This window comes from Pongo pygmaeus, chromosome 4 (assembly GCF_028885625.2).
Source record: "Pongo pygmaeus isolate AG05252 chromosome 4, NHGRI_mPonPyg2-v2.0_pri, whole genome shotgun sequence".
Classification (NCBI taxonomy): Eukaryota; Metazoa; Chordata; class Mammalia; order Primates; family Hominidae; genus Pongo; species Pongo pygmaeus.
Window position 1 is genome coordinate 30,267,729 of NC_072377.2, and position 144,179 is coordinate 30,411,907.

Below are 144,179 nucleotides of genomic sequence, written 5' to 3' on the forward strand. Positions count from 1 at the left end.
ATAGATGCAGAAAAACAATATAGTGAAAATTAACATAAACTCATAACTAAAATAGTTCTGTGAGCAATATATACTTTAAAAATATATGCTTCATTTACAATGAGAAAGATTCAAATTAGGATCAAAATGAGACAAATTTTATAATCAAATTATTGCCAAATTTAAAATATGAAAATAGGAAATATTAGCGAGCATTTAGAGATTCCATACAATATTTCTGAGTGTGTAACTTGGCTCATAATACAAAAATAATTTGAAATTTTTAGTGTGCATTGGCCGTGACACATCCATCTAATTACATATTTAAAACTGAGTGAAACTCTTGCATATTTATTGTATTAGGCTACAAATTTACATACATGTCCATATTATTTTCTGTATTACATATTTTATAGTAAACCTTAGTATATTAAAATATTAAAAAGTTACCAATCTATAATTAAGCCATATATAAAAGAAATCTTGCTATTAAAGAAAGAGCTCTTATTTCAAGATAGCTTGCTATGCTTTTATTAAAATAAAAATGTGTATCATGAAACTTATTGAAAATTTGATATACAGTGGAAGGATTTCATAATATGTGAGAGAAAGCAGGTATATTATTTATTCTGAAATTATGTAAAATAATATCTAGGTATTTTCTCTGAATTCTGATGCATTTTTTATTGAACCAGGAAAATATTCTGATTATTCTTAAATAAATGATATAAATTTGGAGTTACCTGTTTTTCATAATAGTTGAAGGTCTACATATAAGGTAAAATATTACAGTTAGACAAGAATTTAGGAAATTTTTTTGCTATGGTTAATCTCACTTCTAAAGATTATATTTCTAATCAAAATTCTGGCTTGAAGTTGTGTAGTTAGGTGGTGATAATAAGCAGATAATAGATCAGTAGGTAAGTAAGTAGATGATAGATAGATAGATAGATAACAGAAAAAAGAAGGAAAGAGAGAAGGAAGAACAGAGAGAGAGGAAGAGAGAGAGAAAGGAAAGGAGAAAGAAATGAAGAAAGGGAAGGCAGGAAGAAGTAAAGAAGGGAGGAAGTATGAAAAAATGAAATACATTATTAGTCACCTCTTGATGAGTAGTTAATTATGGATATCTGCAGTCTAATACTTCATCTCGTTTTTATTAAAATGAATATCTACCCATTATATGTTGTATCACGGTGAATTCCAAAATATGCTGAAAAATGTGGAAGCTAAATGTAATATAAAACTTACATTTTACTACAATGAACATATTAAGTGTATAGAATTTTGTTTCTATGACTATTCTTAACATCCAGTGGCTGGGAACATCAAAAATAGATGTGTGAAATATCCAATATATCCCAATCATTTAAACCTCCCACTTCACAATTGTCTATTTCAGTACTTATATAAAGTCCCGGAAAGTCCTGAGACTGAATTGTGAGTAAAAATACTTGGCAACCTTGTAGGTTTGTGAATTGAGGATAATGGAATGCAAAACACCATTTCTCACTAAGTTGAGACTGACAAGAGTCATTTGTAAATTTCCCGATGAGTTCAGGTGATTGTAAGAGCAGTGTTCCTGTTACACATGCATTCAATCACTGTGTATTTTGTGACAACCAAAGTAACCTCTGTCTGGTACAGACATCAGAGATATAAGACATAAGGCATACAGACATAAGAGGCAAGAAAAGATGTTTGCTGAGAACACATGCTTTGGAATAGAACAGAAGTTCCACCCCTGAATATATGTTCAACAAGTTCAATTTTCTCTTATCTAAAAGAGAGGCCCATAGTCTTGCCTTATTGGTTCGTTAATTAATTGATTCATTCACTCTTTCATGAAAATTAAGTGAGCTAATCTTCTTAAGGCCTCCAGAGACTACAGGTCACATAATATGCATTCAAGAAATGTAGGCTATTATATTAACAGTGATACACAGATGTTGATGATGTGGCCTTTATATTATTGATGCCTTTTATAGTACAGATTTTGAACTATGAGTATATTTCAAAAGAAATTCTGTTATTCATTTTCTTTTTTTTTTTTTTTTTTGAGACGGAGTCTCGCTCTGTCGCCCAGGCTGGAGTGCAGTGGCACAATCTCGGCTCACTGCAAGCTCCGCCTCCCGGGTTCACGCCATTCTCCTGCCTCAGCCTCCCGAGTAGCTGGGACTACAGGTGCCCGCCACCATGCCCGGCTAATTTTTTCTATGTTTTAGTAGAGATAGAGTTCCACTGTGTTAGCCAGGATGGTCTTGATCTCCTGACCTCGTGATCTGCCCGCCTCGGCCTCCCAGAGTGCTGGGATTACAGGCGTGAGCCACCACGCTCGGCCAATGTTATTCATTTTCTTAAGTTTTCTGAGCTGGAAACAAGTATCCTCAAGTGATCCCTTTTCTGGCTAGGCTAGAGAAGCAATATCTAAGGTGACTAAATCCCAAACAATATCAGAGTTTAGAAATAGAAATATGTACCTTAAATTTCACCAAGAAGCAAAGGGTTATGGGTAACATTTTGCAGCTCAATAGCAGTACACTCTGTTTAGCCAACCCTCTATTTATCCAGTTTTCAAGGTTAATAACCAATTATTACTGGCTTCATTCTAACAGCAATGCAATTCAATTTAAGTGAAACTCAATTCCTTCAGAACTATTCTGTTTGAATTTAGAAATTTTGGTTTCTTTAATTTACTAGCTAGATCACTGAATTTTGCTTTTATCATTTTATGAATAACTCAAAATTGACAATTGTAAAATATTGTGCAATATCTGATAACACTTAGTGACTACATATCCTATTCCAGGTACCATATTAGTTATAATAAGGTTTATGTTATTCAGAAAATAAATTCCAATTGAGTAAAACAGTTGTATATACTGGATCTCTTACCTTAAATCTGATGAAACATTTGGGTGAAGTGAATACATAATTCTCTTAAAAATAAGAAAATACGTGTTTTTATTTTTTATTTTTATAACCTCTGAAATAAAGTTCTAATGTTAATGCGTTGTATTCCAACATAGGTTTTGGGTTATAAATCCTCATATTATATAATACAACACATTTTGTGTATTTCTATAGAATTTTCAAATCCACTATACCCAATGCTTTCTATATATTTGCCAAATTAATCATAAAGTCCTGAATTTATCCTTTTTTCCTAATGTCAAAGAAGTTGCTTATTTTCCAAGTAGTTAAAAAAAAAAAAAAGAAACCTAGTGCGTTCTTCAACTTACAACTTGCCCAAACACTTATTTTATGCTAGCCCCAACACACCAAAGTTTAGGCAATAAAGTATTTTAAAAGACAATATCGTAATATTAGGGGAGCTATTTTTTGTCTATAATACAATAAAAACTGTTAATACATTTAACGTCACTCAAGCAACATTGAGTATGCCACAATATTACTTATATATTATTGGCAATTATATTATTGATTCAAATATATCACGAACTTTGAAAGATTGAGGAAATTGATTTTTTTCCACAGCATTTGTAGGCATGTATTAAGTGAAACATATACATGCTTAAAATGATCTTCATAAAAAATTTCACAAAACCAATGAGGGAAAAAAAGGACAATTGTTTTGACCTGTGTAAGATATAAAGATCACTTTAATCAGCTAAGGTACCAGCTTGATCCTTAACTATGGAATTCAGATAAATAAAAATAACTCCATTGTCTCTTCTATATTTGAAGATTGTATTGGCGACAATCAGAATGTGTAAAGTTTTATGAGAATCGTTCTAATTTCTAGATAGATAGATTACACAATTTTAAAGCATTTTAATAGTTCATAATGTGTCACTTTTGTGCTATTTAACATTTACGAACAATGTATTTTATGTAAAGGAAATCATAAGGAAGTGACAAAATATGGAAACTTTTTGTAGCTTGTGGCTTGAGCATAATAAGAATTAGATTGTATTATAAGTGCTTGTTTAGTTTTCAGAAAACTTGCTGTTATATTTTGCAATGTGGCTGAGCCATTTTACATGTTCAGGTTCTCCATGTCCTCTCCAGCATTTGGTGAAATTGTTACATTCTACTTCAGCTATTCTGATATTTGAGTAATATTATCTGATCATGCTTTTTCGTATGTCATGAGCATCGTTTTATGTACTTATTTAAGCTCTATATATCCTATTCATTCAAATGTTGACTCATGTCTTTTGCTCAATTTTTAATTGGACTGTTTATATTTTTCTGCTTAATTTTGAGAGTTATTCATAAAGTCTAAATACAGGTGCTACGTAGGATATATAGTTTGCAAATATTTTCTTCCAACCAGTGTACAAACATGCCTTTTCATCCTCTTTATAGGGAATTTTCAGAAGAAAAATTCCAGTTTTTGTTTTTGTCTTAATTTTGAGGAGGAGCAGTTTATAAAATTTTAAATTAGTATTATTATTTTTTAAGCTTGTGAGCACAAATTGTGAGTTTTATTTAACTGCAAGTGATGCAACCTATGTAACACATTCCTTTTTCATCCATGTTCAACTGCTAACATTACCTTTACAGAGCCAAGCATTATAAAATGTGCCTGATTGTTAATTTATTAACTCTGTCAAGTGATAATATTCTGTAGGCAGCCTTTGAAATGATGTTTTGAGAATTTATTTACAACCATTGAACACAGATGGTTTTGTAAATCTGGCAAGTAATTACAGGCTACTTAAACTCACAACACGCATATATTTTAATATTAAAGTAGCTCATTTTCTTCAAAAGTAATTTTCTACTGCTTTTTTCATAAAAATATAGAAAAGACAACATTTACAGTTTTAAAAACCTATATTTAACTCAAATCAAAATTTTTTTACAAATGACACCTCTTTCCAAAAGTTAAAAAAAATCACAGAATAATGTGATGTTAAACCAGAATCTTGCCATAATAACGGCATTTTACTTTTAGGAAACATCGTGCGGTATTTCCTTTTTAACATTTCATTCTAGATTTCAGCTATGTATATCCTATGTAAACACACCAGATTAATCCTAGTAATTCATATTTATGTAGAAGACTGTCATATATATGACCAGTTAGCATATAAACTATAATACCATAATTGCAAAAATATCAAAAGGCAATCTTTATGAAAGCTTAAAGAAAAAGCTTTTAATAAAAGTCGACCAACATTGCCCTAATTTTCAGTAAAAATTACCTCTTCCTCCTACCTTTCCCTCTGCTTTGAATGGCACCTTTTATTGCACGTTAATACACAAAGATATTTCTAGCACTTGTACTTAAATTGGCCTCTTACATGGCTGCTTTCCTTTCTGATACACTGAGTTTATCAGAAGCCACCAAGATTAGATTCCTAAGGAGTTTCAGATTTTTTGTCCCTTTTTAGGTTCCTCTAGAATCATTTTCCTTAGAAAAGGATAATTTGAAAAACTTAAGGAACCAGAAGAAAATGAATGATGTAACATCAACGTGAAACTTGTAGCATTCAATAACCATAAATATAGTAATAGGCTCCTTGAACATATCACTTAGGACAAAGAGTCAGAATAACCTTCTGAACATAAATGTAAAAATAGAGCACATTTATTAACCTTAGTGAAACTCTTAAGCTTACAATAACAACATATTAAATCTTACATCATAACACACAGCCAAAAGCATTAGAAATTCACTGCCAGATATTCTGATGCACCATCCTGAAAATATGTCTGAAACATACCACTAACATATATAACAAGTAACAAAATATGGAGTTTATTTCACAGAAAGAAGATAGTTTCATCCCACAAACAGATTTGCATATTTCAGCTTTAAGTTCGAGATGTATTTTAAAGATTACAAAGAAAAACAAGATTCACCCTTCAAATAGAATAGTCTCTCTCTCTATGTAATTCATTATTAATAGTTTTTATGCTCTTACAATGTAAAACACTTAGAAACTTTTGAATTCTAGAAATTTTCAACAGTTAACCTAGTCGGCCTTAACATATTCTAAATTCCCTTTCGAGAATCACATTAATGTTTTCAGTCCATTGGTCCAATATGGATGGAGCAACTCTTTCTTTTTCTTCTTCTTTGGTGGTTCATCCTTGGAGCTGCTATCTGTGCTCGTGCTGCTGCTACTGGAAGAGCTGGAATCTGAGTCTGAATCAGAGGAGGAGGAAGAGGTTGTGGAGGAGGCTGAGGATGAGGAATTAGAAGAGCTTTCATCAGTGTCACTGTCCTCTGAGGAGGATGAGGTAGATGTTTCTTCACTCTCTGATGAAGAATCACTGACTGAACTGTCACTGCTACTGCTACTGGAACTGATTACCTTTTAGACCATTTTTCTTGGTCTTTCTTTCTACATTGGTTGCTCCAATACCAATAAACACGAGGAGGGAAGAAAGCTCCTCCGTTGTAATAATAATCTGTTTTCTTTTTCTTTTAAAGTTTTCTTCAGTTCTACTGTCCTTGAGGGCCTATGTAGGTGTTTTCTTTTTCATGTGCATTCATAAGTCCAATGTCCAAATTCCAAGCGTTTCTGACATCTTACATGTTGCTTATTTTCTTCATTACCCTCGTCTCTGGGCTATGAGCCGATGCATGGGAGTTGCCACCTTAGCAAAAAAAAAAAATTTTTAAATAGTGCTTTTGCTGTCAACTCAGAACTTTTAACCTTCAGTTGGATCTTAAGGAGGAGAGTTTCTGGTAAAATGTCAAGATTTCATTTGAAACTTTAGAAGAGAATCACTCTAGAAATAAGAGCGTCTAGGAACAGAAAAGCCACATAAAATCTGGACTATCTCAATCTAGAACTACATTAAAATGATGGACCCATGTTCTAAGTGTGTGTGAGGAAATAAAATCACAAAAGTCTCTAAGTTATTTATACATAAAGTCCATCATCCACATAACAGGACTGATGACTTAAGCAAAATAAAATAGAAGGAAAATAAAAACAGTACCACAGATGATACTGATATCAGAGTGAGAAGACATAAATGTTAAAATAAGTATCATTGACTAATAAAATCAGTAAAAATAATAATAAAGGAGTATTTTCCCTAAAGTACTAGAGTCTGTAAAAAAGTAGAAATGGGCATAGGCTTCTAGAAAGGTGCTGAACATCATTAATCATTAGAAAAATGCAAATTACTGAAACGGTAGAGTTCCCTTATTCCCCTTACAGGGCGTACAACAGGTGTGTGACTTGCTTCTTTGGTGCCCTACTGCTCAAACCCCTATGGGGAGCATGCAGACGGACAGGTGCAGAGGCCATGGAGACTGTTTTTGGGCTCTGGCCGCACGGCAGCATCTAGGACTCCCGAAGCCCAAGTGGGCATGTGTTACATGTCCACTTTTAGCTATGCTGTCTGCAGATGGCTTGTGTTAATCAGCTCAATAGAACTTCTGCCTTATTGCAAGGACAGGGGGCCAGTGTGACAGCCTGAGTTCTTGCCCAGAGTACCAGAAGAATCAGATCACATGTGGGCCGGAACATTGTGTGCAAAGTTTTATTGAGTGGTGGAAGTGGCTCTCAACGAGATGGATGAGGAGGCCAAAAAGGAGTGTGGAGTGGGAAAGTGGTCTTCCCCTGGAGTCAGGTTGCCCAGTGGCCGGACTCTTCTCCAACCACCACCAACCAAGCTCCACTCAGCATCTACATCATTTCACCATCACTGATCTGCTGGTGTCTGCGGGTATCTGCTGATATGTTCCTCTTGACATCCAGCCACTTGTGTCTGTGTCTGCTTAAGGTCTCAGGTTTATATGGGCACAGGGTCAGGGGTGTGGTGGGCCTGATTAATCTTGGAAAATGTAACATTTTGGCGTGAAAACAAGAATGGCTGTGCTCACTTAAGTCCGTGGGCACAGGCCCAAGTGTGAAGCCATTGCCGGAGACCTTGACATGAGATTAATAGATCTTTTGTGTCTTTCTCTTGATTTATTCAAGAATTCTGATGATGAGGTAGAAAGGGAGTGTCAACCAGATTCACAGCAATTGTAGATAGGACATCTAAAGTGCAATTTAAATGGCCAAAGACCATTACTCATCTATAAAATACAGTAGAGATGGTTGTACATGAAAAATGCCAATTCAAATTTTGCCAGATCTTGTTTATGCTTTCTAATGCATAACTTCAGGGACCTCTATAAAGCTGTTGTTGTTCCTAGCATATTTAGAAGTTCTCATAAACTTCTCTCAAAGGTTTAAATATAATTTTGTTCTACCAGGATGAAAACACTAGTTATACAGAATTCAACTGGATAGTCTACAGTGGCAGAGAGGATTGAAGAATTCTCAAAAAAAAACAAAAAAAATAAGCCCAGGTCGCTGCACGTAGTAATAATAATAATATCAATAAACAGTAATAATACAATAATATATTAGCAATAGCAAGAAGAATGAGGAGGAGAGAGAGGAGAAGATAATAGAATTGTATCTTCTGTATGAGGCACTCTGCTAAGCCTTTACATTCATTATCTCTTGTTATTCTATATAATAAACTTATGGGAGGAGAAATATTCACATCTGTGGTTAATGGATGAAAACTGGAGGCTTAGGAAAATTTAGTTATTTGCTTGGGGTCCTACATGTAATAAATTTCAGGCTTGACATTTGAACTGATGCTTATTTGCTATCATAATCCACTTATTTAGAACATTTTTTCCTTATTTTGTATCATACACAATGAAGAGTTTCCAAAAGCGTAGCTGTTTATTCATGCGGTTTTAATGCCAGTATTCCTATATTTTAGGGATAATACCTTTTTTATGGCATGAAAACTACTACTGCTCCAACAATTAGTTTTCATCTGAAGCTACTTTTTTAAAACATTTTTGTAAGTTCTACAAACTGTTGAGGACTTGTGACTTAGAGCAGAGAAAGTCGATGTTTCTCTAATATTCTCTCTTTCATTATCATGCTATTAGAATCCTTGATTTAAGTTAGTTTTCTGGGAAGCACATAAGAAGATGGAATTATTCATGCAAAAAAATATTGAGGGGAAGAGTCTGTGAAGAATAAAGTGGAAAGAGATCACGAGAAGGCTGAGAGAGGCTTCAGTTGGGGATTCAGTATGACATTCAGGAAACGAGAAAGGGAGGGAAGGAAGAGCTTCAGAGTGCAGTTCAGCAGTAAGAAAAACTTACCAGCATGATCAAAGATGGCTGTTAGAGGCCAGGCGCTGTGGCTCATGCCTGTAATCCCAGCACTTGGGGAGGCCAAGGGAGGTGGATTGCTTGAGGCCAGGAGTTCAAGACCAGCTTGGCCAACATGGTGAAACCCAGTTTTACTAAAAATACAAAAAAAAAAAAAAAAAGCCAGGTGTGGTGGCACATGCCTGTAGTCCCAACTACTCAGGAGGCCGAGGCAGGAGGATCGCTTGAACCCAGAAGGTGGAGGTTGGAGTGAGCCGAAATCTCACCACTGCACTCCAGCCTCCATGACAGGGTTAGATGCCGTCTCGAAAACAAACAGCAACAACTGCAAAAAAGATGTGTGATAGAGAAATCGGCAGAAATGGTGGGCAGGAATGGCTGTCTAAAGTTGGTATAACTACCCAGCTGTCTGTGAATCTAGGTATGCTTATATATTACTAAGATTAAGCTAATGAGGTATGTTGTGAAATGATGTGCTCAGTACTTATCCTTACCCTTTAACTTCCTCCTCCATCTTTACCTTGCACCACATTTACAGTAGCAAGCCACCTTGAGTGATGCTTGGGAGAGTGAATAAAGAGGATAGAAAGAGCCAGAGTTCTTGATAACTTCCAGAAGTGTCATCACACCAGCCCAGTTAGAGGCAAAAAAGACATGTCTAAACTCATTTTTAAATGTTATAGGACTCTTTACACACACAGCTGTGTTTCAACCTTAACTGATAAATCTAATCATATTTAGAGATGAACTATAATTTTGCTGAGGCAGCAATGCTTAGGATATACCCAGAAAAAGAGATTTTTAAAAGTAAGTTAGCCTGTACAAAAATACGTGACAGTACAAACATGTTTTAACATTGGCCCTGATGTTACTGTTTTAATGGAAAGAAAAGGAAAGTTAAATACTTTGTCAAATTGAAACCAATAGGATTTGCTGACATGATGAAAGAGAAGGAAAATTAATGAAGGGTCCAAGATCTTGAAATTGTTGATTGGGTGAATGATGATACCATTAAACCAAACAGGAAGCATGGAGATGGATCAGTACTATTGGGAAGAAAATGATGAGTTTGTTTTTGTTGAATTAGATTGAATTGCTGATGAAACATTTAAACTTGGTTGTCCCATGTAAGGGGAAGATTGAATCTGCTCAGCAAGTGAAACAGATTCTTTATGAGCATAATATCTTTTCCTCTAAAACTTTCCTAAACCATTAGAGAAAGTTGTGCATATGAAATAAAGTCGTAATGTTGTATTTAGGCTTCCCATTTGTAATGGATGACAGGTTTTTGTTTGTTTTGTTTTTGTTTTACATTTACCACATATGAAAAATATCTTTGGGTTGTACAATGACATTTTGTGTATTCTGTACATTTTCTGGTTTAACCATTATAAATCAAGTGTTAGAGTAAAGGCATGACATTCTTTCTTTCATATTATATCTGTATCCAGATATGCCTAATTCCTTTACACTTTCTTCTCATCTGCCTACATGTCAGAAATTTAGGGAAAATTTTAGGTAAGGCAAAAATTCTATCTTTTCTCTTATTTATTATTACTTCTAAAATAATCTATTATAAAACTTTTTAAAAATTAAAAATAATTAATCTTCATCAAATATTATGAATGCTTTTGGTTTCAAAGTCAATTTGTATTTTATGTTACAAAAATAACATTTACTTTTTTTTTATCTTGATTTTATATGACAGAGCTGTGAGATGCGTGATGGTAAGTCACAGTTGTATGATGGTAAATCTCAACATGATTTCAGTTTATATTTATAGATTTAAATTTTTCCACTAGTTAAAAGATGACATTGAGCACCTGTATTCATTATTTAACCTCTCTCATTTTAGTTCCTGTTATTTTTTAATCTTTGTAGTTCTTACTGTTGTGATTTTTTGCCCCAGGTGGAATTAAATAGGAGTAGATCCAGCCATGTCTTTTGGTGATTGATCTAGGGATTTCCTGACAGCTCAGAACATATTTAGTAATTACGCCACTCAGACCTGAATATTGCATTATCTCAAACTGCCTGGAATGAAAACAGTTTATCCAACTTGCTGCAAGAACTTCATCTTCACCATAAAGTGATCACTTTTCTTCCTAAATTGCATTATCTACTAGTAAAAGTCCAGGGGCCCTTCATCTACAGTCTTTTTCTATTCCGTTAATTTTTATTATCTTTGGCCATTTAATAGCTGAAGGAGAAGGTAGACAATCTTTTGGGCCTGCATTGTTTATCTTACTATCTGTCAGTGCAATAGAGATTTAGATTGTGTAACTTGATACAACAGTGCAAGACAAGTTAAGCAATAGGATTTCAGAATGTCTTGACCGACGTTATACCTGTCCTACACAATTAAGTTCTCCAAGATACATTTAATTATGAAGGAAAGGTTATGAAAAAAAAAAAAAAACTGCAATCCAAAGAAATTAGTTTCCAATCTTATTCTGCTGAATCTTCAAACAACCAAATCGACTTTATATATTTCCTTAGATCTTGGTAAAAGAGGAAAACAAACATTACAAATTGACATTGTTTTTCCATTTTAATACTTACATGAGATTAACTTGCGAGGATTTTATTTACACCTCATTGAACAAGTAAAAATAAAGTAAATTAGGGATAATAAAATATACACATTAGAGGCACATATTATTCTTTGTACTATAGCAAATTCAGCTTAAAAAGTTTAAAGAACTTTTGAGAAACTTTATTTTAGTGCTTATCTAGGAATCCAGATATTGTAAATTTTTTATGTGGGTGAATAAGATTAAGACATAACAAATTTAATATGTTGATACATTTTAATTTACCCAATTGCCTTAGATTATAAAAATTAATTAAAGAGATTTCCATAATGTTCTTATATTGTAATGAATTAATTGCTCTTTAAATGTTTCCTCTTTAAATTTTCAATAGAGTACTTAGTAGCTTTTAATTTTTACATATATTATATATTCTCAAACTGCCATTTCTATTACAAAATGTGTTTGTGCTTGGGAGTATAATATATGATCCAAATAAGAGCTTTCCTTAAGTTTAAAAATAATATGATTAACTCTATGAAAATATATTGACTAGTATCCATTGAAACAGGATATAAATATAAAATGTGGTATATATTTCATGAATAATAATGCAAGCATTAAAACATTGTATAATAATATATAATGTTTAAAAACTCTTTTTTGACTTCATGAATTTCAAATTTTTTTTATTATACTTTAAGTTTTAGGGTACATGTGCACAATGTGCAGGTTAGTTACATATGTATACATGTGCCATGTTGTGTGCTGAACCCAGTAACTCATCATTTAACATTAGGTATATCTCCAAATGCTATCCTTGCCCCCTCCCCCCACCCCACAACAGGCCCCGGTGTGTGATGTTCCCCTTCCTGTGTCCATGTGTTCTCATTGTTCAATTCCCACCTATGAGTGAGAACATGCGGTGTCTGGTTTTTTTTCCTTGGGATAGTTTGTTGAGAATGATGGTTTCCCCCTTCAATCATGATTTATCTACAGCACATTTTTATGTCTATAATGCCAGACACACAGATATCCCCCAGAGGCTGCAAAAGGCAAGGAGGTGGATTCTCTACTACAGCCTCCAAAAAGAAATACCAACTTGCTGATACTCTAATTTTTGCCCAGTGAGATCCATGTTAGACTTCTGACTCTCAGAATTGTAGGTTGATAAATTTACATTGTTATAAGCACTTTTTACAGTAAATTACATTAGCTATAAATGATAAAAAGGAGACAGTCACTGAAAGATAAAATAGGAAGAAATTTCAGGCACAGGAATTAAGATATAAAGGGCCTTAATATATAAAACGACTTGAACTGGACAAAATGTTTTCAAATCTGCAACTATTTTAAAATACAAAATTTATTTTTAAAATTTCCAATGACAAAACAAGTTGTTATGACTCTTTTAGGGTTTTTACTATGAAGACTCTCTGAGACTTTATTCTTTTTTATAGGCCTCATTTATGTATTTACTCATTTGTTCAAGAATATAGGTATTTTACAAATAAAGACATAGATATCACAAATTTGATTTATAAAAGTTTCGTATGTTTCCTCTGCTAGAAAATATTTTGAAAACAGGTATTTCTATCCTTTCTTTTGTGGTACATGCACTTGTGACTTTTCTCTGTTTTATCCTTTGTGATGAGAATTTTTTTATTATTATAATTTAAGTTCTGGGATACATGTGCAGAACGTGCAGGTTTTTTACGTAGGTATACAAGTGTCATAGTGGTTTGCTGCACCCATGGACCCATCATCTACATTAGGTATTTCTCCTAATGCTATCCCTCCCCTAGGCCCCCACCCCCTGACAGGCCCCGGTGTGTGATGTTCCCCTCCTTGTGTCCATGTGTTCTCACTGTTCAACTCCCACTTATTAGTGAGAACATGTGGTGTTTGATTTTCTGTTCCTGTGTTAGCTTGCTGAGGATGATGGTTTCCAGCTTTATCTATGTCCCTGCAAAAAAAAACATGAACTCATCCTTTTTTATGGCTGCATAGTATTCCGTGGTGTACATGTGCCACATTTTCTTTATCCAGTCTCATTGATGGGCATTTGGTTTGGTACTAAGTCTTTGCTGTTGTGAATAGTGCTGCAGTAAACATATGTGTGCATGTTTCTTTATAGTAGAATGATTTATAATTATTTGGGTATATACCCAGTAATGGGATTGCTGGGTCAAATGGAATTTCTGGTTCTAGGTCCTTGAGGAATTGCCACACTGTGTTCCACAATGGTTAAACTAATTTACACTCCCATCAACAGTGTGAAAGCATTCCTATTTCTCCACATATTCTCCAGCATCTGTTGTTTCCTGAGTTTTTAATGATTCCCATTCTAACTGATGTGAGATGGTATCTCATTGTGGTTTTGATTTGCAATTTCTCTAGTGACCAGTGATGATGAGCTTTTTTTCATATGTTTGTTGGTCATATAAATGTCTTCTTTTCAGAAGTGTCTGTTCATATCATTCACTCAGTTTTTGATTTTTTTTTTGTAAATTTGTTTAAGTTCCTTGTATATTCTGGATATTAGCCCTTTGTCAGATGGATATATTGCAAACATTTTCTCCCATTCTTAAGGTTGCCTGTTCACTCTGATGATAGTTTATTTTGCTGTGCAGAAGCTCTTTAATTTAATTAGATCCCATTGGTCAATTTTGGCTTTTGTTGCCGTTGCTTGTGATGTTTTAGTCATGAAATCTTTCCCCATGCCTTTGTCTTGAATGGTATTGCCTAGGTTTTCTTCTAGGGTTTTTATGGTTTTAGGTTTTACGTTTAAGTCTTTAATCCTTCTTGAGTTAATTTTTGTATAAGGTTTAAGGAAGAGTTCCAGTTACAGTTTTCTGCGTGTGGCTACCCAGTTTTCCAAACAGCACTAATTAAATAGGGGATCATTTTCCCTGTGCTTGTTTTTGTCAGGTTTGTCAAAGATCAGATAGTTGTAGATGTGTGGCATTATTTCTGAGTCCTCTGTTCTGTTTCATTGGTCTATATTTTTGTTTTGGTATCAGTACCATGCTGTTTTGGTTACTGTAGCCTTGTAGTATAGTTTGAAGTCAGATAAGGTGATACCTTCAGCTTTGTTTGTTCGTTTGTTTGCCTAGGACTGTCTTGGCTATGTGGGCTCTTTTTTGGTTCCATATGAAATTTAAAGTAGTTTTTTTTTTTCTAATTCTGTGAAGAAAGTCAATGGTAGCTTCACAGGGATAGCACTGAATCTATAAATTACTTTGGGCAGTATGGACTGTTTCACAATATTAATTCTTCCCATCAATGAGCATGGAATGTTTTTCCATTTGTTTGTGTCCTCTCTTATTTCCTTGAGCAGTGATTTGTAGTTCTCCTTGAAGAGGTCTTCCACATCTCTTGTAAGTTGTATTCCTAGGTATTTTATTCTCTTTGTAGCATTTGTGAATGGGAGTTCACTCATGATTTAGCTGTCTATTATTTGTGTATAGGAATGCTTGTGATTTTTGTGCATTGATTTTGTTTTTTTGTTTTTTTTTTTTTTTTTACTTTATTATTATTATTATTATTATTATTATACTTTAGGTTTTATGGTACATGTGCGCAATGTGCAGGTAAGTTACATATGTATACATGTGCCATGCTGGTGCGCTGCACCCATTAACTCGTCCTCTAGCATTAGGTATATCTCCCAATGCTATCACTCCCCCCTCCCCCCACCCCACAACAATCCCCGAAGTGTGATGTTCCTCTTCCTGTGTCCATGTGTTCTCATTGTTCAATTCCCACCTATGAGTGAGAATATGTGGTGTTTGGTTTTTTGTTCTTGCGATAGTTTACTGAGAATGATGATTTCCAATTTCATCCATGTCCCTACAAAGACATGAACTCATCATTTTTTATGGCTGCATAGTATTCCATGGTGTATATGTGCCACATTTTCTTAATCTAGTCTATCATTGTTGGACATTTGGGTTGGTTCCAAGTCTTTGCTATTGTGAATAATGCTGCAATAAACATATGTGTGCATGTGTCTTTATAGCAGCATGATTTATAGTCCTTTGGGTATATACCCAGTAATGAGATGGCTGGGTCGAATGGAATTTCTAGTTCTAGGTCCCTGAGGAATCACCACACTGACTTCCACAAGGGTTGAACTAGTTTACAGTCCCACCAATAGTGTAAAAGTGTTCCTATTTCTCCACATCCTCTCCAGCACCTGCTGTTTCCCGACTTTTTAATGATTGCCATTCTAACTGGTGTGAGATGGTATCTCATTGTGGTTTTGATTTGCATTTCTCTGATGGCCAGTGATGGTGAGCATTTTTTCATGTGTTTTTTGGCTGCATAAATGTCTTCTTTTGAGAAGTGTCTGTTCATGTCCTTTGCCCACTTTTTGATGGGGTTGTTTGTTTTTTTCTTGTAAATTTGTTGGAGTTCATTGTAAATTCTGGATATCAGCCCTTTGTCAGATGAGTAGGTTGCGAAAATTTTCTCCCATTTTGTAGGTTGCCTGTTCAATCTGATGGTAGTTTCTTTTGCTGTGCAGAAGCTCTTGAGTTTAATTAGATCCCATTTGTCAATTTTGGCTTTTGTTGCCATTGCTTTTGGTGTTTTAGACACGAAGTCCTTCCCCATGCCTATGTCCTGAATGGTAATGCCTAGGTTTTCTTCTAGGGTTTTTATGGTTTTAGGTCTAACATTTAAGTCTTTAATCCATCTTGAATTGATTTTTGTATAAGGTGTAAGGAAGGGATCCAGTTTCAGCTTTCTACATATGGCTAGCCAGTTTTCCCAGCACCATTTATTAGGTAGGGAATCCTTTCCCCATTTCTTGTTTTTCTCAGGTTTGTCAAAGATCAGATAGTTGTAGATATGTGGCATTATTTCTGACGGCTCTGTTCTGTTCCATTGATCTATATCTCTGTTTTGGTACCAATACCATGCTCTTTTGGTTACTGTAGCTTTGTAGTATAGTTTGAAGTCAGGTAGTGTGATGCCTCCAGCTTTGTTCTTTTGGCTTAGGATTGACTTGGCGAGGTGGGCTCTTTTTTGGTTCCATATGAACTTTAAAGTAGTCTTTTCCAATTCTGTGAAGAAAGTCATTGGTAGCTTGATGGGGATGGCATTGAATCTGTAAATTACCTTGGGAAGGATGGCCATTTTCACGATATTGATTCTTCCTACCCATGAGCATGGAATGTTCTTCCATTTCTTTGTATCCTCTTTTATTTCATTGAGCAGTGGTTTGTAGTTCTCCTTGAAGAGGTCCTTCACATCCCTTGTAAGTTCGATTCCTAGGTATTTTATTCTCTTTGAAGCAATTGTGAAAGAGAGTTCACTCATGATTTGGCTCTCTGTTTGTCTGTTATTGATGTATAAGAATGCTTGTGATTTTTGTAAATTGATTTTGTATCCTGAGACTTTGCTGAAGTTGCTTATCAGCTTAAGGAGATTTTGGGCTGAGATGATGGGGTTTTCTAGATATACGATCATGTCATCTGCAAACAGGGACAATTTGACTTCCTCTTTTCCTAATTGAATACCCTTGATTTCCTTCTCCTGCCTAATTGCCCTGGCCAGAACTTCCAACACTATGTTGAATAGAAGTGGTGAGAGAGGGCATCCCTGTCTTGTGCCAGTTTTCAAAGGGAATGCTTCCAGTTTTTGCCCATTCAGTATGATATTGGCTGTGGGTTTGTCATAAATAGCTCTTATTATTTTGAGATACGTCCCATTAATACCTAATTTATTGAGAGTTTTTAGCATGAAGGGTTGTTGAATTTTGTCAAAGGCCTTTTCTGCATCTATTGAGATAATCATGTGGTTTTGGTCTTTGGTTCTGTTTATATGCTGGATTACATTTATTGATTTGCGTATATTGAACCAGCCTTGCATCCCAGGGATGAAGCCCACTTGATCATGGTGGATAAGCTTTTTGATGTGCTGCTGGTTTTGGTTTGCCAGTATTTTCTTGAGGATTTTTGCATCAATGTTCATCAAGGATATTGGTCTAAAATTCTCTTTTTTTGTTGTGTCTCTGCCAGGCTTTGGTATCAGGATGATGCTGGCCTCATAAAATGAGTTAGGGAGGATTCCCTCTTTTTCTATTGATTGGAATAGTTTCAGAAGGAATGGTACCAGTTCCTCCTTGTACCTCTGGTAGAATTTGGCTGTGAATCCATCTGGTCCTGGACTCTTTTTGGTTGGTAAGCTATTGATTATTGCCACAATTTCAGCTCCTGTTATTGGTCTATTCAGAGTTTCAACTTCTTCCTGGTTTAGTCCTGGGAGGATGTATGTGTTGAGGAATTTATCCATTTCTTCTAGATTTTCTAGTTTATTTGCGTAGAGGTGTTTGTAGTATTCTCTAATGGTAGTTTGTATTTCTGTGGGATCGGTGGTGATATCTCTTTATCATTTTTTACTGCATCTATTTGATTCTTCTCTCTTTTTTTCTTTATTAATCTTGCTAGCGGTCTATCAATTTTGTTGATCCTTTCAAAAAACCAGCTCCTGGATTCATTAATTTTTTGAAGGATTTTTTGTGTCTCTATTTCCTTCAGTTCTGCTCTGATTTTAGTTATTTCTTGCCTTCTGCTAGCTTTTGAAGGTGTTTGCTCTTGCTTTTCTAGTTCTTTTAATTGTGATGTTAGGGTGTCAATTTTGGATCTTTCCTGCTTTCTCTTGTGGGCATTTATTGCTATAAATTTCCCTCTACACACTGCTTTGAATGCATCCCAGAGATTCTGGTATGTTGTGTTTTGGTTCTCGTTGGTTTCAAAGAACATCTTTATTTTTGCCTTCATTTTGTTATGTACCCAGTAGTCATTCAGGAGCAAGTTGTTCAGTTTCCATGTAGTTGAGTGGTTTTGAGTGAGTTTCTTAATCCTGAGTTCTAACTTGATTGCACTGTGATCTGAGAGATAGTTTGTTATAATTTCTGTTCTTTTACATTTATTGAGGACAGCTTTACTTCCAATTATGTGGTCAATTTTGGAATAGGTGTGGTGTGGTGCTGAAAAAAATGTATATTCTGTTGATTTGGGGTGGAGAGTTCTGTAGATGTCTATTAGGTCTGCTTGGTGCAGAGCTGAGTTCAATTCCTGGGTATCGTTGTTGACTTTCTGTCTCGTTGATCTGTCTAATGTTGACAGTGAGGTGTTAAAGTCTCCCATTATTAATGTGTGGGAGTCTAAGTCTCTTTGTAGGTCACTCAGGACTTGCTTTATGAATCTGGGTGCTCCTGTATTGGGTGCATATATATTTAGGATAGTTAGCTCTTCTTGTTGAATTAATCCCTTTACCATTATGTAATGGCCTTCTTTGTCTCTTTTGATCTTTGTTGGTTTAAAGTCTGTTTTATCAGAGACTAGGATTGCAACCCCTGCCTTTTTTTGTTTTCCATTTGCTTGGTAGATCTTCCTCCATCCTTTTATTTTGAGCCTATGTGTGTCTCTGCACATGAGATGGGTTTCCTGAATACAGCACACTGATGGGTCTTGAGTCTTTATCCAATTTGCCAGTCTGTGTCTTTTAACTGGAGCATTTAGTCCATTTGCATTTAAAGTTAATATTGTTATGTGTGAATTTGATCCTGTCATTATGATGTTAGCTGGTTATTTTGCTCGTTAGTTGATGCAGTCTCTTCCTAGTCTCGATGGTCTTTACATTTTGGCATGATTTTGCAGTGGCTGGTACTGGTTGTGCCTTTCCATGTTTAGCGCTTCCTTCAGGAGCTCTTTTAGGGCAGGCCTGGTGGTGACAAAACCTCTCAGCATTTGCTTGTCTGTGAAGTATTTTATTTCTCCTTCACTTATAAAGCTTAGTTTGGCTGGATATGAAATTCTGGGTTGAAAATTCTTTCCTTTAAGAATGTTGAATATTGGCCCCCACTCTCTTCTGGCTTGTAGGGTTTCTGCCGAGAGATCCGCTGTTAGTCTGATGGGCTTCCCTTTGATGGTCACCCGTCCTTTCTCTCTGGCTGCCCTTAACATTTTTTCCTTCATTTCCACTTTGGTGAATCTGACAATTATGTGTCTTGGAGTTGCTCTTCTTGAGGAGTATCTTTGTGGCGTTCTCTGTATTTCCTGAATCTGAATGTTGGCCTGCCTTGCTAGATTGGGGAAGTTCTCCTGGATAATATCCTGCAGAGTGTTTTCCAAATTGGTTCCATTCTCCCCGTCACTTTCAGGTACACCAATCAGACGTAGATTTGGTCTTTTCACATAGTCCCACATTTCTTGGAGGGTTTGCTCGTTTCTTTTTATTCTTTTTTCTCTAAACTTCCCTTCTCACTTCATTTCATTCATTTCATCTTCCAGGGCTGATACCCTTTCTTCCATTTGATCGCATCAGCTCCTGAGGCTTCTGCATTCTTCACGTAGTTCTCGAGCCTTGGTTTTCAGCTCCATCAGCTCCTTTAAGCACTTCTCTCTATTAGTTATTCTAGTTATACATTCTTCTAAATTTTTTTCAAAGTTTTCAAATTCTTTGCCTTTGGTTTGAATATCCTCCCGTAGCTCGGAGTAATTTGATCGTCTGAAGCCTTCTTCTCTCAGCTCCTCAGAGTCATTCTCCATCCAGCTTTGTTCCGTTGCTGGTGAGGAACTGCGTTCCTTTGGAGAAGGAGAGGTACTCTGCTTTTTAGAGTTTCCAATTTTTCTGCTCTGTTTTTTCCCCATCTTTGTGGTTTTATCTACTTTTGGTCTTTGATGATGGTGATGTACAGATGGGTTTTTGGTGTGGATGTCCTTTCTGTTAGTTTTCCTTCTAACAGACAGGACCCTCAGCTGCAGGTCTGTTGGAGTACCTGGCTGTGTGAGGTGTCAGTCTGCCCCTGCTGGGGGGTGCCTCCCAGTTAGGCTGCTCAGGGGTCAGGGGTCAGGGACTCAATTGAGGAGGCAGTCTGCCAGTTCTCAGATCTCCAGCTGCGTGCTGGGAGAACCACTGCTCTCCTCAAAGCTGTCAGACAGGGACATTTAAGTCTGCAGAGGTTACTGCTGTCTTTTTGTTTGTCTGTGCCCTGCCCCCATATGTGGAGCCTACAGAGGCAGGCAGGCCTCCTTGAACTGTGGTGGGCTCCACCCAGTTCAAGCTTCCCGGCTGCTTTGTTTACCTAAGCAAGCCTGGGCAATGGCGGGCGCCCCTCCCCCAGCCTCGCTGCCGACTTGCTGTTTGATCTCAGACTGCTGTGCTAGCAATCAGTGAGACTCCGTGGGCATAGGACCCTCTGAGCCAGGTGCAGGCTATAGTCTCCTGGGGCACCGTTTCCTAAGCCCGTCGGAAAAGCACAGTATTCGGGTGGGAGTGGCCCGATTTTCCAGGTGCTGTCTGTCACCCCTGGAAAGGGAACTCCCTGACCCCTTGCGCTTCCAGAGTGAGGCAATGCCTCGCCCCTGCTTTGGCTGGCGCACTCTGCACTCACCCACTGACCTCCGCCCACTGTCTGGCACTCCCTAGTGAGATGAACACGGTACCTCAGATGGAAATGCAGAAATCACCCGTCTTCTGCGACGCTCACGCTGGGAGCTGTAGACCGGAGCTGTTCCTATTCCTGTGCATTGATTTTGTATCCTGAGACTTTGCTGAAGTTGCTTATCAGGTTAAGGAGATTTTGGGCTGAGACGATGGGGTTTTCTAAATATACAATCGTGTCATCTGCAAACAGAGACAATTTGACTTCCTCTCTTCCTATTTGAATACCATTTATTTCTTTTTCTTGCCTGATTGCCCTGGCCAGAACTTCCAATATTATGTTGAATAGGAGTGGTGAGAGAGGGCATCCTTGTCTTGTACTGATTTTCAAAGGGAATTCTTTCAGCTTATGCCCATTCAGTATGATATTGGCTGCAGAAGAAAGTGAGAAAGATCTAAAATCGACACCCTAACATCACAATTAAACAAACTAGAGAAGCAAGAGCAAACAAATTCTAAAGTCAGTAGAAGACAAGAAATAACAGATCAGAGCAGAACTGAAGGAAATAGAGACATGAAAAATGCTTCAAAAGATCAGTGCATCCAGGAGCTGGCTTTTTGATGAGATTAACAAAATAGAGAGGCCGCTAGCCCGATTAATAAAGAAGAAAAGTGAGAAGAATCAAATAGACACAATAAAAAATGATAAAGGGGATATCACCACTGATCCCAAACAAATACAAACTACCGTCAGAGAATACCATAAACACTTCTATGCAAATAAACTAGAAAATCTAGAATCAATGGATAAATTCCTGGACACATATACCCTCCCAAGACCAAACCAGAAAGAAGTCAAATGCTGGAATAGACCAATAACAAGTTCTGAAATTGAGGCAGTAATTAATAGCCTAACAACCAAAGAAAGCCCAGGACCAAACAGAGCCACAGCCGTATTCTACCAGAAGTTCAAAAAGGAGCTGGTACCATTCCTTCTGAAACTATTCCAAACAACAGAAAAAGAGTGACTCCTCCCTAACTCATTTTATGAGGCCAGCGTCGTACTGATACCAAAACCTGGCAGAGACACAACAAAAAAAGGAAATTTCAGGCCAATATCCCTGATGAACATCAATGTGAAAGTCCTCAACAAAATAGTGGCAAATCGAATCCAGCAGCACACCAAAAAGCTTATCCACCATGATCAAGTTGGCTTCATCACTGGGATGCAAGGTTGGTTCATCACACACAAATCAATAAACATAATCCATCACATAAGCAGAACCAATGAGAAAAATCACATGATTATCTCAATAGATGCAGAAAAGGCCTTCGATAACATTCAACACCCCTTCATGCTAAAAACTTTCAATAAACTAGGTAGTGGTGGAATGTATCTCAAAATATTAAGAGCTATTTATGACAAACCCACAGTGACTTCTTTGATTCATAGAATGGCGATTCCAAACATCTTTTTTAAAGTGTAGAATAAAGATGTGTGCCATGATGTGTCAGTGTAACCTGAATGTTAAATCCCTGGGATAAATTACTTTACTTCTTCTATTACTGCCAAGATAATTGACAACAACATTAATTGTCACAGTTATGCACAAATAAGTTAACATTTCATTTTTGGGACATGGAGAGATGGAAAAGACTAAGGACTTGGAATATCATGAGGTGGAAAGATAGATTACCATTTATAAAGGCTCTCCATTTCAAGATCAAGGAATCATTGTCAAATGACAAATGACCTAGAGTTTGATTTTATAAGGCAAGGATTTTCAAGAACATCTCAAAACAGATATCTTGAGGTAACTCAGAAGCTTTTTAACACTGAGAAGCTGTGAAAAGGAATTGAAGTCAATGGAGGATATTGAAGTGTTATGTAATATTAGAGTGAAAAGTGGAGAGTATGCTATCAGAAGAAACAACATAAAAAGCTGAGCCTGGAATATGGGGTGGAGGCAGATAACATAAGACTGATCTTTTACATTTTATACAGTGCAATACTGTATAAATTTCAAATTTCAAAATTATGTGAATGTATGACTTTCATTTAAAAATTATTTTTAAAACTTTACTTTTTAAGTGTATTTACATTTCTAGCTATTTTTATCCCCTGAAACTGAAACTTCGTTGAAAGTATATCATTGGTATTGCCAAAAGAAAATATAAGAAAATATAATATTTTTCATGTCTGATATATGTGAAGTTGATTTAAAATAACTGGAGTGGCTGTTTGTATGCATATACTAACGTATACTAATTGAATGGCATTGTCTTTAAAATAATTTCCTGACAGCACCATTTTTCTGTGTGACGGCAAAGATCATTTATGGCTGTTTCCTTTCTCTCTACTTTTCCTTGGTGTCACACTTTGGTCTTGCTTCCCATTTCTTGTTCTTACATTGCATTAATTTGTTTCTGTTTATTCTTATATTCTCCCTGAGATGTCAATAATGATATGGTCCTATCAATTAAACTTGACGTAGACACAAAACAAGACAAAATATAACCAGCTGTTGTCATCGTGTCTCTCTGCTGCCCACTTTTTAAGTTGAACTGCCTAGAAAAATTACTTGTAAACTTCACCAACTGCTTTACAATAAAATAAGAATTATCCTTACATAATAGAGAGAGAGCAAAGTTTCACACAGCACAAAATGTTGTTAGAGTCCATATCAAAACAGTGAATAATTAAGCTGCATATCTGATGTAAATTGCAAAATACATTTATACTATCAGCATCTTCATGTATCGGTCTGTTTTTACACTGCTGATAAAGACATACCTGATACTGGGTTATTTATGAAGAAAAAAAAGTTTAATGGACTCACAGTTCCATGTGGCTGGGGATGCTTCACCATCATGGTGGAAAGTGAAATGCACATTTTACATGGTGGCAAACAAGAGAATGAGAACCAAGCAAAAGGGGTTTCCCCTTAAAAAACCATTCTATCTTGTGAGACTTATTTACTACCAGGAGAACAGTATGGGGGAAACTGCCCCCAATACTCAGTTACCTCCCACTGGGTCCCTCTCACAATATGTGAGAATTATGGGAGCTACAATTCAAGATGAAATTTGGATGAGGATACAGCCAAACTCTATAACTCCATAACTTCAGGAATTATAGAATCAATCCAATTGAAATTAAACATGCCTAGTTTTCTATTTGTTTTTCTGAAGACAAAAACCCAGATATACTGAAGAGTTCTTGGAGGCAGTTAATGGCAAGTGAAGAAAAGCTCTCACTGTAATTCAGTGTCACTAGTTTGTCTACTCTGGCAGTTGGACTAGGGAGCATAGTGTTTCACAGCAGGTGGGACTTTTAATGCTCAGTCAGTTAGTGACAGTGGATAGACCACCAAAGCAGCCTCTTGGAGGTATATTTAATGTGACACAAGATTTGGCTGCGAGACCTGTAACTGTGAGAGATGAAGGTTATAAAAGTCAACTCATGGAGTGAAATCAAAATGAGTCGGAATAATGGGCTGAAGCCGTCACATTGAAATGTATTTTCACTTTTCCAATTTTCTTTATGTTTCTAAACTTATAATCTTACTCTCTCTATTACACATGTACCTTTATCTATCACTTTTCTTCCAAGGAATTTAGAATGCTATGTCATCAATCATCAAAACAGACTTAGAAGACACAAAAAGTTATTGCTATTCCCCTTTTTCAGATAAAAAAAGAAAATTGAAGGGGCAGCTAAATAATTTTCCCCTAGATCACTCCAAGAAGTCACTGGCAAAATCAAGAGGGATTTCAAGGTCTTTTGTGACCCATATCCACAAGTATAAGATGGAAGTGTGAGATAATAACACAGACAGAATTCAAACAAGCTGTCAATGAAGTTCAAATTTCTCTTGCTCTTCTTCTGGGAATAAACAAAAAACAGATTTTGTTTATCAACGTGTGTTCATTTTGTGTTTATATGAATAATGTTCTTGAAATAGAAGGTGGTATAAAAAAGTATATATGTTCATATGTATACCTATATGTTTTTGACATAATTATACTTTTGTTTTTTTCTCAAATATGCTATTTTCCCCCATATATTTCCATTCTAAATCCTTTGTTGAATATTCACTATACTATGTTCACAATTCAGTTGTAAAATTCTGTTATATCTAATATTCTATTTTACTGACTATACAATTACAGGACAATTTTACAATATTGGGAAATATACAAAGGCTCAATATGTAAGTCTACAGATACTACTGCCTTTGAAATGAAGTGACCCTTTTTCCTATTTATCTATGTATTTTCTTACAAAATAAAATTATTGGACTTCAGGATTCAGAGGAAAAGTTTAAAGCTCTCATGAGTGTTACTGCCAGGTTTATTAAGAAAGGTGCTTCTTATTGCAAATTATAAATTACCTTTTCTCTTGAAGACATGAAAAAACTGGTATTATAAGGCTAACAACTAATCCTAAACGTGAAGAGAGACAGGCATTCTCTGGGAGAAAAGATTCCGTCATTTGCTTTCTTCAGGCAAATGCTGCAGAACCCAATATAAGCAGTAAAATTATTCAGCTAGAAGTGTTTAACAAATTGCCAAAGGCCAAGTGTGGAATAGTGAACCAATGTGAAGACCCTCGTTTCTGCAGACATATGGGAGTTATATGTCTGCAGAAGCCAGGATCTTCACACTGGTACACTATTCAACACTTGTTACATTATTACACTGTGAACTTTTTTGCAGGTTTTCCCAGTATGATTACCACCAGGTGCTCCCAGAGTAGACAAGGAGACATTCATTAGCCAGAAGGAAAACAATTTTGTTTCAACTTGTATATCTTCAAAGAGATAATGTGCTTCAGAAATGAAATGAATGAAGATGAAATACAACATTTTAATTTTACTTTTAATTTCTGTAAAATAAAATAAACTTTTTTCATAAAAAGTTGTAGAAATATAGTATGTTCATAACATACAAAAAATTGAAAGTTTTGACTGTAATGACGCATAGAAGGGGATGGATTTATTGGGAATATTATGTTACAAGTCTGCTATTCTGTAAATAAAGCCATATAATATTATTTAAGGGTAGATTCAGATTATTTCAAAATGTAAGTTGAAAACCCAAGACAATCATTTAAAGAAATTTTTTTTAAAAGATGGATATATTGTCCTAGTTAAAGAGGGTAATGACATGACGGTCAGTTTTCAAGAAGCCATAATAATCTTAATTATGTATATAATATACACTAATACATCAAACTATATGAGGTAAAAATAAACAGATCTGAACAGAGAAATATCCACAATTATAATTGGAAACTTTAACACTACTGTCCCAGAAATTGATAGGCCCATTAGGCAGAATGTCAATACACATATAGATAACCTGAAAAACACTATCAGCCAACTTGACATGATTGACATTTGCAGAACATTTTACCCAACAGCAACTGAATATACATTCTTCTCCTGTACACATGTAGCATTTATAAAGAAAGATCATCTTCTGGCCGCAACACAAACCTTAGCAAGCTTAAAATAATGCAAATCATATAGTGCATATTTTTAAAAGATAATATAATTAAACCTTGTTGACCCAAGTGACAGACAAAAGCAGGAGTCTTAATCAAAGGAGGTTATTATGCCAAGCTTGAGGATGTGCACCCAGGAATAATAGGAGCTTTCCGGATATGTGTCCTCAAGCTCAGCATAATAAATTTCATTTGATTTAGATACCTGCTATCGTTTCTCGTTTAGATTGACATTATTCTCATCCCAGATGAGACCTCTGAGTGGGGTCTAGCTTTCCTGAAACACAGTAAATTTCTGTTCAGTGCTCAGTACCAACTGAGAGACTTTCTTCATTTGATTACACTGTGTAACCTACCAAGGATCAAGGGCTTCTCCTTGCTAAGGTCTCCATCTCCCAAACTTTGGTTTAGATCTCAAAATTTGATTGCCATGAACACCCCATGGAAATTCGTTGGCTTCCAATAAAGAGAGACAGTCGCCTACTTCTATGAGGATAGAGAGCAATCTTCAGCTCATTAACTTCATCTCTATGTAAGGAGTTGGGTTGCAGTATTATCTTAAATTTGTTTGCTGAATTTTTTGCCAGTCCTAACTTCTTTTTCTTCTGCAATTGCTTTTTCTTGTTTGGTTACTTGGTTTTGGTTTTCCTTCTTCTGGATTTGACCAACTTTTAATGTCCTATAGTGTATGAATGTGGAATTTCCGCTCCAAAGACAAAAGATAACTTACTTCCAGGGCATTCTCAGGCAGTGGAGAATCTCATGAGGGTGTCTGAGAGGAAGCTCCTGCAATGTCTAGTAGCCCTAGCCAGATTCCATTCTTGGAAGAACAGATGAGTCTGTTTTCCATTATTTTATCTACTTTGCTAAAACACTAAGACAATATTGCAGAATGTCAGCAGATAACTATTAAAAAAACAAAAATCACACATTATTAAATTCAAATTTCCAAAATGGTTTCTGTGATAAATTAGGCACTCTTGTCAAACGTCATATGACTAAGTGAGTTATGACCAAAACTAGTGGCCTGGACTACTTAGCTGACCAGTTGTCCTGTATAATGGTATGAAAGGAAAAGCAAAAGACTGCTGAAGTTATGAAGCAAAAGACAGCTGTTACAATTGCAACAGCTGACCTCTCGAAACTTCCATGCCAATAAGAAAATTACTTCCACTGGCCCTGGGAGTTTTCTCCTGCAAGAAACCAGGGCATTTTGAAATAAATTGCAAGAAACAGAAAAGGAAACAGGTTGATAAGCTCAAATTAAACTAGGGCTTATCTGAGGAAATAAGTGGTTTTCATGTCTCCCAATACTCTGCTTTAACCACTTTGGAGAAATTAACAAAATAACAAATAATAACTCTCATCAGCCCTTATAGTCAAGGGAACTATTCTATCAGTTATAAATCCCACCTTATCTGAAAAGCCTGTTCCTCAGAATAATGAAAGGTTAATACGGTGGGTCCACCTAATAAACCTATTCTTTGCTTTAAATAGAAACCTCTGCCCTACTGGTCCATTGAGTCTGGCCTTCCTCCTACGGGCTATGAATGTGATACCCTCAGCTAATCCCATGTATTCCTGATATGCCCCAAAAGCCCCAGTTAACCTTCTGGGTCAATATTTCCTCATTATCCATAATACTCAAGTCTATTTTTCCCCAAAGGGGAAAATATTTTTAGAACTCAAACAATGGGATTGGGGGAAGCAAAGAAGAAATATCACCCTGATAATATGCCACATGTTGGCATTAGTGGCATAAGGATGCCCTCATGTGATTGGGAAAATAAATGGAAAAACAATAATGCAATAAAGAGAAGAAGAGTATAAGAATCCTTTTAAACTCTCTATTTTTTCTGTTAACCCCAAATATTGAGCAGTTAGTTGAAGCTGCTTCTTCCTGGGTATGGTCTACCCCAATTTTGAAGATAATCCACTATGCCTTTTTAATACCTTAAAATGAAAAGAAAGCTACCAGGAAGTTATCAAGATACTTGGTGGCATACGTGTCTGAGATATTGTTCTCAGACATGGGGGATACGCTAATAGAGATATGATTTAAAAAAATATCTGTCAGCCACAATAGGACAGATCACTTAAGATACTCCAAAGAGCATGTCAGTACAACAAATGTCGCTGAATTCCTTGGATCAAATAGTGCTGAATAAAAGAGTTGCGTAGACTTTCTCCTAACCAAACCAGGAAGTATCTGTGCAGTAGATTCCACCATCAGCTTCACTCACATCACTGTTTCAGGTGAACTAGAAACTCATATTGAAATAATGACCAAGTGAGCTAAGTAGTTACGAGGTACAAAATATTCAACTTCTTAATGTGCTGTACTCTTGTCTTTCTATGGAAGTAGAAAATTTCTTTTAGTCTGCAACTCAAACCTTTGTTATAATCATAGTCTGTAGCCTACTTATCTTATTATCAATGAAATCGCTTATGTTATAAATAACCAACTGCTATATGTCATCTGCTAAAACCAAAATTATGGTTGCACAGAGTACAGAACAGATAGATAGACTGAACCCATTAGCCTAGCTGCAGTTCCATTTTATACTTCTAGAAAGCCCAATTTGGCTGAGGCCTAGATTAATCTCATTGTCATTCACCCTTTTGCCTCCAACATGAGACATGACTTTCCAGGAATGAGCCTTTTCAGAACCAAGGGCCAAAAAGGACTTTTAAGTGTGATCATCTATGTTCTTTAAAGAGAAATCTCAATCTAAAGGAGAAAATATGAAAATAAGTGAACAGAAAAACTGATCAGCACAGGTCCCTTCTAAATTTCTGTTCTGACCCAGGAATGTGTGTTCATGTTAAAACTCATAGAATATATAACACCAAAAGTAAACCCAAATGCAAGCTATGAACTTAGGATAATAACGATATGTCAGTGTAGGTTCACTGACTATAAAAATGTACTACTCAGGTGCAGGATATTGACAGTGGGGAAGGCTGTACATGTGTGGAGGCAAGAAGTATATGATAACTTTCTGTATTTTTGCATAATTTTGGTGTAAACATAAAATACTCTAAAAATAAAGGTATTATATATAATATCTATACCAATATATACAGTATATAAAATACATATAACTTAATAATATGTACAATATATCAAATATATATAATATATCCCACAAGCATACGTGTGTGTGTGCATGTGTGTGTGTGGATCTGTGTGTATACACCATTTTATATATCCATTCATGTATGCATGGACACTTAGGTGGATCCCATATCTTGGCTATTGTGAATAATGGTGCAGTGAACATGGAAATGTAGATTATCTTTTCAGCATACTGATTTTATTTCCTCTGGATACATATCCAATAGTAGAATTCCTGGATTATATGGTAGCTATATTTTTAAGTTTTTGAGGAACACCCATACTATTTTTCATAATGGCTATATTAATTTACATTCCCATGAACAGTGCTGAAGCTTTCCCTTTTCTCCACATCCTCACCAAGACATGTTTTGTTTCATCTTTTGGATGATAGCCATTCTAACAGGTGTGAAATGATATCTTATTGTGGTTTTAATTTGCATTTTTCTGATTAGTGGTTTGAAGCATCGCTTTATATATTCATTGGCCATTTGTATATCTTCTTTAGAGTAATTTCTATTCAGGTGCTTTGTGAAATTTGTAATGGGGTTATTTGTTTTCTTAGCATCAAGTTGCTTGAGTTCCTTATATATTTTGGATATTAACCCCTTATCAGATACATGGTTTGCAAATATTTTTTTCTCATTCCATAGGCTGTATCTTCACTGTTAATTGTCAAAAAAATGACAATTCTGTAATTTGCAAAAAAATGAATGAACTCGAAGGATATTATGTTAAGTGAAATCAACCAGGCACAGAAAGACAACTACTGCATGGTCTTTTGTATATGTGGAATATTAAAAGGTGAACTTATAGACATAGAAAATAAAATGGTGGTTACTGGGAGCTGGGACAAAGGGAGGAGTGGTGAGATGTTGGTTAAAGAATATGAGATTTTACTTAGAGTAATAAGTTCAAGAGATCTATTTACAACATGGCGACTACAACTAATAACAATGTATTGCATTCTCAAAAATTACTAATAGAGTAGATTTTAAGTATTTTCACCATTAAAAAAATATTTGAGGTAAGGAATATGTTAATTAACTCTATTTAGTCATTTCAAAATGTATACATATTTTGAAATATGTTTTACACAATAAATATGTGTAATTTTCATTTGTCTATTAAGATTTAATTAAAAATAAAATGCAAAACAATATATTTATTATAGTACTTCAAAAATAGAATATTTAGATATAAATCTACAAATATTTGTGCAGAATCTGTATGTTGAGAACTACAAAACATTAAGGCAAAATATCAATGAAAATCTAAGTAAATGGAGAGACATGGCATACTTGTAGATAGGAAGACTCCATATTTTTAAGATGCTCCCAATTGCATCTATAAATTCCATGCAGTACAAATAAAAACCCCAGCAAACTCTTTTTGTATTGCCATTTACAACAAGTGGATTCTAAAATGTATACAGAAAGGCAAAGAAACTAGAATTTCCAAAACTATTCTGAAAAAGTTTACCATGAAGTTGCATTAGACAGATTGTTGCATTAGCTAAAGAATAGACATATTAGTTGATAGGAACAAAATAGCCCAGAAAAAGAACACAGGAATACACTGAACTAATACTTGAAAAAAAGTATAAAGAAAATTCAAGGAAAACAAATAGTATTTGCAATAAATGTACTAGAACAATTGGATATCCATGTGGTAAAAACAAAAATAACTTGACTATATACCTCATACCTTACACAAAAATCAGCTGAAATGAATCATAGTTCTCAATGTATAGATTAAAACTACAAAACTTCTAGAACAAAACATTGACTAAAATCTGTATGGGTTTGGCAACATATGACACTAACATCATGCTTCATAGAAGAAAAATTGGATAAATTGTATTTTATTACAATAAAAACCTTTGTTATTTGAATAACATTAAGGGAATAAAAAGGCAAGCCACAAAACAGAAGAAAATATGTGTTTTTCATATATTTGGAAAAAGACATATCTAGGATATACAAACAGTACTAAAAACTCAATAAAATTTAACTGCTTATTTTAACTCTGTTTAAAATGAACAGAACAGGCTGGACATGGTGATTCATGCCTATAATCTCAGCACTTTGGGAGGCCAAGGCAGGATGTTCACTTGAGGCCAAGAGTTTGAGACCAGCCTGGGCAATACAGAAAGACCCCATTTTGTTTTGTTTAAAAACAAATGTAAAAAATAGTCAGGCATGGTAGTACACACCTGTAGTCCTAGCTTCTCAAGAGACTGAGGCAAGAGGATTGCTTGAGTCCAGGAGTTCGAGGCTGCAGTGAGCTATGATCATGCCACTGTACTCCAACCTGGGTGACAGACAGAGATCCTGTCTGGGAAAAAAAAAATAAAAAATAAAACCAGAATACAACATGAGCAGATGATTCAATTCACCACATGAGATATTCAGATGACAAATAATCATGTTAAAATATGCTCAACACATCAGCCATTGGGGAAATGTGAAATAGATATAGAAAGAAAAGCTACTGCATACCTATTAGAGTGACCATAAAAAAAATGGTTTATTGGTCAGAATTCTTCAGAGAAAAAGAATCAACAGAATGGGTAGGTGAATGATAGATAGGTGATAGATAGATAGATAGACAGATAGATAGATAGATAGATAATAGATAGGTAGATAGAAACACAAGTGGGGATATATTAAGAGATTTGGCTCATGCAACTATGGCAGCTTTGAAGTCCCACAATAGGCCACCTGAAAGCTGGAGGCCCTGTGATGTCAGTAGCATGGTTCAGTCCAAGCCTGAAGGCATCAGAACCAGAGAAGCAGAAGATGTAACTCTAAGACTGAGGCCCAATGCTGCTAGTGTAAGTCCTGAAGTCAAAGAGATGGAGAGCATGGAGTTCTAATATCTAGGGGTATGAGAAAAAGTATGTCCTTGCTCCAGGAAAGAGAGAGAAAATTGCTTTTTTCTGCCTTTTTTGTTCTATAAGGGCCCATAGCTGATTGGGTGATGTCCTCTCACATTGAGAGCAGATCTTCTCACTCTCTCCACCCACTCACACCAATCTCCTCTGGAAACACCCTCACACATGCAGAATTCATGCTTTACCAGTTCTCTGGATATTTCTTAATCCAGTCAAGTTGATACCTAAAATGAGTCATCCAAGATGACAATATGAAATGAATTGCAGAGTAAAAGAAACTCACCCATTTCTTATGGAAATTAAGTTTCCACTTTGGAAAACAGTGTGATACTTTCTTACAAAGGTAAACAGACAGCTTCCACACTTTTAAATACTTACCAAAATCAGTTGAAAACATATTTACAACCAAACTTGTAATAAATATGTATAACAGTTTTATGTGTAATAACCCAAAAAAGAGTATAACAAAGAGGCACATTCTCATGACTACAACATAGCCAGACCATATCTCTATACAAAAAAGTATGTTCGTCCATGCCTGTAGTTCCAGCTATTTTGGAGGCTGAAGCAGTGAAGCGAGAGGATTCCTTGAGCCCAGGAGTTCGAGGCTGCATTGAGCTATAATTGTACAACTACAGTCCAGCCTGAGTGAAAGAGCTAGACACAGTCTAAAAAAATTAAAAATTAATTAGTTAATTAATCAGGATATCAGCATCCCAGAATGGATTGCAGATGGTGACAACTAATTATAACTCTCTTAGAAATGCATGATATCAACCTCATGTAAAGAGGTGGGGAAAAGAAAATGATTGTAGTAACATTGTAAACAGTGTTTTGACTGTATTTTTAATGGTTAAAGCCAGAGGGACAGTATGTAAACACTGTCATGTAGATGAAAATGTGTTTCTCACTGTGTAACGGTATAGCTATTCTAAAACTTCTGTATGTGTACACTAGGCTTGAACAAAACAGCAAACATTGTCTACATCGTAGACAATGAGAGTCAGAGTCTTTACTGCTAGAGAAAGAAATTATAATTAATTAAGGAGGGGAAGGGCTAGAATGAGATCTTTGCTGCAAAATTAGAGAAATGAGCACATACATGTATACACACACACATACACTCATACAAATAGAAATGGAAACAAACTCAGATACACATGTATACATAGGTAAGTAGACATAAAATATGCTTTCTAGTTTGGACAACTGATAGGTTCTAGAAATAGTGACACCTAGTAGGAATCAGCAATGTAGCATCCAGATCTTAGTTCTTAAATACCATTTTCCAATGAAAGAAACCATGGTTCCCTAAAAAATAGCTGAATCTAAGACTGTGGCAAGATAAATATAAATTTAGTTTGAAACATATTATAGCGACAGATAGAAAAATGTTCTCTAACAAACAATGACATAAATAATAAAAAATTAATAAGATGCAAAGAAAAAAATGAGAGCTGGTGAAAGAAACAGTCACCAACCAGAATGAGTTCCCAATAGCCAAAGTTGGAACAATCCAATCAAAAAAATAAATAGCAATATTGTTTGATTATAGCCCCCAAAATAAAATATATTGCGAGTCCATACTGATATAAATAAATGATTGTATTAATAACTTATGGGGGAAATTGTTTTTCTTTACAGGAAATATTTGATGAGAAAAATTTAAAATTGACAGTACACCAGAGTCATAATTGCTGCTGGCATGATATGTGAATAGTCCAAAAGTTGGAGAATCTTTAGGGAGAAACAACATATTTTCATAGTCTCAAAATATATTTTTCAAGGTGTTTTTTAATTGTCATGGTTGTTTTGACATACGTCAACAAATTCTTTGATACTGGTTTCACCAGGATAATCCACACTGTTGAAGAGCACTGAACTTTGTCACTTGTTTTTAATAAGTAGAAAGGTAAAAATGGTAACTCTGCAGTGGAGAAATCTGATAGCCATCACTTTAACCAAGTGTTGAAGATAACGTAACCAATAATGCTATGTTGACCCCATGTAACCCCTGATATGATGCAATGAGAAGGGAGGTAATCTTTGTGGTATTCTTCTCAAAAAGCCATACCTCCCTAAAACACTTACCCAGTGTTATTCAGAAGTGTCAAGGTGTGAACAAAGAAAAAATCTCAAGAAATTGTAACATATTGGAGAAGACTATGGAAACATGATGGCTAGAAGTGATGTCTTCTCAATTGGACCTAAGAGCAAATATATATATATATATATATATATATATATATATATATACACACACACATATGTGTGTGTGTGTGTGTGTGTGTAGAAAAATTGGTAAAATCAAAATTGTGGGAGTTTTATGTAGAGTACGTGAAAAATAATGTATTAGTTTTGGTAACTGTACCATCACTGTATAAGCTGTGAGAAAGGCATATGGAAACACTCTTAGCTATTTATTCAACTATTCTCTAAATCTAAAATTGTCTCAGTAAACACATTTTTAAAATAAAATTATTGTTGTCTTTCTCCTTCTTCTCAGTCTTGCCAGCATTTGTTATTTTTTTAACTCTTTTTGATAATAGCTATTTTAACTCAGTTAAGGTGTTATATCATTGTGTTATTGATTTGTACTTTCCTAATGAGGAGTGATGTTGAGCATTTTTATATATTTGCTGATTATGTTTATGTTTCCTTTTGAGAAATGTCTAATTAAATCTTTGCTCACTTTTTAGTGGGATTTTTTGTTTATTGATTGAATGACAGAAGGATGAAATTAGACTATCACTGTATACAAAATTCAACTCAAAATGAATTAAAGATTTAAATGTAAGACCTGAAATGATAAACTACTAGAAGAAAACTTGAGAGAAACACTTGACGACATGGCTCTTGGTAAATATTTTTTGGGATACGACGTCAAAAGCCCAGGCAACAAGAACAATAATAGACAAATGGTATTATGTCAAACTATATCCCTTCTGCATATCAAAGAAAATAATTAACAGAGTGAAGAGGCAACCTTCAGAATGGCAGAAAAAATCACAGATTATTCATGTATCTGCCAAAGGTTAATATTCATAATATATAGCAACTCAATAGCAAAAAAAAAAAAAAAAATGAATAATTTTATTTTAAAAGTTAGCAAAACCACTAAATAGACATTTATCAAAAGAAGATATACAAGTGGCCAAAAGTTATACGTAAAAATGCTCAAAATTACTAATCATCAAATTAGTGTAAATCAAAACCACAATGAGATATCACCTCACACCTGTAATTATGACTGTTATAAAAAGGACAAACAGTAACAAATGCTGGAGTGAATGTGTTGGGCAGCGGTGACCTGGCTCTAATACTCCTGCAAAGCTCAGTAATTCACTAGCTGGGAGTATTCTGGAAGAATTGTGGCCTCAGTATGAATGCCTCAATCAATGCAAAATATGACAGATAAAAACACAAAGTCACCTTTCCTATGCTGTTGCAGATTATCTTAAAGAGAGAAGAAAGTGTTGTACATCATCAGGTCATGGTCTTCCTCTGAGAAAAAGTGGACACTATTTCTATTATGAGCCACAGAAATGGCGGGATAATGTGTTCCGGTTCACAGGACTCTAGGGAAATGTCTAATTGATCACAGCACCCCTACAGTGGGCTTCTAGACCTATATATGCAGAAAAATGATGGTGAGGGGAATCTGATTAAATGCACCATGGAGATTCACAGTCTGTTACTTAGTTTTTAGATAAAGCCAATTTTTAAACCTATTATTTCCATGATTGAGACCACTTCCTTTTGAGAAATGACCCCGTAGTTTGGCTAAAAATATACTCAAAAGCTTCCTTCAAGCCTTTTCCAGAAAAACTCTACAGCCATTCTTCCAGTACTATGCACTAAGGAAAAGGAGATTCACAGACCATCTGAGAGTTTTTGATTACTGGTTGTCGCTTCTGCATATCTCTGAAATTTAATCGAATGCCATAAGCGTCAAACTATTTCTATATATATTTTCCTGGTACTAGAATGTATAGCAGTAATTAAATCACAATTCCAGTGCTTGCTTCCAGTCATTAGTTCCCACATTATTTTACTAACCAGAAAACTAGGCATTCTTACAGTAAGACAAAGCAAGTGGAAGCCAGGGGATTTCCCTCTCACTGGCCAGAACCAAACCAAAACAATATCAAATCCAAAGAAGACAAATAGTGTCTTCTTTAGCATCTTGAAAAACACAGAAGTTGAGATTACATCATATTCCCTTTAATTCACATTTCTGGTGGCAGACACTAGATTCATCAAGTTGTAGAATAACTAGATTGATGTCAATATTGGGTATTGATGCTGATGGCAGCTGCTGGTTGTATATGTGATATCTTACTTGAGCAAATAAAGCCAATCACCATAACGTGGTATACAGCAGTTTACTTCAAACTTTTTTCAATCCTAATGAGTTAAGATAATCAGGAGCAGGGAGAGCAGTATAAATTTGCTCTCCAGTATATCATAGTCTAGAGGAATTTGATTGACTTAATTTCCCATAGAACATACAATAGCCCATCACATTGACAAAATCATGACAGTTAGATATGGAAGACATAAAATAACAAACAATATAGATGTATCAGTAAAATGAATGTAGGTCTGAGGATGGGAGCTAAACCCTCCAAATATTGAGGCACCTAGCAATTCTTTTTTTGGATCCTTTGGTCTGACGTGCATTAAATATCCCACTTAAATTCATAAGCAATTTACTTCTCCTTGCACAATACTTGCGGGCAACATATATGATTTTGGAAGCAACATATGTCATATCTGAGTGTGATGATCAACCTGTTAATGAATAACTCAAAGTGTTGCTAGTTTTGATGTGGTTTAGACCAAAGAAGAAGTTTTAGCAGCACAGGGCTGACATTCAAGCTTCTCTGTCATTTAAACCTATGGCACAATTGACCCTATTATTTCTGAAATAATTTTGGAAGATAGGTATACTGCATTGAGTCTGTGGTAAGGTTAATAGAAAACAATTCTGACATTATTTGAAAAGTAGCTTTGGCTTTCAGTGGTCCCTGATAGAGAATTAATGTCTGATCAGGAGACACCAAGTGACCATGTAATCCAAATTTCCTTTTGAGTGTTATGTGGTACAACAAATTATACATTTCACATATATAGCAGCATGTCCTTCTTTACTTTCTTCTATTTATTTATTTATTTATTTATTTATTTGAGACGGAGTCTTGCTCTGTCGCCCAGGCTGGACTGCAGTGGCGTGATCTCGGCTCACTGCAAGCTCCGCCTCCCGGGTTCACACCATTCTCCTACCTCAGCTTCCCGAGTAGCTGGGACTACAGGCGCCCACCACCACACCCAGCTAACTGTTTATATTTTTAGTAGAGACGAGATTTCACCGTGTTAGCCAGGATGGTCTCCATCTCCTGACCTCGTGATCCGCCTGCCTCGGCCTCCCGAAGTGCTGGGATTACAGGCGTGAGCAACCGCGCCCAGTCGCAGCACACCCTTCTTAAATGAATATGGTAAGTATTCTTTCAGGCTTAAACTCATGTGGAATACACACATCTATTACTTTAAAATTGGCTCATATTCCCATGATATATGTTTATCCTGCCTCACCACCTTTCTCTCAACTCACAAGTTTCATACAATGAAATTAATAGATCACCAGATTAAAGGAGGAAAAAGTGCAGGTGTGATGCAGGTGATCCTGCATGGGATGCTGGCCACAGCTGTTAATAGATCATCACTGCACTAAAGCCTCTCTTAGAGACAAACCTAAAATACAATGGTGAAGAGAAGTCTTCCTAACTGGAATAACTTGGGTAATTCTTAGGATTCTCTGTTTTGTGTAAATGTTGACATAACCTGAATTGTAAGTTAATTCATGGGTAGTGGCTAATGCATTGGTCAAATGATCAAAAACTTTGGAAGGTTGTGATTAGAAGGTTGAAGCAAGACAGTCTGTCAGAGAGATATGTGAATGAGTCTATCAGGAAGGGCACAGAACGTGATATCTGTAGCATGCATTAATGAACTTCACAAGATATTCACGGCAGAGAATACTATCAATCCATGCATAAGAAAATTTGTCTTGAATTTCAGTAAAGTTCTCTTCCAAGTCACACTAATGTTTACTCAATGGGTCTATGTACAAAACTTCTGTGACGGAAGGACGGACTATGCATAGTTTTATGTGGCAGACTTCCCTTCACAAAAGCAGATCCACCAAAGCTATCTATTGTCCAACCTTCCAACACCAAAGCCTAAAACTATAATCCATAACTATAACCCAAGACATCATGGTCTTCCATTAGTGGTCAGTTTCTTGGCAGAAGGTTGGTTACATTGATTCTTACTATGATGGAGAGGACAGCCATGAGTTCTATGAACTATATTGGCAGTAAACAGGTATGACAAACCTAAACCACCATGTCTTGGGACCACCAAGACATGAATCCTGTGGGAATCAAAATTATGTAATTGTTCCAGCCAAGCTAATAACAATGGATAAGGGGACTCAGAATGGTGGTATAAAAAGGAAGGGTATTAACATCAACTTAGAGAGTATTATCAGCTACAGAAATAAGAACAGAAGCACCTACATTTTATGAGTATTGTCTCTTTATTTGATGTTTATATGGTGAAGACTGGTGGATGCTAATATTTATCTAAAGGTTTCAAGTTTTAATACTGAATTCATATGGCCTGTGGCAATATAATAGTTAGTGAAAGTTTCTCCTGCATTGGACGTATGTTCCTGATTATATCATCATTCTCTCTCCCCCAAAAGAAATTATTTCTCCTCCACAGTACTTTATGACTATATTCTATCACAGTATTTCAGATAAATTTGTGAAAATGTCTAACTGCTTTGCTAACATATAAAATTATTAAGAACAGATATTTCTTACTTTAAAATGGTATTCATCTACAACACTCATAGTGCTTTGAGCAGTTTCACCTTTAATAAAGTTTTCATTTGTGGTCACCTCATTTCTAAATAAATCTGTCATAAATAGAAAATGTCCAGTGAAGGACAATGAAAAGGATTGTAATCATGGGTAATACTACAGGAGGGTGCTCTAAATGAAGGGGAGATTAAAAAGACTAGACTGAATTGCTCCAAAGAAATGAAAGGGAAAAGGTGATAAAATACAGGCATATTAAGTCAAGAAGTGAATAAAATAGATACACAGAAATTTTACTTTTCTACCCTTCCTTACAATTCAAGGACAGTGGATAAAATCAGAGTGCTTAAAATATAAAAATAAAGGTCTTCCTTGGAATAAATTGTCAAAAAAATAGTTTCAGTGTTTCTGTCTGGTCCACTGCTAATTGGAAAACTAAATCAACTCTATGCTTCCATTTTCCAATATTTATTTGTGTAAAAGAATGTTAAATATTGAAAGAACTTTAGATATTATTGTATTCTAAAAGTTTTCCATTTAAAAAGAGAAAATTCATGCTCAGACAGCTTTGTTACCCATATGCTTTCATAACTCTAATTAGTTGGAGTCCTCTTTCCGGTGTTCTTATGTCAGAGGTCTTTTTAGTACTCTATGGGTAACTTCAGAGCCGTCATTATATATTGTAAATTCACATAGTTAATGTACATGTATATGTAAATGTATGCATACACTATTAGTATGCATGGTATATTTTATATCCACACAAATATATTAGATAAAACAAAAATTTAACATGGGCTTAGATTTATATTTTAACACTTTTTACTACTTATCATTTTATTTCCAGGTATTAAGTAAATACACTATTTGGTTTTCATCAATTCACTTATAAAATGATTTATATAAACTCATGTATTAATTTATATATATTTTAAACACACTTAATGTAGAATATCCATAGAAAATATATTGCTACTACAAAATTAATTTTTTTATTCTGAAATAAGCTGAACAATGAATGGACACTATGCAGTCCTTCTGAAGTTTTTCATATCCATTAATTTTTGAAATTTTCTCACATTTTCTTAGTCAGCATTAAATTTAAATTGTTGTCGTTATTAAGCATGCTTCAGCATCTTGATTTTCCCAAGTTAATGGTTTTTATAGAAAATTTTCTATTATTTCCACATAATAAAAGAAGAATATATTTACAGCAAAATCTGAACTGAGGGAAATTACAAAATGGCCTACATTAAAACATAGTACATATCCTCAGAGACTACATTAAAAATCTAGTGTAGGCAGTCCTATAAATTGATTTTCCTAAACGTCTCTTGTTGTTCTTTTGACTTTCAAGTTTTCTAGTTCCTGATTTACTCCAGATCTATTTCGTGACCCTCTCAAGTGAAGATCAGTTTTTTGTTACATCTGAGTCAAGGCAGTTTCCTTCACATGCTCCTATTAAGAACACCACGTACTTAGCCTTCCATACCAGTATCACAATGCATAATAAGTTCTTATTACTTACTTCCCATTTGTATACTATGTGATAATTGTATTAGTTCAGGGTTAATATCTGTGAAAGTTTGTATAACTAAATGCCTGTCATTAAGAGCTATGCAATAAATATTTATTGAATAACTAGAAAATTAAGAAATAAATGCTCAATTGTTGCTGTTTTTAAAAACTATTCTGTTATAGTACTTTCAGGGTAATTAACACTTGGCGTATGCCTCCGTATCTTAGAGTCTACATAGTGGTAGAGTAGTTGTCTTATTGACTCTAACTATTCTTTCCTTCACTATAAAAGAGTATTATTCAATCTTGATCACTGCAAGATATGTCTTGCAGTGACTCCCGTGAGGCACGTACTTCCTCCCCAGCTGACACTGGTCTTGATCGTGTAATTTCTTTTGCCTATTGCTATGTTAGCAGAAGTGACATTGTGCCATTTCCTTGAAAATACCATAAAATACACCACCTGCTTTTACCATCTCTCTTGCTGTTTTTTCTCTATCATGAGACCAAATAGCTCAAATAATGGCTGCTCCTTTGGATTTTATTCAGGAATAAGAAGATGGTAAAGCAGAGCTGAGCAGAGATTTCATACCTGAAGCCAATAGTGGACAAGATGTACATATAAGAACAATAGATATTATACCCAAGAAATCATTGCCAAGATCAATGTCAAGAAGCTTTCCCTTTCTGTTTGTGTCTACAACTCAGTGAGTTAATTATTCTATGTAAGGTAAGATCAGTTTCCAATTTCATTATTTTGCAAGCAGATATTTCAGTTTTCCCAGCACTACTCATTAAACAGACTTTTTCTTCATTGTATATTCTTTGCACCTATGTCAAAGATCAGTTGAATGTACAAGCATGGTATTATTTCTGAGCTCTCCATTCTCTTTCATTGGTCTGTATGTCTTTTTTATGCCAGTACTATATAATTTTGATTACTGTAGCTTTGCAATATATTTTAAAATCCAGAAGTGTGATTTCTCCAGATTTTCTCTTGTTTTGATTCTGTATTTAATTGAGACATAACAATTGTACATATTTTGAGGGTACAGTGTGATGTTTCAATACATGTATACAATGTGTAATGATCAAACTAAGGTAATTAGCATATCCATAACCTCAAACACTAATCATTTCTTTGTGCTGACAGCATTCAATATCTTCTCTTCTAGTTACTTTGAAATACATAATTGTTAACTATAGTCACATTGTTATGCAATGGAACACTAGAATTTATTCCTCCTATATTACTGCAACTTTGTACGTTTTGACCAACCTTTCCCCATCCACCCTACCCTCAACCCTTCAAAGCTTCTAGTAAAATGACTATGCTACTCTCCACTTCGATGAGATCAACTTTTTAAAATTTTACTTGTGAATAAGATCATGTGGTATTTGTCTTGATGTGTCTGGTTTATTTCAATTAACATAATGTCCCCCAGGCTTATCCAAGTTGCCATAAATGATAAAATTTTAGTCATTTTTCATTGCAGAATAGTATTTCATAGTACAAATATTCTGCATTTTCTTTATCCATTCATTTATTGATGGACAATTAAGTTGATTCCATATTTTGGCTACTGCAAATAGTGCTATATAATAAATGTAGGAGTGCAGATTTTTTTTGGTATGCTGATTTTATTTATTTAGATATATACCAAGTGGCGGGATTGCTAATCATATTGTAGTTATATTTTTAATATTTGAGGAACCTAACTACTATTTTCCACAATGGATTTATGAAATTACATTTTATTTATATGTTAAGGGATAAAAGATATACAAACTTAAAAAATAAATAAATCAATCAAAATATGTATCGGGCAATTGTTACAGTGAAGGATTTTTTCTTTGTATGTTTTTTCTTTTATTTGTGATCAAACTTAAGTTTTTATACACTTACAATTACTTGTCATAAGATATTTTGTAAGCTTCATGGTAACATAAAGCAAAAACCTATAATAATACACTAAAAATTAAAAATAAAAAAGAGGAATCAAAACATACTACTTGACAAAGCCACTTAACCACAAAGGAAGACAGTAAGAGTTGAAGAAAAGAAGAAACAACTTACAAAGCAACTAGAAAGCAAACAACAACATGGCAGGAGTAAGTCTTTACCTGTCAATAACTACCTTGAGTGTAACTGGATTAAATTTTCCATTTCAGAGAAATAGAGTAGCTTAATGGATGAAAAATAACACCCAACAAGAAACACTTCACTCATAAAGACACACATAGACTAAAACTATAGGGATGAAAGATAATATTCCATGTAAATGGAAACGAAGAAGGAGTAAGAGTAGCTATACTTACATAAGATAAAATAGATTTTAAGCCAAAAACTATAACAAGAGACAAAGGTCATTACATAATGACAAAGAAGTCAATACAGCAAGAGGATATAATACTCATAAATATATATGCACCCAACGTTGGAGCACTTAAATATATAAAGAAAATATCAATCTGCAGACAACATTGCCTTTGCCATCAATTCCGTAATTGAATATGATTTCTTTTTTCTTTAGAGCTACATCTGATTCCAATGGGGCTTTGTTAATGCGATTCTTTCTCACTGTACCTGTTGCCTGATGTCCCATTGAACTGAGCTTATCAAGAAGTGCAATACTGGTGAAAAAGTTATCGAATACAAAATAATATTGTCCAGGGTGTGCGTAAGTCCCTCACTAAACTTATGAATAAGTGATGAACCAACACCGTATTCTTCATATTTAGTATTTGAGTTTTTACCCTGATACGGCTGAAAGCAGCAAATGTAGCACAGACATGTGGCACCACAACAAAACTTACAGCCAAACAGAATGGGCTTTCCCTGAATAAATTGTTTGCACCTGTGACGACCAAAATAAGGAACCATGGGTTCATTAAAGCTGAAATACGTCTCATTTGGAACAAATTTCATACATCTCTCATTACGTTTGCTTATGAGAAGTCGCAACTTGGAAAATTTGTCCATTGGATCCAAATTTGCATCGTCAGCAACATGCAAATTAGAAAATTAAGTTTCAAAGCGGTCACGTCTCATGGCAGCAATAACCAATACATTATGCGCATCTGGTTTTTTGTTGTTGTTGTTCCCAAAACATACGGCTTCTAGGAACTGAGACGTAACCACTCAGAAAAATAATTCCCAGAAAATATTTGAATTCGGAGCTAGTCAAGCCAAGATGTACACCCTTAACTTTGAGCGTGTAAGTTGGAGTACTTGACCCTGAGTTCAACGACTTCGTCATCATGAAAAAGTTCCAGAATTTCTGTGGGAGTTCTTATTTTGGTGAATAAATCGTTTGGTGGTTCTGTAATTCTACCGGCTACAAGTTGTACAGTTAGGTCCACTGTCTTCCATTTGCAAACAATTTTTGTCACTTTCCTCCTCCTTGCTGGTGGAACTTGCTGCGCGGTACACGTAGATGGATCTTCGTCAGGAGAGTCAAATTTAAGTGCATATGTGGGATCATCTGAGTCAGACTCAGCATCAGAATCACCTTTATAAGATTTGCAGTTGCGCGCAACAAAGAACCTGGCAGATTATTTATTGTTCCACTTTCTTCGTCCCGAGTCCTCATCAGAAGCAGGTGCTGTAGCATTTTCAGGCGGTTGTATCAGAATAGTGCTTGCTTCTATGCTGTCATCTGTATTTAAAGGTTATTTCATGTAAACTTAGAGTTTGAGACATCTTGGGACTAAAACTCAAAAAAGTGATTATTAGTCCTAGTGGTAGTGGTTTTGCCGAGTGTTCCAAAAATGGAACACACAAAATGTCAAACCCATAACTAATGCAACAATAATAATTTCGGTATTTTCTTTTTACAGCACAATTACTAGTATAGGACATAGTGCAGTAAAGTTACATGTACTTGTCTTTTGATATTGCTTCAAAAATGTTTCCAAAAACTCACATCACTACTTGACAAGCTCCCAGCATGCCTGTATCTGCAGCAGTGACTAACTCTGCACACCATGTGATAATATGTACCCACAAAAGGCAGATATTTGTGAAAAATCAGACCTTGGAGATGACCTTGAGCAGTAGGATATAAATGACTCCCACACGCTTAGAGTTCCAATAATGGAACACTGGGCACATTAAAAAGATAAAATCAACAACCCTTTAGACTAAGGGGAAAAAAGGGAGAGACAACTAAAATAAATAAAATAAGAAATAAAAAGGAGACATTACAACTGACACCACAGAAATACAATGGCTTACTAGAGATTATTATAAACAAATGTAAACCAACAAATTGAAAACCCTATAATAAGTGGACAAATTCCTAAACAGCATTGTTCTTATTACTTATAATTGTTTTGGTTATTTAAAGTAACAGGCAAAAAAACAAAAATAGGTAAGTGGAACTACATCAAACTAAAAACTTCTGCACAACAAAGAAAATAATGAACAAAATGAAAAGGCAACCTGTGGAATGGAATAAAATATTTGCAAGCCATATATTTGATAGAACATCAACATCTAAAATATGCATGAACCTCCTACAACTCAAGAGCTAAATAAATAAATAATAGCACAAATAAAAATTTAACCTGACTAAAAAAAATGAGCAAAGGAACTGAATAGATATTTCTACAAAGAAGTCATATAAATTGGAAATAGATATATAAAATGATGTTCTGCATCACTAGTCATCAAGGAAATTCAAATCAAACCACAGTAAGATGTCACCTCACACCTGTTAGAATGGCTCTTACATAAAAGGCAGATAAAAAGTATTGGTAAGGGTGTGGAGAAAAAGGAAACTTTGTACACTATTAGTGGGAATGTAAAATGGTATAGCCACTGTAAAAAAATGTGTGTAATTTACTTTAAAAATTAAACTAGAACTACTATATGATCCAAAAATCCCACTTTGGGGTATATATTTTAAAAAATTAAAATTACCATCTCAAAAAATATCTGTACTCCATGCTGATTTCAGTATTATTTACAATAGTAAAAATATAAAACAAACTAATGGTCCATCAACAGGCAAATGGATAAAGAAATTGGTATATAAAGATGATAGAACATTCAACTGTTGCATCTACAGTGAAATAAGACAGAAAATTCTTCCATGTGCAATAATGTGGATGAATCTGGAGGACACTATGCTAAGTAAAATATGTCAGAACAATACCACTTATAATACCATAATACCACTTATATAATCTAAAATAGGTCAAACTCATAAAAGTGGATAGCAGAATGATAGCTGCCAGGGACTGGGGGTAGGAGGAAATAGGGAGATATTAGTCAAAAGGTACAAAATTTCAGTCAAGCAAGATGAATAAGTCCTAGAGATCTATAGTACAGCATAGTGCCCATAGCTAACAATACTGTATTGTGTACTGAACAATTTTCTAGAAGGTATATCTTATATTAAGTGTTCTTATTATAAATAATAATAAGGAAGGCAATAATAATTCAGGAAGTAATGGATATGTTTATGACATAGATTATGATGATGGTTTCATAGATGTAGACTTATCTCCAAACTCATCAGGTTGTGTACATTTAATATGCACTGTCTTTTGCCAATCACATGTAAAGTGTTTTTTAAAAAATAACAAATGTTCTATAAGCCACTGATTTTTTTACTCTTAAAAATGTTACTTCATTCTGTTTATTCATGATGTTACTGCTGCAGTCTTTTTATTGTTTATTATTATATAAACTCTGACTTGAATACAAAATTTACTACCAAACATTGGACGTTGCTATTACAAAATGTTCAAAAGATCAATTAACTGCTAAAAAAGCCTGAGAATATTTTTTTTTCAGTTTAGTTTCAGAAATATCAGATTAAGAAAGCTGCTCTGCCATGAAGGTGATATTCTCTCCAGTATACTCTTTGATGGGGCCAAGAAAAATTGGGAGAAGAAAAAGACATAACAGCACTCATAAAAAAATTCTAAGATCAGTAGGACAGGAAGCTATGCAAGGGAGGCAGACTAAGGGCAAACTTTCAGTACAAGGGAAACACGTGATGTTTGGCCAGTAGGATTTCAGAATTGCTATGGACCTGTGACTGCTGGGCACTTCCCTTTCTTCCCCCTTTGCAATCCAAACTGTTACTGGGGTTTATTCTGTTCCAGTTTTATATGTTCTCTATGGCTTTGTGTGTGGTGGGTGTCATGGTGAGATACTCATGGTTTTAGCATACAAGTCTCTGAATCAAAAGACACTATATAAAGACCTAAAGAAGAATATATCAAGAAATTCTGGATCTTGAGTTGATGCCACAATCGATTGAAATTTTTGTTGTCATTGTTCTTGTTTTTGGTTTTTTGAGACAAGATCTTGCTCTGTCACCCAGGCGGGAGTGCAGTGGCACAATCTCGGCTCACTGCAACTTCTGCCTCCTGAGCTCAAGCGATTCTCATGCCTCAGCCTCCCAATAGCCAGGATTACAGGAGTTCACCACCACGTCTGGCACATTTTTTTTTTTGTATTTTCAATAGAGACAGTGTTTCACCATGATGGCCAGACTGGTCTCGAACGCTTGACCTCAAGTGATCTGCCCACTTCGGCCTCCCAAAGTGCTGAGATAACAGGGGTGAGCCACTGTGCCAGGACAGATGGAAATATTGAGTGCTCCTTGGAAAGAATGGTAGTTGTTTCTCGTACAAAAAGCAAATAAGTAAATATTTTTGACCAGTAATAAAAATTCTTATTACTTTCCATTATTATTTCTCATTTATGTTTGCTTTTTGTAATGTCTTACACACATACATATACATATATACATATATAATGTATTCACATATAAATATGCATACATTATATATAAATTATTATATAGTATTTATTGTATATTAATATATATTTTATATAAACCTACTATCATGTTATTTGCTGTTCCTTCTGTGAAAGGTGTTATAGTTCATTGCTATCAAGATTGGTGAAATGAATTAAGGTAATGAAATGTGAGCCAAAGTAACAATCAGCCAGATATGAGCTGAAACTTTAGAATGCATCCTGTTTTTCTGCCATTAATCTTGCTCTGTCATGAGACAAGCATGTTTCAAGTAGAAGCTGTTCATTTAAGTTGGGTACTGGAATGGAAAACCATAAAGCAGAGTGTTCAGAGGCTCATAGAGCTTAACAGAACTGCAGCAGCCAAAGCTGACTTGCAGCCACCAAAATATTATGTGTAAATGAAAAGTAAATGTCTGCTGTTGCAAGCTGTGAAGTTTTCTGCACTTTAAGCTACCATGGCAAAATGGAGTGATATGAAAGACCACCATTTATTGGTGAAACTGATACTCTATCCTCCATGAATAAAAATAATATGTACTGAGTTGCCCCAGTGTTTCAGGAATTACATTAAACTCTTTGGCTATAAAGATTTTTTAAAGACATTATTTTTATTGCTCATAATAAAATGGATATTGCTGTGGTAGACAAACACAACAGAATGTGATAAATGCCATAATATAATTATATTGTGGTTGACATTTTTCTGGAGTCAGAGGATCACCTAACTCTACCTAGGATACAGAATTTGGGGGAGGATTTGCAGAACAAGTAATACTTAATGTGAATTGTGAAAATATGCAAGAGTTCATGCAAAGGAAGAATTGAAGGACAAATTGAAGTATTACAGACTTAGGGAAACATAGAAATGAAAGTTAAGGATGCAACAAATGTGGAGTTTGTAAATCAGCTATAGAAGATTGGGGTTTTAGTAGGCACTGTACAAAAAAGTCAGTCAGTGCCAAATTAAAATGGACCTTTCCCATTGCACTAATGAGCTTGCACTTTGCCCAGTAGGATGAATAATAGGTGGATGAAAATTGATTATAAATTCAGAGAGACAGATAAAAAATGAGTTGTAAAAGTTACTGTAAGAAATTGAACTAATATTCTGTCATTAGGCAATTAGAGAGATAAGTCTCCTGCTTGCTTGGAGGAGAAGGACCAGTGGAAATTCAGTTTTATTCTGGTGCACAAATACTAGTGTTAGTTGAAGAGCAAAGTTAACGTTGAGGATATTGCATCCGCTCTGCATGGGTAACCGAAACCCACCATACTTCTCTACCTCTTGATGAGAAAGTAAAGTTAGAAATTTGCACAACTGAGCCAAAGTCAAGGTCTAGGGATATAGAGTAACCCTGCAGCCTCTGTAAGCCACATTTTTTCCCAGGGTAACTCTGGGCCTCTGTCGATATCCTGTGATCAGGGTAAGAAGAATGTAACAGGTCATTACTAGGAGAGCAGCTGGGTATAAGGAGGTTGGAGGAAGCGAAGGAGGGGAAGAAGCTTTGGATATTGATATCATTTGTATTTTTATGTTACTTTGTCCACATACCCAATAATTTGGACCTCTTAATCTTTGCAGTCCTCAGCATTCATTCTAAATGTGTTTGCCCCAATCAGGAGATAGAAGAAAAATGAATTGTTTCTGGTTCAAGAAGTACGGGTTTATCCAAGAAGGCTTGTGCTACATTAGTTATAGGAAAGAAGCATTGTATTTTAAGGTTTCTGCAAATAAGTTTGAGGAGAAGAGTTGTGAAATCTGTAAAAACTAGGGATAAATATTCTGCCAATGGCTGTAGCAGTGAAATGGGCAGTTTTTCAAATAAAAGGAAAGCCTTGAGCCATTCTTAAGCAGACTGGTATGTTCAAAAGTCATGTGTATATATTTGACTTCCTATTTTAAGAAGGATCAAAGAGAATATAAAGTACCAATCAGAGTAACAATAAAGGGATCAAGTGTCATCTCAAGAAGAACATGGAACATCAAAAACAGGCCAGAAGCATTTTCTTTCAGTCCTTCACACATAAGCAGAACTTTCCTAGACACTAGACTTGTTTAAACTGAGAGGAATATGGACATTTTCACATTTCTCTTCTGCCATTGTAAGTGGGGAAAAGCATCTATTTTTATGTAGGCTGACAAGTCCAGGTTTATCAGTCATGGCAGTCATAACATTACAAACAATGTAGAAATTTTTCTAGACGAATTTATGACTGCTCTAACTTTCAAATAAAAATAAAAGAAATAAAAATCACATTCCCTGTTTTCATAGGAAGAAATAATTAATTATTATTTCTTAAATTTTTCTAACATCTAGTTGTTTATAGCAACTATAAAGAGAACTAAAAGAGAAGATCTTGAAATAAGAAAGACAGAAAAGAGAGAAAAGGAAGAACTTGAGAATTCAGAGAACATAAGGTTACCTTAGGACAAAAATGACTGACAGAAGAATTAGAAGATAATATAAAGAACCAAGGAAGTAAGCAGACCTTTGTTGAAGAGACACCTAATTCATTTTGGGAACAGGAGGTCTGGACTCCCCCGTAGAGAGTGATGATAAAGGCAGGAACAGATCAATAAAAGATTTGAGACCTGAGGAATGGCTAGCATTTTGATTTGTGGGACAATTTCACTCAGAAAGTTTGTGAGATAAAATCAATATTATTTACATAAACTGTCATATGTGGAAGACGAGTTGGTCCCATGACTAAGACTGATGTTAAAAACCTGAAAGTTTCTGAGAATATAATTGAAGGATCTTCATAGATGATGACCAGAACTTCAAAATAAGAACCAAGCAAATACTTAATTTTATACATTTTATAGAAGGGTGTGTATAAAACCTACTTATTTGATCTAGGTTTGTATATATAAGCAGAGCATAGAATATTTTAAAATTAGATTTTATCCTCATAAATCAAATGTGAGTAGAGAAAGTACAGAAAAAAAATCCATAAAAGAGTCTGATAAAATGATGAGCAAGTCTGTTGTAACTAGTGTTTGGGGCTTTTGTGTGTGTGTGCATATCTCATTTTCTGCTTCACATCCAGTACCCTATGAGAGTGAATGCCTTCCAAACAGAGGCCTTTCTTTGGTTTTGCCTGTCAATTACTTTCTATAGCAGCTTCTTGTTCTTTTACCTTCCACAGTAATATTTACGATTCATGAGTCTGGAGGTTAAGACAGCAAGTGCCTGCCTGCATGGCATAAATTAATGCTATCTGTATAGAATTCATTACCCTGCTTTCACACACTCAAAAGGAATAATACTAATAAAAAATTGCTGACATTGTCTGTGTCCTTTGCTGGCTGAGGCTGATGTGTAACAGCAGTTGCTTCAGAAAGAAATGCCGTTGGCACTTGTAAAGGCTGGCCAGACACAGCTATGTCCTTTTTGCTTAGGGAAAGAACATCGTTTCTTTTGATGGTGGATTGTCAGAAGGAATTTTTGCAGAATAGTTCAGACAAACAAAGTGGCACAACATGAAAATGATTTCAGAAGCCAAGCTTGACTGTAGAATTTGAGAACATCACCAGTCAACAATCACACAAAGGATGATCTCTCTTTGGTCTGTCTTTGAATAAACTTGCTAATCATAAAAATCTCTGTCCTTCGTTGATTCCACTTGTGAGAGGTATCATTGGATAAATTTACACAACCCTAAAGCTCTGCATATAATGTATAAATAAAAGCATGTCTATCAACATTATATTGAAATATCTAGGATTAAATGATAGGGTTATGTTTAATCAGATGGTCATTTAAAAATGACAATGTCATTTTCAAAACAATTCCAGCAAGTATAGTAAAATCTTATATTTCTTTAGATCTTGCAGATTTCAAAGTGCTTTTACTTGTTATTTTATTTGATCCTCAAAAAAAGCCATGAGAAAAAATATTAGCCATCCAGTTTCCCCTATGAACAATCTGAGAATCAGAGGCAAAGTGTTCTGGCCAAGTCACATACTTAGTAAGGACAAGAGTTGACATTAGAATCATAATTTTAGTGCAGCCCTGGGACAATTTTCCATCCATTAATGTGTCCAAATATTTTGAGATATTTCCAAGAAAATGTGGAGTTATGGTAGGTGAGAGATAAAGCTGATACCTGTTGTGTTCACAGGTTTGACCATGTCTACACTCATTCTTACATCTTCCATCATGACGCAGAAGCCCTTTACCCAGCTGCATATGTCATCACCATTTTATCCTCAGCACAGGAAGAAGTCCCTGGTGCATTAAAGTTTCCCAATACACATTTGCTAAAATACCCTGGCTGAATAGATATATAAACAATAAGATTTATTTAAAATTATTGCTTCCGAAAAATGGTAAAAACTCTGTAAATCCTAGGAGACTACTGAATCATTATTCATTTCCCAGTGCCCATTTCCACACCACTCCCGCACTGCACAGTAATCCACGAAAATCAAAGGTAACATGTTCAGAATCAAATCATTTGTTTGGGGCAGGCCTTTCTGTGATCTGAAAACCATTGACTCAGTAACTTTAGCTATCAAATGCTAAAAATATGTTAAGAAAAGACAGATTTAAAGAGAAGATGAGATGACAGAAAGGAACAATATCTCTAGCATTCATTTGATTCTCATGAGATCTTTGCTCTCAAAAACACAGTTTGTATCTTCTCATTTCACAAACAAGGCTAAAAGTTATAATATAAAGTGGAATTGAAGTTTTAAATCTGAGTAACAACCATGGCTCCTCATCTGTATTCCAATTTTGGTTTTATTATACAATAAGATGGTTAATATTTTAGTAGTTTTCTATAAATCTTTAGTAATAATTTCTTTTTCATTTGCAAATCCCAAACAACATTTCCATTTCATTATTAAGGCTAGGTACCTAATAATATATAAACATTAATAAGTTCAGACAACAATGGATTATATTAAGTGTTTATACGCATGGTCTCAAGAACACCAAATCCTCTGTTTTGACTTTTAACCTAGATTACATGTCTCTTTGGTGTTTATGGAGTGTGTGTGTGTGTGTGTGTGGTGTGTGTGTGTGTGTGTGTGTATGTATCTGTGAATTTGTGTAGAGATAAAGGACCATACTAAAAAGTCTGTCCAAATTAATATTCTTTTAATTATTACTAGAGATTTGGCTTCAAATTTCTAACTCACCTTGTAGGAGATGAATAGCTTAATATAGCATGGTAAGCCATCAGATGTATTTTATGCAATTTACAGTGTTTATTTTCCTGAAAGCTTAATTTTTCGTTATCTGATAGTACACAGTAGGTGCAGTTACAGTACTGGTATGTTTACAGCACATTGATTCCACGTTCCATCATGACTAAATAATATAAATGTGTAAAATGAGATTCAAATGTTAAGACATTCCCAATATCACACACAAGAAAATCTAAAAACATCTTGTTTGCAAATAATCACAAAAAAGCATAGTTCAAAAAATGATAAACTGATTTTTCCTGTTTCTACTTACGTTAGCTGTTGCCTCTTACTGGTATAATCTTCTTTGTCTTTCTCTTTCATGAATTTCCAATCAAGCACTAAGACTCAGTTTAAATGTCATTTTTCCCAGCAAGTATTTTTTGATTGTTCTAGACAAAGCTAATCATTCCCTTAGTACTTGTGAGCATCAGCTCACAGTGTTTCAAGCATACTTACAGCAGTCACTAGTGTGATTTATGTTAAGGGGGAAATCTGCATCCTACTTATCTTTTTGTACCTTTCACCTAACATAACTCCAGACACTCAGTCAATGCTAACTGAATACTTGTTGAATAAATATAAGAAAAAAGTGAAATAATTCATCCTTTTTAAGCATGAATTATGTATCAGGTACTATGCGAGGCAGCAAGCATATACAGATATTGCCCTTAACAGTTGTCATGCTGTTATCAGGATTCTGACTATCTTATTAGTCAGAATCCTCAAGTTATGCCTTTCTGTGTCTTAGAATCTCTATCTGAGCACTTGTGTCTTAGAATCTCTATCTGAGCACTTGAGAGAATAGTTGGAAAATATTGCTTATTGAGGCCAAACACAATACATGTTACTTTCTTTATCCCATAAATGCCAGTGAGAGGATCTCTACATATGCTGACTTTTCTTTTTTGCATGCCTCTCTCTCCCTAATTATCAGCAATGTGACCCAATATAGCTGCAGTGTTCTCCATTTGCATCTTCCCTTACCACTGTTTCTTTCCTCAGGCACCCTAATCAATAACCTTCCTCATAAGAAGGTTCTGATCACCAAGTACAAAGGGCATTTTTTACTCTATTTTCTTCAACATCTCTACTGCTTAGTACGTCTGCTTGCCTCTACTACTTTATTTTATAAGAATAAACTATTATTTTGTTGTCTTTACTTAGGTTATCCTTTCTGATCACTTATTATGGACTGGATAAGTTGTTTCAGGCTATATACATTCTTATAATTGAATCTAACAAAGTGTGATTAAGAAAATTGTATCTTTATTCCAAAAACTTTGTCTATATTTTATAAAGGAAGAAACTGAGGCTCAAAGAAGTGAAAAAATTTGCTCAAACAGCAGTTTATTGGAGGAATTGGGATTCCAATGTAAATCTGCAATCTGATCCCAAACACTATATACTTTTAAACCACTGTATCATATGACCCAGCATCTCAGACTGCTTCTCTGTCTCTGAACGGGCTGTTCCTTCTTTGTGTTTTTCAATTTGGTGAGTCCTTGTCCTTGGTTTTGTTATTATAGTAATGCTTTATATATGTTCTCCATATTCTTATGACGTTATCTGTCACATTTAGGCTGAATGGTGAAATTTTAGGACATCCATCCAGCTCCTACTACTTTCTCTGAGTATTGTCTGTCACCTGAAGACCTTGATGAAAGGGGCACATGGCCTTTAAGTAATTATAAATGGCTTTACCTCCTAGCTACATATGATTTGATAAGAGATAAACACCTGACCTAGTCTTTGCAATGTAGTAGCTTAGAGAAAGTTGTTTCTGTTACGTAAATAATTCATACATAAGAGACAGAGTCATGAGTCCATGCTGCGTAAGAGACAGAGAGGAACCCTAGCTCCTGAATTGTCAGATCTCGGGTCATGTCATTTAGTAGAGTTAGGTTCTATATAGTCATTGACTATATATAGCCAAATCAAGCTTATGAATTCCTCATAATTTTTTTCAGCTAGTTTTAGTAGCCATTATCTTTTGAAGAAATCCAACACTATAAGAGAGAGAGAAAGAGAGAACTTACTTGCAAGTATCAAGCACTTGAAAGTGAGAAAATGTGGAGCAGAGTGAAGTTTCTCTGATCCTAGGACATAAATCTATCACCACCAAATAACAGAGTACAAATCAACTGATTAACCTGCCTTCTGAAAATTTCAGGACTCTAGACCTTGTGTTACATTAAGTTAATGTTTTAGGGGAAGGAAAGACAATAGCCTCATTTATTAGGGGAAAAAATCTAGTCTCAGGTTTCTAAGCTAATACAAATGTAAAACTGTGGACCTCACACTTTGCTGGAAAAAGACGCTGTGGTTTGAAGTGATGCTCTGCCAGAAATCAATCATTTATCATTCTAAACTAGGGGATGTATTATTGCTTGACCCATATTTAAAAGGCTACTGATAAATATTTACAAGGTCTTGTTGTCACTCTAAAAGGATAAGGTGACAACTGTATAAATTTTATTGGCAAGTAGGATCGTTCTGGCAGGTTAAATAAGGGCATATGATAGAGGCGCTTATGGGGCTGTAGACACACAACTACCTGGATTCTTCTAGTTCATCCTGTCTAGAAGTTTCCTGTAGATGTATCCCCTTGTAAACTTAATTAGTGCTGTTAAGCCCCGGGGGATCCGAGGAAACAAGCTAAAACACAGTACAGTAGAAAAAGTCTCTGCATCCCATTCTTAAAGAACACTATATAACACTGGCTTCCTCAGACAAAAAGAGGCATGGTGCAGGGAGCACTTGGTTGCTAATTGATGAAGCTTTTCTTTTTAGTTATCCTGAAACAGTTACTTGCCAGTCTCCAAACTAGACTGTGACTCATAGATCTAGTCAGAAAAAATAACTAGAAATGGTAGAAGGTCCTGCCCAAGAACGGAAGTTAAGACAAAACACAGCATATGAACAGGAGTGCCTGTAGACATGCGCGTGTACACACACACACACACACACCCCCAAACACAGAGGTTTAGCACATATAGGCACATGCTTTCATTGAACCAAGGAAAGCAGAGCATCTCAGCTCCTTAGGCAAACAAAACCCTGAAGACAATTTTAATGGTGTGGGTATTCACAATTGTACAGCCCTCTCCAGTACCCTCTCTCTAGAGGAATTTGGAAGCACCACAGACCAGGAGAGCACTCCTGCTAAATGACCCATGAGACAATCAAATTTTCTGACCAAGATTACCCTCCGTTGCAGGATGTAGAATTTTCTCTGAACTGATGCCAAGGCTTGTTGCTGACTTCAGAGATCTCTCCTTAGCCCTATCAATTTCTAGTTTTACAACTTAGAGAAAATTTCTGACTGATATTCCACAGCCTTAAAATAAGGGTACAAATACCACTATGCTCATGAACTGTTTGTAAAGACGAAAAGAGTGAACAATTTTCTGAAGAGCCTCAGCTACATTGTAAGCACATAGAGAAAAAGTTGGCTCTCACAAATGAGGAAAGAAAGCACAGGAGTATGAAATATCATGCACGCAATTATTCCACTAGCAATGCTGGAAATAAAAAGCAGGTGATCTGATTCCAGAAATTCTTTTATTGACAGCTTTTCATCACCACGTAATTGTACTGTGTCTTTGTTCAAATGTTATATCTGTTGCATTGAGGATGATTATTTTTTGTATTTAGCTCAAAGTTTGCAGGATAATGAGGAGAAGCACCTGATCTGTCTCAAGGACCAGAGGAGGAAAAATGACACCTGGAAATAATGCCACTTTGCAACTGGGATACAATATGTGTTGTGGCAGTACATTATCTTTCACTGAGATTGAGTAAATGCATTTGCTGGATCATGTTAGGTGGAGACGAATTTAAATTTGAGTCAAGAGAAAAATATTTTCTAGACAAAGAATGAAATTTGGTAGAAATATTTGGAAGTGTCTATCCATCCCATTCTATTTTCTTATTTTAAAAAAGGAAGAGAGGTTTATTACCCAGGTATGTCCATTTTCAACATACAAATGATGAGAGAAACCTGGCTCACAAAGATATAAATAAAGCTATTCAAAAAAATAAACGTAGACAAAGGTCATTGTTTCATGGTCTCAAAGAGAAAAAGATTCATATTCAAGATTTTTCTTTTTAAAGTTGGCTATATTTCTTATTCTTGGGATCCACTGTAATTACTTAGAGTGTCCAGTAAATTCCTTGCTTGTTTTATTTAATCTAAGTATTTGTCCACCCTTCACTCTCCAAAATTGTCATCTTAGAAACCCCCCAGCTCAATATGAAGTGCCACATTTATCTTTCTCCCCTTCTCACTTCCTCATCCATCTTCAGATTACGTGAGCAACTGTAACTCAACATGAACAAACCTGAAGTCACCATAGTTTATGCTAACAGTTAAAAACAAGTCCTAGACTTAGACTGGTGGGTTGCTTACTGGCTCTACCACTTTGTGTTTCTTAACATCTCTGTTTCTCATTTGATAACTCTGAAATGAAGACTCTAACCACACTCATTTCAGATGCTTATTTCATGAGGTTTAAATGAGATAATGCAAAGAGCAGTGACACTGTACATGGTAGGACCAGAATAAGTGTCAGCTATTAGCTGTCATTTACTTCCCTCCTGAACTCTGTTTATATGCAGCCAGTCATTCCAGTTATTCAACTTCTAAAAATTATCCTTGACACATTCTTCATTCTCATGCCATTATATTCAAACAAGCACTAAGTTCTGCTACTTTTAATACCCAAATGCTATCAAATCTGTCCCCTTATTTTTACCATACTTCTTTAGTTTGGATGCTATCTTGATGTAATTTCTCTTTACATATTTAGAAAATGTTTAATGCAGTATCACTTAGATGGCATATATTTGTATACCTTCTCTTTCTAAAGAAATGTTTAGTATTTCCTTAATGTATCAGCGAAACCTCTTGTTTTGAGGGCTATAAGTAACTTGCATTTTTTGTTCTTTATATAGAGGGAAGTACTTGAAATACTGGTAAAATAAAATAAAATAAAATAAAATAAAAACAGTGTTGCATGTCAGCCTAAAAGTATTGTGCAGTTTGATTTCTCTTAAGAGATAACAAAATGGTCAAAACAGTCTCCTCGAGGTTTCACCAGTTTATACTCCTATTAACACTGGATGATGGCACATTTGTGTCCACAATGCACATTGTAATGGATCAAAGATAATATTTCATAGCACTAATATGCATATTCCTGATTGAAAACTTGTTGAAATGTTTTTATATGCTTTTAAAAAAATTTGTGAAGTAATCATTTTTTCTTGGTTTATTGTTTTTATTATCAATTCGTATGATTGCTTGTATATGTTTGAATACCTTGTGACATATGTTGTTATGAACTGAATGTCTGCATTCCAAAAAAATCATATATTCAAATCCTAACTGGAAAGATGATGTTATTAGGAGGTAAAGACTTTGGGAGACAATTAGGTCACGAAGGTGGAGCCCTCAGGAATGGGATTTGTGCCTTTATTGAAAGAGATACTAGAGCTTCCCATCTCTCTGCTCTTTGTATGTAAGAATACAGTAGGATCCCTGTCTGCAAACCAGGAAGATAGACTTCACAAGATACTGGATCTGTCTGTGCCCTCATCTTACTAACCTATAGAACGGTGAGAAATGTTAGCTGTTCAAGCCACTCATTGCATGATATTTTCAGATGAGTCATATCTGTTGCAAGAGCTACATCTTACTGTCTTTATCTTTGTTACTTTTTATGACAAGATATTTTAAACTTATTTTGGGCTTGCAAACTTTTGTTTCTATTTCTTTTCTACTTATATAGTCATGATTTGAAACTAAATTTTTAAAATTATCTCATTTTAATTTTTCTTTTTTTGTGGGGGAGGGGACGGAGTTTCACTCTTGTTGCCCAGGCTGGAATGCAGTGGCATGATCTCGGCTCACTACAACTTCTGCCTCTGGGCTCAAGTGATTCTCCTGCCTCAGCCTCCTGAGTAGCTGGGATTACAGGTGCTCGCCACCATGTCCAGCTAATTTGTATTTTTAGTAGAGACGGGGTTTTGCCATGTTGGCCAGGCTGGTCTCAAACTCCTGACCTCATGTGATCTTCCCGCCTTGGCCTCCCAAAATGCTGGGATTACAAGAGTGAGCCACCACCACTGGCCTTAAAAATTGTTATTTAAGAAGGTCTTCCTCGCTTTAAGATATTTTTAAGTTATATATGAACACACACACATACCCCTAATATATGTATGTGTGTGTATGTATGAAATAAGATATACAGAATATACTTAGTTATTTAATTCATTTTAAATTGACTTTTGTATGTTGGGAAAATGGAATCTTGCATTACCATATATATATATGTAACATATATATATGGTTTTATTTCTACTGCTTTATGAGTATTGCTGTTTTAATTATTACAATGTTATGGTACATTTTGATGTCCGGAAGAATAAGCTCCTTCATTACTCCATGTTTCAAATTTTATTGGCTGTCATTGAGTATTTTTTAAATGTACTATCTTAAAAATTTTATTTAGCATTTTTATTGAAAGTACATATAATTTATAGATCAATTTAGGAAGAAATGACAAGTTGAAGCTATTAAATCTTCTTTCAGCAACATGGCATCTTTCTCTCTTTCTTAGTACCTAGAAAGTTAAATGATAGATTGATGGAATCGTAGATACATACCAGAAAATATGTATGGCTTTCGTTGTACAGGTTCTGTACATTTTATACAAGCTTCACAAAAGATAAACCTATTGAAATTGTACATTGCTATGGACAAAATTGTCTCTCCCCAAAGCTGTTGTGTTAAAGCCCTTACTTTTAATGTGGCTGTATTTAAAGATAGGACCTTTAAGGAGACAATCAGGGCTAAAATGAGGCCATAAAGATGGTGCCTTATTCAGTAAGAGGCTCCAATGAGCTCTTATTCACTCTCTTTGTTACCTCTCTTTCCCCATATACATACACAGACACACAAAGAGATCACATGAGCACCCAGAGAGAAGGCAGCCACCTTGCATGCTAGGAGAAGAGGCCTTACAATGAAACCTACCTTGCCTGCACCTTAATCTGGGACTCCCCAGCCTCCAGAATTGTGAGAAATACATTCCTGTTGTTTAAGCCATCCAGTCTTCAGTATTTTGTTACGGCTGCCAGAGCAGACTAAGACATCCATACATATTTTTCACTACCTTACCACACATCATTTAACAGTCCTTCATTTGTTTCCTGACATATTCTTTATTTTTTTCTCTTTCTTCAACTTTTATTTTAGAATTGGGGGTGCATGTGCAGATTTGTTGCAAAGCAATATTGCTTGATGCTTACTGCCCCTTCTTTTAACTTCAGTAGAACTAAGTCCTCTTTCCTCACTTCCTTTTAAAGGAGTCTTCTAGAAATAAAATGCACTTTATCTTCGTTGACATATCATCCTTACATCCTCCAAAAGTTTCTTTATTATCTTACAAAATGTATTCCATTCTCCAAACTACACTGCATATTTTACCATTTTATATTATAATGGTATCTTTAAGTTTTCCTTGCAAATTGTGAGTTGCATACATTTCTTCAGGGTGTGGTCTGTGCTCTATTCATCTTTACATTATTTTTATCTAAAGCAAGCGCTTATATGGAAGTGGCTAAATTAATTAATTAATGCATTCATACTTTAACAAGTACATCACTGCCACCCAAGGTAACATAGTACCAAATATTCAAAAAAAAGAGCTATAGAATATTCAAGAAAGAAGCTATAGAATATTTAAATAAAGGACTGTATAGTGTTGAAGATCAATCCCACCTATCATTCTGTTTCTTAAAACTAATATATCTTCTTTTCACATGATGTTAAGACAACAACAATAAAAAAACCACTTCTGGATATCAAGTGACATTAATAAGCTATATAGGAAAGAAAGTGTTACAGGGTTAAAGTATTAATTCAAATGACCAGAAAAAGATACTAATGCTAAATTATCTAATGCTGACAACAACAAAAAAAAAACACAAAAAACAATTGTTTATTGAAGAATGACACATATAAACAGTAAGTGTTCAGTTCTATGAAATATCACAAAGTGACTGACCCATGTATTTAATAACTAAGTCAAGAAATAGAAGACTGCCTCTTTTGCCTCTCAACTCCTAGCCTCTCTTTCTTGACATTAACCACCACCTTGACTTATAACAAATTAGAACAGTTTACTTTTATTTTTTTGAAGTAACATTATATGCAGTTATATACTATTGTGTTCATTACCTGGTGTGATGGTTAATATTAGGTATCCGCTTGATTGGATTGAAGGATGCCTAGATAGCTGGTAAAGTGTTATATCTGGGTGTGTCTGTGAGGGTGTTGCCAGAGGAGATTAACATTTAGGTCAGTGGACTGGGAGAGGAAGACCCGACCTCGATGTGGGTGGGCACCATCCAGTTGGCTGCCAGCTGTGCTAGTGCAAAGCAGGCAGAAGGTGGGATAAGCTGGCTTGCTGAGTCTCCTGGTTTTCACCTTTCTCCTGTGCTGTATGCTTTCTGGTCTTGGACATCAGACTCCAGGTTCTTTGGCCTTTGGGTTCTTGGACTTAAACCAGTGGTTTGTTGCAGGCTTTCGGGCCTTTGGCCATGGACTGAAGGCTGCACTGTTGCTTCCCTACTTTTGAGGCCTTTGGACTCTGACTGAGCCACTGCTGGCTTCCTTCCAACTCAGCTTGCAGACGGCCTATCATGGGATTTTACCTTGTTTTTGTGTGAGTCAATTATCCTTAATAAACCCCTTTTCACATATACATATATCCTATTATTTCTGTCCCTCTGGAGAACCCTGACTAATACACTTGGTTTCTATTCTGTCGGTCAGCATTGTTTTAGGAAGTTATCTATGTTATTTTGTCAAGCCATATTATTTACTTTTACTCAGTTCCATATTTCATTTTATGATTCTGTTATTATTAATTTTTCTTCTTCACTGATAATAAACAGTGAGTTGTTTCCGGTTTCAGACTATAATAATGCTTTATGAACATTGTCGTACATGTGTATGTGTGTGCAAATGAGTGTGCCCATACATGCATTATGTTAAGTATATATCTAGGAGAGATGTTTCTAGCTATACCTAGAAAATGTGTGTTTTCAGCTTTAATAGATAAAAAAAAAAAACATTTTTCAAAGTAATTGTTCCAGTTTGTACTTCTACCAGCAATGCCAGCAACGTTTGGTGATTCCAGTTGATCCAAATCCTCCCCAATATTTGTGGTTTTTTAAATTTTATTATTATTATACTTTAAGTTTTAGGGTACAATGTGCAGGTTTGTTACATATGTATACATGTGCCATGTGGGGGAGGGATAGCATTAGGAGATATACCTAATGCTAAATGACGAGGTAATGCGTGCAGTACACCCAGTATTTGTTATAGCCTATCTTTTAAATTTTGCTTATTTTAGTGCTACATTACTGCTGATATTTTCACTGATATTAATCAGGACCAATCAAAATATGTCAATTTTCTTATATGACTAAGACCACATGGAGAAAAGAGAAGTAAGTAATTCTCTTTTTTATTATGCCTAAATGAACATTTGACTCTTTTTCCTATCAAAACAAATAGTATTTCTAAATCTTTAAAATATTCATGTAAAAGAAATAAAGAAAGTATTATATATTTGATATCACAATACAGATGTTTTACTTTGAATAAAGAAGAACTGATTTTGACAGAACAAATTTTTATTCATAGCTTTGAGAGGATTTTTTTAGTGTGATGAATTATAGATTTAGAGTTCCTGACTTGCCTGTTCTTGGAATATTTTTAGAATTATGTTTGTATTCCCAGCTTTCTTCCCTCTCTTATCTGGATAGTGATAGCGCTTTTGAAAGAAGCATGCACTCACAACAACATTGTAACTGGTTTACTCGAATACTAGAGGTATATTTTATGGACAATTGAGTAATTTCATATCAGTAGACATTTACTACATTTATCAGAACTCAACTAACACTCACAAAAACAAAATCTAGTAATAAATAATTAATCTAAGCTGCATCTCTTTCATGTGTCTTTGCATTACAAGTTTGATGATAATACTGTGAAAAAGAAAAGTACAATAACATATAAAACCTGTCACTGACTTCTGCAGTTGCTTGATAAATACATGAGTAGGTGAATTGGTGTGTGTCTGTTCATATATATTTAATGATAAGTAAAATGTAATATAAAATAGTCATATTATTTTGTGTTATATTGTACTCAGCCCCCAATTTTATTAGCCATTGAATTAGTGTGTGTCTGTTCATATATATTTAATGATAAGTAAAATGTAATATAAAATAGTCATATTATTTTGTGTTATATTGTACTCAGCCCCCAATTTTATTAGCCATTGATACTAATTTCAATAAAACTACAAGTTAGAATTCTGAAGTGACTTTATATTTTTCTAGTAAAATGAGTTTTCTATTTCCAAGTTTCTCTGCCAATTAACATTCAGACACCAATATCCATTAATCTTCTGATTGTAGCTAATGATTCTTTATTTTGCTTTGGTATTTTACAAATAGAGTTCAATTTTTGATTCTTCTCTAACACGAATCATTCCTGAATAGTTATCTTACATGTAAGGTGACTTACATGTTACACATAACACACCCAAACATCAACAACCTTTAAGTGAACCTCTCTGAACAATGTTAGTTGTCTGATCTGTCTAATCAGTACACCTAATATTTTTTAACTTGAAAAGTATTATAGCACATATGCAAAAATGTGTTTGAAATCATCTGTTAAAGTACAAAATAAGATTGTAAATGCATTTACTTAACAACCAGGTGAAGAAAAGAATTTATCATACACCCTAGAAGCACACTGTTTTTCTTATTAGTGTCACCATTCCTTTCTCCATAAAGTTAATCACTCTATCTTTTTTTAAATTTATTATTCTCCTGTTTTGCTTTATACTGTTTTCCTTAGGTGTGGTTACCACACAGCATACATGTATATGAGTGTATGTATGTGTGTGTAGAATAATATAAATGGGCAATGAGGGAGGTGTTATTAAAAACTGAAAAGATGAACATCCATGTAATGCAGTGGTAAATTATTTGATGAAAATAATTTGGAAAACACATAATATACATCTAGCATAAGTAACAGAGTTTGGAAATAAGACTGTTAGTGGTATGGTATGTCTTGGTTTTAACTAGCTACATTTGAACAAATTTTACAAGAAAAGGATGAATGCAGAAAAAAATATGGTTTAGTTTTCATGAAGACATAAAAGAATAAAGAAAGTGCAGTGATTCAAGGACATTCACGTTCAGAATAAGCAACTAAGGAAAAACACAGGGCAGAAAAGCCTTTGAACAATAAATGTCATTAGAACTCAGCTTTGAAATAAAAATTAAATCCAGTGTATAACTTTAACCCTTGTTAAGACCTCTGGCCAAAATCAAATGATGCCTGATAAATCATTTTATTTCCCAAAAAAATAAAAAAATAAAAAATAAAAAATTAGCATAAGCCTGCCCCTTTTTGTTTCACATCTTGATAAACATATGGTAATTTCTGACCCTTTTTCAATTCTGTGAGTATAAAAATGAATGCCATTATAGTTTTGATTTTCATTGCCATGGTTGCCAGTAAAGGTGACCATTCATTTGTAAATTAATGGACCATTTGTTTTTCATTTTTGGTGAAATTTGTGTAAGTACCTTTAGTCCTTTTTTTCTTTCTTAATGATATATAACATTTTTGTTTACATTCAGTTTACTTGTGTATTGTCAGATCACATGGGTTAAAATAACTTCTATATTCTATTACATATTCCTTTTCAACTCTAATTATGGTGCCCTATTCTGGATTTAGAACCAAAGTTCTAGAGTTTAATATAGTTGAATTGTTTAACTTTTGTTCTTCAAAGAAATAAGCAATTGTCTCACCACAGTTTATTGAAAAATTATGATTTCCCCAGTGATATGCAACAGTGTATCATGAGTAATGAGTCAGATATTCTTTTCTAACTGGCTGCAGTGTATCTCCCATTCCACATGCTCTCCTATGATGTTAACCTTGACACTCCCTCATTAAGAAATAGTCTATTTCTCCTCCCTCTTGGGACTTAGTTGGCCCTGTGAGCTGTTTCTCTAACAAAACGTGGTGGAATAACATACAGTTTAATGTCTGAAGTTGGGCCTTAAGAGATCTACAGTTTCTTCCTTCATTTGGCAATATCCCTTCTTGGGACCTAAATTTCATACTTGCTTAAGAAAGTCTGAGCAATGACGTGGAAAGACCCACATAGGGATATTAGGTTGGTGCTAAAGTAATTGTGGTTTTTGCCATTAATATACCACCCGCTTTTGCTGACTGTCCCAGCTGAAATACTAGTAACCAGAGAGTATCAACTCCAAGCCACATGAATGAGGATATCTTAGCGTTTCCAGACTTTCATGGACATTCATCTACATTATGTGAACCAGAACAAGACCAACCTGTTGTAGATATTGGTTTAAACCGCCAAATATTGGAGTGGGTTTGAACACAGCAATAAATAACTGAAACAGACGTTAGCTCTAGTCAAATTTAAATATACTGTGAAATATTTTCTCAGTTTGTCTCTGGACCGTTGATTCTATACTATGTTCAAGTCTCTAATCCCTGTTTCAATGCCATATTTAATTACTTCTTCAATATTAATTTTGAAATCTTACTAGATTTTTAGACATTCTTATACTTCTACTCTAGGAATAAATATTCTTGAACTTTTTTCCTCGATTAAAAATTGTTAGATTATCAAGACTCTCAAAACAATTGAAATTTGTATAAAGATTTCATGTTAATGCTATATGTATAAATTTACAGATAGGGTTTCAGAATTTTGATTTATCTTCATTTTTAATCATCATTGAGGTTTTTAAATAGAATAATGGCCCGGAGTGGTGGCTCACCACTCCCAGCAAGTTGGGAGGCCGAGGCAGGCAGATCACAAGGTCAGGAGTTCGAGACCTGCCTGACCCACATGGTGAAACCCTGTCTCTGCTAAAAATTTAAAAATTAGCCAGGCATGGTGGCATGCGCCTGTAATCCCAGCTACTCGGGAGACTGAGGCAAGAAAATTGCTTGAACCCGGGAGATGGAGGTTGCAATGAGCCAAGATCATGCCATTGCAGTCCAGCCTAGGTGACAGAGCGAGAATAGAATTGTATAAATGTTTTCACAAATACATTAACAATCTTTTATTTAGATTTATTCCTAGATACTTTATATTATCAAGATTAGTCTGTTTTGTGTTTCCATTTTCAAACTGTTGCTAAAGTATAGAAATGGAATTGATATTCTGTATATATACAAAATTTACACTTATAATACTTTCTTACTAATTTATTATTTTATTTCTATTTTCTTGAATTTAAATATTTTCATAAATGCATTAACAATGTTTTATTTAGATTTATTCCTAGATACTTTATACTATCAAGGTTAATTTAAGTATGTTTTGTGTTTTCATTTTCAAACTGTTGCTAAAATATAGAAATGGAATTGATATTTTATATATATACAAAATTTACACTTGTAATACTTTCTTACTAATTTATTATTTTATTTCATTTTCTTGAATTTTAAATTATAATTATACATGTAAATAATTTTTCTATCTTAATTAAATTACTAGGACCACCACTACAGTATTTAAAATATTGATTGACTGGGTATGGTGACTCAACCCTGTAATCCCAGGACTTTTGGAGGCTGAGGCAGGAGGGTTGCTTGAGCTCAGGAGTCTGAGATTAGCCTGGGCAACATGGCAAGACCCTGTCTACAAAAAAATTTTAAAAAAATTACCCAGATACAGGGTCCCATACCTATACTCCCAGCTATTTGAGAGGCTGACATGAGAGTACCCCTTGAGTCCAGGATTTTGAGGCTGCAGTGAGCTATGACAGCCAGGGCAACAAAATGAGACCCCCATTTCTGAAAAAAAGAGGAATTGGTGATAGTGGGCACCCTTATTTATTTAGTTCATTTGTTAACGGGAGTGGTATCAATATTTCATTATAAAGTGTTTTTGCTGTAGATCTGTAAATATTTCTGTCATGGTATTGTATTCGAAGTTTTAGAAAATAACTGAGAAATTAAATGGAAACAACTGAAATCCTAGTATGAAATAAAACTACATACCATTTGCACTGTATTAATATATATTTAATAAAATATAGATATTTTAAAATCCATTTAATAAAATTAAATAAGGTTTTCAAGATAGTAAATATATATGTGCTTTATGTCTCATTTCCAAAATTGTATTAAAATTACAAAAAAGTAAATATAGACATTGATAAAATGGAATGAAAATATACTAGAGGACAGAATGTTATCTGCAATTCAAAAAGTTTGGTAAGTGACTAAAGAACATAAGTTGGCCGGTTTTATATAATAGACAAGCCTAAGAGAAGAAAAACACATCCACAGATAAGCAAATGTATGTAAGCAGACTCCATGGCATTCATTATGGTAAATAATTGTTGTTGTTTTGATTAATTATGACATTAATTATAGTTACCATATTATTATTGAGATGAGTCAAGCTAGTCTGCTCCTTACCTTTTCCCTGCTACAGATGAAAAGGTCTTGAAGAAGGAGAACCTGTCCCAAGCATTTGTACCCAGGACAAAACTAGAAAACTTGTCTTCAAAAATTATATATTGACAATCTTGATATGAGCTCAGAATCCTAGTGTATGAGAAAATTGCAAAAATAAGACGTTTTGCATGAAGAGCGTGCGCACGCGCGCACGCGCGCACACACACACACACGGTCACACACACACACACACACAGTAATAAAGGCCAAAATTTTCCAAAGAGAAATACATTGAATTTTTTGCATCAAGGAAAGCCATAATTATTTGATATATATTTTAAGAGTTTCCCAAGCCTAGCAACTTGTTCTTTATTCACAAACTGATAGAGATTCCCAACCCAGCTGTGTGCTAGAATCATCCAGATAACTCTAAAATACAGCAATGCCTGGGACCTACTGCTAAAAATTCTGATTCAAGAGGTCAGATTGAGACATGAAAATCAATATTTTGAAATAGCTTTGCAGGTGATTTTAAGATATAGCCAAGGCTGAGAATCATTGCAAAGTCATTATTTGGAGGACCTTCCTTTTTTGTCTGTGAACTTTGTGTTATATTGGCTTGTGGGGTTATGCTGCCCAAAGAAGAAACACACATCCTTTTATTTTGTTTAGTGATGGTGACTCCGCTCAAGCAAATAAAACCAGGGCCCCAGATATTTTACAAATGCCTCCCGCTTCTTGTTACTATAACAAGGTGCCCTCTCTTAGTGGAAATGAACAAAACCACGCAGCTCTTAATTTATTGAGTTTATAAGATTGTGTGGAATACAATATTCCTGCTGAGCTTAAGGGCCTGGGGATTTACTTAAAGAATTAAATCAGAAGATGCCCTGCCATGGGACCTGTTTTGAGCAGCATGGAAAATTATAAAATTTAGGGATTATTGCCTTTTTGTGTTCATCAATCAACCTCAAAATGTTTATCATGAAGCTGCATCACATCTTGTCCGAAATCTTGTAAGTAGGAAAACGGCAGATTTGAATGGATCAGACACCTGTAAGCAGCCTGGAATCTGATTTTCAAATCTACAAGTAAGGTAAATTCCAGCTCATACATTAAATTATTTTAATATGTTACTGACATTTTATAAGCTTCATTAATTTATATCTTTCTGCACGTAGCCTTCTATTTCAGGAATTAATTGGTGAGGGGCAAAGTGACTTCAAAATATGCATTCTAAAGTACATGTGCTACAATCAAATTAATTAAATTATTTTTTCACCAATATTAAAGGACAATGACACAAAACTCTCAACAACAACAACATCTAAAAAAGGAAGGACAAAGACGCATCCTGCCAAAAAAATTAAATTTAAAAAAAGAGACATTTCATAAAAGTAAAGAATATCAATAAAGCCGGACTCCATTTTTTAAATATTTAGATGCTATTTAGGAAAATATTAGTAAGGATATGCTTAATTGAATTACTTTGAATAGACTTATGAAAATTTATATATGTTATATAATTCTAATAATTAAAATTAAATATCCAAGTGCGAATACAAAACATTACTAATAATATGCAGCAATAGCTATAGGAGCCACTGAGTAGCTAATAGACTGTTTTTAATATCAATTGAATACTTCCCTGTGATATGTACTATAAACTTTAAAGATGATGGTTTTCATCTTTCATACTTACATCCATAGCACTTGGCTTATGTTGAACCTCAGAAAAGTTTCAATTAAATTTCCGCACATACATGTCTTTCTCCTCTCTCGATCTTAAACACATTGTGAATATGTCTTTATCCCTGTTGGGCAGGGACAAAGTGTAGTGTCGCATTATCCAATAAATATTTACTGAATGATTGTGTGAAAGTAGTCAGTGAACAAATGTGTGTGTTTGTGTGTGTGTGTGATCTGTGTTGCCTAAATTTTGTATAAACTATTATATAATTTTAATTTTAAAATTTAAATATGGACATGCTCCCTAGGAAAATACATAGAAAAGTTCAGGTTATTTATATCTCTGAATCTAATTCTATTGATATACATTTCCATATTTATTAATATAGTAAACTAAATTAAAACTATTATGAAGCCACATTAATATCTTATTTTACAGAAACAATACATTCATGCCCATTGATTTTCATGTCATTTTAATGTTTTCTAATTGTTATTATTTTCAAGTCAAATAAGGTTTATTTGCCTTTACCAAGGCTTTATTTGTTTTCAACACTAAAATTAATCACATTAAACCTTAACAAATCTTCTTGCTCTCTCCTTTTAAAAATTATTATCTGATAGTATCAGACAGAACTTCGTGGTCTTTTTTGTGAATTTTCATTTTGTTTAGTATGTTTTATTGGGCATTTACATGTAATTCTAACATTAAGATACACTATTAGGTGCTGCCTTGACATTTGATGAAATGTGAAAAGACCTGGAATGGACTCATCACAATTCCCCTCCCCCTCTGCTCCTTCAGTTAGATAAAATTTGTTAGCCAAACAACCCTCCTTTTTGAGGGAACCAGGCTAGTTCCTACTTACACATGAGTAGTATGTTTCAGTTCCTGGCAGACAGTGGAATTGTTCAAACAAGTCAGTTACATTCTTCTGTGGATGCCAGGGATCACCTCATCCTCTTTTTGCTGCAGAGAATGCCTTATAAAGTTTCCAGTTATTCCTTTTCTTCCCAATTTCAACTGCCATGTGGCCCTGCATTGTGTGTTCTTGCCTCTCAATCTGTGAGTATAGGTGACTGGAAAAATACTGTGGATTTTATCTGTCCAGTGTAGGGCATTGAATAGTCAACTATCCCCAAAATCCAAGGCTAGAAAGTCTTCTCTCAATAATAAGATGAATGGAAGGTAATTAAAACAGGATTTCTTTTATAAAATATAAAGGCTGGTCCTTGCTATGTGACTTTTATTATCATTCTATCCTCAGCATGTAACAAGTAAACTAGTGGTTAGTATTTTTAAATAATGTAGTTAATATCTGAAATATAAAGAAATAGATTCTTAGAAATAAAAAGAACAAAGCTGGAGGCATCACATTACCTAACTTCAAACTATACTACAAGGCTACAGTAATCAAAACAGCATGGACATGCTACAAACACAGACACATAGACCAATGGAACAGGTAAGAGAACCCAGAAATAAAGGTGCATATCTACAACCATCTGATCTTTGGGAAAGTCAAAAAAAACAAGAAATGGGAAAATAACTCCTGTATTAGTCTGTTTTCACACTTCTGATACAGACCTATCTAAGACTGGGTAATTTATATGGAAAAAAGGGTTTAATGAACTTACAGTTCCATATGGCTGGAGAGGCCTCACAGTTATGGCAGAAGGCAAGGAGGAGCAAGTCACATATTACATGAATGGCAGCAGGCAAAGAGAGAGCTTGTGCAGAGAATCTCCTGATTTTAAAACCATCAGATCTTGTGAGACTCATCACTATCAAGAGAACAACACAGTAAAGACTCACCCCTATGATTCAATAATTTTTCATCAGGTCCCTTCCACAACATGTGGAAATTATGGGAGCTACAAGATGAGGTTTGGGTGGAGACACAGAGCCAAACCATAACATTACATCCCAGGCCCCTCCCAAATCTCATATATTCGCATTTCAAAACCAATCATGCCTTCTCAAAAGTCCCCCAAAGTCTCAACTCATTTCAGCCTTACCTCAAAAGTCCACAGTCCAAAGTCTCATCTGAGACAAGGCAAGTCCCTTGTGCCTATGGGCCTGTAAAATCAAAAGCAAGTTAGTTATTTCCTATATACAGTGGGGTTACTGGCATTGGGTAAATACAGCCATTCCAAATGGGAGAAATTGGCAAAAATAAATGGGCTACAGGCCCCATGCAAGTCCAAAATCCAGCAGGGAAATCAAATCTTAAAGCTCCAAAATGATCTCCTTTGACTCCAGGTCTCACATCCAGGTCATGCTGATTCAAGAGGTGGGCTCCCATAGCCTTGTGCAGCTACACTCCAGTGGCTTTGCAGGGTATAGCCCCACTCCTGGCTTCTTTCAAGAGCTGGCATTGAGTATCTGTGGCTTTTCCAGACACATGGTGCAAGCTGTCAGTGAATCTACCATTCTGGGGTCTAGAGGACAGTGGCCCTCTCCTCACAGCTCAACTAGGCAGTGTTCCAGTTGGGACTCTGTGAGGGGGCTCCGACTGCACATTTCTCTTTCATACTGCCCTAGCAGAGGTTCTTTATGAGGGCCCCATCCTTGCAGCAAACATCTGCCTGGGCATCCAGGTTTTTCCATACATCCTCTGAAATCTAGATAGAAGTTCCCAAATCTCAATTCTTGACTTCTGTGCACCTACAGGCTTAATATCACATGGAAGCTGCCAAGGCTTAGGACTTCCACCCTCTGAAGCAACAACCTGAGCTGTACCTTGGCCACTTTTGGCCCCAGCTGGAGTGGCTGGGAAGCAGGGTGCCCAGTACCTAGGCTGCACACAGCACAGGCACCCTGGGCCCGGCCCAGGAAACCATCTTTTCCTCCTAAATCTCTGGGCCTGTAATGCAGCAAAGGTCTCTGACTTGCCCTGGAGGCCTTTTTTCCCATGGGGATTAACATTTGGCTCTACAAGTGCAAATTTCTGGAGCCAACTTGAATTTCTCCTCAGAAAGTGGAATTTTTTTTCTATCATATCGTTAGGCTACAACTTTTCCAAACTTTTATGGTCCGTTTCCCTTTTAAAACTGAATGCCTTTAACAGCATTCGAGTCACCTCTTGAGTGCTTTGTTGCTTAGAAATTTTTTCCAACAGATACCCTAAATCATCTCTGTCAAGTCCAAAGTTACACAAATCTCTCCAGCAGGGGCAAAATGCTGCCACTCTCATTGCTAAAGCACAAGAGTCACCTTTGCCTCGGTTCCCAACAAGTTCCTCATTCCCATTTGTGACCATGTCAGACTGAATTTCATTGTCCATATCATTATCAGCATTTTGGTCAAAGCCATTCAACAAGTCACTAGGGAGTCCAAACTTTTTTCATTTTCCTATCTTCTTCTGAGCCCTCCAAACTGGGTCCCTCCCAGAATGCATGGAAATTATGGGAGATACAAGATGAGATTTTGATGGAGACACAGATCCAAACCATATCAACTCCCTAGTCAGTAAATGTTGCTGGTATAACTGGCATAATCAAAAGATTGCAACTGCACCCCTTCCTCTCACCATACAAAAAATTAACTCAAGATGAATTAAAGACTTAAATGTAATCCCTAAAACTCAAAAAAACCCAGATGAAAATCCAGGAAATACAATTCTGGACATAAGAATGGACAAACATTTCATGATGAGGAATACAAAAGAAATTGTGACAGTAGCAACCAACCAAACAAACAAATGGGACCTAATAAAACTAAAAAGTTTTTGCACAGCAAAATTTGCTGTGCAGAAATAAACCATTAACAGAGCAAACAGACAACCTACAGAAAGAGAGAAAATATTTGCAAATTATGCATCCAACAAATCTATAAGAATGGGAGAAAATATTTCCAAATTATGCACCCAGCAAGTCTATAAGAAACAGACAAATTAGGAAGCAAGAAACAAACAACCCTATTATCAAAAGGGCCAAGGACATGAACAGACACATCCCAAATGAAGACACATACAAATCCAAGAAGCATGTGAAAAAATGTTTAACATCACTAATCATTAGAGAAATGTAAATCAAAACCACAATGAGATATCATCTCACACCATTCTGTATGACTATTATTAAAAAATTAAAACATAACAGATGCTGTCAAGATTACAGAAAAAAAGGAACCCGTAAACACTATTAGTGTAAATGTAAACTAGTTCAGCCACTGTGGAAACCAGTTTGAATATATCTCAGAGAACTACCATTTGACCTAGCAATTCCATTATTGGATATATACCCAAAGGAATATAAATCATTCTACCATAAAACGCATGCATGTATATGTTCTTCACAGCATGATTCACAATGGCAAAACCATCGAATCAACCTAGATGCCCATAAACAGCAAACTGGATAAAGAAAATGTGTTACATATACACCACAGAATACTATGCAGTCATAAAAATAATGAAATAATGTCCTTTGTAACAACATAAATGGAGCTGGAGGCCATTATCCTAAGTGAATTAATGCAGAAACAGATAGCTAAATACCACATTTTCATTTATACCTAGGAGCTAAATGTTGAGTACACATGGAAATAAATAAGACAACAATAGATACTGGGGCCTACTTGAGGATGGAGGGTGAGAGGAGGGTGAGGATTGACAAATGACCTATCAAGTACATGCTCACTACGTGGGTGATAAAATAATCTCAATGCCAAACCCCTGCAATATGCAATTTATCCACATAACAAATATGTACATGCACACCAGAACCTAAAATAAAAGCTGGGAAGAAAATAACATTATTAAATGAGACACTGGCACATTTCCAATCATATTAGATGATATTAAAATTATCATATGGATCAACTTTTCTAGTACAGAAGAAATAAATAGTGTTACATTAAAAAGCTTTCAATAAAATGCTAAATAATTAAAGGGCAACTGATCTGAATAAATAAAGAGATATCAACATGAAAGATGAAATCCTAAAAATTGCAGAGGATATATAGCACATAACAATATGACAAAAAGGTTAGGAACTAGAAAGGGTCAAATCCAATAGGGTCAAAATTCTCATTAAGTTTTCAAAAGAGAAATTCCTCAAGAAAATAAAGATGTGAAAATAAGAAGTGAAAAAAGGAGCAAGTATTCACATTGAAAACAAAGTAGCAGTCTGTTAACAGGTACATGTTTGAAAAACAAATGTGTTACATCTAGTCTATGAAATAATACACATAAGTTACAATTACACCCAAGTATTGAAAATTGGATGTTTTTCCATCATGTTTATTAATACAGGACAAGATTCAGAGTACTATAAATAAAATTATACTAGGTTTTTAAAACTGTAAGAACAATCTCTATGCATTTATATTATACACATATTTGCACATGGTAATATAAGCCTGGAGAGAACTATGGTCACTCACATACACCAGATCACTAGGTTTGGTTAACAGAAGGATGAGAAAGAAGAAATAAATGTTATACAGTTTGTTGACTACCTGTGCACAGAAGTTAATAAACATGGGAACCCAGCTGAGTGTAAGAAAATAAAAATAAAATATTGTGTATATAAACCACATCTTCTTTTTCTATTCCTTAAAGTTGTTTTCACATCTTGGCTATTGTGAATAATGATGGAATGAGCATGAGAGTGCAAGTATTTCTTTGAGATCCTGATTTCAATTATTTTAGGAAAATATCCAGGAGTCAGATTACTAAACCATATGTATTTATTTAATTTTTATTTTTGATGAATCTACATAATGTTTTCCATTATTCTAAGTGAAAAAAGCCAATCAGAGGGCAATTAAGGTGTGATGCTACTGACATGAGGTATCTAAAGTAGTCAACCTCATAGTAGGAAGTACAACAGGGATTGCCAGGAGCTAGGGGAAGAAATATGTGGAGTTACTATTCAATTCATATAAAATTATATTTTTGTGAGATTAAGATGAGTTGAGAAAGAAGGTAAGATGACGAACTAGATACAAACAAGAGGAATAGCTCCCATGAAGTACTGAGACAAATGGCATGCTTTTAACAAATCTTCAGAAAGAAGGTGCCAAGAGGGGACAGAGGGAAGACACAGAAGCTGGACTGATGGGGGAGAAAGCTGGGAACCCTATACAGCCTACTGCATGCTGGGACTTATTTTTGAACCACAACAGTTTTAGGGGAAGATATGAGTAAAACTGGAAAAGAGCAACTGTCTCTCACCAGGGGCATCTGGCACCATGGCAGGAGGGGACAACTCGACCACCATGGACACTTGAGGTGGCTGGGAGAGGTGCTTAGAGAAGTGGTGGGGCAGGAAACCAGCTGATGTGGAGCCCAGAGGGCTTGGTGCAAGAGCATCTGTAGGGGAGCAGTGATAGGGATGGCCATTCCCCTAGGCTCAACTTGCTCCCATAAAAGACTTTAGCCCTAGGGGAACTGTCAGACCTAATCTCTGAAGGGTGGTCTTGCACATCAGACAGAGCTGGGCCAACTTGAGCACTCTTTGGTCTCCTGTCCTCCTGGTGCCCCAGCCTGGCCACATCTACTTACAGGAAAGTCTTGGGTACCTGGGAGCCCACACTTTAGCTTCTGCACGAGGGGACCCTGTCTGACTGGTGGAGAGCTCCTGGAAGGCAGCTCCTATGACCACACACCAGCCCACACATTCTCTTCCCATACAAAAGCTTCCCCAAGCCCATGGCAACTTCCCACATCACTTTGCTGGCACATGTCTGCATGGGCAGGTTTTGTTTTACTTGCCCCACCAGCATGCAAGAATGCAGCATGCCCTCCAATCCCACTGACCACCATTGCAGAGGGAGCCTTGGCAGGCAAAGTGCCAGCAAGCCCTGCCCCCACCAGCACCCTGCCCTTAAGCTAAGGCTGCACAAAGGACAGGGGATCCTCTCACACCCTGAGCAATCATTCCTGCTTGTGGGGCATAGAGAAGGCATCTAGACCTGTGCTGGCCAGCACCTTGATCAAAGCCCACACCACCTCCAGTGCAACAGTGTACACAGACTATAGCAGGAGCCCCTGTTCCCCCCAGATGCCTTATTTCTGCCATTGTGGTGAATGCCCACAGGCAGGCATGCACCCCTGCATTTGCTAGCACTCTGCTACAGCTGCTGCACCTCACCCTTACAACCCCTAGCACAGTGGACTCCAAACCTTGAGGAGCCAGAGAACAAAATTGGAGCCCAGTACATGTCCTTCAGATTTAGAGCACACAGCCTAGGAGTTGAGAGCTGAATGCTGTCCTGCTAAAACCTCCCATAAATGAAGCCAGTCTGCTGAATCCACCTCATATCACAATCAAATCCTCAAGGTCATAAAATGGGATAAAAGCAAAGAAAATCTAAACTTCAGCAACCTCAAAGATTGAAGGTAGATAAACCCAAAAAGATGAGAAAGAATCAGTGCAATAAAACTAAAAACTTAAAAGGCTCAAGTGCATTCTTGCCTCCAAATGACCATATTACCTCTCCAGCAAGGGTTTGGAAATGGGCTGAGGCTGAGATGGCTGAAATGACAGAAATAGAATTCAGAATATGGACAGGAATTATGTTCATTGAACTATAGGAGTATGTTGTAACCCAATGCAAGGAAGGTAAAAATCATGACAAAGCATTGTATGGGGTGACACACAAAATAGCCAGTATAGAGAAGAATGTAAACAACCTGAAAAACACACTACAAGAATTTCAAAATGCCATCATAATTTTTTATAACAGAACAGACCAAGGTGAGAAAAAATTCCCAGAGTTTGAAAGCTGGCTTTCTAAAATAGGACAGGCAGAAAAAAATAGAGACAAAAGGAAGAAAAGGAATAAACAAAACTTCAAAGAAATATGGGATAATGTAAAAAGAGTGAATCTGTGACTGATAGGTGAATCTGCAAGAGATGAGGAAAATTGAACCAACTTGGAAAACATATTTCACGGTAACATGCATGAGGACTTCCCCAACCTAGCTAGAGAGGCCAACATTCAAATACAGGAAATGCAGAGAACCCCAGTAAGCTACTTATCTACTTGGGAAATTATCCCCAACACCCAATTCTCCAATGTCAAAATGAAAGAAAAAATATTAAAGGCAGCTAGAGAGAAAGGTCAGGTCAACTATGAAGGGAAGACCATCAAACTAACAGCAGACTTCTCAGCTAAAACTCTACAAGCCAGATAAGATTGAGGGCCAACATTCAACATTCTTAAAGAAAAGAAATTCCAACCCAGAATGTTATATTTGGCCAAACTAAACTTCTTTAGTGGAGGAGAAATGAAATCTTTATCAGACAAGAAAATCCTGAGAAAATTTGCTACCATTTTTTCAGGAGCTCTTCCTAATGGAAGCACTAAATATGGAAAAGAAAGACTATTACCAGCCACTACAAAAACACACTGAAGTACACAGATGAGCAACACTATAAAGCAGCCACATAAACAAGTCTGCAAAATAACCAGCTAACATCATGGTGACAGGATCAAATCTACACATATCAATACTAACCTTAAATGTAAATGGGCTAAATGCTCCAATGAAAAGACAGAGAGTGGCAAGCTGGATAAAGAATCCAGACTCATTGGTATGCTGTTTTCAAGAGACCCATCTCAGGCAATCACACATATAGGCTGAAGATAAAGTGATGGAAAAAAACCTACCAAGGAAATGGAAAACAGAAAAAAAGCAGAGGTTGCAATTGAAGTTTCTGACAAAACAGACTTTAAACCAACAAAGATTTTAAAAGACAAAGTGGAGCATTACATAATGTAAAGGGTTCAATTCAGCAAGAAAATTGAACTATCCTAAATATATATGCACCCAACATTGGAAAACCCAGATTTATAAAGCAAGTTCTTAGAGATCTTTAAGGAGACTGAGACTCCCAAACAGTAATCATGGGAGACTTTAGCAGCCAACTGACAATATTAGACATATCTGGACTTGATAGATATCTACAGAACTCTGCACCGCTGAACAATAGAATATACATTTTTCTCAATGCCACAAGGCAGATTCTCTAAAAATTGATCCATTAATGGAAGTAGAACACTCTTCAGCAAATGCGAAAGAACTGAAATCATAACAGTCTGTTGGACCATGGCACAATCAAATTAGAAATCAAGACTAAGAACTTCACAATACTATACAGTTACCTGAAAACTGAATAACCTGCTCCTGAATAACTTTTAGGTAAATAACAAAATTCAGACAAAAATCAAGAAATTTTTTGAAACTAATGAGAGCAAAGATACAACCTACCAGAATCTCTGGGACATACATAAGGCAGTGTTAAGAGTGAAAATTATAACACTAAATGCCCACATCAAAAACTTAGAATGATCACAAGTTAACAATCTAACATCCCAACTAAAAGAGCTACACAGCCAAGACCATACAAATTCCAAAGCTAGCAGAAGACAAGAAATAATGAAAATCAGAGCTGAACTGAAGGAGATTGAGATATAAAAAACATTCAAAAGATCAACAAATTCAGGAGTTGTTTTTTTAAATAATAAAATAGATACACCACTAGCTAGATTAATAAAGAAGAAAAGATTGAAATAAACTCAATGAGAGATAACAAGGGGGATATTACCAGTGACTCCACAGAAATACAAATAACCATCAGAGAATATGGTGGGCACCTCTGTGCACATAAACTAAAAACTATAAAAGTGATAGAGAAAATCCTGGACACATACACCCTCCCAAGACTTAAACAGGAAAAAAACTGAATCCATGAACAGACCAATAATAAGTTCTGATATGAGCAGTAATAAATAGCCTACCAATTAAAAAAAGCACAGGAACAGACAGATTTGCAGTTGAATTCTACTAGATGTACAAAGAAGAGCTGGTACCATATTACTGAAACTATTTCAAAATATTGAGGAGGTAAGACTCCTCTATAACTCATTTTATGAGGCCAACATTAACCTGATACCAAAACATGTCAGAGATGCTACAACAGAAAAGAAAACTTTAGGCTAATACCCTCAAAGAATATTGTTGCAAAACTCGCCAACAAAATACTCACAAGCCAAATCCAGCAGCACATCAAAAACCTCATCCACTATGATTAAGTAAGTTTTATCCCTGAGATTCAAGGTGGATTCAGCATATGCAAATTATTAAATGTGATTCATCACATAAACAGAACTAAAGACAAAAACTACATGATTATCTCAACTGATGCAGAAAAAGCTTTTAATAACATTCATGTTAAAAACTCTCAGCACACTAGGTATTGAAGGAACATACCTCAAAATAATAAGAGCCTTCTATGACAAACCCACAGGCAATATCATACTGAATGAGCAAAAACTGGAAGCATTCTCCTTGAAAAGCAGCACAAGACAAAGATGCCTTCTGTCACCACTCCTATTCAACATAGTACTGGAAGTCCTGAACAGGGGAATTAGTCAAGAGAAAGAAATAAAAGGCATCAAAACAGAAAGAGAGGAAATCAAACTATTCTTGTTTACAGACAACATAATCCTATATCTAGAAAATCTGAGAGTCTCAGCCCAAACATCCTTAAGCTGATAAAGAATTTCAGCACAGCCTCAGGATACAAATTTTATGTGCAAAAATTACTAACATTTCTATACACTAACCACAATAAAGGCAAGAATCAAATCAGGAACTTACTCTCATTAACAATTACCACAAAAAGAATAAAACACCTAGGAATACAGCAAACAAGGGAGGTGATAAATCTCTACAAGAAGAACTACAAAACACTACATAAAGAAATCATACATGACACAAACAAATGGACATTCCATGTGCAGGGATAAGAAGAATCAATATTGTTAAAGTGGCCATACTGCCCAAAGCAATTTATACATTCAATGCTATTTCTGTTAAACTACCACTGAGATTCTACATAGAGCTAGAAAAGACTATTTTAAAATTTATATGAAACAAACAAACAAAGCCCAACTAGCCAAGGTAATTCTAATAAAAAAAAAAGAAAAAAGCAGGAGGCATGATGCTATCCAACTTTCTAATATATTACAGGGCTACAGTAAACAAAAAGGCATGTTACTGGTACAAAAACACATATATGGACCAATTCAATAGAATAGAGAACCCAGAAACAAGACCACACACATACAACTAAAGAAGCTAAAGTGGCTGCATTGTCTGGGGTATATATCCGGGGTTTATCAACTTGCATCAGGAAAATTTAGGACACAGACACACACGAGGAGTTTAGGAGTAAAGGTTTAATAGGTAGAAGAAAAGAGAAAGAAAAACAGCTGTGTGTATTGAAATAGAGAGATCTTCCAAGTGGAAACGACCAGTTGGTGATTGAGGCATCAGATTTTATAGTCCTGCTTGAAAAGGTGGTGTCTGATTTACATGGGGCTCACAGATTGGTTTGATCAGGTGTGACATTTACATAGAGAGTGGGGAATGCTGGTCACCCCACCCTAATCTTATTATGCAAATAAATTCTCCCCTTGGCCAGTGCCATCTCGTCTGCTTTTTACTGTACACATGGCTGGCAGAGAAGGGAAGATGGATCCACCATCTTGAACATATCTAGTCCCTAATTCCTGCTGGCATTCACCTGTGCAAACCCCAGCTTGCTTGTCTATGTCTTCAGCATGACTTTACAGGCTGCTGGTCTTTGTTAGAAAATGATTTTGGGCTGTTTCTCGTTAAAAATTATAAGCCTTACTGAGGACTCCCATACCCTTACTAGCTACCTAAGGGATTTCTTCTTGACCCTATATCATTTCCCATTCAGGAGTGGTAACCCTAACTGCTATTACTGACTGTTTGGTGACCACTATTTCTGGCTACTTCTTGCTAAAAACGGGCGTCGAGTTGAGGCAACAGCTAGGACTCCTCCAGGGGTCAATCTAAGGGGTCTTGGAAGAAAGGCATGTCAATATGTGGTTTGACCTGCAGCACCACTTGTAGTTTGATTGCTTCTAAGTGACAGAAAACAATTCAAATTATAGTATTGAGTAGACAAGGTCTAAACATTAATATAAGACATATGAGCAAAAGGGGGCTTAATAATGGAGCTAACCAGTTCCACAAAGAAGACTGTAATTCATTAAAAAGGGATTGTGGCCATTCAAGGCTGAAGCCTGAATTTTCTCTTAACTTGTCAATGATTTAACTTTATATTTAAGCACTTGTTGATTTTCTTCTACTTGACTTGAGGTGTTGATCCAAAAGCAGCATGTTTCATTTAAGATTGCACAGGTATCCCCTACCTCAGCTATAATGACATCTAGCACCCATCTACTCTGTGCTACTACTAAGGCTAAAGAGTCTATGGATTGTTATTGTGCTTCTGTGACTCTTACTGTTGCCTTCCATCCTCATTGCATCATAATGGAAATATTAAGTACTGACTTTAAAGGGGAGGAATACTAGCAAACCAGAAGTGGTCTCTGATTATAGAATTTCCCATCCATGGTCTTTCTAAGATGGGATTGTCATGTGCATGCCCTCTCCAATCTCCTCTTTAAGTTAAATCTCTATATGAGGGGCATGGAAATGATAGATATCTTTGTTAGGTGTATCTGAGATAGTGCACTGTATAAAAAGAACCTAGGTTAGGGATATCCCCAGATGATCCAGACATGTCAGTGGAATTTAAAAACAATAGGTTGAGGACCACTGCTACTATGATGCATGTTCCTTACCAGTGCAGGGAAGATTAAGTGTACCTAGGAGCCACAAAGAAAATATAATCCTGACCCTTGAAAAGATGGTTCTAAGTTGTGACTTCTGAGGGACATAGGTAGACACTTCTCATATCTGAGAAGCTTTCTCCCATTAGATATAGTAGAAGCATCTTTGGAACAGGGATTTCCATACTCAGGATACTCATTTGCAATGCCATTTGGAATATTACATGCTAAGTAAGAAGGGTTCACCTGACAAATGGAGTTTTGACAAAATAGGGAAATAATATGGCCTGGCCAATATAGCAGATAATTTTTGTGGCAAGGACTGTCAGTCCAGAAGTCTCCAATTTTCCTGCAGGCTTGTAGGCCACTACTATTAGCAAACATCATACAAGGATCTGGAATTCTGTGAGGGCACATGTTGGGAAAGACCCACAAGTTATTCCTTACATTACAGTCAAAGGGGTTACTTAGAGCATGCCACTCCCATTGGGACTTCCAACCAGAAGGAGAGGCTAGATTCTGAAAGCCCCCCACCCCCATTAGAGCTTCTGATCCTTTTAGATCACCCTTATTCCATCCTCCTCCCCAAATGTTTGAACTATCAGCAATTACAAGTGTGATGTTATAATATTTGAGCTCTCCCAAATATCCCAAATATTGGTCTTTCCCCACGCTTTTAAAGCAGAGGGAGGCATTTGCTATTACCCGGTCAACTTTTCTTAGCCTGAGGGTGTGAAGCTTATCTTTAGGGAGAGTGTTCTTTGGCACTGGGGGCAGAGTATTTTCCTAAGAGAAGTTAGTTAACTAACTGAAAGCATTCCCATACCGTGTCCCATTTATGCCTGATAGGTCTTTAAGGGCTAAAGGTAAGGCTAACAAAGGTAATCCTAAAAGTGTAAGTTCCAGGTCATTGAGAGGTTCCTCAGTGTTATTGAACTGAGAAAAATGCTCAAGGCAGACCCAGTAATTAGTCTTGTTGTACAAATGGGCCATGGCTGATATTGTAGGAGCTGAAGGGAGTGATGTATAACTAAATCTGATAAAAAGTCCTAGCAGACTCAGTGATAGTAAAACTTATATGTACCCTTCTTTTCAGTAACTTTTATCCCTGCAATTATGTGTCGAAAAAAGCTTCAATATTTGATAGCATACATTGAGAGAAAAAGTAGAAATGACTGAATGGTGGAGATGGAACTGAGTAAGATGCATAGCCCTTGCTTATTTACTTGTCTTATGATTTTCAGCTTAAGGTCTTCTATTTCTCCACATTTGTATCCAAGATGTTCCTCTGAGCTGTCAAGTGTTGCTCTCTCAGCTTATTCAGGCTTTGACTCAAGTGTGATGTATCCAGGAGTTGATACCTGTAATTTTTACTGCTAAGAGTGTTGAAAAGAGAATGGTGTGAGAACCTTCTCAGTTTGGGCTTAGGGAAGGAGAGAGAGAGAGGGAAGAGATTTTACCAATACCAAATTTCTTGGGTTAAATAAAGATGGTCCTACTTCTTGGGGCTGAGCTTCTGATAGTTGTGTTAATTCCTGTTTAAAGTGAGATGTTACAGGTTTAAACAATTCAGAGGTCTCTTGATCTAATAAGAAATCATTGGTGAGAAATGGCTATCTATACAGGATCTCAAAAGGGCTTAGACCTAACTAACTTTGAAGGGGTGTTTATTACTCGCAGTAAAGCCATGGGAAAAACAGCAACCCAAGAAAGGTGAGTTTCTTGGGGCAGTTTCTTGAGGTGTCTTTTGATGATCATTTGTCTTCTCTACCTTTGCTGAGGACTGGGGTCTCCAAGTGCAATGGAGATGGTAATGTATGCCTAGTGCCTTTGAGTATCCTTGTGTGATGGCTGCCATAAATGAGGGGCTGCTGTCACTTTGGAGGTACTTAGGTAGACCAAAATGGGAAATAATTTCATTCACTAACACCTTTACTACCTCAGAGGCCTTTTATATATGGCATAGAAATGCTTCTACCCAATTAATGCAAGTATCTACCCATACCAGGAGGTACTGGATGCCCTATGCCTTTGCCACGTGGGTGAAGTCTATCTGCCAGTCCTCCCCTGGATAGAGTCCCATCCTTTGGGTTTGAGGAAGAAGAAGCCATCTTTTCCGGGGATTATTTTTCAGACAGACTTCACAAGCATTAACAATCTGTTTTACTGTTCTTAGTAAATTCTCTCCTGAAAACAATCTCTGGGCACCTTGATAAGTTTATCCTTTCCCAAGTGAAAAGCTTGGTGAAGGAATTTAGGAAATTTTCCCTAACTGGAGGCTGGAAAGTGGAGCTTGCCATACTCTTGCTGCAGCCATCCTGAGGGCTGGAAGGTGTACCCTCAAGAAATAGCCCATTCTATATCTGTAGGGGAGTACTGAGGCTTGATTTCTCTTAAGGAGCCTTCCCAGATGTGAGGGGCTTGAAGTGTGTTGATGTCATGAGGATTTCTTGCTGCTGACTTGGCTGCCTGATCAGCTAGCTTGTTTTCTTTGGCTATTTCACCTACTCCCTTCTAATGTACCTTACAATGCATCACTGCTACCTCTCATGGAAGGAAAGCTGAGATAACTCCTTGATGATATTTTATAGGAGATTCATTGGCAGTAAGAAAGTACCTTTTTTTTTCCAAATGGCAGCATAAGCATGGAGAACCAGGAAAGCATACTTGGAGTCAGTGTAAATATTATCTATCTTTCCCTTGCTTAACCAAAATGCTCTTGTAAGAACTATCAGTTCAGCTAGCTGAGCACTTATGCCTGGAGAGAGTGATCCACTTTTAATAAAATTATTCAAAGTGACTACTGCATCTCCTACTTTATGGACTCCCTGCTCTACAAAGAAGCTTCCATCTGTGATGAGGGCTCAATCTGAATTTTCTAGTGGGAGGTTCCCAGAGATCTTCCCTGGCTTCATAGGTCTGTACCACAACTTATTCACAGTCATGTTGAGGCTCCCCAGTTCCCATGGGAAGGAAAGTGGCTGGGTGTAAGTGAGAGCAAATTTCTAACAATAAAGACTGATATTTAAGGAGCCTATTGTCTTTTAACCAAAAGGCTTCCCTTAGAGGACAATAATCTCACCACATTATATGGGGTATAAACAGTTAAGTCATTTCTCAGGGTTAATTTTGATCCTTCTGGGACCAGTAGTGCCAGAGTGGCAATGGCTTGGAGACATGCTGGTCATCCTATAGCCAGCAAATCAAGTTCCTCACTCAGGTAACCCACTGACTATTGAGCTGGTTCTCAACTCTCAGGGCCATTCCCTTCCTTTCTGGTACATACAGATTGAAGGCCTTTCTTATGGGAAGGCTGAGAGCTGGTGCCTTAAGTAGGGCCTGCTTTCGCTGGTTAAAGGTCTTTTGAGCTTCATATACCCAGGAGATGAGTTTTAGCTGCTTGAGTTTCTCTTATGAGGTGATACAGAGAGTGAGCTATCTCACTATACCCAGATACCCATAGCTTGCAAAATCCTGTAATGCCCAAAAATCCTCTTAGTTGCTTGACGGTTTTTTGGAGGGGAAAGGAGGAAATGGGCTTAATCCTTTCTTACCCTAATGCTCTGGTCCCTTCAGACAGCACTAAGCCCAGGTACTTTACTGAAGTTTTGCAAAGCTGGGCCTTAGATTTTGAAATCTTATATCCTCTGTTGGCTAAGGAATTAAGAAGAGTTTCAGTGCCTTCCTGAGAAGCTTCCTCAGTTGGGGAACAGAGTAGTGTATCATCCACCTATTGAGAAACTTAGACCTGAAAATGGAAAATATCAGAGAGGCCTTTTGACAATGCCTGTCCAAACAAATGAGGGCTATCTTGAAATTCCTGAGGCAGCACCGTCCATGATAACTGGGTGGTTTGGGCAGAGGGATCTTCAAAGGCAAACAGGTAATGGTATACAGAAGAAGGCATCCTATAAATCTAGGACTGCCAACCATTTAGTTCCCTCCGATATTTAGGTCAGCAAGATATAGGGATTAGGTACCACCAGATGGATTGGGACTGTGGCTTTACTAATGAGGCAGAGGTCCTGAACTAGTCTCTATTTCCCACTGGGTTTTGCACTCCTAATATTGGGGTGTTGCAGGGGTTTTTACAAGGTTTGAGGAGGCCCTAAATCTTCAGGTTATTAATAATAGCTTCTAGTCCTTTCCTAACCTCTGGCTTTAGGGCATATTTTTTCTGGTTAAGAAAAAAAGTGGGATCCTTAAGATGAATCTGGACTGGCCTAGTAGTTACTGCTGTACCTAGTCTTCCTTGAGTTGCCCACACTTCTGGATTCAAATTATCTTCCACCAGGGGGAGACAAACTGATTGTACTGGGGCCATAAGAATACTGGCTCCCATGTGAGCCAAAATTTCTCTACCTAATAAAAGAGCGGGGCCTTCTGACATAATTAAAAAGGCATGTGTAGGCCAGGCACCAGTGGCTCACACCTGTAATCTGAGCACTTTGGGAGGCCAAGGTGTGCAGATCACCTGAGGTCTGGAGTTTGAGACCAGCCTGACCAAAATGGGGAAACCCTGTCTCTACTAAAAATACAAAATTAGCTGGGTGTGGTGGTGCATGCCTATAATCCCGGCTGTTCAGGATGCTGAGGCAGGAGAATCACTTGAACCTGGGAGGTGGAGGTTACAGTGAGCCGAGATCACACCATTGCCTCCAGCCTGGGCAACAAGAGCAAAATTCCATCTCAAAAAGAAAGAAAAAAAAATTTGTAAATAGTAGGTTTCCCCATCTGCAACTAAGGGGTTGTGAAAAATATCAAACTAGAGTTTTTCCTGACATACGCATCATGGTTGTGCTATTGGAAGAGGAGAGGCATGGATTAGAGAGGAGAAGAGAGTGGCTGGCTCCATTGTCCAGAATGATATCTACTTTTCTTCCTTCATTTTCCAGAATTACCTGGGGCTCCTGTGCTGTAATGGCAGTTTGAGTCACTGGAGCCAGGGGTTTGTACCCCAGGACCCATCAGTCCTTATGGACCTTCTGTGAGACTGGTTTAGAACTCAGTGATTTTCATCTCCAGAAGCAATCTGATTTCCAGTGGTTCCCGCCACATGCAGGACAGGGTCATTGTGATTTCTTCTTCATGCCTGGGCACTCCTACTTAAAGTGTCCTGACTTGCCACACTGATAGCAACTAGCAAATGGACCTTGAGGATCCTGGACTTTGGAAGCCTGTAAAGCAGCTATTAGAACCTCTGTTCTTCTCTGTTGCTTCCTCTCTTTCTCCTGGTCCTCCTCCTGGTCCCCATTATAAAAGACCAAGATGGCCACCTTCAGGAGGTTCTGTAAGGTTCCATCTGATCCTATAGTCTGCTTCTGCAATTTTCTTCTAATATCAGGAGCTGCCTGTGTAATAAACTTGCCCTTTAAAATAAGCTGTCCCTCCACTGACTCAGGGGATAGGGAGGTGCGCTTTATGAGTGCCTCTCTGCCTTTCCATTAAGGCTGAGGGAATCTCATCTGGCTTTTGGTCTATCATGGACATTTTAGAGTAATTAAGAGGTTTGGCCCTAGTTCTTCATAGGCCCTCCAATATGTACATTAAAAATGGTTCCTTTTCCATTCACCTGTAGCATCATTGGGATTACAGTTAAGGTTGCCAAGAGGAACTACTTCCCTTCCTATTGGGAATGGTGTTTCCATTATCTCTTTGCCTTCCCTATTTTCTCCTTTCCTTTTATGCCTACTATAAAAGACACATTGCTCATCTCTGAAATTCTCTGCTGCCTGCTTCTCAGTTGCAGTTGGGGTTTGGCTTAGAAGCAGCATAACATCCCTCCATGAGAGGTCAAATACCTGAGTTAAATTTTGGTAGGCTTCTATATACCTATCAGGATCAGCAGAAAACTGGCCTAATTCTCCCTTCACTTGCTTAAGTTCCTGCAATGAGAAGGGAACTTGAACTCCAGTGGCATCAACTCCATTGGGCATTTCCTTTAGTAGTAAGAGTAAAGGTGGGGGAGTGGGAGATTTTAAAGATAGTGGAGGTGGAAGAGCTGGTGGTGTGGTTGGAGGTGGCCCCAGATAAGGGAGACTGGAAGGGCTGGGACACCCAATAGCTGTCTCAGATGGTTCCCCCAGAAGTTTCTTTTCTATTCTTGGGGAATCATTCCCTTTGGGCCCATCTGGTATGATTGCTAAAAGGGTTGGATCAATGCTTGCAAAGGTCTGGGTTGTCTCACAGGCCAAAGAAAGACTGTACATAAAGTACCTCAGACCTTTTGCCCTCAAATCTGCAGAAAAGATCTAATCAGATAACTTTAAATTAAGGCTCCTTTCAGCAGGCCAGGCTGGTTCAAGAGGATAAAAAGGCCATGCCCTCGTGCAAAAGAAAATAAGCCATTTTTTCTTCAAAGTCTCGGGGTCAAAGGAGTCCCAGTGCTTCTGAATGCATTCCACAGGAGAGTATAGGCTAAAGATGATCTGTTACCCATCTAGAAAGAGAAGTGAGAAGAAGGTGTCCCATTAAGTCTCCTTCCTTTTGGCATGAGCTAAGGTGGAGGGGAAGATAGTGGGAGTGTTGCCCCTGCTGTTTTCCCTCTGTGGTTCCTGGGTCCCGGCACCTTGTTGAATGTGTGCTGCCCATGGTTGCAGGTGTGACCCCCAGCCATGGGACCAGAGGAACTAAGCAATTGGGATTAGTCATGCTCACCCATGCAACTTTAATTCTCTGACTGTGATTTCCCTCTGACTTTCTAGACTTCTCTGACCTGCCTGGCTCTCCAAAAAAATGGATCTTGGGAGAGACTTTGTGACAGTTGCATTTGGGCAACTGTTTCACTTGCCTCCTTAATGGAAGACATGTGGTGCTTTGAGCTCTATACCCTGCTATTATAGCCTGTGCTAAAGCATTTACTCTTAGAGAATGGTTCTCATTAACTTCTGAACTTAAAATCTCCTGACTAATTAAGTACCAGTCTAATTGGAGGCAGAATAGGTGCCTTAAAAGAACATAGGGACCGAATGGCCGTTTTCCTGCTGATGGGACAGTATCAAGACTAAAATTTTGTTTTGGAGAATATTTTACTCCTAGTTGTTGAAGGCAGAATTTTCTCATTTATAGAAGCAGCATGAAGCCTGATTTCTGGCAGAGAGGCACAAAAAGGGAAGATAATTGGGAAGCTAGAGTGTTTCAGTAAAGGAACAACAATGTGCCTCATGGAGAGAATCCCTAACTCACTACGTGGCACTGCGGACCTTGAAATGCCAAGTCCTTCCCAGACCAAGGCCAGAGAAAGACCTGAAAATACCATATGCACTCCAGACCAAGGTCAGACAGTGAACTGAAAATGCGATGTGCTCTCCATACCAAGGGCAGAGAGAGATCGGCAAGTGCCATGTGCTCTCCAGATCAAGGGCACAGAGAAAGACCTAGATATACCATGTGCTCTCCAGAACAAAGGCAAAGAGTGACGCTCACTGTGGAGGAGAACCCACTATTCCTAGCAAATCACAAAGACAACTTCCCTTGAACTATATTCCCAGTGACTAAGACATTTCCTGATCTTGCTAAACAAGATTACTTCCCTAAACTGTAAAACTCCCTGAACATTGTATACAAAGAGAAGATAGGAAATATGGTGGTCATGGACAGCAAAGGACACAATTACGATAGAAATGTTGGAGATCCTATCTCTGACACTGTATTGGATAGTTGAAGACTAGGTCAATCAAGAAGCCTTTGAATAACACCAAGGGGTAGCCCCAGCCAGGAATCCTCAGTTGCTCCAAAACCTCTTCCAGCCCCATGTGACAGCTAAGTCTACCATGAAAGGAAGCTGGTTTACACATGGCCAACATGCTCAGAAACCCAGGGGTGCTGGGGGATACTCCATGTTCTCCAGAGTAAGCCTCACATCTGAGTCTTTAATAATGGCAGCCACACTAACCATATTTTTAACTGGCTGATGGATTCCAGTTATTGATTTGATTTGGTTCTAAAATGGAGCCTGAGAGCCCCAAAATGAAAGGACAGAGTTGGAGTCTGCTCCTCTACTGACTGTTTCAATGGATGTTGTAACTTCATATCCCAGCTGACGTCCCCAACATGAATTGGCTACATTGTCTGAGGTAAATACCTGGGGTTCATTGTTTCATGCCATGAAAATTCAGGACACAGACACATAGGAGGAGTTTAGGAGTGGAAGATCATGGACACTCATGAGGAGTTTAGGAGTGGAGGATTAATAGGCAGACGAAAAGAGAAAGATAAGCAGCTCTATTTTGAGAGAAAGTGGTCTTCTGAGCAGAAAAGCTCAGGTGGCAGTGGATGCACCAGATTTTATTGTCCAGCTTGAGGAGGTGGTGTCTGATTTACATAGGGCCTTTGGATTGGTTCAATCAGGTGTAATACTTACATAGCGAGTGGGGAAGGCTAGTCACCCCCTCCTGCTCTTATTTTGCAAATGAATTCTCCCCTTGGCTGGCACCATCTTGTCTGTTCCTTACCGTACACATGGCTGGCAGAGAGAAAGGAAGATGGAGCTGCCCTCTTGAACATGTCTAATCTCTACTTCCTGCTGGCATTCACCCATCAAGCTTCCAGCTTGTGTGTCTATGTCTGCAGCTTGACTATATAGGCTGCTCTTCATTAGAAAATGATTTGGGGCTGCTTCTCATTTTTTGTTTTTAAAAAAAGACTTACTGAGGACTCCCATTACTACCTGCATAAATGATTTATTCTTAACTCCTATATTACAAAATCTGATCTTTGACAAACCTGACAAAAACAAGCAATGGGGAAAGGATTCCCTATTCATTAAATGATGCTGGGATAACTGGCTAGCCATATGCAGAAGATTGAACCCCTTCCTTACTCCATATACAAAAATTAACTCAAGATGGATTAAAGATTTAAATGTAAAACCCAAAAGTATAAAAACCCTATAAGACATCTTAGGCAATACTATTAAGGACATCGACACGGGCAAAGATTTCATGATGACAATGCCAAAAGCAATTGCAACAAAAGCAAAAATTGACAAATGGGATCCAATTAAACTAAAGAGCTTCTGCACGGCAAAAGAAACTATCAACAGAGTAAACTGACAACCCATGGAATGGGAGAAAATTTTTGTAAACTATGCATCAGACAAAGGTCTAATATCTACTATCTGTAAAAGACTTAAATTTACAGGAAAAAAACATTAAAAAGTGGGCAAATGAGATGAATACACACTTTTCAAAGGAAGACAGATATGGTGAAAAGTAATATGAAAAAAACTGAACATTACTGATCATTTGAGAAATGCAAAAAAAAACTACAATGAGATATCATCTCACACCAGTCAAAACACCTATTATTAACATGTCAAAAATATCACACACTAGTGAGATGGTGGAGAAAAAGGAATGTTTATCCACTGCTGGTGGGAGTGAAAATTAGTTGAACCATTGTGGAAGACAATGTGTTGATTTCTCAAAGTTCTAAAGGCAGAAATACCATTTGACCCAGCAATCCCATTACTGGGCATATACCCAAAGGAATATGAATTATTCTACTATAAAAACACATGGACACGTAGGTTCATTTCAGCACTATTCACAATAGCAAAAACATGGAATCAACCCAATTCCCATAAATGATAGACTGAATAAAGAAAATGTGGTACATACACTCCATGGAATTCTATGCAGCCATAAAAAATAATGAAATCATGTTTTTTTGCAGGGACGTGGTTGGAGCCGGAGGCTGTTCTCCTTATCAAACTAATGTATGAACAGAAAACCAAATAGTACATGTTCTCACTTATAAGTGGGAGCTAAATAATGAGAGCACATTGACACACATAGGAGAGCAACATACATTGAGCCTTTAGAAGGGTGAAGGGTGGGAGGAGGGAGAGGATCATAAAAAAATGGATTTTAGGCTTAATATTTGGGGGATGAAATAATCTGTACAACAGCCCCTAATAACACAAGTTTATCTACGTAACAAAGTTGCATATGTGCCCCTGAACTTACAATAAAAGTTTAAAAAATAAAATAAAATAAATAATATGTTCTAGAGATCTACTGCATGAAACAACAGTATGCTTATATTTAACAACAGCATGTGTGCACTTAATAATTTGTTAAGATTGTAGATTAATGTTACATTTATTTTCAATGAATAAGTGAATGAATGAATGAATGAATGAGTGCACATGTTGTGCTGACTCTCAGTAGGAGGGAGTGCTTAACTGAAGTTATTCATACATGTGTTTTAGAATTCTGCTGTGACACCATAAAACCTTCCAGAAGGATGACTCAACCAGTGTAGACAGGTTTTGAACCCTGGTTTTTATACTTTCAGAGGGTTTCCCATAATCAGTATTTCTGCTATTTTAATAGCTAATGCTATTAGATACCTTTTGTTCTAAAAAATGCCTGACATCCATTCTCAAAACATGGCTTCTGTTCTATTATGCTACGTTCTAAATTACTTACAGCTTATTTGGTCTTAGATCTCATATTCATCTAAATATGTCTTATTAGTTTTAAAAATCAAATTTCCCATCTAAGTCCAGCTCTGAATAAGATAGAAGGGTAGTTTTCAATAATTTTCTTTTTTTTTCGGGCCTTATTGATTGGTTAGTTGGAAATCATTACCTCTGTTTCTCTTTTTGAGAATATTTTAATTAACTTTTCTTGAATAAGTACATTGACATAAAATTATACAAATTTTTATTTTTTTAACATCTGTAATTGTAAGACATTCTTCATTCTTGTTATTGGCTATTTTTGCTTTTTTTTTCTTTTCTTGGTTTCTCTTAATAGCATTGTGTTTTATTTGTTAGATCTGTCAAAAAATTTTTGGTGGATTTTTATAGTGAAGGTTTTTTTTTATTTTGTTTTTATTTTTTGTTTTTTTATTAATTTTCACCTTTATCTCTGTAATTTTATTCTTTCTAATTTCTTAAATATGTTCTACTGTTCTTTATCTAATCTCATTTGTCAAAGATTTACCTCATTGAATTTTCACTGTATATTTTTCTAAGCATACATAAAATGCTAAATTTCTCCTATTAGCCAGTTAATATAATCTCCCCAAAGCTAGGTAGGCTTTTGATTATTATTCAGTTTAAATACTTTCTAATACATATTATAACTTCTTCTGTGACCTGTCATTTATTTGGGAGTGTATTTTTGTTATCAAATAAGTGTGCTTTCCAGTATATTTTATTACCGATTTCTAAATTAGTTATATTGAAGCGGGAGAATTGAATGGCACAACTACCGTTAACTTTGTCTTTTTTTCAGGCAGTCTAGCTCAGTTGCCCAGGCTGGAGTGCGGTGGTGATCTGGGCTCACAGCAACCTCTGCTTCCTGGTTCAAGAGATTCCTTCACTGCAACCTCTGACTCCTGGGTTCAAGTGATTCTTTTGCCTCAGCCTCCTGTGTACCTGGGAATGCAGGCACTAATCACCACACCCAGCTTTTATTTGTATTTTTAGTAGAGACAGGATTTCACCATGCTGGCCAGGCTGGTCACAAACTCCTAACCTCAAGTGATCCATTCGTCTCAGCCTCCCAAAGTGCTGGGATTACGGACGTGAGACAACACACCATGCCCAGAAGAGTACTGTAAATTTTTTGAGGGTGCATTTTGGTCAGACACAAAGTTAGTTTTCATAAGTAATTCATGTGTTTTCAAAAAAAATGTGATTTACCGGTTGTTTAATGCAATGCTTTATATGGTTCTGATATGGTTTGGCTCCATAATCTTACCTTGAATTGTAGCTCCCATAATTCTCAGATGTTGTGGGAGGGGCCCAGTGGGAGAGAATTGAATGATGGGGGTGGTTTTCCCCATGCTGTTCTCCTGGTAGTGGATAAGTATCACTAGATTTGATGATTTTATAAGGGGTTTCCACTTTTGCTTGGCTCTCATTGTCTCTTGTCTGCCATCATGTAAGACATGCCTTTCATCTTCTGCCATAATTATGAGGACTCCCCAGCCATATGGAGCTGTGAGTCCATTAAACCTCTTTTTCTTTATAAATTACCTAGTTTCAGGTGTGTCATTATCAGCAGCATGAGAAAAGGCTAATACAGGTTCTATTAAATAATGTTTGTTAATTGTGCTATTAATACACTTATCTTTAATATGTTTTATCTGCATGATTTCTCAAATTTAAAAATTATATTAAAATTGTATACAAAATACTAACAGTAGGTTCACAAAATTCTCAATATACTTCTGCCAAAATCTATTATTGTTTTTTTGAGGTTTGCTTTTAGGTATATGTTTAGGAGTCCCTTCACATGTTTGGATTATTCTGATGTGATCCAAATTATCTCTCATAATTTTCTTATTAATGTATGACATTAAGGTATATTTTGACTACTATAAATATAAGCACACTGGCTCTAGTTTTTTGCTAGTTGATTGGTTTTGCTTTAGAGTCTTTCAGAAACATCTTCCCTTTACCAGGAAAAAATATTTATCTGAATATAAAAAGTAAACTATATTTATTTTGGTTATAGATATGCTTTTATCTTGTGCACAAGTGCTAAATTCAAACTTTGCGTACATCTTTAAAGCTTCTGTTTACATCACATCAGCTAACATTTCAGTAGCTAAAACAAGTTATCAGAGACAGTGTGAATTAGGACTGCCAACCCACATAAGGGCCCACTTATTCCAAATTATCTGGGCAGATTATTTCCCCCATCTTGTTTTAACAATTTCAAAACAAACAAATCTTACCATACCCTTTTACCTAGCAAAGATTTTTTATTCACCTCTGTATATAGGATGTAGTCCTTCATGCCGTCAGCTTTATGCAAAGACTTCTTACTAAATTCCTCATCTCCTTTACTACTGAGTTTATCTCCTACCCTACAAGCCTGTGCTATCATTGGATGGTAGTTTTGGGTCTCTAGGGTTCAGTTAGAAAACAGGCTGGGGCTGGGTGTGGTGGTTCACGCCTGCAATCCCAGCACTTTGGGAGGCCAAGGTGGGAGGATCACTTGAGGTCAGGAGTTCGAGACCAGCCTGGCCAACATGGTGAAACCCCTTCTCTACTAAAAATAAAAAACTTAGCCAGGTGTGGTGGCATGTCCCTGTCATCCCAGCTCCTCAGTAGGCTGAGGTGCGAAGAATCGCTTGAACCTGGGAGGTGGAGGTTGCAGTGAGCCGAGATCGTGCCACTGCACTCCAGCCTGGGCAACAAGAGTGAAACTCTGTCTCCAAAAAAAAAATTAATTAATAAATAATTTTAAAAATAAGAAAACAGGTTGGAAGTTAGCTATGCTGGGGGCCCTTATGTTTCTTGTTTTCAGTTTAAATGTGATCCTCAAATTATTTATATGTATGATTTATTCTTGATTTATTTTAGGCTATTAAAATTGTGTGTGTGTGTGTGTGTGTGTGTGTGTGTGTTTGTAGTTATGTCTATGGCAATATGGCAATTTAATTGTTTCAACTGAAAGTTGTCTTAGTTTGGACTGCTATCACAAATTACTATAGACCGAGTGACTTAAAAATAAAAAATGTATTTTTCACAGATCTGGAGGGTGAAAGTCTAAGATCAGCATGCCGGAATAATCAGGTTCAGGTAAGGACCCTCTTTCGGGCTTGCAGATGGTAGTATTTTCACCTTCTCATTGTGTCCTCCCATGGTGGAGAGCAGAGAGAGAGAGGAAGCAAGCCGTCTCAAGCCTCTCATAAAGGCTGTAATTCCATCATGAGGGCTCCACCCTTACGACCAAATTACCTCCCAAAGAGCCAATACCATCAACTTTGCGGTAAGGGACTCAACATATGAATTTGGGGGGACAAAAACATGAGGTCCGTGAGAGGAGGATTGTTCAGGATGATTACTCATAATATTAATAGAGATGTAAATTTACTCTCCTACTACCTACCTTGCCACAAATTCTCAAATGTTACGATTGCTTCCTCTCATAAAGATGTGCTAAGTCTCTTTGATTAGGAACAATATACATGTTGCTGGCTTCAACTGGGGAAGCTATGTGGCTAGACTTCACTTGAGATTTCCATTTTTCCATTTTTCTGGGAATCAGTTCAGTTTTATAATTATCACATTATGATATAATGGTCCTAGTATTCTCATTCTCTCTCTGTGCCTTCATCCGAGCTGGGACCACTTTCTCCCTTTATACAGACCAACATTGTAGCCACCTCTGTGAATTGAGCACAACACAGCAGGGCGATTGGCCTTACTTCAAACTCCTATCAGTACTGCCTGCAGGCCAGGCTGTGTGTATCCATACATAGTACTGAATATTGTATTTTTATTAACCTATAATTTATAACAGTGTTGGCCTTTGTGTAGCTTTCATCTGTCCATATCTCAGTATTTTTTTAAGGCAAGGTGATGGGGAAACACAATTTAAAACAAAATCTGTTCCGACCCAGAAACCTTCTCCAAAAAGATAGTAGAAAAAGAAAACACTTTTATCATTGAATAAGCCTTAAACCAGAATGCAATGTGCATCACAGGTACCCACTAAGAGACTGCAAAGACAGAAAGAAATCTCACTTTGTTATGTAGCCAAGCTGGTACAATACATTACATATATGTTTTCAAATTCCACAATAGCTAGTCCTCAAATTAGAGGACATAACAGCGCTGTGGGTCACACACAGTTCATTCTAGGTTTGTCTGGTTATTGGGGTAATTATTCACGGTAATTACCTGGGTTTACATAGGAAGAAACAAACTTCTCATATCTTTATGACAGGACACAGTTTTGCAGCTTAGAGCCAGGCTCCCATCTAAGAAGTTATTTTTCCATTAACACAGAAACTGAAGATGGGGTGCTATCTCCCTTTATTCTTACATTTCAAAGAAAAAGCTCATAGATGTTTGAGAAAACTGGAAAAAGGTTTATCTAGTTTACAAAAGGATTTATATACATTTCAAAAAGTAGAGAAAGTACTTAAAATTGCAAGTTTTCTAAAGTAAACAATCTAAGAAAAAGGGACAGTAGACATCTCTTTCCTTACTTTTAACAGGGAGAATTAAGACCCTTATTTTAAATTTTTATTTTCCTTTCCAAAATGGTATTTGGCATCTATACAAATACATCTTCTTTAAAATGGCACTTCTTTATTTTTATTGATAGCTATTTCTTCTGACACTTGTTTGATCCTTAAATTTCTTGAGAGCAAATGATAGAACTCACTTGCAAATAAATTTAATTCAATGGAGGAATAAAATCTTGAGATATTAATTTAGGTTTTTGTTGTGGTTAGTGTAAATTTTGTCAAAAACTTCTTTCTATCTTCCATTTTATTTTTTCTGTTTAAACTCTTTTTTTGAGGCAGAGTCTCACTCTGTCGCTCAGGCTGGAGTGCAGTGGTGCGATCTCGGCTCACTACAAACTCTGCCTCCTGGGTTCACACCATTCTCCTGCCTCAGCCTCCCGAGTAGCTAGGACTACAGGTGCCCGCCACCACGCTCAGCTAATTTTTTGTATTTTTAGTAGAGACAGGCTTTCACCGTGTTATTCAGGATAGTCTCCATATCCTGACCTCGTGATATGCCTGCCTGGGCCTCCCAAAGTGCTGGGATTACAGGCATGAGCCACCACGCCCGGCCTAAATTTTCTTAAATAGGGCATTTCTATGTTCAATGATCTGAGTTCAGGCCTGGTACAATAGATACAAAAAGAGACAGGACAACAGGGACATCAGAAAATTTAGGACCAAATGCATGTTTAGTTAGAAGCAGTAAGACAAAAATGCTTTTGACTTAGAAGAATTTAAAAGCCAGAGGCTGAAGTACCTCTAAACCTAAAGTTTATCCAAAATTTGCAAGCTTGTAAAGAGAACACTATATAGAAAGCACCAAATACCTCTTCTCTTAAAAATTCCTTAATATTTACCTGGACTGGGGTTTGTGGAAGATGAGAGACAGATTAAAACAGCAAACTTTGAACACTCAATTGAAGGGTACGATGTTTACTCTTCAGAAAACGACCCCATTGTCTTCTTCACCCAGATGTCAGGCAAATGAATAGAAATGGGTTGGGGATGAGTCTGCCTTAAGAATGACGAATGATAAATACAAAATGCAGGCAAGTTCTGAAGGATTGTGATTAAGAGGACGTGAACATATCCAAGGTAAACCTAAAGGAGGCAGCAGCATGATACAAAGATTTTCTGAAATTCCACGTTTAAATGGAAGCTTGACATGTCTAGTACAGAGCTGCACAACCTCTCACTCCCAATCCTAACCTCTTCTGTGAGTCTCCAGAGGTCGAGATAGGTAGATGAGAGCTCAGTATATTTCTGTCACTATTGAGTAAGAGCAAGAAAGTTGGAAAGGAAGACTCACTACACTTTGAAAATTTAAAAGGTAGGTATGAATTCACCTTTTCAGTACAGTTTTGTTTCTCCAAGAGTGGTCCAGGGCCCCGTAGGCTTCTCTGAGTCAATTCAGGGAGTCTATGAGATTGAGTTTTTTTTATAATAATTATAAATTATTATTTGCCTTTTTCCTTCTCATTCTTCTCAAGAGTGTAGAGAAGAGTTCACAAGGCCATATGGCTTGTGAGATCCACAACGCATTGGATGCAGCTGTCTTCTACTAAACTAGGCCTGTCTGTTTGGTATAGTACCCATTATCTACGCATGGCTACTGAGCAATTGAAATGTGCCTAATCCGCAGAGAATGAGCTGTAAGTATAAAACACTTACTGGGGTTCAAATATTTTGTATAAAAATGTATCTTAATACTTGTTTAGATATTAATTACATATTGAATTTAAAATAGTTTGAATATATTGGGGCAATAAGATATATCACTTATATTCCACAAAATGAACCAATAACTGTGAGATCTCTTGAGACAGGAGACATGACTATCTTTTCCCTCCGTTTTCACTGCTATCTTACCCATAGGAATGAAGTTATATTGTATAAAGATATTTTGTTTTTTATAAAACTAAACTCCCAAATTCCATTCAAGTACTTTATTTGGTATTCTGCTGTCAACCTAAAAGCAAAAAGCTGGACCAAATTAATATAAGGAAGGAGTTTATTTGGGACAAGCTTGAGATTGCAACCTGGGAGCTTAGATTCATATTTTCCTGAATGTACACTCTAATTAGCAGCAGTTACAAGTGAATATTTAAAGACAAAACTGGGGGAGGCGGCAGAGAGTGGACTGATATAAATTGTCAAGAATTCTCATTGGCTTATGAAAATAACATTGATTCATGATTGGCTATACATTTATACATTAGTAAGCTGTAGGGTGTGGATTATAATGTCTGATGTAGCAATATTAGGTTAATTTGCAGCCACTCGTGGCAATAGTGAGCAGTTTCAGGATATGAATAAATAGCTCAAAGCAGAGAGTAAGGTGTAATTGCAATCTTATTTTAATGTCTCTTTGGGCCTGATAGTTAAAAAGACTTGCATTCCTTAGATAAAAGTAATTTTCTTTTCTCATTTTTCCCATTTTAAGCATTGATGATCAAAATGTAAATATCAAGGTGCATACATTGTGTATACATTGCACAATTGCTAAAAGCTATCAATGGCTAAAAAGAAAAAAAGAGTTTTCTTGATTTTGGAAAATAAAACAAAAAGAATCTTCAATGTTTCAAACAAAAAAGACATAAAAATTATTTCAGTCCTTTGTTAGTTTCATATAATTAATTATTGTTCTGTTTGATGCTGGGTTAGCAATTCTCATGAACACATCTGCTTTTTAATTAAAGTCCTGGAAGTTTTTACCTAGTCCAATGGTATGGTTTCCCAACTTATCAGAAACCTGTATTCAGGAGTACTTATCAGAACCCTGTCCATTAATTTCCTTGAGGAAGAAACAAATTTTGGACTGTGGCTGATTATAAACCCTTTTTGAGAAAAATAAAAGTAAAATAATAACTGTGGATGATAAAAGCCTTAGAACAGCTATAAGGAAAGACACAATTGAAAAAAAATTATTCCTGTGGCATATAACCATTTAACATAATAATTATTAACATAGTAATTTAACATAATAATTATTAACATAGTAATTTAACATAATAATTATTACTGATAACATATACCAAAACATATCAGAATTTGATGAATCTCATTAACAAATTTAATCTCATCAACACATATTAGTAACACATTTAATCTAATTAACACATATTAATAACACATTTAATCTAATTAACACATACTAATAACACAAATATATCCTAAATAAAGTTAAACACCATTTCTTATTTGACAATTCTTCCTGCATAATGTTAACATACCAAATAAGTCTAATACACCTCTCTTGTTCTTCCAGGAGGCACTTCTGAAAAAAGACTGAATTTTTGAATTTGTAGTTTGATTTTGGAAAGTTTGTAATATAGTAAAGGTTTAAAACACTAGATCAAAATTGGATCACAGGTCACTGTAAAATAATACTGATTCACTTAGCACAAGTCATAACTCAAATATTTTAAAAACTAAGAACCTTTACTCTTTGATAGAGAAGAGACTCAGCTTCTCAAAGAATGAAAATGCCTAACAAAGACAGAATGAGACCAAGGGAATCTCTCTCTCTCTCTCTCTGTCTCTCTCTCTCCAGTTTATGCAAAAAGTGAATAAAAGTCTTTTACTACCCTGAGTAATATTACATGAAAATTTTGTTTAAAAGAAAAACCCTAATTTTCACTTTGTATCAGTACATTATTAACGCTAACACTAACTTTAATATTAATAAAACCTTAAAAACAAATCCATCTAATCACAACCTGCCCTGACCACACAAGATAAGATTTCCATAAACCTTTTATAACCTCTTAATATTTTCTATTACAGAGAAGATCAATGCTCCAAGAAAACCCTGTTACCTAACACAAGGTCCCAGACTTTGACTCTGCACCAATGTGCTTTTGAAATTAACATTTAATTTTTTAAAAATTAAATAAATCCCTTTACATTTTGGCCAAATTTATCATACACAAATCTCCTTTCACAAGATCAGTCTTCCACAAACCTACAACTTGCTTAAACCATCAGTTTTATACTATCATTTACCTTAGGACAAAAATTTACTTTACTTTCCCCTTTATTATCTTAACCACACAAAATTCTCCCATGTAAAAGAAAAATTATTCTCTATTTTCAAATTTCTTTACATCTTACTTTATACATTCTGTATATAAATGTGTTTGCTTTGTTTTTATTTTTGCTTTTTCTTGAGGCGGGGCCTAGCTTTGTTGCCCAGGCCGGAGTGTAGTGGTGAGATCTCAGCTCACTGCAACTTCTGCCTCCTGGGTTCAAGTGATTTTCCTGCCTCAGTCTCCTGAGTAGTTGATATTACAAGAGCGCATCACCATGCCTGGCTAATTTTGTATTTTTAGTAGAGACAAGGTTTCATCATGTTGGCCAGGCTGGTCTCGAACTCCTGATCTTGGCCTCCCAAAGTGCTGGGATTACAGGCGTGAGTCACTGCTCCTGGCCCATAAGTGTGTTTTTCTTATATCCAGTAGTTTTAGTCACATATGTTAATTACAAATTTAACTCATAGTAACCCTAATTTCCAGAGAAAAAACAAGGAATTATGTAATTTTGAACTGTTTTTAACTAGCATTTGTCAATGAGAACTATTTCATAATCTTTTTAGGAAAAACATTTTCTTATTAATAGATGTCAATATATTTAGCTTTTTTATACCATATAAAAAGATATTGTCAAAGTATAGAAACTTAAACATATGTTAAACAATTAAAGTTTCAGTATTTTAACATACTTAGGAATGACTCAGACATTTTATAATTATATATCACTTAATTTAACATAACATGATCTTAACTTTTTAAATTATTGAAAAAGAATTTTGAAACTATTATACAGGTCCTCTCTCTAACGTCTTCTCCAGTTGCCTGGTGTCTCAAGTTTCTATGGGGCACCCTAGGATGGCTATAAACAGCAAAGCCCATCTGGGTCCTAATTTATACACCAAGTTTAGAGCTCAGGACAGAGAACAGCATCGTGATGAGGATGTCTGTAGGATCAGGCTCCTTCTAGCATGACCAGGAGGCAAAGATGGGCCAGGGAGAAATGGGTCATATTAGGCTTGATTCTGGCTTTTAGCTGGTGAGATGCTGAGCATTTTTCCCCAGGCCTTACCATGTTTACCCATCCAGATTCCAGAATCTGTAGGCTCAAATCCTATGTTATAAGCTCACAGATAAATTAAGCAAATATTTTAAAAAGTATATAAATGTTACGGTTGTATCACCTTAAAACATCTAGAAGAGACATGTAAACTTGCTTAACCAATAGACACAGGCAAAAATGTCTAAATTTAATTATGAAGTTGTTTCTATCTATTTTACCAACAACTTAAAAATGACCTTTATTTGCCAAGGATAACTAATGTCACATAAACATGAAAATCATTTGGCTAGTTATTTAATTTATTAGTAGTCTTTTAATTATAAGCCAATTTGGGGCCCTAGACAATATAAAAGCAAACATACATGCACATGTATATACAAAAATAAAGACAGATATAAGTAAAGAGCATATGGTTTTAGTTTTAAAATTTTAGCCACAAGTCAGGTAAAACTTGCTAGTTTAAAAGGATAGGTGGATTCCAACTGTGCCCGTGTAAATGAAAAAAAAAACCAAAAAACAAAAAACATGGCTGAAAACTTTACTGAGTTTTAGAGAAACAGGGTAACAAATTTACATCTCCAAGAAGAGAAAGAGAGACAGAGAATTTAAGATTTTTTCAGGAAGGCATTTGAGTGTCTCAGAGGAGGATTAAAAATAGATGTCAAGGTAACACAAAATCATAGAAATTTACCATAGAATGTTATAAGGAGACCAATTTAACATGCATAGGTAGCTTTTAATTCAGTGTCTGTTTTGCAGGCTGACCACTGAACTCAAGGTAGCTCTTCATTAAAGAACAGATCCAACAAACCATTTGCAGTTTTTAGGGTCTAGTAGTTTAAATATGTGAAAAGCAGGCACAGTTGGAAGGCAGACTAGATTTTTAAAAATCGAAGATTTTATTTTTACACAAAATCCCTTGTCCCCAAAAACAGGGAAAAGCCATGGGCCTGGGCTGCACAATACATTCGCAGTACACTTTACTACAAGGTCATTTCCCTAAAGGTTTAAATCATACATTTCTCATCTAAATGTACAAATAAATGAGTAGCCGTCTGTACTAATAACTATTTACTATAAACAATGGCCCTCAGACACCTCCAAAAGTGCAGTTCTCACCAGTGACTCACCAGCCCTCATACACACCAAGGTCAACTTCTATTTCTTAGTACAAAGTAATCTCGAATAACCTCAAAAGCCAAAAAGATAAAGTAAAGCAATACAAAGGAGAGTTTAGTTTTAGACTTGAGAGAAATGTGTCCAGGACTCTTTAGACTCCACTGACAGATCTCAAAAAGGAGTCGCTGGTGCATTTTCTGTGTTTCATAAGGAGTCTGCATTATTAGATGTCCATCCTAGTATCTTTAATATAGTACAGAGCAGAAGTAAATGAGAGAACCAACATTTCCTTTTTTTTTTTTTTTTTTTTTGGACAGGGTGTCTCCCAAGCTGGAGTACAGTGGTGAAATAATAGCTCACTGAAGCTTTGAACTCTCGGGCTCAGGTTATCCTACCGTCTCAGCCTCCTGAGTGACTGGGACTATAGGTATGATGCACCACCATGCCTGGCAAACTTCTTTTATGTGTTTTTGTAGAGAGGAGGATTTGCCAGGTTGCCCCAGCTGGTTTTGAACTCCTCGGCTCAAGCAATTCTCCTGCCTCAGCCTTCCAAAGTATTGTGATTACAGGCATGAGCCACTTCCCTGGCAAGAGAACAATTAGAGAAATTAGAGAACAATTCTTCTTTTTTTTTTTTTTTTTTTTTTTTTTTTTGAGACAGAGTCTCACTCCATTGCCCAGGCTGGAGTGCAATGGTGCAATCTCGGCTCACTGTAACCTCTGCCTCCCAGGTTCAAGCAATTCTCCTGCCTCAGCCTCTGTGTAGCTGGGATTACAGGCATGTGTCACCATGCCTGGCTAATTTTTTGTATTTTTGGTAGAGACAGGGTTTCATCATGTTGGCCAGGCTGGTCTCGAGCTCCTGACCTCAAGTGATCTGCCCACCTTAGCCTCCCAAAGTGCTGGGATTACAGGTGAGAGCCACTGCACCTGGCCCTGAGAACAATTCTTGAGAAAGAAAGTGAACAGAGGGCTCAAGCACATAATTTAAAAAGGATTTCAATCCACTGGAAAAAAAAAATCCAAAAACAGGATCCAAAAAAACCAGACCTTTAAATATATATATACATTCAATATATATATATCTCTTATATTTTTATATATCAAGATATATCTATATATCTAAATAGATATATAGATGTATAGATATAGCTTGAATACTAGCTTGTACATATTGAAGATATATATATATATCTTCATATATATGTATCTTCATATATATATACATATATACACATATAAATATATGTATATATACACATACAAACACACACACACACACACACACACACACACAATGTATCTTGTATCTTGAATATCAGCTTTTAATTAAGCCGACTTTTGGTCATAGAGTTCTTTAAAAAAAAAATCCTTTCAAATCTCTTATTGTCGTACTTTAGTTGGGACAAACACTGACATTTCTGGGTTTTTGGTGTATGCTTTTCCAAAAGCAGTGTCTCACAATGCCAAGCATCACACAAATATCAAACTAGAAGGAACAAGTTCCCTGACCAGAAATTGAACCCAGGCCATGGCTATGATATTGCCAAATCCTAGACACTAGATTACAGGGTGAAGTGTCTTTTTTCCCCCTCATTTTTATTTATTTTTTATTCTTTGTAAATTTTGCAGAGGATCCAAACCTGGCAGCTTGAACATTTAAAGGATTTTAACTTATTTCAGATCTGATCTTGGCTAGAATGCTGCTTAGCTAATTTCCTGGATGTTAGCATTTCAACATCTGTGTAAGTCATTAGTCCTGATTTAGAAAAAAAATTTTGCTCTGCATTTTTATAATCTCAATAGTTTTATTTTCATTTATTTACCCCTTTTAGACTATTAATTGTTTAATTACCTGTCTTACTGCCCTAAGCTATTGTCAGCTAGACAATGAAGGTGTATTTTGGAGACCCATTTTGTTCATTGGGTGGTCTTTCTAATTGAGCAAAGAATGGTGTGACAATCAGGTAGTCCTCAGAACCATAAGAAATTTGTAGCAACTCTGAAACTACCACAATAGTGTCAGAGAGGGAAACAAAGACCTGGGTAATGACATCCAGGTTGTGGTGAGAGATATCTTTTGTTTACTTCCTAAATGGAAGCAATTTTCTCAGGATTTGTAAAGTGCATGCCCCTTCACTTTCTGCCATGATTGTTAAGTTTCCTGAAGCCTTCCAAGCCATGCTTCCTGGACAGCCTATGGAACTGTGTTCCTATTACATTCTTTTCTTTATAAATTACCCAGCCTCAGGTAGTTCTTTATAGCAATGCAAGAATGGACTAATACAGCTGGTGTGGATAAATCTAACACATTTTGAAGTAGAAATCAGACACTGTTGAAAGATAAAAATGTTTTATTTATTATATCTACGCTATAGCATTTTATCCTTTGGCTAGTAATTACATTTTATATTTTAATATGTAAAATACTGTTCTGACCACCAATATATGGGCTATTGTTTCTGTTATTGTAATTATTTAATTAAAATGGGCTTGCTAATTTTATAAACATATCTGCCTTTTATCAACAATCCATTTGAATTTATTGTATTAGGAACATTTTAAAAAAATCTTGGTGACATAGAGCTAGAGCTCTGGCGAATGTATCAGAAATTAAAAAGTACATCTGGTGCACATTCTCAAAAAGGGCATTTGGGGCTAATTATTTTTTAAAAAGAGTGCCAATTTTATCACACACACATACAAAAGAAAAGCTATTATGTTTATATTTTCCTTTACTCATTACCTTTATTTGGTTTGTTTATAGAGAGAGACAATTGATTTCAGTGGATGTGTAAGACTAACCTAAACATACAATCCTTCCTTTATTTATTCCTTAAATAACTGCTTTTGGATGAACTATGATATTCCAAAACCCTCACTATGAAAATATTAGGATGAAAATTCAAGTGGCTCAAAGATTCAAAGGTCTAGAGCACCTCACACCTTATTGTTACTTCCCTGAAATTTGACTTAAAATTTTAGATTTGTATTATTTCTATAGTCTGGGGAAAAGATTCCATGTTGTTTCCCATAATACTCCCTCCTGATTAAAAACTTCATGCAGTCCTATCCTCATGGGTATGGGCAGGACCTGTGATTTGCTTTTAATTAGTACATTTACTGCTGAGGGGATATCAGTCCCATGATTATGTTATATTAGATAAAAGTGTGTCTTGCTATCAAGTGCTGACTAGAGATTCTCTTTGTAGGTTTGATGATGTCAAAGGCCATGATGGGAAATCAACATGGCAAGAAACTGCAGGTAGTCTCTAGAAATGGAAGACAGCCTGTAGGAGTTGAGGGTTATCTCTAGGCTACAGTGACAAAGAAGTGGGGCCTCAGTCTTCCAGCATCAATAAAACAAATTTTGCCAACAACCTGAGTGAGAAGGGAGCTGACCCTTACCCATTCAAATCTTCAGATGAGATCCCTGCCCTGGCCAACATCTTGATCAGAGCTTTGCTAAGCCATGACCAGCCAACTGGACTACAGAAACTATGAAATAATAACTGCTTTTGGTATAATCCACTAAGTTTGTGGTAAATTGTTAAAGAGGAAGAGATAACTGATACATGTAATTTATTGGAATATTTTTATGCATGCATCATTGAACTAAATGATGTTAACAGTTTTTTAAAGGTCTCTGTAAAATGTTTAATCATAAGATTTTGAGAATAGAACCACCTCTCTTTTATAGGGTAGTATAGTCATACTTTTATAGGTAGTATATACTTTTATAGGTAGTATAGTCATACTTTTTGAGCTATTTGTTGACTTTACAAAGAATATTGAAAATGCTAATAGTAAGTATTTTTGCTTGAATTCTAAACAGCTGGCTGCATTAACAATTGGAATGAAATTGAAATTGATTTAAGTTAGATTTGAGAGATTCTTAAAATCTCAAAAGCCTCTAAAATTATATTGATTAATAATTAATTTTTTTTAGTTTTATAATTAAGGTTGACATTTAGTAAGATTTTTCAGAAGTGCTACCCTTGAGTATATATAAATTTAAATATATGTAACTATTTAATTAACCTTATGCACTTCCTAGTGAGCTTTGCCTTCCTCTTACTTCAATAATGTCCAAAATAAGATATTTGTATTCCCAAATTATAATAAATGTCTTATCTTTATTTGATAATGTTTCATATCTCATTTGGATTATCTCATAATTAAAGCCAAAATATGTTTTAAGATTCTAATGTTTTTCTACTTTCCTTAATATGATCTTCAATTTAGCAATATTGTATGAATGGATACTAGTATGTATGTAATATATACAGCCACATTTCTTAGTTGACTAATCATTGCCCATTAAACTTGTAAAAATTACTGGAAACATAAATATTTGATAATTATATAATTAAGTATATAAATACATAATAAGTTATATTTCTATAACAGTTTAGACTTTATAAAACACTTTTAAGTCATTCAAATTCTGAGTCGCATGAGGCCTCTGTGAGATAAATATATTTATAACAATCTTCACTCCATCTATGTGGGGACAGCAGTTAGAGTAGAAAGAGGGAATGAACAAATAGAGTAAGCATATATTAGAGACTTGGCACAATGCTGTACAACTGAAGAAACTGAAAAATTGAAAGTTGTCCAAGTCATGAATAATTAATAGTTGATTAATTCTGAGTTTTAATTCTCTGTTTTTTCCATCCCTTCTTTGTATAGTTCTGACTGCCTTGCCTGAGGGTATTTCCCCATCTATGATTTACTGGGCTATAGAACCTCTCATCACTAAAATTAGCTAAAGCATATAAACCACTACAGCTGATCTTTGCACAATGTGGGAGTTAGAAGTTCTGATCTCCCATATGGTAAAAAAAAAAAAAAATATGTATAACTTTTGACTCCTCCCAAATCTTAACTGCTAATAACCTGCTCTACCAGAAGCCTTACCCATAATATAAACAGTTAATTAACACATATTTTGTATGGTTATATGTATTAGATACTGTATTCTTACAATAAAGTAAAAACATGTTATTAAGAAAATCATAAGGAAGAGAAGATATATTTACTATTCATTAGGTGGAAGTGGATCATCATAAAGGTCTTCCTTCTCCTCAGCCTCTTTAATCCTCCTCCTCAGGGGAAGAATTGGTCTTGTTGTGTCTAGGCAAGGCAGACATAGAAGGGATAGGCAGGAGAGGCAGGAGAAGCAGGATCACTCAATTTATCTTTTATTTAAAAAAATTTGAGTATAAGCGGATTTGTGCAATTCAACTCTGTATTGTTGAAGGGTCAATTACATATACGTATTGCCAGATGCTGAAAAAGTAGACAGCCATGGCATACTCGTTCTTCTAGAAATGTATAATTTATCTGGACAGACAGAAGTACACCTAAATATATTAGTGAGCCTATCAGGTTTTCTCTAAGTGTACAATGACATGTGTAGCCTTCTGCCGTGCCATTGTACAAAATGTTTCTTTCATACTGTACAAAATATTTTTCATCCTTATGAACAGTATTGAACTGCACTATCATTGTGAAATAAATCTTTTAAATATCATTGTAGAATATATTTCTCAAAAACATCGAACCAAATTGTCATTTAAAAAATAATAGGTATTCTCTCACCAGCAAATTAAACTAAATTAATTTAGCTTCATATTCATAGATGTGATTACAGGAGTGTGGATGAGGAAAGAAGTGAATTCTAGAATGTATAATCAGGAATAATATGTAACTTGGAATCAAGAGTACAAAAGATGAACCGCTAGCCCTTAGAAGAAATACAGAGAAATCTGAGTTTATTTGGGGACTAAAAGTGTAAAATTAAATTCAGTTTAAAAATGTACTGAATGCCTATCGTGTGCCACCTCCACACTTGTGTTAGTAATTATAAAGGTAAGTCACGACTGTTGATATTGAGGTGTTGACAGCATAGAGGGGAAAAAATCACAAATAAAATTTAAAATAAGTTTATTATTTAAATAATATATGACTGTTATGCAAAAGGCTAACAGGACATCCTAGCAGTCCGGAAAAGGTCTTAAGTAGTACTTATGGACTCAAGCTTGAAGGATACATAAAATTTATTCAGGCAAATAAGGTGAGAAGGAAGTGTTGGTTAGAGTGTGAATAACAGAAAGGCACAGGAAAGGGAAATCACTGTGAGGAACTCTTAAATGTTCTGTTATTAGAGTACATATTTCCAGAGGGGAGAAAAATAATATGATACTGAAGGACTGGAGGGATTTACCATGGGAAGCATATATTGAATTGTGTAATTCTATAAAAATATATAGAATAATTGATAATACTTCAATAAAAGATTGACCTAGGCAACTTTGTATAATTATCATTGCAATTGTTGAAAGCATTTTTAACACAGGCAAAATGAGATAATGAGAAAATATTAGCTACCATTTACAAACATTACTTAACTTACCACAAAATCTCTCCTTTTTCTGTTATTAACTTAATTTACATATAAGAGACTGTATATAATTAACTTGCCCAAGGTTATTAGCACAAACAAAACTCATTTCTAGGTTTCTTCTGCTTTCACAAATAGCGTTTGCTTTAAACTCTCTGCCAAAGTTTCTCCATGAAGCTAGGAATTAAGAGGGAAATTATGGTAATAATTGAGAGAAATAGTAACAACTTGAATATAGGCATAGCTACTGTGGATGGAAATAGAATAACAAAACTGAGAAATGTTAAGGTCTTAAAATCCTAGTAGAAAGGTCAAGATTCTGGAATGAGTCTGGTTACTGGCCTAAATAGTAGAGATGCTAAGTAATGACATTAATGGAAACGAGGAAAACAGGAAGAGGAAGTGTTGAGTCACATTTAAGTCATTTTAAAGCTTATCAGATATCCAGGGAGACATATGAAGTAGACTGTAGAACTTGATGGGCATGCGGCTTTAAGAACAACAACAGAAACCTTTCGATGTATCTTTATCTTGTAATTGAATGTTTTCTCAACTCCCTGGACTATATTGAAACCTGACTCTATGAAGTCCAGTAGTGACATCATAATCTTTCCTCCTCTTTCTCACCTCAAGAACACTTCTCTGCTATTTTCTTGAAGGGTCTAGAGTACTGTTTTGCCACTGCTCTCCACTCATAAAAGACTTTGACATATGGTTCATAACCTTCCCCAGCACCCAACCTTCCCAGGCCCCGGTCATTCTAAGTTATTTCACCTTTTATTAAAAATTAAATTATTTAAAAATTGAAAAAACTCAAAATTTATTCAAAAATTGACTATGAAGAACATACAATAGATCGGAAATTGTTCTTCTTGAAGCATGGAATATAATGGTCATGACTACAGAAGGTTAGAGTTTATCCAGAGGGTAATTGAAAGCAATTAGGGGCCTTTTAAGAAAAGTTATTGAACGTTTTATCAGATTTGCATTTAAGAAAGATCACTCTTCCTGAGGTGTAGAGAATGAATGGAAGGAACCTGCATTACAGAAAAATGACAGTTTTGAAGAAGTATGGATGTGCTACTAATCTGTGAGTGTGAAGAAATAACTCCATTGGCTGGAATTATTGAGGAATAGGGGCCTACGGACTATTGTTTTATTTTTATTTTGTGTTATTTACTGTATTAGTTCATTTTCATGGCTGCTATGAAGAAGTACCCGAGACTGGGTAATTTATAAAGAAAAAAAGGTTTAATTGACTCAGAGTTCCGCATTCCTGAGGCCTCAGGAAACTTACAATCACAGTGGAAGGCAAAAGAGAAGCAGGCACCTTCTTCACAGGGCAGCAGGATGGAGTGAGTGAGCAGGGGAAATGCCAGATGCCTATAAAACCATCAGATCTCAGTGAAACTCACTTATTGTCATGAGAACAGCGTAGGGGAAACAACCCCCATGATCCAATTACCTCCACCTGGTCCCATCCTTGACACATGGGGATTACAATTCAAGATGAAATTTTGGATGGGGATACAGCCAAACCATATCAGTTGTAGACAAAAAAACCTACCCATTTTCCCCGCTTAGGAAAATTCTCTACTTACTTCTTACAATACTAAAACAAAAAAACAAAAAAAACAAACAAAATAAGATTATCTTCTACTTAACAGAAACAAAAGAAAATATTAAATACGATGTAACTTATGAAGGTATATAGATACTACATGGTGTTTATGTTACAAATAACTTTTATTGTAAATACTTTTAGTGTAAATAACTGTCTAGACAAGTAAATTATTCTTGCTAGATAACCTGCACTAGCCAAACTCATGCCTGCAGAAGATTGACTCCCAATGAATTAAATAAAACAAAATGGTGTCATGGAGCATCTCCAAAGCCAGAGAGAGGATAATGGATAAGTACTCTTGGCCTGCAATGTTCACAAACACAGAGAAATTTCTTTTTTTTTTTCTACAATGCCAAATAGGTTAAAAAGAATTACAAAAAGTGTCACATAGTAGCTGCTGATTATAAATGGAAGAACAGCTATTACAATATGTGTGTATTTTACAAAAGCCTACTGTATATTAATCAGTGTCTTTAAACATCCACTTACCAGGTAAGTAATCACAGAAGAATGTTTCTGTGTATGTGCACACGTGCACACATGCACGCACACGTGTATTCTACTACGTGGTGCAGAGACATTGGGATTTTGAATCCTGTGATTTGGATTCAAGAATTAACCAAGTCTGGGAATTTACTAAACTAACTAGGTTCATTGGGGAGGGTAACTTTAAATACAAAAACAAAAATTGTATAATGACTCAAGCACAGTAGAACTTTGTCTATTGCTTGTGAAATTGTAATGAGTGGGTGAAAATGAATGGGGTAGTCTTCCTCCATTTGGTCATTTAGGTAGCCAGGTGGAAACCAGGTAGCAGCCAAAGCTCTACCAGTTTTAAAACATGGCTTCCTAGGTTTCCTTGGAAGTTCTCTCTGTTTAAACCAGAAGAGAAAAACATAGAAAATGGCATATGCAACACATGTTAACTGGGACTGGAGGTGACACACATCCTCTGTATACATATATTAAAATTTGCACTCTGTTGATCCAGTTTAGTCATTTGGACACAATTAGTTGTATGGGAAGCTGACAACAGTAGTTAGAAAGCCAACTAAACAAAGAAAATAAACAGATAAACAAAATGTGCATGTGAATGAGCTGTTATTAGTTTCTGCCTCCCTGCCAAGACTACTTTTTTTCATGTGTAAACTTCTCATATTAATTCCTCATAGGAATATTATGAGAACAAAAGTCAACTAATATATCTAAGAATTTGGTACTTTATAGTTGCCAAATTGTAGTTGTTTTTACTTTTACTTTGTCATCAAATATACAAATAAAGGAGCATCATTTTTCGATGGCTGATAGCAATATATTCCCCACCACTACATCATGTGCATTGAAAATCCACGTTTACAGTCACTGTACGTTTATTCTAAAAAATGTTGAAAAAATCATGGAGTTTTAATTATGAACAATTCACTAATTGTTTTTCAAGGATATTTCTAACTCTCTTACAATGGCAGTGCTTTGGGAAAATTATGAAAGATTTAAGGCTCTGTTTAGTTCGTTTCTATGCTAGAACAACTTCCTTAGATCTTGCCCACGTAGGAGTGGGCAAAATGAATCAAGTCTTCCAAATTTCAGGAGAAGCAGGGTCTTTGTGTCAAATTTATCTCTATGAAGACTTTAAGTTTGAAGACTCATTGCCTTTGGTTCCAGAGAATTACATCATGAGGTTGGCTACTTGGCTATTTTATACTTGTAAAGTTTCTCCACATGAATCATGGAAAAGCAGCCATATCTGATATAGCTCAAGCCAATGAAACTTTGGCTTAATATTTCATGGGTTTGGTAAACTTGATGAACTTATAACCTCTAAATCACAATAACTAAGGTCATTAGTTAATGGTTATTCTAAAGCAGTGTTATCCAGTGCAATTATTTCAAAACAGCCATGAAATGATCATTAATAAGATTCATATTATAACAAAATATGGAAAAAAAATTTCTAAAGTTAAAAAATTAACAGCTAAAATCCAACTTCTCTACAAAATTCGTAGAACCTCTGAAAAGAAGCATTCATTTATAAAAAAAGAATATCTTCAATCATTGGGTAATATATTTTAGGAAGAAAAGTACTAGGGCTATTGTGCTTCCCCCTATTTTATCATCAGATTTATGTTTTGTAAGTGAGTCATATTAAGGTTTGAAGAGAACATTAAATTTGGTAAGGCAATTTTGACAGGATAATCTAAGTTTTTATATAGTGAGATATAATCAATGCACATTTGAAATTGCTTCTGCTCATAATTTGTTCAGACAGTTGTACAACTGAACACTTTCAGGTATCTAATATCCAAATTTAAATTAGAGACCATTGAGCAAATGGACTTATGCCAGAAGTTGATAAAAATTGAGTGAATAAATCATATTTTATAAAATAATTATTTAGGTCTTAGGTTGAACAAATATATATTTTTACAATATCCTTGGAAATGACACTTCATTTCAAACTGTTGAATGCACTCCCCTACCTCAATTTAAACCTGACATACAAATAGTAATCTCATATTAGACATTTTTAGTTAGGAAAAGAGAAACCAATCTAGATAGATCAAAAAAGTTTAAATACAAATATTCAGATACATGTAAAACTGTTGGGAGAGCTGAAGAGATGCAGACAAGGAAAAAATCACTGCTAGCATCAGAAATAGCATTAAAAAGTCCAAGAGCAAGCTGGTGATGGTTACGATTCTCAGCATACTGTGGGAGAGTTTCAGGCAATCACTCGGAAACCCCTGAAAAATTTCTGAATCTTGATTCTGCTGAATCAAAACACCACCAGAATTGCAACATGTGGCTATTGTTTCTCTTGCATTTTTCAAATATTCCATTGGCAAAATATAACCTAGCAACTCTTGCTAGGATTAAATATGCAACTATACTTGTATTAATTTTTTTAAAAAATATTTATTATATTTGTGAATTCCTGGATGAATGTTAAGCTATATGCTCTACTTTGATATTTCCATTTCCAAAAATAATTGAATTTCTATATATCATTTATTTAATAAACAATGCCTTCACAGATATTTGTGATGCTGTCAGTTTGATACTTTAAGTAGTTTTTTAAAATTGTCCATTTGGGTATCTTTGTGAGCTGTTTATTCAGATCCATTGTTAAATCTGCAGTCTGTTGATACAAACATAATACATCATTAAAATTGTCGGAGCGGCCAGGCGCAGTGGCTCCCACTTGTAATCCCAGAACTTTGGGAGGCAGAGGTGGGTGGATCACCTGATGTCAGGAGTTCGAGACCAGCCTGGCTAACATGGGGAAACCCTGTCTCTACTAAAAATACAAAAAAAAAGTAGCTGGGTGTGGTGGCAGGCCCCTGTGATTCCAGGTACTCAGGAGGCCAAGGCAGGAGAATCGCTTGAACCTGGGAGGTGGAGAATGCAATGAGCCGAGATCAACACACTGTACTCCAGCCTGGGCAACAAGAGCAAAATTCTGTCTCTAAAAAAAAAAGAAAAATTGTTGTAGCCCCATGATACTTTAATACATCTCAGGGAAAATCTCCTTAAAATATTTTTATTTCTATTTCTCCTGTTTTCTTTTTCATGAAGATACAGTTTTTTTAAGCTTTTGTTTGAACTTATATATTTTTTCAAGTTCTCCAATACAATGTATTTTTACTGGGATTATAATTTTGGACAATAGCTCTATTTATTGTATGTATTTTAATTAATCATTATCTTTCTTGTGATCAACCTTATATTTCCTTTTAAGTAAGGCAACTTGAGCTACTTAGTCATATATCTAACAAATTTTATATATTTAAAATATATGGATCAGTGAGTTTTGGAAAATATACAGTCATGTAACACCACCACAATCAAAACATGGAACATTTGAATCACACACACACACAAATGTTCTACTGTTCTTTGCAGTACATCCATCAACCCTCTGATTTTTGTCCTCGCAGTATTGCCTATTCTAGAATATAGCAAATGGAATCATATAGCACCTTACCTTTTGTGTTTTGCTTGCTATACTTACCATTACACATTTACTCTCAACATTACAATTTATCACTGAGTATTACACTGTAGAGAAACACCACTCTTTGTTCATCCATTGACAAGCTGACGCATTTTTTTTTCTCATGTGTCATGTATTAAGTTTATTCTTAGGTATTTTATGTTATGTATTACACTATTGCTACATAATCTCCCTGATGAGAGGAATTCTATTTTGTGCATCCTATAGAACATGTTCTGACACATAGCAATCTTTCAAAATGTTGAATAAATCAATGAATGAGTGGTCATTGATAATAATATATTTTTTCTTGTAACCTGCATTTGTTTTGACTGCCTAAAATTAGTGAACTATTTAACAAATGTTTATTAATTTTAATAGCTTTTCAGTTAATTCTCTTCCTTTTGCTAGAGAGAACATTCTATATCTTCTTTTTCAATGGTCACATATCTGATGTCTTATTGTATTTTTCAGAACGTAATAATTACTATAATATAAAAGCAAGAAAATGTGTAAAGAGCATACTTTAAATTACAAAGATAAATGATTGATTAAAAAATACTAAAAAACTCAAAATGTTTCATTTTACTTCTATCAGTAATAGGGCAAAATAAAATATATCACAATTCAATAGATAATGTCTCTAACCTTTTACTATTCTTTCTCTAATATTTTATGATTCATAGTTAAATATACATTTCATTTTAAATAATCAAAAATCTATCAGCAGATAAATTGATGATACACTATAATAATTTTTTCCATTTTTAAATGCAATACCAATTAATTACTGAGAGGTGTTTTTTAACTTCACATGTTGAGAAGATTCCCAAGAATACTGTAGTCATGCTACTTTAAAAAATAAACAAAAAAAAAGACAGAGAAAAACATATATACAATTCTAATCACCATGCCCATGTTTTCATGTTTTAAATAATTACATTTACTCTTCTGTAACATGGTATTGTCTATTAAATAAATTATTGAACACAGGGGTTGCACAACTTTGGTTTTGATGAAAAGAGCAGAAAAATTACAGTAATAGTTGTATATCCTTATACAATAAATCTTTCACTTCATTTGTTTCAAATTTTCATATACAATTTAATTTAGAATTTAAAGACTGACTTTCATAATTTTATTAAAATAATATAAATGTGTCATAATAAGTTAATACTATAAAATGCAATGTTCTCATTTATAATCTATTAGTTTCAATAGAGTTAGTTTAATTCTCCTTGAATTCTTGATAGCTGTGTGTTTGCTCTATATATTCTTATGAAAGAATGTGATGTAAAAAGTGATATTAAAAATGTCCTGTCAGATTGGATGTGACGGCAATCTGACTGCAACATCTGTAACCCCATTGATTGCCAGGGTTGATTCGGCTGATCTGGCTGGCTAGACGCATGTCCCCTTCCTCCCTCACTGCTCCATGTGTGTCCTTTGTGAAGCTGCACACTCGGTTGAAGAGGACCACCATCCCCGATAGAGGAGGACCAGTCAAGGGTATAGGAGTAGCTGCGCTCCCCTGCTGGAACCTCCAAACAAGCTCTCAACATTGCAATTTATTAAATAATTTATTCATTCATTTTGTATTATTTTTAAACCATTTATATTGAAATAATTATAGGGAGAATCAGGTTTGCTAATTACCAGTCTCAAAGGAGGACTTCCAATGCATAGAGGATAACAAATGTCATCCACCAGGAATAGCAGTCCTAACACTTCTGCCCATTGCATCTTGGGCTCCGGTTTCAACAATTGCCTGAATCCGATGTGACAGAACAGACTTAAATGCAAGTTATATGAATTTAGGCTTATTTCTTACAGATAGGCAGAAAGGGACAAAAAAAATCCTAGACTCCATTGTGAGTCAGTCCCCTCAGGCTGGAAAAAGCTGTTCAGAGTGGATGGAGTCTTGACTGAGTATGACCCCCTTCTCGTGAAAGGCAGCCTGCCCCAGGTTATATACTTCAGGGGCAATGTGACTCGCTGGACAAAGCTTTGAAGCGCATCTTGCTTTCAGGGGAAAAAGAAGTAAAGCCCAGGCTGTCCCAGGTAGTTCCTCTGTGATTCATGATGTTACATTTCCTAAGTGAGACTGGAACAAGGCCTTGACTATTTCATGCAGTTCCTCCCTATCTCAAGGTATTGCATTCCTCACACATTCTATGGTAATTCTGAGAGCTACGAGCAGGTAGATAGGGGAAAACAGGGTCATTCCAAGACACTTGGGGAACTCTCCCATATATAGGTTCATAGGAAAGTGAAAAAGACTCCAGAGCAGTCTCGTATCCTCCTCTCCCAATTTCCCCCAATGATAATTCCACACATAACATACAGTATAGCATCAAAACCAGGCAGTTGACAATCATCAATTGGAATAATCTATAATCTCATTTATGTATGTGTGCATGCATGTAGTTCTATTAATATTTACCACACTTAAAGATTAATATAATCACAACCACAATCAAGATACAAAACTGTGTTATCACTACCAAGAAATTTCCTAGTACTAGCCTTTTAAAATTGTACCTACCCAGCCCCCCACCTCCATAATTCCCTGCAATCATTAATCTATTCTTGATCTCTACAGTTTGCTCATTTTGAGAATGTTATGTAAAAGGAATCATTTGGTACGCAAACTTTTAAGGATTTTGTTTTTTTCTCATTCAGCCTAATACCCTAGGGATTCATCAAACCAGGTTCTTGAGTATACTAATAGTTCATTTTTTTTTTTTTAATGAGGGACCTGGGATCCCAATCAGAAAGGAAGCTTGGACCATGATGTAACTCAAATTCTGTGTATCACATGAATAAAATGCTATTTTATTTTTAAAGTTTGCTAGCCATCTTAGAAATTATGAAGTATATACCTTTTATTTAAAATATACAAATCTTCAGTATTTCAGTAACCAAAAATTTAGTTCATATTCAGACCTGTACACATCTCATAGTTTATATCGATTTTCTTTTAAAGTGCTTACTTTGTTGGGAAACCAAATCAGTTCTCATAAAAACAGCAGCTGCTTTTTAAAAGCCACGCTTCATGATGTCCAAAGTAATTCCCCTGGGACCATCTAAATGCATATGGCCAGGAGGAAGATCAGCCTGAATTTAATATTTATATTGGATGCCAGTTCACATTACCATTGACTCTTGTGAAAACTGATGCAGAAATTTTAATTCTAAAAATTCCTCACCTTTTTGAAAGCTGGCATGAGTTTTATTCTTAAAAAAAAAAACATTACTTTGAAAATAAGCTATCATTAATTAAAAACAAACTCTATACATTAAATCCAACTTCTAAAATGTCATTGCAGTTCATGGGATGTCTTTAGGGCTAGATATTTCCACCACAAGATAAATTTGATTGTCATAAGGCTTCCTGCTTTGAAGGAGTCACTTCTTCACCGAGAAAACATCTGGGCTTGCTGCTCAAAATATGAAAGGAGCCCAGTTTTACTCGGTATGGTAAGTAGCCTAAAAGATGGCCCCAGATGATCTTGTCCCAGTGTTATCACCTTTTTTTTTATTGTAACTAGGTTGTTGAACCTTGCTATAGTTTGAATTTTTTGTTCTTTCCTAAACTCATGCTGACATTCAATCACCATTGTAAGTTACAGTACTAAGAGTTGGGACCTCTAAGAAATGAATAGACCATAATGCTCTACACTTCTGAATGGATTAATGCTGTCATTGTAAAAGTGGGTTCATTATAAAAGGACAGGTTGGCCCCCCTTGTCTCTCTCTCTTTTTAACCTTCTCGCATGTACCCTCCAAAGATACCAGCTCCTTGATCTTGGATTTCCTAGCCTCCAGAATTGTGAGGACATAAATTTCTGTTCATTAGAAATTGCCCCATCTGTAATATTTTGTGATAATAGCACCAAATAGACTAAGACAGACCATGTGACTAACAGCATAAGCAAGAAGTCATGATACGTCATGTCAGAGCTTAGGTTATAAAGACTGAAGCTTCTGTTTGGGACTTTCTTTTTCTGTTCTCTCGCTCGCAAGTGCGCACTCTCACTCTCTCTCTCGCTCTTTCTTTTCTGTCATCAGTCACCCTGTGGGAAACCAGCATACATACCATGAGGATATTCAGAGATCCTATATAAAGGCTCACGTGGCAAAAACTGAGGTCTGAAGCCAAAAGCCAGTGAGAAGCTAAATCCTGCCAACAACCATTTGAATGCTTGGAAGCGGCTATTCAAGGTCTAACTGACCATTTGAATGCAACATCATGGGAGTCCCTGAGCTAGAACAATGCAGCTAGCTGATCCCATATTCTTGACCCACAGGAACTGTGAGATAATAGATATTTATATCTTTAAGTCTCTAATTTCAGCAATAATTTATTATGCAGCAATAACTGGTACATAATTCATATGTAGTGAACACAGATTTTTTTGTAATAGAAGTGGAACGCCCATATAGCCGCACCATAGCAGTGACTTTAGAAATGGCTGTTCGCAGGAACTAAACAAAACTGTAAGGATTCTAAGGAAATACGCGATAAAAGGTTGAGCCTTGAACACATCATTCATAGAATGTGGGACTTTGGAGAGGTACTGGTGAGTCTTTAATAGAAAGCAAAAATTCTTATAGGGAACTATTAAAAAAAAGAGATCCATGTTAATAAGTGGCAGAACATTCAACAACTGTGTTGTCTGTAGTAATGTGAAAGGTAGAAAATGTACCTAAAAGACTAGATGATTTAGCTAAGGAGATTTCCAACAATAATGTTGAAAGTCTGTCTTTTTTCCTTCTTGTCACTTTTAGTAAAATATAACAAGACAGTTATAAGTTAAAAGCATAGCTGCTAAGCTAAAAGTAGCTAGGTCTCACTTGTATTAAAGATTTGCAGTCTCTCCAAATGGCAAACAACGTTAAAATTAAGAAACGGTTTCCAATCAGAAATTACATTCAGGGTACTTACTCTAAAGCATGATCTGAAGGTGGAGCTGAGGGTATGACTCTAAAATCCTCTAAAACCTCAGAAATATCAAAGATGGTATCTCTAAGCACTATTTAGTCAGACAAAATGCTATCTAAAGAAGTTTCAGGTATACCTAAAAGATTGTTTTCAACAATTGAAGTTGAAGTTGTTGTAATGTTATTTTGAATAGTTAGTAAGAAAGAACCATGAAAAACTTTTGAGTGGTCTTAATTTGTCTTGATACTCTAAAATACCATCTTTTTAAAAATTTCCAACAAAAACCAAGATTTATCCCTGCACGTATAGCTGTGAACCCCAAATCTAGAATCCAGTCAGTTCTTACTACATCTTCAACTAACACGACGGATACTTACTGGGTTTAATAGCCACTAACTTGTCCCCCTTCTTCTTTCCTCTTCCATCATTCCTACCTCAAATCTATTCACAGTAATTTTGTGATTTTGTTCTAAAAAATTACCTAGATAATATAATTCCTCTACCTAAAACCCTGCAATTACCCCCATTGCACTCATAATAAAAGCCAAATATCTAAAAATAGCCTAGATTCTCTGAATAATATGGTCCTGGTATCCTTTGATCTTATCATCAATTGTTATTTTTGACATAAAGGAGAACATACATCCAACTAGAAATTTAGTGGCGATATCAATTTGGTTAAAAAAAAATCCAGAGCAATTAAACAAAATAACCAGAGAAGTAAAATAATCAGGAAGAATATGTTGAAAAAGAAGATAGACAAAGGAGATCTAAAAATAGTCTATTGTGTACCTCTTACAGGGTGGTCCCACTTCTCCTAATCTCACAACCATTTACAAACATATATACTAAGGTTTCTATCTGGTTCTCAGTGTCTAATTCTATAATATACATGAACAAACATGGATAGTCACACACTTAATAAAGGTCTCCATTTGTAAAGACAGTTGCCAAAATAATAATAATAATAATAATAATAATAATAAAAAAATATGAAAGATACAAACAGAAGATAGTGGGAGAGAGAGAAGAAATTGAGTAATGAATTACCTTTAAATGTAGTAAAAATTTGAAATTTTATAAGAAAAGAAATACTAGCTGACTCAGAAGTCATCAAAGGAAAACTTAAGCACATTTAAATGTTAGAGTTTATTTGATCATTCAGCAATTCATTAATGGGACAGCACTAAACCGCAAGTGGCCAGCACTCAGCTGAGAGGGTTAAGAAGGAAACTTTCAAAAAGTGATTGCAGAACCAAGACTAAGAAAACAAATTTGTTTGGTTAGAATGAAAAATTCCTACAAGGAAGTTGGTGATTTCTGACTGTTTAAATTTTTTACTTTCAATTTACCGCTTACATTGGGCATTGGTTTGTTTCTGTAGAACTTTAAAGTGGCAGAGCCACTTCTGTGTAATGACCCTCCAATAAGAATCTGTTTATTAACAAACATTAAAAATATTAACATAGTTATAATAATGTAAATAATTATAATGATTTAATCCGAAATAATGTGAAATTGTGGCATTGTTGTGAGAAAGTTGGGGTTTGAGAGCAAAATTTTTAATTACCATAAAATAAATCAACAGATGGGGTTTTGCCATGTTGGCCAGGCTGGTCTCAAGCTACTGGCCTCAGGTGATCTGCCTCCTTGGCCTCCCAACCTGCTGGATTACAGGAGTGAGCCACTGCACCAGGCCTGTTTTCCTTTTTTTTTTTTTTCTTTTTTGAGACGGAGTTTCGTTCTTATTGCCCAGGCCAGAGTACAGTGGCACCATCTCGTCTCATCGCAACCTTTGCCTCCAAACACCAAACAACAGTAGTATATAATTAAATAAATATAACTAAATAGATAAATAATAGAATGTAAGTAAAAATTGAAAATAATTTTCTCTGAAAAGAACTCAAAAATCAAAGTTGGTAGGATAAAAGAGAATTTTCAAGTTATTTGCTTTTTAGTATTTTTGTTTTTTTACAGTTTAGCTGCTTGTATTTTTTAATCTGGTAAAAAAATGAAATTTATTTTGGAAAAATGACATATCTTTTGAAGACTAAGCAGAAACAATTTCCAATATACTAAATGTTATACACTTATATGCCAAAAAATGATTGCTACCATGTTAACAGCAAGTCTCAAAAATTTCCATTTTATTGGAATACTTATTGGATATATTATATACTCTATATTTTCTGCCCTTTTCTTGAATGTTCAATGGATATGTAATTGTAAAATTTTTTTATGAATAGGTTATGAGCCAATTTTCATTTATTATCTCATCATAATGGAATAAGCTTAAAAATATGAAGCTACTCTAATCACATTATCTAAACAGTATAACATATTACAGCAGTTCCTCTATATTAGCTACAGTTTTTAGCATCAAACTAAATATAAATGACTCCATGAGTGAATGGAACCAATAAGGACACAAGAAGAAGACTGGCTCAGTGTTACAGACATATCCCAGTTGGGATTTCTTTTTTTTTTTTTTTTTTTTTTTTTTCTTTCTTTTATTATTATTATTATTATACTTTAGGTTTTATGGTACATGTGCGCAATGTGCAGGTTAGTTACATATGTATACATGTGCCATGCTGGTGAGCTGCACCCACCAACTCGTCATCTAGCATTAGGTATATCTCCCAATGCTATCCCTCCCCCCTCCCCCCACCCCACAACAGTCCCCAGAGTGTGATGTTCCCCTTCCTGTGTCCATGTGTTCTCATTGTTCAATTCCCACCTATGAGTGAGAATATGCGGTGTTTGGTTTTTTGTTCTTGCGATAGTTTACTGAGAATGATGATTTCCAATTTCATCCATGTCCCTACAAAGGATGTGAACTCATCATTTTTTATGGCTGCATAGTATTCCATGGTGTATATGTGCCACATTTTCTTAATCCAGTCTATCATTGTTGGACATTTGGGTTGGGATTTCTTAAAAACAATTAATACTTTTAGATGTTTTATTTGAAATTGATGACAAATTGTGCATTTTTAGTGATGTTTTAAGAATTTTTGGGAAAGGAAAATAGAAAACGATCCCAAATAATCTATACTTTTTTTTGTTTTTTTAAAGATTTTTAATAGAAAAAAGTGAACTATAAAATCTATTTTTACATCTTTTATTGACTCACTAAAAAAAAGTACTGTGATTTAAAATATCTCTAAAGCACGACAAAGAGAGTCAGATTAAGCCACATATATTTTGGATTCTTCATATTAATGACTCTTAAATGTAGGCATATTCATGTTATTCATTTTAAAATGAGAATACATGTAATTTCCTTAAAGGATAGACTGTAGGCTTGATAAGTACCTGAAAAAGAGAGATATTCATGTAATAGCAACAATCTATTACCAAGTGCACAGGAATTTGCTGAGATTGTGACCAGTTACTTGTTCCTGCTGGGGAGATAAGTACATACCTAGGGTTTCCAAAAGTGCTACAAGAGTCCAAAAGCTATAAGGAAAAGCTAAGCCAGCTTAGCAAACTGCGTGATGAAAGCAACTTCCTAGGCAGATGGCATTATTCGAAGGTGGCTAACTCTGTGGGGACTAAACTGAAAGCTTGGACGTTTGATATGGAGTCTTCTACTGAGAACTGTGTTGCATTTCTTGCTTTGTATATTCCTCTTTGTGCTGAGCTGTATTCTTTGTCTTCTTTGCTGTTATCGTTATATAAATCACAATCACACTTGGTACGCCATGTACATTTGTGACTAAAGTAGAATCAATGCAATCTTCTCAGGACCTAAGAATCACGGTGAGTGGCCATAAATGTTAGAAATGGAAGATTTCCAGAATGGCAGACATATCACACTTGTTCCAGAATGTAATCTGTCTTATTCTGCTCGGGCTGCCGCAAGAAACTCCACAGAATATGTGCCATTCACAATAGAAATTTTTTCCTACAGTTCTGGAGACTGGAAAGCCCAAGATCCAGGTGCCAGCCAGTTTTGTTCCTAGTGAGCAGCTCTCTTCCTGGCTTGTAGACAGTTGCCTTCTCCTGTATCGTCACGTGGCCTTTCCTTCGTGTGCGCGCACAAACAGAGAGGGATCTCCCTCTCTACCTCGTCTTATTTGGCCTCTCAATTTATTACATTAGAACGTCTACCTTTATGAGCTCATTTAACTTTACCTCTTAAAAGCCCTATCTCTAAATATAGTCACATCAGAAATTAAACCTTCATCATAATAATTTTGGATGACACAATAGCTCATGGCACAAACCTCTGAGTTTGGTAATGAAAAAAAAAAAAGGCACACTCTCAAGTGGCAGTCATATATTTCCATAGATGGGACGAAGTAAATTGAAACCAGTGAAGGATGAAGGCATTAGAACTCCACACCAAACTGTCTAAGGAAGACACAAGTAGGGTGGTATTGTTGGTTATGGTGCAAGGCCCCACAACCACTGAGAGTTTCCAGGATATTGGTAATTGGCAGCTAGCAACTTTCTAGGAGGAGTAGCGGTACCAGTTTTAAAAGTGGGATGGATTAGTCTTGTAGATGGAATATGTTATACTATTACTACACCAACTCCTTCTGTAGAAGTATTCAGAAAAACAGGAACCATAAAAGATAGAAAATAAAGAGATAACTAAAACTTTAAATGCAGGAAGAGGTAATGATAATAATAATAAAGTTATGTCTTTTTATTATTTTATTCTTAAAATTATTTTATTATTACACTATTTTATTCTTAAAATAATGTAATAAAGAAGAAATCTGCTTACAAATTAATGTTTGAAAATTTGTGTTTTTAATAAGCACCCCCTCCTTGGGGCATTATTGATTCTACACTTTGTGATTTGCACAATCTAATAATATTTTAGTGATGTATATAGTATAAAGTTCAGATGTACAAGAGACTACTGAAAAAAACCATAAAAATTATTTAATGCAGAAATGAAGCATCATTAGCAAATGTACAAAAACTATCTATTTCTTCTTAAAAGACAAATGAGTATCATATGGCTGAGCTTATAATGTCCCAAGTATAAATGTTTTAGTTAAATGTGCCTTCAAAATTTTGAAAATATCACATTATTTTAATTTCCTGAGTACCTAGATTTTTGAAGTTAACCTATATGTTAGCATAATTATTTATCACTGATATGATTCTTTTCAAGGTGAACTTCTAAGATATAAGAAGAGAGGGACTGGTGTTGTACATACATAGTAAAATATTATAAACATATTTATATGAAAGGGTTCACAAAAAGGAAACTACAGGCAATGTAGGAATAATTAGATGGACATACCTGAATAACAAGAATCAATATACCTGTGATAGGTATGTCTAAGGTTCCCCCTATTGATGTTCACAGCCTGGTATTTATAGCTAATAATGATTCTTTCTCTTTGAATAGCTTTTTTCTACCAAACAGAATACCTCAATGTGTAGTAAAATGTCACTTAGACATTAGATTATAAGAGACTGACTTTTGCTTGCTAGCATGCATTTTCTCTTTCTGGCTTTCATGAAAAAGTTGCCATTTGAGGAAATCCATATGACAAGAAACTGAAGGTAGTGTCAGGCCTTCAGTCAGTTTGAAACCAGTGCCCTCAGTCCAAGTACTCAAAAAGAACCCAAACTATGTAAATGACCTTGGAAGTAAGTTCTCATCTATGGAGCCTTCAGATGAGACTCCATCTCTTGATGACAACTTGATTGCAGCCTCATGAAAGACACTAAATTGGAGGTCCCAGCTAAGCTGCCACTGGATTCCTGACTCACAGAAACTGTGAGAAATGAATTTATGCTATTTTAAGCCAGCAGGATTGTGGTAATCTGTTACATAGCAATAGATAACTAATAAAATATCTTTCTTAACCAAAGATATATCAAGGCAAAAATTCAATAAAAATATCGAAAGCATAAACAATACAATGAAAAATTCTATCTCGTGGATAGTGTATTTCTGTTTATGTCAAATTGACCAGGCTACAGCTCCTAGTTATTCAATCAAGTGCTAGTATAGGTATAGGTATTGCTGTGAAAGTATTTTATTAAGGTGATTAAAGTCCATAATCAGTTGGCTTTAAATAAGAGCAATTATCTTATATATTCTGTATGTCTTAATGTAATCCATTGAAGAACCTCAAGAGCAAATTTGAGGCTTTCCTGAAGAAGATATTCTGTCTGTGAATAGCAGCTTTAACTTGCTGCACAGAGAATTTTAGTTTGCCCTCCCAGCAGCCTGTCAAACACTTTTAGACTTCCTGAGCCATCCCACATAATCATATAAATCAGTTCCTTGCATTAAATCTCTTAGACTATATCTCCAATTGGTTATGTTTCTCTGGTAGAAAGCTAACAGATTTAGACTTTTGTACTGAAGGTGGTTTTGAAAGAACAGAATTTTAAGAATGCGCTTTCCAAATTAGTTATGAATTTCTTGAAATTGGTTCTCTGATCTAGTTAAATTTCTAGGTGTTAATGAGTTTATTTCTAGTGGTAAAGACAGCAGAGGTAGATCATGGCATGATCTAATAACAGAGATATGTAAAATGTCACCAATGTTTATCCCTAATTAAATGCCTGTAGACATCGCATCGAAGTTTTTGACTATTTGATATCTAGAACATTTGAGTCTAATTAAGGAGTATAATAGGTTTGGCTGGTTGCTGGAAACTGCTCTGGAAAAGTGAAGAAAGGAAATAATTGCTCAGGCCTTCCACGTTCCAACTCAAGCTCTATAGTGATGACATGAATGCATCTAAACATGCTCCTAAAGAAACCCATGTTATCTCCTGCAGTCATAAAGACAAAATATCTGAAAACCAATCTCACAGTTATCCTTCAAATGGCCAATAGAGGTAGTCAATAAACTTCTTTATTGATAATAATAATATTGATGAAAATCAGTAATAGCAAAACAACCTCTTTTCCAGATACAAAAATTTGCCAAATCTATCAAAATAATAGTAACAAATAATTAAATATAAGTAATTAATACATGTAATACATGTTAAAATATTAACACTGTAACTGTGATATGTAAGCTACTCTTAATTAGAAAAACTAAACAATGAACCAATTAAAAGTAATAACTACAACTTTTCAAGACATAAACAGTATAATAAGATATAAATAAAAAACAACATAATGTTAAAAGTCAGGGGAAAAAATTAAAGTATAGAGCTTTTATCAGTTTTCTCTCTGCTTCTTTGTTTGCTTCTTTTCAAAAACATTGTTAAGTTGTTATCATCTTAGAATAATGGGGCCAGGTGCTGTGGCTCATCCCTATAATGCCAGCACTTTGGGAGGCTGAGGTGGGCAGATTTCTTGAGGTCAGGAGTTTGAGACCAGCCCAGCCAACATGGCAAAACCCCATCTGTACTAAAAATGTACAACAATTAGAATGAGTCAGACATGGTGTCATGCACCCGTAATTCCAGCTACTTGGATGGCTGGGGCACGAGAATTGCTTGATCCTGGGAGGCGGAGGTTGCAGAGTCAAGATCACACCACTGCACTCCAGCCTGGGTGACAGAGCAAGACTCTGTCTCAAAATAAATAAATAAGTACATACATACATACGTAATAAAATAAAATAATGGGTTATAAGATATTACTTGCAAGCCACATAGTAACCTGAAATCAAAACACATACAAGTACACCAAAAATAAAAAGATATTGAATCATACCACCAGAGAAAATCACTTTTACTGAAAGAAAGCAAAGAAAGAAGAGAAGACCACAATCCATCAGAAGACACATAACAAAATAGCAGGAGTATGTCCTTATTCTCTAATCAAAAGACATACAGTAACTAAATGAATGAAAAAGAAAAAACCAATGATCTGTTGCCTACAAGAAACAAGGCTTACCTCTAAAGATATACATAGGCTGAAAATAAAGGGATTGAAAAAGATGTTTCATGCCAATGGGAACCAAAAAAGGCAGCAGTAGCTATACTTATATCAGACAAAAATAGATAGCAAAGCGAAAACTATAGGAAGAGAAAAAGAAGATAACTATATAATGATAGGTTAATTCAGCAAGAGGATACAACCATTTTATATATGCATTTAATAGCAGCACACCCAGACATATAAAAGAAATATTATTAGAGATAAAAAGAGAGATAGATTCCAATACAATAACAGCTGCAAACTTCAATGCTCCATTTTCAGCACTGGACAGCTCTTCCAAGCAGAAAATAAAAAAACCTGACTTAATCTGAACTATAGACTGAATGGAGCTAATAGATATTTGCAGAACATTATCCAATGGCCACAAAATACACATTTATTTTCTCAACACATAGATCATTTTCAAGGATAGACCAACTATATGTTAGTTCACAAAACAAGTATTAAGACATTCAAATAAATTAAAGTAATATCAAGCATCTTCTCTGACTACAAAGGAATAAACTAGAAACCAATAACAAGACAAATTTTGGAAACCACAAAAATACCTGGAAGTCAATCAATATACTCCCATATGACCAGTGAGTTAATCATATGTAAGGAACTCAAACAAATTTATAGGAAAAAAATCTAATAATCTGTTTTAAAAATGGGCAGAGAAGTGATGATACCCCAGTTACTATGATGTGATAATTACACACTGCTTGCCTCTATCAAAATATCTCATGTAACCCCAAAATATATACACCTACCATGTACCCACAAAAATTTAACAAAAGGAAAGAAAGTTGCACAATTACACAAAAAATATTACAAATGATGAAGTGTAAGCATTGAAACAATGAAAATTTAAAAAAATATATATGAAGAGCTAGTTTGTATATGTCTAAAACTACTTTGAAATACACTAGATAAAAATAAATGTCACGGATAGTTCTATAAAAAAATATAACTTACCCAAACTGAAAAAAAAAGAAAATTCAAAATAAATCCATTTCCATAAAGAAGCATATGAAAATATCATTGCTTTCTTACAAATAATAGAAACGGCTCAGGATGGTCTCACATCTGCATAAAAAATTTTCTAAACATTCTAACATCAGATAACAAACTCCAAGACTCCATTAACTCATTTAACTTTCCAGGGTAGAAAACAGGGAGAAAGTATTCAAATTATTTTTTTGTGAAATACCAATAACATTGGCATAAATTACAAGTAATGTTACATAATAGGACAAAATATGTATAAGGCCAATTCTATTTTTGTATATTCCCTAAAGTTTTCAATTAAATATCAGCAAACAATAAAAGAACATATTAAATAAATATTATATGTTCCACTAAGTCATAGTGATCACTTAAATCTAAAGAAATATGTACTGCACAAAAAGAAATCAAAAAAATTGAAACATAGCTTACAATGAGACACACATATATATAGTCCATTGAATTTCAATGGAAGTATTAAAGCACTTAAATGTGTAAACTGTTTCAAAAAATTGTATAAAAATAACTGGATATTTGTATGTAAGGAGAAATGAACTCTGGTATTTATCTCACAACAAATACATCCATTAAATAAAAATGGATAATAGACCAAAATGTAAAAATTAAAATCCCAAAAATTTTAAAAGAAAATGTAAAAAAATTTTCAATGTTTATATAGAAAAATAATTTGCCTGCTTCAGTGTGGCAACTATAGGCTAGAAATAGAGGGATGGAGGAAAATCTACCAATCAAATACAAAAAAGCAGGGGTTGCAATCTGAATTTCAGACAAAACACACTTTAAAGAAACAAAAATTAAACAGACAAAGAAGGGCATTCAATAATTGTAAAAGGTTCAATTCAACAAGAAGATGTAACTATCATAAATATATAAGCACCCAAAACAGGAGCACCTGACTCATAAAGCAAGTTCTTAAAGGCTTGAAAGAGACTTAAACTACAACACGGTAATAGTGGGAGACTTCAACATTCCAATGACAGTATTAGACAGCTCATTGAGGCGGAAAATTAAAATGGATATTCAGAACCTAAATTTAACACAAATGGATCTGATAGACATCTACAGAACTCTCCACCCCAAAACAACAGAATATACATCTGCACATGGCACATACACTAAAATCAACCACACAATCAGACACAAAACTATCCTCAGCAAATACAAAATAATACAGATATTATACCATCCACATTCAGGGACCACAGTGCAATAAAAATACAATTTAATATGAAAAATATCGCTCAAAACCCTCAATTTATAAAGAAATTAAACAACCTGTTTTTGAATGACTTTTGGGAAAATAATGAAATTAAGTCAGAAATCAGGAAGTTCTTTGAAACCAATGAGAACAAAGATACGATAAACCAGAAACTCTGGGGCACAGATAAGAGAGTGTTAAGAGGAAACTTTATAGCGCAATAGACCACTAGCTAGACTAATGAAAAGGAAAAGAGAGAAGATCCAAATAAACACAATGAGAAATTACCAAAGTGATATTACCACTAACCCCACAAAAATATAGTAACCATCAGAGACTATTATGAAAACTTGCATGCACAGAAACTAGAAAATCTAGAATAAATGGGTAAATTCTTGGACAAATACACCTTTTCAAGACTGAACCAGGAAGACATTGAATCCCTGAAAAGACCAATCATGAGCTTTGAAACTGAATCAATAATAAACAGCCTACAAAGCAAAAAAAGCCCAGGACCAGATGGAGTCACAGATGGATTGTACAACCAAAGTCTACCAGTTGTAAAAAGAAGAGTTGGTACCATTCCTACTAAACTATTTCAAAAAAAATTAAGCAGGAGGGACTCCTCCACAATTTTTCTATGAGGCCATTATTATCCTAATCCAAAACCCTGGCAGAGGCACACATGAGAAAGAAAACTTCAGGTCAATATTCTTGATGAACATTGATAAAAAAAAAAACCTCAACAAAATACTAACAAATGGAATTCACCAGCACAACAAAAAGCTAACCCACCATGATGGAGTTGATTTTATTGCTGAGATGCACGTTTGCTTCAATATTCACAAATTAATAAATGTGATTTGTCATATAAACAGAACTAAAGACAAAAACCACATGATTATCTCCATAGAGGCAGAAAAGCCTTTAGATAAAATTCAACACCTCTTTATGTTAAAAGCTCTCAATAAACTAGATATTGAAGGAACATGCCTCACAATAATAAATCATCTATGACAAACCCACAACCAAAATCATACTGAATGGTATAAAGCTGGAAACATTCTCCCTGAAATCTGACACAAGAAAGGATGCCTTCTATCACTACATCTATTCAAAATAATATTGGAAGTTTTGGCCAGAGCAATAAGGCAAGAGAAATAAATAAAGAGCATTGAAATTAAAAGAGAGAAGGTCAAACTGTCCTTGTGTGCAGATGACATGATTCTGTATCTAGAAAATCCCATAGTCTTGGTTCAAAAGATCCTTAAGCTGATAAACAACTTTAGCAAAGTCTGAGAATACAAAAACAACGTACAAAAATCAGTAGTGTTCCTATACACCAACAACAGTGAACCCAAGAGCCAAATCAAAAACACAATCCCAGTCAAAATTGCCACAAAAAGAATAAAATACCAGGAATACAGTTAACCAGGGAGCTGAAAATTCTCTCCAATGAGAATTACAAAATGCTGCTCAGAGAAATCAGAGATGACACAAACTAATGGAAAATCATTCCATGCCTCTGGAGAGGAAGAATTAATATTATTAAAACCACCATAGTGGTCAAAGCAATTTACAGATTCAATGTTATTCCTGTCAAACTACCAATGACATTCTTCACAGAATTAGAAAAAAAAAACTATTTTAAAATTCATATGGAGCCAAAAAAGAACCCAAATTGCCAAGGCAATCCTAAGCAAAAAGAACAAAGCTGGAGATATCACACTATCTGGCTTCAAACTATACTACAGGGCTACAGTAACCAAAAAAGCATGACTCTGGTACAAAAGCAGATACTAGATGAATGGAAAAGATAGGGAGCCTGGAAATAAGGCCACAGGTCTACAACCATCTGATCTTTGACAAAGCTGACAAAAACAAGCAATGGGGAAAGGACTCTCTATATACTAAATGATGCTGTGATAACTGCCTAAACATATGCATAAGATTGAAACTGGACTCCTTCCTTAGACTATAGACAAAAATAAATTCTAAATAGATTAAATACTTAAACTCAAAATAGATTAAAGAGTTAAATGTAAAATCCCAAACTGTAAAAACCCTGGAAGACAACCTAGTGATGCCATTCTGGACATAAGAACTGGCAAAGATTTTATGACAAAGATGCCAAAAGCAATTGCAACAAAAACAAAAAGTGATGTATGGAATCCAATTAAAATAAAGAGCTTCCGTGTAGGAAAAGAAACTGTCAACAGTATGCAGACAACTTATAGCATGGGAGAAAATTTTTGCAAACTATGAATCTGACAAAAGTCTAATATCCAGCATCTATAAGGAACTTAAACAAATTTACAAGATAAAAATTTGTTAAAATTTGTTAAAAAGCCAGCAGAAGACATGAACAGACGCTTTTTAAAAGAAGACATACATGTGGCCAATGAGCATATGACAAAAGGCTTAGTATCACTGATTATTAGAGAAATGCAAATCAAAATTACACTGAGGCACCATCTCACACCAGTCAGAATGACTGTAATTAAAAAGTCAAAAAAACCCAACAGGTATTGGCAAAGTTGCAGAGAAAAGGGAATGCTTATACACTATTGTTGGGAGTGAAAATTAGTTTAACTATTGTGGAAAGCCGTGTGATGATTCCTAGAAGAGCTAAAAACAGAACTACCATTTGAGCCAGCAATCCCATTACTTGGTATATACTAAAAGGAATACACATCATTCTATCATAAAGCCACATGCACATGAATATTCATTGAAGCATTATTCATAATAGTGAAGACATGGAATCAATCTAAATTTCCATCAGTGGAAGACTGGATATAGCACATGAGGTACATATACACCATGGAATTCTATGCAGCCATAAAAAAGAACAAGATCATGTACTTTGTAGGAACATGGATGGAGCTAGAGTCCATTATCCTAAGTGAACTAATGCAGGTACAGAAAACCAAATACTACATGTTTTCACTTATAAGCAGGAGCTAAATGATGAGAACACATGGACACAAAGAGGGGAACAGCAGACACTGGGGACTACAAGAGGGTGGAGGGCAGGAGGAGGGAGAAGATTCGAGAAACTAACGATTGAGTGTTAGGCTTAGTACTTGGGTGATGACATGATCTGTAAATAAAAACCCTATGAAATGAGTTCACATAAATAACAAAACTGCACATGTGCCCCTGAACCTAAAATAAGAGTTTATTAAATAAGTAAATAAACAAGAAGATACATAAATCTTAGTTATAACATGCAAAAAATAAATAAAAGAAAGCAATATAAATTATACTTGATTAAAAAATAGAGCTTTTTCCTCAAATACATGATTGTTGTAACAGAATAGGAGAAAGTGTTTGTAATATACATGACTGATAAAGGACTTATGCTGATAATATAAAAAAATTACAACTCAATAATAAGAAGATAAATTAATTAAAAATTGATAGAAGATATAAATAAACAGTTCACAAAATTATATACTCAAAAGCCAATAATCACATGACAATAATCATATGACAAATTAAGCATTTTTAGTCATCAAGAAAAAGCAATTCAAAACCCAATTGATATATCAATGAATATTCATTAAAATGGATACAAATAAAATATGGACAATATAAAGTGTTATGAGAATATCAAACAACTGTAACTCATATACAGTCTCTATGGAAAATATTTTTGGCAGCTGCTCACAAAAGTAAGCATGTATTTACCTTACATATATATATATATACAGTTCATGCAAAGGAAATGAAAGCATGTGTGTACACAAAGGATTGTACATAGATGTTCATAGTAGCTTTATTCAAGATAGCCCCCAAACTGTATATAAACCAGGTGATCTCCAATAGAGGAATTAATAACACATTGTAATTTGTCTATAATAAATGGAATATTAAAAATAAAAGGAAAGAGCTATGGATAAATACAGTAACATCTACTAAACTAAAAATTATGCTGAATGAAAGATTACATACTGTATTTTTTCACTCAAATAAAATTTAGAAATTACAAATTCTGTTACAGTAAGAGAAACAAATGAGTGTTTTTTGCAGGCCAGTAATAGATTGAAGCATGCCTGCAAGTGCTCATAAAGAACTTCTTAAATTTCTTGGAAATCTTCTGTGTTGAGTGTGGCAGTGGATATACATTTTTTAAATGATCAAAGAATGTAGCATAAAATACCATTTATTGCAAAGGAATTATAACCAATTAAAGTTGATAAAAATAAATATAATGCAAAAGGAGTCACTCTTACTTCCAGACCTTGGTTTCCAGACCTACATATTCTAGCTATAAGGAAAAGAGCAACATCTATTGATTGTAGGCTCAAATTATATATTAGTCCCTATAAGATATGATTCTAGGATTTTTCTATCCTCTCTATATTCTTCAACTAAATTTTCAGTAGGCTATTACATTGTTTCATCAGGAAAGTTGAGTACCCAAGGAGAAGTCCAATGCTGGCCTTCTTTTGGTATAAAATGCATTCATTTTTTAAAGCAATTTTGTGTTGGATAGTGAGTATGTAGGCATCCCATAAGTCCACAGATGGTGAAGCTGCCAGCAACACTTTGGACAGAAAAATAAAATCCATTGTTTGAATACTTGTCTATTCCAGTGGAAATAAATTGTTGTCTCTCTATAATGGAAGGATTCCAATGTAATCAACCTGACACCAGATGGATAGCTGCTTTCCCCAAGAAAATAATATGAGCGTGTCGCCATTGGTTTATACTGTTGGAAGGGGGCCTTTTAGCAATGTTAATGACCAGAGCAGTCATAGGTATAATCCGTATTTGTGATTTTAAGCACAGCTTCCATTCCTACTCTATCTCTACTCATATGGTTCCCTTGAGAAAATACAGAGTGGCTGGGGAAGGAAGCTGATAGACATCCAGGAAAAAATCATATTGTCCATTTGATACTCCTCTGCAGTGGATGCCTTTGGATGAGGATTCATACAAGGAGTAAATAATTACCATCTTTTGACATTTTGAGAGGTCCATCTACATAATTTTTCTCCAGAGGTTTTTGTCATATGAGTTCTAGTCTTGTTCCATGTGCTCTCGGTCATCCAGTAAAGCTGTTGGCTACTGCTTATAATTTAGAGTAGTTCCAAAACTCTGGTTACATTTCATTGTGGGCAATGTGGGAAACTGTACTGCTAGATGTTTTGCTCACTGGGAACATTTTGCATTGCTGCTTTATCACAGAGACACCCCTGATTGGGATTGTAATAATGTCAGTAGGAGTAACTAGCAAGAGAATGCAATTAGAGGTAGGAATTGGGAATGAAGCTAAAGCTATTTCTATTTGCAGAGATAGAGAACTTAAAAAACAATGGAAAAAGTCCCGAAAACAATAGCATGATATAAAATTAGCATACAGAAAACAGTCTACCCAAATATAACCAATTAAATACATAATAAAATACTACAATAACAGCAGCTAAACATTTAAAATACCTAGGGACAAATTTAACAAAAAAGTGCAAAACTGTATAAGATGTAATGCGATAAATGTGACTAATTTAGGCTAATAATTGTGGACAGATGTCAAAAGAGTCACTTCCAGAAAAAAAGAAGAAATTCCTAATTTCTGGTGCACTCATCTTTATAATCTCTTAGTCAATTGAAATTTCTCAGAGGAAAAAATGCAATTAATAGTGTGGCATTGAGAAAATCCTTTGAATTGGAAAGCATTGCTCAATTGGTAGAAATCTCTACTATTTGATCTGATGCTTACAGGCCGGTTTCTGGACAAATTTTGTTAATAGAATTGTCTGTAATGATGAAATTGTACTATCCTGCATTGTCTAATACGGTAGCAACTAGTTTGTGTGGCTATTGAGTTCTTGAAATGTGGTTAGTGTGACCAAGGAACTAAAATTTTAATTTAATTTAATTTAATTTAAAAGCAAATGTAAATAGCCACATGTGGCTAGTGGCTACCATATTGGATTATAAGGGGCTGGACTGAAGACATGAACTATAGCATTGTGATGAGATTAAAAGCATAATGGCTCTTAAAGTCTATCTTATCAAAGGCCCAAATGAGCCCTTTATATACTTTTTGGCAACTCTAACTCTCCATTTTGGGAACAAAATATTGACTGAGAAATCACTGGACAGAGTAGAGATTAGTATGTTTTCTAAATTTCTTGTGCCTTGATAATCTTCTGTGTTCTAGTATACTTTAAAAATGGCTACAAAACTTTGCCACAACTCACATCATGTGGTAAATCTGTTTTCTTTCCCTTATTGATTCTGGTCTTAAGCATGTGACTTGCCTTGTCCAATGAGATGTTACTAAACATACTGTAAAGCTTAAAAAGAACTTGTGCAATGGAGTCTGTCCCTTTACCAGTCTTGGAAGTCTTTAGCTGTGAACCAGTTTCACCATGCACTGGTTACCAACTTGCTTGAATCTAGAAGGAGGAATACCCACATACACAAGTTACATGAGGTGGATATATTAACTTACAGATAGGTAGCAAGAAACAACAGAACCCTAGAATGTATAGTGAGCCAGTCTCCCAAGCCTCAGGAAAGCCTCCTGGAGCAGATGGAGTCTTAGCTGTGCCTGTCCCACTTGCATCACAGCTGAGGAACCCCAGAAAGCAGTCCACCCTGTGTTTCTTATCCCAGGGCAATGTGCCTTCTGAGCTAAAGCACTGAAGAACATCCTGTTTCTATGGGAGCTTTGGAACAGAGCCAGGTTGTAAGACATGTCATTCCCAGCCCATTTTACAGTTAACCTTGAAACTACAAATGAGAAAGTAAGAAGAACTGGGTTGCTCCAAGGCCACCCAGGGAACTGTACTGCATTCAACCAACATGTGAACCACTCTGTGCCAGCCCAGTGGAGAATCAGGGACCATGTGGAGTAAGACCCCAGTTATTTTAGCTGTCTCGGATAAGACCATCACAATTTATTCAGTTCCAGCTGAAAAAGTCCTGAAAACAATAACATGATATAAAATTGGCATACAGAAAACAGTCTACCCAAATATAACCAATTAAATACATCTGACTCTCACAAGTAAACTAGCCAAGTTCAGTTGAGCTGCCTCAGAAGAACCATGAAGCTGACTCCTGAACAAATTGCCAAACCATTAAATCGTAAGCTAAGTAAATGATTGTCATTTAAGCTTCTATGTTTAGAGGTGGTCTGTTATGCAGCAAAAGTAACTAATAAAAATATTTTATTATTTGTCTGACTCTTTAAACAGATTTTCATTTCTTTCTCCTACCTAATGGCTTTGGTAGGGAATTCCAGAACCATATTGAATAAAAGTGGTGAAATTGGGCATCCTTGTTTTGCTCCAGATCTTAAAGGAAAAGTTTTCAACTTCTCCCCATTCAATATGATGTGGGCTGTGGGTTTGTTATATATGGACTTTACTGGACTGAGGCACCTTTTTTCTATACCTAACCAGCTCAGAGTTTTTATTATGAAAGGATGTTGAGCTATATATAATTTTTTTGTGTTTATTGAGATAATCATATGGTTTTTTACCTTAATTCTGTTGATGTGATATATTACGTTTATTGATTTCCATAGGTTGAACCAGCCTTGCAACCCAGGGATAAATCTCACTTGATCATAGTGAATGATGTATTTAATGTGCTGATGGATTAAGTTTGATAGCATTTCATTGAACATTTTTGTACTTATGTTAATCAAGAATATTAGCCTGTAGTTTCCCATTTTTATGTATCAGGGTGATGCTGACCTTGTAGAAGGAGTTTAGAATAATTCCACCTTTTTCAATCTTCTGGAAGATTTTGAGAAGAATTCATATTATTTCTTCTTCAAATGTTTGGTAGAAATCTGAAGCAAAGCCACCAGGTATTGGGTTTTTCTTTGAAGGGAGAATTTTTATTAAAAATTGAATCTTGTTACGGGTAATTGGTCTGTTTAGGTTTTCTATTTCTTCTTAGTAGGTTGTATATGTCTAGAAATATATCAGTTACAACTATGTTTGATAATTTGTTTGTGTATAGGTCTCTGCAATAATTTCTAACAATCCTTTGCATATCTGTGGTATCAGTTGTAATGTCTCCTGGTACAAAAGCAAAACAAAAGAAATAGGATTATATCACTCTAAAAAGCTTCTGCACACACAGCAAAAAGAATAATCATCAGAGTGTAAAGACACCTGCAGACAGAAAGAAATTGTTTACAAACTATTCATCTGACAAGGGATTAATATCCAGAATACAGAAGGAACTCAAACAACTCAACAGCAAACAAAACACACAAGCAAATACCTGATATAAAAATGGGTAAATAAGGTGAATAGATATCTCTTTAAAAATACATACGAATGGCCAATAGGTATATAAAAAATGTTCAACATCAGTAATAATCAGAAAAATACAAATTAAAGCCAAAAAGAGATATCATCTCATCCTAGTTAAAATGGCTATTATCAAAAAGACAAAAATTTAAAAATGCTGGTGAATATGCACAAAAAGGGAGCTCTTATACACTGTTGGTGGCAGTGAAAACAGTATGGAGACTCCTCAAAAAACTAAAAAAAAAGAACTAAAAAACCCCTTATTTTTTAGTTTTTTAATACAAACTAAAATATATTAATAGAACCATAGGATCCAGTAATACCACAACTGACTATATATCCAAAGGAAAGGAAATCAGCATGTTGCAGAGATATCTGCACTCCCATGTTTATTACACTATTTGCAATAGCCAAGATATAAAATCAACCTAAGTGCCCATCAACAGATGAATGGATAAAGAAAATGTGGTATATACACCCAAGAGAATACTGTTCAGCCAATAAAAAGAACCAAATTTTATCATCCATAACAACATGGATGAACTTGGAGGACATTATGCTAAGCAAAATAAGCCAGATACAGAAAAATAAATACCACGTTATCTTTCAAGTGTGGAAGCAAAAAAGTCTAATCTCAGAGAAATAGAGAGTAGAATACTGGTTACTACAGGTGAAGAGGGTGGTTGTGGGGAGTCTGGAAGGTTAGCCAAAAGTTGATTAAGAGACATAAAAGTACAGCTAGATAAGAGGAATAAGTTCTAATGTTGTATAGCATTATAGCATGACTGTAATTAACAATAATTTACTGTATATTTTCAAATAGCCAGAAGGACAGTTTTTAAATGCCGACCACATAAATAAAGGATAAGTGTTTGAGGTATTGAATATTCTAATTGGCCTGATTAGATCATTACACATTGTATATATGTATCAAAATATCACACTCATTCCGTAAATATGTATGATTATTATGTATCACTTAAAATTAAATAATAAAAGCAAAAAAGGAGGATTTCAGACACTTGGTGAATTAATAGAATTTCTCATGCCCTGAAGTGAATTACCGCTATTGATTTATGAACTAGGTTGCATCTTCTGATATAATTTCTACTCCTCCAAGATTTTGAAAAGCTTTTAGGTTGAGAATGAACAGCTAAGAAAATGAAGCAAGCAGAGAGGCGGGATCATGGTTTCTGATCTTTAACCTCAGAAATCTTGGTCGTTGGATATATATACATACAGTCACAGGGGAAAAATTAATATTTTATATTCCTTTGGATGTTTATCTGAACATAAATTCACAAAGATATTTAGTCCTTAAATTTTAATTAGCAAGAGAATTTGAAAATAAAAAGTGATTAATATTTAAAATGTTGGCAGTGTTATATTATTATTGGAGGTTCTATTCATTGGAAAATCATAATGTTGTCAGTTAACTTACTTTCAAGCTACTGGTATGCTATTTTGGACATAATTAGAGAAGGGAAGTTGAATACATTCTCAGTCAGGTATGGTGGCATGCACCTGTAGCCCCAGCTATGCAAAAGGCTGAGGTGGGAAAATCTCTTGAGCCCAGGAGTCTGAGGCTGCAGTGTGCTACAATCACATCTGTGAATAGGATAGACACTGCCCTTCAGCCTGGGTAACATAGAGGGACCCCATACCTTTAAAAAAGTACATTTTCAGCATTAGCCATAGGATGTCTTTGGAGTTATTATAATTAATGTATTTTCCAAAATACTTCAGAGCCTTCCGAGGGCTCTATTTCCCACTACAGATCACAAAAGCAACCTAACAGAGCAATAGTTCATAACAGAAAAACACTCACAGGATGTGTGGCTGCCTTTCCCCAGGGGTGCTCATCTCATGGGGAGGCCTGCTTAGGACACCATTGCCTGTGACTGTGAGCTAATCTACCTAGTTTGGGAGTTGAGTTAAAAGGCTTATTATCATTTTTTTTGCCTACAATTTAGTCATTATCAACAATAAATTTAATCTTTTGACCTCCTCCTCACCTCCTCACATTTAATTGCCATAATATCCATTTGTTTCAGAACCTGGCGTATTAATTATGTTAAGCTAAGACCAAACAATGCACACACACACACACACACACACACACACACATGACTCATGCTACATATTCAAAGCAAGTTAGCAAGTATCAGTTCTTCATATCAGGACTCATGAAACTCCACGATGGGATCATGTAACTGCATCATCTGGAAATCAAAGGCTCTTCAATCACCATAGTAGGTCAAGAAACAGCTTGGAAACCAAGCACTAGAAATGTCATGGTTCAGCTTTAAAGTTACACAGATGATTTCCAATCACATTTTATCAGCCAGAAGAGTCACAGGGCCGTACCTAACTTCAAAGTAGTGGGAGACATTCACAACGTCATTCACAAGGGCTCCCTTCTTTAAAACACTTTTTTTCCTCCTGCATCTTCTGTAAATTTTGCTACAACTTCAAAGTACATAGCAGCCACTGACTGCAGGGAGAGGAGTCTGTGGAAACAAGACAAGATAGTGTCTTCGTTGCTGTTTTCTACTGCCAGTGACACCAATCAGCTGAAGCTGTATTACATGCTGAGACCAGCTGCCAGCATTCAGTTCAAACGTGGAACACTGGTATTAATATATAGGTGAGGGTGGGTTAAAAAGCAGTCTCCAGATCTCCTGAATGTGGGACTTTGTTCAGCTAGAAACTTTTTTGGGGTGGCTAGCGTGGCCATGCCTGCACCCTCCTCTTTGACCTGAGAGAAAACCTAGGGCTCCATGAAGCCTGCCTTCATTTCACTGGGGGAACTTTATAATCTCAGTAGTGCAAGGTTGGTAGGGGTGATGGGCCATTTTGGTATCTGTCCTCTGCCTACTTGCTGTGCCGTCTGTCATCTTTCTGTGTCTCCTCTTCTATGCCCCAGCAGTTCTAGGTGTAGCCTTTGGATGCCAGGGCTCATTAAACTCCAAAAGGAAATGTGTGTTTTCTCTTTCTTAGAAATTACACTGCTTGAAGAGTCCCTCATCACCAAAAACCCTTGCTTTTCCAGAACTGTTTTGTATAATTGTTGACACAATATCAGATGAATTCTGAGGAATGTGGTATTTTTGTTTTAATTTTTTGCAATTGCTTGCATGAATTATTGCACTATTTCGTTCAGTTATCTGCTTTAGTCACTAAACTTCATGAGGTTAAAAAGATTTCTTATTGCTGGTAAACATAACAAAATTCAATATATCCTTCTAAGAATGACATTAGAATAGAAATATCTTTAACAACCGGAAATGATTGTATTGTGTCTCAGTGCGTTGTCAGTGTTAATGTAAGACTCAAAATTCATTTTTAGGAAGCAGCAAAAACACAGGACTAGAGCTTTCAGATTGCATCGTTAATATATAATATTTACATTTTAAAGCAACAAAATCATCATTGTAAGAAATCTTGAAGCATCAAATCACTATGTGTATCTGTAATTTAACTGACATTAAGTTGTTAAATACATTTATAAGCTAATAGAAAAATGTGTGGCAGCCTTTACACATTTAATTATACAGAACTGGTACAATATTTTGAGAACCAAAATAGTGTCACATAAGTTAAAATCTTACTAAAAAAAAAATAGAAAAGCTAAAATGGCAATGGGTAAAGTAGGAGAGAGAGGCGAGGAGAAAAAGAGTCAAGAAATGAAGACAAAGAGAGAGGGAAAGAGAGACTGGAGAAAGGAAGAGGGAGGGAGAGCAAAGGAGTATATGTAGAAAGAGAAAAAATAGTTTTAGTATCCTGATTAAGGGATTGGATCCATTATCATCACTTTACCAAAGAGGGTTAGGGAAGTAATTCTGTTTGCTCCACTTGGTGTTTATTAAAGAGGTGAGAAAGTGATTACACACTACTGTCAGCAAAAATTTAATTGTAGTAAAGCACTGAAGCTTAAAAGCATTCATTTTCCTTGGCTAAATTATCTTCAAACTTGTAAGGGAAATAATCTGAGAGTTTGGTCAGAAGTCTTTGAATGACTGTAAAATAGAGGCCATTTGATTTGTCACAGAGACAGTTCTCATCTTGAATATGATTGCATTTCTTTATGTTTTGATCAGTAAATCTTGAAATCAGTCCATGTTTCAAAGACCTGTAAAGCTGAGCTTTTGGTGACTATAAATCAGATTAGTAGAGTATGGTTCTCGTACCATCATTGCCAGTGTGATTTAAAAATATCTGAAATATTCTAGTCTACCTTTCCACATAAATAGAAGACATAAAAAACTTTCATGAAGCCTCAACAGAAAACAGAAAGAGACACGTGCTTCCCTGTTTCTGATCCCTGCCTCTGTTCCATTTCTTCACAAACACACAAATCCACAAACATACGAAACAGATAGACTCAAATACACACATATGAGAGAATAATGTTCTTTCTGATTTAATCAAAATCTGGACACAAATTAAATAGGCTACCTAAGCAAGGGTGACTCTTCAGTTAGGTGATTTTCGTTAATTAACAAACTAGGTCATCTAAGTTAATTTTCCAGGTAACAGTGTAGGTTTCCTAAGAGTATTTCAACTTAGTACAACAAACAAGGATGACATGAAAAAAAAAAACCAGAATTTATTATTTTAAAGTTTTGAATACTAGAAGTCCAAAATCAAAGTGTCAGGAGAGTCATGACCTCAGAGACACTGCTGGAAGTGTACAGAATAGTGCAAGAATCAATTATTCTTGCCTTTCCCTAGTTTTTGGTGGTAGTTTCTAATCTAATGTGTTCATTAGTGAGCTTGTAGCTGCATCACTGCAAATTCGACTTCTGTTATCACATAGCATTCTTCCCTTATGTGACTATTCATGTTGTCATCCTTCTGTGCATGTCTTTTGTCTCTCTTCTTTTTCTTTTTTTTCTTTTTCCTTTTTTTTTTTTTTTTGAGACTGAATTTTGCTTTTGTTGCCCAGGCTGTAGTGCAGTGGCGCGATCTAAGCTCACCACAGCAACCGCCTCCTGGGTTCAAGTGATTCTCCTGCCTCAGCCTCCCGAGTAGATGGGATTACAGGTGAATGCCACCATGCCCAGCTGAATTGTTGTAGTTTTAGTAGAGATGGGGTTTCATCATGTTGGCCAGGCTGGTCTCGAATTCCTGACCTCAGGTGAGCCACCCACCTCAGCCTCCCAAAGTGCTGAGATTACAGGCGTGAGCCACCACACCCAGCCGTCTCTCTTTTTTTTCAAGGACACCAGTCATATGGGATTTAGTGCTTACCACACTCCAGTGTGGCCTCATCTTAAGTAATTACATTTGCAGCAACCCCATTTCTAAATGAGGTCATATTCTCAGGTTCTGAGGGTTAGGGCTTCCACATATCTTTCTGGAGGATACAGCACACTCAATTCCTAACAGCAACTGAAGCTTCTTCTTAAACAAAAAAAAATACTTTTATTTCAGTTATCATATTATAAAGTGTTCTGAATCCTATTGGAAACTTTCAACCTCTTTTTTGATATTTGTTTTAACGACTATTAAAAATAGCATACATTTAACGTAGAAATTTAAAAATATATTACAAAAAGTCCGGGCACGGTGGCTCATGCCTGTAGTCCCAGCATTTTGGGAGGCCGAGGCAGGAGGATCACCTAAGGTCAGGAGTTCAAGACCAACCTGGTCAACATGGTTAAACCCCATCTCTACTAAAAAAAATACAAAAATTAGCTGGTATGGTGGCAGGCGCCTGTAATCCCAGCTACTTGGATGGCTGAGGTAGGAAAATCACTTGAACCTGGGAGGCGAAAGTGCAGTGAGCCAAGATCTCACCATTGCACTACAGCCTGGACAACAAGAGTAAAACTCT

At 35.5% G+C, this 144,179-nt stretch overlaps 1 pseudogene; it reads right to left on the minus strand.

Moving 5' to 3' along the window:
* Positions 1-5,963: 5,963 nt before the first annotated feature.
* Positions 5,964-88,013, minus strand: LOC129036156 (zinc finger CCHC domain-containing protein 10-like; annotated as a pseudogene).
* Between the last annotated feature and the right edge of the window lie 56,166 nt (positions 88,014-144,179).